The sequence below is a fragment of the Thalassophryne amazonica genome, chromosome 10 (genome assembly GCF_902500255.1).
Source record: "Thalassophryne amazonica chromosome 10, fThaAma1.1, whole genome shotgun sequence".
Lineage (NCBI taxonomy): Eukaryota > Metazoa > Chordata > Actinopteri > Batrachoidiformes > Batrachoididae > Thalassophryne > Thalassophryne amazonica.
The window spans coordinates 46291078-46435256 of NC_047112.1; the positions used below are offsets into that span (position 1 = coordinate 46291078).

The following is a 144179-nucleotide window of genomic DNA, read 5'->3' on the forward strand; positions in this document are numbered from 1 at the left end:
CCCAAGGGTGTTGCACAGTTCAAAACATTCTTGGTACTGTCGAGGACAGGACGCACATCTGACAGCGGTCTACAGTATGTGCAGTTTGTGCACCATCTTGATCACAGTCTACATATTCTGGCGATGTCATTGCAGCATTTGAAACGATCTGATCGCAGTTGATTGAACTCTGAAATGGATCTGTCAGAATCTCTCCTGGACTCTGGTCTGAACTCTGTTTTTAGCTCATGTTATGTGTTCTGCTCCCCATCAGATGGCGCCCTCAGTTTTCATTCTTATGAGTGACTGATTATTTTTCAGACTATATAAACTCAGAGCATCTGTTTGAGAATTACCAGATACTTGCATGTTGCATGTCCTTTGCTGTCTATTGCCTTGCCTGTCCAGCGTCTGAAGCCTTGTCTATGATCTAGACTGATACCAGGAGGACCAAACCTGATTGCCACCTTGTGACCTTTACTGCGTCTTCCAGCTATGCGCTCAATTGCCGAAGCTTTTCGCAGCTTAAGCTCAGGTAGCGCTGGCCTCCCCGCATTAGAGAGAACTGTCTTTTCCTGATGTTCCAGATGATTCCAGTATGGCTCCCAAGCGTACCTGGAGCCGGGCACTGACTACCTGCATGGCAACATCACTTTGGGAACTCCTCGGCTCCCGGCGTGGAGCATGTCTCGAATAAACGCCAGTTAAGTTGTCCTTCATTTCAGTGAGATCCCCTTCCCCTTCTCACTCTTTCCTGTTTGTGACTGTGCTATGATAAAGAACCATTCCAAGAACTCTGTTCAAGAACTGCATGAAGTCTGATATCAAACAATTGAAGAACCCAGGCCAGCTGTATCATGTCCTGCTTAATTGGCACTGTGCTTCAACATGCAGCACTTGACCTCTGACCTTTGGCTACAAATGTTTTTGACCGTTTAAACTTTGCTCACTTTACCAGCAAAAAAAGTTATCGGACTGAAAGGTATTGGAACTAAATTTATCGGCAGATAATTGGTCCGATGATGGTTTTAAAACTTGTCTGAAAAGCTAATCCGTGAGCAAAAACATTAGCTTTGATAATTATCAGTTGTCGGGTTAGCTGAGCTGTGCCCACCACTAGCATCAATGTGTCACTGCACGCATCAGACTCGCACCTGAATATACATACTCACCGCTGTAATATATATATTATTAGTTAATCACCATCTAACTCTGTAGAAGGTATGATGTGGAACTGTTTCACCATGACAACATTATTAAACATGAATCTCACCTCCGACACGGCCCCAGGAGCATTTCACAGTGCAGGGCAGACAGGAGCCAGGGACCACAGCCTGTGGCGAAAACCCTCTCACCCGGCTGTGCTGTGTGCTGGAATCAACCATAAATAAATAAATAACTCTGTGATGTGCCGTGCACTGATAACCCAACCGGACTTTGCAGTGTACAGAGTTGCGTTGTGCTGCATATGCTGGAGTGGGCAAAAAAATAAAATAAAATAAAATAAAGTTCCTGGAATGGCTGCATCAGACGAATGGCTGCATCAGACGAATGTTGCGTGCATGGGGAACCTTGGCCCACTGACAGCAAAGTTGAGCAGCAAACAGAATCCAGTGGGAAGAATAAATTCTGGCAATGCATGTATATACATGCGCGCACTGCATGGAGAGCCTGGGCTGTCTGCTGGCCAACAGAAAGCCAGCGCTGTGCACACACGCACACGTGCACCCCACACATACAAGTCGCAGCTCGTTCAGACGTTATGAACACACACAGCTGTCAGTGAGCACTGGGAAAGAGAGGACAAGCAAAGATGTGATTGCATGGGAGTGAGTGCCAGCACCAATGCCAGCTTTGACACACATGGTGTGAGTCCAGTCAATACTTTGGTTGTTTTCCGATGTCTAGTATGGGCAGGGCCTGTGCAAAGGGAGGACACAGCGCTGGCTCCTACTACGGCCCGCGTTTGCCATCCAGATGTTTGGACATTCACTGCTTTTTATGGCCATCTGACAGCGGTCTGTGTCATCTAACTGTTGTCTAAATACACTTTGGATGCAATTGTGCAGGTGTGGATGAGACAGTCTGGACGGGATCCACCCACAGTCTACACGCCTCTTTCCCTCCCGTGTCCGGATTATGACCATTTTTGCCATTTCGGCTTGGTTCCTGCGCATTTTTACTATGTGTGATGGGGTCTTACTGTGATAACTAAGCATAACAGAGGGTGCAAAGTATTCTTTTTACAACCTCAATTCCATTGACGTTGGGACGTTGTGTAAAATGTAAATAAAAACAGAATACAATGATTTGCAAATCCTCTTCAACCTATATTCAATTAAATACACCACAAAGACAAGATATTTAATGTTCAAACTGATAAACTTTATTGTTTTTGTGCAAATATTTGGTCATTTTGAAATGGATGCCTGCAACACATTTCAAAAAAGCTGGGACAGTGGTATGTTTACCACTGTGTTACATCACCTTTCCTTCTAACAACACTCAATAAGCGTTTGGGACCTGAGGACACTAATTGTTGATGCTTTGTCAGTGGAATTCTTTCCCATTCTTGCTTGATGTACGACTTCACTTGTTCAGCAATCCGGGGTCTCCGTTGTCGTATTTTGCGCTTCAAAATGCTCCACACATTTTCAACGGGGAACAGGTCTGAACTGCAGGCAGGCCAGTCTAGTACTCGCACTCTTTTTCTACAAAGCCACACTGTTGTAACATGTGCAGACTGTGGCTTGGCATTGTCTTGCTGAAATAAGCAGGGACATCCCTGAAAAAGACGTTGCTTGGATGGCAGCATGTGTTGCTCCAGAACTTGGATGTACCTTTCAGTATTGATGGTGCCATCACAGATATGTAAGCTGCCCATGACATGGGCACTAACACATAACCATACCATCACAGATGCTGGCTTTTGAACTTTGGGTTGGTAACAATCTGCATGGTCTTTCTCCTCTTATGTCCGAAGGACATGACGTCCATGATTTCCAAAAAATAATTTGAAATGTGGACTCATCAGACCACAACACACTTTTCCACTTTGCGTTTGTCCATTTCAAATGAGCTTGGGCCCAGAGAAGACGGTGGTGTTTCTGGATGTTGTTGATGTATGGCTTTCGCTTTGCATGGTAGAGTTTTAACTTGCACTTGTAGATGTAGCAAAGAACTGCGTTAACTGACAATGGTTTTCTGAAGTGTTCCTGAGCCCACACGGTAAGATCGGTTTTTAATGCAGTGCTGCCTGAGGGATCGAGGGTCATGGGCATTCACTGCTGGTTTTCAGCCTTGCCGCTTACGTGTAGAAAGTTCTCCAGATTATCTGAATCTTCTGATTATATTATGAACTGTAGATGATGGAATCCCTAAATTCCTTGCAATTGAACATTGAGAAACATTGTTCTTAAACTGTGGCAGTGGTGATCCTCACCCCATCTTTGCTTGTGAACAGCTGAGCCTTTTGGGGATGCTCCTTTTATACCCAATCCTGATACTCACCTGTTTCCATTTAACCTGTTCACCTGTGGAATCTTCCAAGCAGGTGTTTTTTGAGCATTCATCAACTTTCCCAGTCTTTTTGCCCCATCCCAACTTTTTTGAAACGAGTTACAGGCATCCATTTCAAAATGAGCAAATATTTGCATAAAAACAATAAAGTTTATCAGTTTGAACATTAAATATCTTGTCTTTGTGGTGTATTCAATTGAATATAGGTTGAAGAGGATTTGCAAATCATTGTATTTTGTTTTTGTTTACATTTTACACAACGTCCCAACTTCAAAGGAATTGGGGTTCTATCAAAAACCAACACGTTGTATCATGTTTTGCCAGAATTGAAGCAAGTTTAGCTTTTAACCCCTGTACAAGCTGAAAGTGACCTTCATCACCATTTTTGCTGGTTTTACAGCATAACTCCATAATATTCCATCAAAATCAAAACTATACCTTTTTGGAATCTTTGTGATCAGACAAATAATGTCATATACTTTTTAAAATGACTGGAGAATGTTCAAATTTTGACCCCTTCAGTGATGCCTACCTGGCTATAGGTACCACCGTGAGATGTTATCATAACATTATTGTGTAGGCCATGGTATTCTGAGGCTGGATTGTGTTGTTTTACCACCGTAAGTGGTGCTGAAAACCTGCTTGGCCCATGGACTATAAGGCCAATCCAGCATGAGCAGGTGCAACTAGGTCAAACGAGGTGCAAGTAATTCTGACAAGCCCATGTTCATGGCTGTCTTTAATACTAATCAGTACACATGGGGTCCAAGCAAGCACAACCCAGGGGTGTCTTTATTTTATATATTTTCTTAACGTTAAATGTAAAATTTAGAGGACAAGCCCAGCTCTCCACAATTTCCCTTATACTCACTCGACTGGTAAGCACTGAAAGCCGAGATAGGCATGTCCCAACTTGTCCTCTGGCACTCTGAAACAGAGGTGTTCCTTTGACTCACTTCATCAGCGAATCAGTCGTGATGCACGAAGCCTCCGCGCGGCTTTCCATGACAAACTCTCTTGTTAAAAGTGAAATCTGCCGGAAAATGGCTGATGTCCAGCTCTTGTGATAACCAGAGAAATTGCACATGACGGTCCCGGCTCCACACAGCCATCCATTTAGAAATGATGTGGTGGTTTCTGCCTCTTGATGGCAGCTCTTGTGGGCCGTCATTAAAGCTGTAGTAACACTCCTTATTCTCTGTGAAGCCCGTAAAATTTTCACCGAAAGCCAGATACATTTTTCAAATGGTTTCCAGCTGCCTGTCTCTAACAGTTTCTGAAAAAATTCTGATGGAAAAAAAGCCCAAATCATTCTGCCATTTCCTCGCAATGAAACAACGACGAGAGGGGTGGACCAGTGCACACTCAAAGCCTGCCCACAGGTGAATGACGCAACCGACAGGCGTGGAAAAACATGCATGCGCACGAAGGTTCAAGCTTGGCTGATGTAAAAACATATGAATCAAATCCATATAGTTTTTGAAAAAAATAAAAAGGTACGATACTTTTCTAACTCGTATACAAGTCACACAACACACAAGGACCCACAATTTGCTGCATTTCAGAGTGACCGAAAAACACATCATATAATCTCTAATCATGGCCGAATTCTCTGAGGGGGTCGGAAAAAAATAATAATTTGGGCTTAAATTGGTTTTGCTGTTCTCAAGCATCAGGCTGTATGGCTGAGAGATTGAAAGATCCCAGTGTTCATTACAACCCCACAGTACACTATACGTGTTTCTGTGCACATTGAGTCTGACTATCCAAAGGTCTTGGCAACAAGTCAAGCTGAAGCACAAGAATACTTTGCAGATTGGTAAGTCCCTTGAAAAATGGATTTGCAGGGCCTTTTGCCAAGTGAACAAAGATTTAGGTACATTAGTAGCATATTATTTTAAAAGCAAGCATTTTCCTGCAAATGTTGTAGTATGACGATATCATTTGTAACACACAGCCCGCCACGTTAGAGCTATCGCCATCCTAAGTGTTTTAATGGCAGTACCCTGGATATTAGAAATTTATGTGTACATGCATTTTCATTTGACCACAGCCTTTGGAGAGCTGTTTGATTATTAGAACATGAATTTCAAAGACAGGGAATCGTGTTAACAAAGAATTAATTTATTTCTTTGTTTAAATCAATTTATCTGTCAGTTTCGTTAAATAACAGGCTATTCAACAAACCTATCAATAACATTAACAACTATCAGAGAAATAATAATGAATAATATACTATATATATATATATATATATATATATATATATATATATATATATATATATATATATATATATATATATATATATATATATACAAAATGTGGAATGCTCTGGATCTACAGCAAAGGCTTTGCCCAAATATTCACAAATTTAAGTCCTTGTATAAAAATGCAGTTTGGTCAGAATACAGTCATAGTAGAGTTTAAATGTCTTGTTGTGCACTTGTCTGTATCAGTGTTGTGTTTGATACCTGAAGTTTCCTTACCATCGTTGATATGTGAGTTCTTTCTATTGTATTACCATTGTTGGTAATATTGTTCTTACCACTGTTGGTATGTAGCTTGTCGTTTCTTATATGAACATTTATTGTATTTACTAATACTGTTTAGCCCACCTCAAAAATGAGGTGGGCTTCATAGATAATTGGCAAAGCTTCTGGGGAAAACCTGGTCTTGTTAGGAGAGACGGCATCCATCCCACTTTGGATGGAGCAGCTCTCATTTCTAGAAATCTGGCTAATTTTCTTAAATCCTCCAAACCGTGACTATCCAGGGTTGGGACCAGGAAGCAGAGTTGTAGTCTTACACACCTCTCTGCAGCTTCTCTCCCCCTGCCATCCCCTCATTACCCCATCCCCGTAGAGACGGTGCCTGCTCCCAGACTACCAATAACCAGCAAAAATCTATTTAAGCATAAAAATTCAAAAAGAAAAAATAATATAGCACCTTCTACTGCACCACAGACTAAAACAGTTAAATGTGGTCTATTAAACATTAGGTCTCTCTCTTCTAAGTCCCTGTTGGTAAATGATATAATAATTGATCAACATATTGATTTATTCTGCCTAACAGAAACCTGGTTACAGCAGGATGAATATGTTAGTTTAAATGAGTCAACACCCCCGAGTCACACTAACTGTCAGAATGCTCGTAGCACGGGCCGGGGCGGTGGATTAGCAGCAATCTTCCATTCCAGCTTATTAATTAATCAAAAACCCAGACAGAGCTTTAATTCATTTGAAAGCTTGTCTCTTAGTCTTGTCCATCCAAATTGGAAGTCCCAAAAACCAGTTTTATTTGTTATTATCTATCGTCCACCTGGTCGTTACTGTGAGTTTCTCTGTGAATTTTCAGACCTTTTGTCTGACTTAGTGCTTAGCTCAGATAAGATAATTATAGTGGGCGATTTTAACATCCACACAGATGCTGAGAATGACAGCCTCAACACTGCATTTAATCTATTATTAGACTCTATTGGCTTTGCTCAAAAAGTAAATGAGTCCACCCACCACTTTAATCATATCTTAGATCTTGTTCTGACTTATGGTATGGAAATAGAAGACTTAACAGTATTCCCTGAAAACTCCCTTCTGTCTGATCATTTTTTAATAACATTTACATTTACTCTGATGGACTACCCAGCAGTAGGGAATAAGTTTCATTACACTAGAAGTCTTTCAGAAAGCGCTGTAACTAGGTTTAAGGATATGATTCCTTCTTTATGTTCTCTAATGCCATATAACAACACAGTGCAGAGTAGCTACCTAAACTCTGTAAGGGAGATAGAGTATCTCGTCAATAGTTTTACATCCTCATTGAAGACAACTTTGGATGCTGTAGCTCCTCTGAAAAAGAGAGCTTTAAATCAGAAGTGTCTGACTCCATGGTATAACTCTCAAACTCGTAGCTTAAAGCAGATAACCCGTAAGTTGGAGAGGAAATGGCGTCTCACTAATTTAGAAGATCTTCACTTAGCCTGGAAAAAGAGTCTGTTGCTCTATAAAAAAGCCCTCCGTAAAGCTAGGACATCTTTCTACTCATCACTAATTGAAGAAAATAAGAACAACCCCAGGTTTCTTTTCAGCACTGTAGCCAGGCTGACAAAGAGTCAGAGCTCTATTGAGCTGAGTATTCCATTATCTTTAACTAGTAATGAGTTCATGACTTTCTTTGCTAACAAAATTTTAACTATTAGAGAAAAAATTACTCATAACCATCCCAAAGACGTATCGTTATCTTTGGCTGCTTTCAGTGATGCCGGTATTTGGTTAGACTCTTTCTCTCCGATTGTTCTGTCTGAGTTATTTTCATTAGTTACTTCATCCAAACCATCAACATGTTTATTAGACCCCATTCCTACCAGGCTGCTCAAGGAAGCCCTACCATTATTTAATGCTTCGATCTTAAATATGATCAATCTATCTTTGTTAGTTGGCTATGTACCACAGGCTTTTAAGGTGGCAGTAATTAAACCATTACTTAAAAAGCCATCACTTGACCCAGCTATCTTAGCTAATTATAGGCCAATCTCCAACCTTCCTTTTCTCTCAAAAATTCTTGAAAGGGTAGTTGTAAAACAGCTAACTGATCATCTGCAGAGGAATGGTCTATTTGAAGAGTTTCAGTCAGGTTTTAGAATTCATCATAGTACAGAAACAGCATTAGTGAAGGTTACAAATGATCTTCTTATGGCTTCGGACAGTGGACTCATCTCTGTGCTTGTTCTGTTAGACCTCAGTGCTGCTTTTGATACTGTTGACCATAAAATTTTATTACAGAGATTAGAGCATGCCATAGGTATTAAAGGCACTGCGCTGCGGTGGTTTGAATCATATTTGTCTAATAGATTACAATTTGTTCATGTAAATGGGGAATCTTCTTCACAGACTAAAGTTAATTATGGAGTTCCACAAGGTTCTGTGCTAGGACCAATTTTATTCACTTTATATATGCTTCCCTTAGGCAGTATTATTAGACGGTATTGCTTAAATTTTCATTGTTACGCAGATGATACCCAGCTTTATCTATCCATGAAGCCAGAGGACACACACCAATTAGCTAAACTGCAGGATTGTCTTACAGACATAAAGACATGGATGACCTCTAATTTACTGCTTTTAAACTCAGATAAAACTGAAGTTATTGTTCTTGGCCCCACAAATCTTAGAAACATGGTGTCTAACCAGATCCTTACTCTGGATGGCATTACCCTGACCTCTAGTAATACTGTGAGAAATCTTGGAGTCATTTTTGATCAGGATATGTCATTCAAAGCGCATATTAAACAAATATGTAGGACTGCTTTTTTGCATTTACGCAACATCTCTAAAATCAGAAAGGTCTTGTCTCAGAGTGATGCTGAAAAACTAATTCATGCATTTATTTCCTCTAGGCTGGACTATTGTAATTCATTATTATCAGGTTGTCCTAAAAGTTCCCTAAAAAGCCTTCAGTTAATTCAAAATGCTGCAGCTAGAGTGCTGACGGGGACTAGAAGGAGAGAGCATATCTCACCCATATTGGCCTCTCTTCATTGGCTTCCTGTTAATTCTAGAATAGAATTTAAAATTCTTCTTCTTACTTATAAGGTTTTGAATAATCAGGTCCCATCTTATCTTAGGGACCTCGTAGTACCATATCACCCCAATAGAGCGCTTCGCTCTCAGACTGCAGGCTTGCTTGTAGTTCCTAGGGTTTGTAGGAGTAGAATGGGAGGCAGAGCCTTCAGCTTTCAGGCTCCTCTCCTGTGGAACCAGCTCCCAATTCAGATCAGGGAGACAGACACCCTCTCTACTTTTAAGATTAGGCTTAAAACTTTCCTTTTTGCTAAAGCTTATAGTTAGGGCTGGATCAGGTGACCCTGAACCATCCCTTAGTTATGCTGCTATAGACGTAGACTGCTGGGGGGTTCCCATGATGCACTGTTTCTTTCTCTTTTTGCTCTGTATGCACCACTCTGCATTTAATCATTAGTGATCGATCTCTGCTCCCCTCCACAGCATGTCTTTTTCCTGGTTCTCTCCCTCAGCCCCAACCAGTCCCAGCAGAAGACTGCCCCTCCCTGAGCCTGGTTCTGCTGGAGGTTTCTTCCTGTTAAAAGGGAGTTTTTCCTTCCCACTGTAGCCAAGTGCTTGCTCACAGGGGGTCGTTTTGACCGTTGGGGTTTTACATAATTATTGTATGGCCTTGCCTTACAATATAAAGCGCCTTGGGGCAACTGTTTGTTGTGATTTGGCGCTATATAAAAAAAAAATTGATTGATTGAATTGATGTAGTTATCAATATTTTCGATGTGAATGACTTGTTTCTTATTTTGGTGTGTTATTTATTTTGTTTTGTTTGTGTGTGTGGTTTTTTTTGTTTGTTTGTTTTGTTTTGTTTTTCTCAACTGATATGGAAATTGGAAGTCAAATATAGTTTAAGTTAAGTATTAATGTAAGATAGGGGTGGGATTCAATAAGTTTTCTTCTTAACACTCCTTTTCGAGCAAAAATGAAATGTATGTGATTGTTTAATATGTACTAGGTTCATGTATTTTGTTACACTGCTCGAAATGAATTAATAAATGAAATGAAATACTAACACACACTGTTCCCAATGGTAAAATATCAACTGTGGCAAAATTTTTCTGTTTTGCAATAATGTGGGCTGAATAAAGAAAAATTAGTTTCAACCAAACTGTTACTGTTAGGACAATGAGGAGTATCATTTGCATTGTGAGGGAGTATCAGCTCCAACATTTTGGCCATGTTTCTTTGTGCATGATCCATAACACGGCTGCCTCAGTGTTGAAGACACCAGCTGAAGAAGGTCAAGGGAATGCACATGTTTCACTCAAAAGACGACAATGAACCGGCTGCCTAACTGGGTTCCATAGCATATATGACACCAGTGCATGTTCCCTGACCTTCTTTGGCTCAAGGCCTTGCTTACTTGCGTAAGCCAGTCCATCGTAGTCGATGATGACATCACTCCATGACTTTTCACTTCTGGTGTGTTCTTCTAGGGCTGACCAAGCCAATTCAGGCAGCAAGCACACGTCCACACACATCGCAGACATATTGGCCCTGATGCTGAGTTAGTTGGTGGCATTTTGTCCCTTCTCGCTTCCGCCTTCTGAGTGTAGCCGGTAGTGAAGGTGCAAGTTCTTGGCGAACACAGCTGTCTCCACCTGCACCTATTTTCAGTTAGTTCTTACAGCTTTCTTGGCTCAGTGTCAGTCCTTCAAGTTAGTCTTCAGTTGGTTTTTGTACCGCTTGTGCTGACCTCCTACAGAACGTTTGCCTTTGGAGAGTTCTCTGTACAATGCTTGTCTCAGTAGATGATTAGGCAGCATGCATATTGTCCAGCAGCAGGGAGAGGCGAGGTGGAGGCACAGTGTATTATATGGAGCAGTCTCCTCATATTATCTGATGAGTTCCTTGATTTAATGAAGCCCATCTGATCACAATGAACCAACTTGGTCATTAAAGGCTGGAGCCTACGAGACAATAATTTAGCAAATATTTTAATGTCTGCATTCAAGAGGGATAGGGGCCTGTAACTTGAACAATCCTGGGAGAAGTGACATGATTGCTGTATTAACATCTCTAGGAGGAATCCCATCCAGGCTGAGAGATTTACCCCAGCACATAGCTGAAGCTGCTTCCTTAAGTTCAGAGATTGTAAATGGGCAGTTTAATTTCGGCAGGTCTTCCTCTGGCAGTCTAGACAGATGTGCATCATTAAGAAAATCCATGCAAGTCTGTTCATTATGTGTTACTTCAGTACTATATAATTTAGTAAAGGAGTGAAAAGTACCGTCAACCTGTTCAAGATCCATCAAAATTTGGTCATCAGTGGATTTAACATAAGAGATATAGAAATTCTCATCCGCCTTCAGGCGAAGTGCAAACAGGTGGCTCAGTCTGGCCCCATTAAAATAATAGAGTTGTCGCGTTTTATGTATTAAAAATTCTGCATGGTCTTTAAGAATGTCGTTAATTTCTTTTTTAACCTAGGTCATAATGGGAGGCAATCTAATTGTCAAAACATTGCTGCAACAGATTGTCAAAAACAGCAAGTTTACTTTGTAAAATACACAGTCTGGAAGTGCGCAATTGTTTTTATGAGGCAAAGCATGTGGCACTATTCCAAATGAAACCTTTAACAGCATCCCAGAGAATCCTTGGATCACTGACAGACCCTTCGTTAATATCAGTAAATATGGTAAACTGAGAGATAAACTGTATTCTGAAATCTTCACAACGGAGGGGCACGAGCAAGGGTTGAAGTCAATGATACGCAGGCAATTACAGCCTTGTGATCAGAGAGTACCAAAGACATATGGATAATACTGGAAATATTATGAAAGCAAAGTCTCGAAGTGAATCAATACAGGAAAATGATCGATGTGTGAAATCTTCAGTGCTTGGATTAAGCATACGCCAGAGATCCTCCACTCCAGTCTCATCCATCCATGTGCAAAGAGCATCTGATGTTATGTGTCGACGCAGATTGAGGAGCGAACCTGCGTCAGACAGGACCCAGCACAAAAAATAACCAGAAAGCGGTTCCATCAACAAAAAACAATTTATTTTTCACCTGTGCCTATATAAATTATACAAAAAAAACCCAACCCAATGTCCTTCAAGAGGAGTGACTGCTGGCACGCTCTCCAGTACTCACAAGGAGAGAAGTCCGGCGCTCCTGGACTCACTACCATCAGATAAACACCCCCCAGGTGGACACGACAAACTGACTCTCTGAAGCACAGAAGATGTGAGGTAAGTTAGCAGTTATAACAATTTCTTTCACAAAACACACGCTATCAGCAACACATCAAGGTTTATACTTTTATCTTTATGCACATGAGCAGCTTCTCACAATAAGTGGAGGATCACTTATCCTGCACGCCACAGCAGTGAGAAGCAAGCCACACCATTCTCATCACAATTTCACGTATACTATGTAGCAAAACATCAAGTTACTATCTACAATTAGTCAAACAGTTAATTACCTTTACTGTGTGCTGACAGCATGTGTCCTCACCCTTCCTTGTTTCACAGGCTTATTGTGTCAAACCCAGGTGCGGTCCTCAGCGTCTCACAAACGAACATCACAAGGTCAAGTTCCCGGCAGTTCTGCTTGATTCACACATGCCTTAAAAGCAGAACGCCATCCAATTATCTGCTACAGCTGAAAGTCTTTAGGGCTGCACGTGAGCACCAGTCCCAGGTGCTTCACATGATATTGACGAGGGTGAGGATTCTTCAGCCAGCACCTTTTTTCATCAGACAAATCAGCTTCCATGCCACCTGAGGAGCAAAGAAAAGAAAAAAAACAACAAAACCTCCAGCCACACCCCCCAACACACAACATCTGAAGCATGTTTCTGATCCAAGTTTTCAGAGTGCCTAGATCTGCCAATCGAACAGTTGACTACAAAATTAATATAACCTTAAAACCAGGACGTTCAAGCATTAATTTAGTTCAGTGATCAAAAAAACTTTTATTAAAAACATTACAATGCAAATAGAACATAAGCAGCAGGAAGGGAACTTCCTTACCTAAAGTTCCCATAGAGAGAGAAAAAAAGGGACTAATTTTCCGTAAACTTTCACACTAGCAGCTAAACAAAAAAACAAAAACTAAAAAGGGTTCCCAAATTACCTATCACACCACCCCCTGACTATTAAAAAACTATCAAAATATGACGGGAGAGGAAGGAGTGAAAGTGTTGTCTGCCATTTGGCAGGTGTGTCGGTTCGCAGTCCCGCAGAGGGCTCTGATCTAAAGGGGTTTGTTACGTAACACCCAAGGACATGTGTGAAACTTAACACCATGGACTGCATTTATATAGTGCTTTTCCATCTGCATCAAACATTCAAAGCGCCTTATAATAATGCCTCACATTCACCCCGATGTGAGGGTGCTGCCATACAAGGTACTCACTACACACCAGAAGCAACTAGGGGATTAAGGACCTTGCCCAAGGGCCTTTAGTGATTTTCTGGTCAGGCTGGGATTTCAACCGGGGATCCTAATCTGTTATATATGGTGTTTATTACATGGAAAACCATACAAACTTTTGTTTGTTTGTTGGGACTTTTGTTTTGTCCAGTTAGTGTGAATACTGATTTTGAGTTTTAACACCACAATCACTTCTGGTAGCATCAAAGGCGACCACAGATCCAAACAATGAGCCAGCACTTCTGTCTTTGTGCGTCCTGCCCACTGCTGGAAGCTCCTGTTTACATCATAACTTGTAGGAGGTAAGCAGTTGAGAGGAGCAGCAAAGCTCAACTTTCTACTCAATGGCAGTGTTGCCGTGAGGCAAAGGTCTTGGAAAATAAAGCAGTGCTGACATGGTTTTGATTTATAAATAAAATTAATACTGATAGAATAACTCCATTAATGTCAGTTCTGTCATTTGTACAAAGTTAAAATATAACATATATCTTTTAATAAAAGCCCTCATTTTCAAGGCATCACTTGGAGATTTAATTCATGCCTTTGTCATGACTCGGCTGGACTATTGTAATGCACTGTACGCCGGTATTAGCAAGGCCTTACTTGCACGGCTGCAGCTGGTTCAGAACGCTGCAGCCCATCTTTTAACTGGATCCCGGATGTATGACCATATTTCACCCGTTCTTTCTTCCCTTCGCTGGCTGCCAGTTCATTATTGTATTGATTTCCAAATTTTATTGTTTGTTTTTAAATGTCTCAATGCCCCATGGTATCTGTCTGACCTGCTCGTGTCTTATTCCCCTTCATGTTCTCTTAGATCACGAGATCAAGTTCTGCTTGTAGTTCCTCAGACCAAGCTCAAACTTAGAGGTGATAGAGACTTGCCTCTCTGTATCAGGCAGGTGGATGCACCTCTAGTCTTTAAATCACGCCTTAAAACATATTTGTTTTCTTTGGCTTTTGACTACAGGGTTGATGACTTTACTGTTTTAAAGACTTATATTGTTGCCACTGTTATTTACCATGTAATTATTTATTTATTTATGTCTTTGTTGTACAGCACTTTGGTCAAACTTGCTGTTTTTAAATGTGCTCTACAAATAAAGTAGATTGGATTGGATTTTAATTTTAAATAATGTACTAATTCTGAAGTTTTGCAACAAACACAGACAAATGCCAAAGGGATTATGGGTAAAATGTGCCTCTGCTAACACTGATTGGTTGACTCATTCATTCTATGTAAAAACCAACACGTTAATGTGAGGTGTGTGTGTGTGTGTGTGTGTGTGTGTGTGTGTGTGTGTGTGTGTGTGTGTGTGTGTGTGTGTGTGTGTGTGTGTGTGTGTGTGTGTGTGTGTGTGTGTGTGTGGTGTTTACATATAAATGTATTTTTGTAAAATATGCCTTTTTTATTGGTTAAAAAAAGGCATTTGCAACAAGTCAAAAAGTCAAGTTGTGAAGTGATTTGACAACCGTCAACCGTCACTGCCATCTACTGGGGTCCAGATGCTCATACTGCCATGAACACTAGTGGCCAGTAGATGGCAGTAGAGCCTGTGAAAACTTGCCAAAACAAAATTCCAGATAATTCGTGTCTGCTACATGTAAGATGTGTGGAATTTAATAAATGCAAACTGAATTTCAGACATTATATATATTTCTCTGGAACAAAGACGACAAACAGTGTTTGACATAACCAGGACTCTAAATACCAAACAGGAATCGACTACAAATAATGGAGAAGCAACCTGGGCTTCTTCTGGCATTTTTACATAAAACAAACACAATAACAACGTCAAAAAAAACCAGAAAATATATTCACAAGAGTTTTAGGTACAATATACAAAGAGTTTAATGCTGTTGTCCGTGTGGAGCCTGATCAGAGTGTCTCAAATGCATTTCTTCTGTCCTGAATGTACTGAGATTACCCATAATGCACCTGGACACAGCATGTCCACACTAAAACCTTCACAATTAGTGCATTACTTTAAAACTAAAACATATATCTGATATTTTCACTTTATAAAACTTCAGACATGACGTTAATTGAAATAACTTGCCTAAAATTACTTTGGTTAAAATTTTAACCATAAGTTAAAACTGTATGCCTCTGGATGACTTGGGTGATATTGCCAGTATAACAGTATGGGGTCAAAAGAAATTAGCTTTTTTATTTTCTATGACCAGTTCTCCTTTGTCTGCAGAGGATAGAGCAGTTTCTCCTGAAACCAGCTCTTCTCTGTTTACAGAGGATAGAACTGCACATCTGCTACAAAATATTTAACAGGTAGGTACTCAACTGATTTCAGACTTAACAAAGGTTTGTAACTTTTCACCACGCCTGCAAAAATATGTTAGCAGTTTAAAAATTATCGGACCAAAACTTTTCGGAATTGGGCCAATGATGGTTTTCAAAGTTATCTGAAAAGCTAATCCGATAATGAAAACATTAGCTTCGATATTAGCGGATTAGTGGAACTGTGCCCACCACTGCGTAAAACCTTGGGCACCCCAGATGATTTCCATGACTTTCCTTTATAAATCATTGGTTGTTAGTATCAGCAATTTTAGTTAAATATATCATATAGCAGACAAACATAGTGATATTTGAGAAGTGAAATGAAGTTTATAGGATTTACAGAAAGTGTGCAATAATTCTTTAAACAAAATTAGGCAGGTGCAAAAATTTGGGTAACAGAAAAAAATACATCAATATTTAGTAGATCCTTCTTTTGCAGAAATAGCCTCTAAATGCTTCCTATAGTGTCCAATGAGAGTGTGGATTCTGGTTGAACATATTTTGGACCATTCGTCTTTACAAAACATCTCAGGTTTGTTGGTTTCTGAGCATAGACAGCCCACTTAAAATCACACCACAGATTTTCAATAATATTCAGGTCTGGGGACTGAGATGGTCATTCCAGAACGTTGTACTTGTTCCTCTGCATGAATGCCTTAGTAAAGTTTGAGCAGTGCTTAGGGTCGTTGTCTTGTTGAAAGATCCAGCCCCGGCGCAACTTCAACTTTGTCACTGATTCTTGAACATTGTTCTCAAGAATCTGCTGATATTGACTGTAATCCATCTGACCCTCAGCTTTAACAAGATTCTCAGTACCTGCACTGGCCACACAGCCCCATAGCATGATGGATCCACCTCTAAATTTTACTATAGGTAGCAAGTGTTTTTCTTGGAATGCTGTGTTCTTTTTCAGCCATGCATACCACCCCTTGTTATGTCCAAATAACTCAGTTTTAGTTTCATCAGTCCACAGCACCTTATTCCAAAATGAAGCTGGCTTGTCCAAATGTGCTTTAGCATACCTCAAGCGACTCTGTTTCTGATGTGTACACAGAAGAGGCTTCCTCTGCATTAGCATCTCTTTGTGCAAAGTGTGCTGTATAGTTGAACGATGCACAGAGACACTATCTGCAGCAAGATCATGTTGTTGGTCTTTGGAGCAGGTCTGTAGGTTGACTATGACTGTTCTCACCATATTTTGCTTCAGCTTATCTAAGATTTTTCTTGGCCTGCCACTTTGGGCCTTAACTAGTACTGTGCCTGTGGTCTTCCATTTCCTCACTATGTTCCTCACAGTGGAAACTGACAGCTGAAATCTCTGAGATAGCTTTTTGTATCCTTCCCCTAAACCAGGGGTGGGCAACGAGGGCTGAGACACTGCAGGTTTTTCTTGCAACCAATCGCCTCAGCAGGTGGGTTCCTGATGAGCTTCTCCCCTGAACATAAACACCCGATCATCAATGAAATCACCAGCTGAGGTGATTGGTAGCAAGCAAAACCTGCAGTGTCTTGGCCCTTCATGGCACATGATTGCCCACCCCTGCCTAAACCATGATGTTGAACAATCTTTGTTTTCAGGTCATTTGAGAGTTGTTTAGAGGCTCCCATGTTGCCACTCATTAGAAGAGATGCAAAGAGGAGAAACATTTGCAAATGGCCACCTTAAATACCCTTTCTCATGATTGGATTCACCTGTGTAAGGAGGTTAAGGGTCAATGAGCTTACCAAACCAATTTTGTGTTCCAGTGATTTGTGCTAAATGTATTCAAATCAATAAAATGACAAGGGTGCCCAAATGTATGCACCTGCCTAATTTTGTTTAAATAATCATTGCACACTTTCTGTAAATACTGGAAATTTCATTTCACTTCTTAAATATCAGTGTGTTTGTCTGCTATATGGTATATTTAACAGAAATTTCTGATCCAGACAACCAATGATTTATAAAGGAAAATTATGAAAATGATCAGGGGTGCCCAAACGTTTGCATACAACTGTATACACACACACACACACACACACACACACATATACTTCAAGAAATCTGCAGCCATTTTTGAGTTATCTTGTCTAAAGACACACGTGTGCCAGTGAAACTAGTAGCCTGCTATTGACGCGTTGCCAACATGTAGGCTAATAGAGAACAAAGAGTTGATGCAGCTGTTCATCCAGATCTACAGTGAAATCCAGTAAATGTTTATTTGAGCAGAGGTCTACCTTTACAACAATCTATTCATGTCCTTTTGAGATATCAAAATGGCAATAAAAACATAACTTTCTTGGCCGAGGTAATAAATATGCAGTGCAGAAGTATCCTCATGGAATGACTTCAAGTATTAAGTTCAGGGTTCAAAATGAAGAGAAAAAAAATGTTGATTTACACTAACATAAAAATAATCTAAAATAGAACAATATGAGTTAGTTTCTCATATTTCCAAATATATTCTTCTTTTAAAAAAAAACTTCAAAGATGCTTTGCTCCTGGAATCAGTGATCTGCCTTTTCATGAGCCTGTACTGGACTAAATGAGTTACCTGTCCCAGCACTCACATTATCTGAAGCTAATCTACAGCATGTCAGTCCTGAGCCACACTGGTGATGGTCCTTATCTCTGGATTCAATAGCATGAAGCAGATGAGAGTCTAAAATGCCCCCTGGATAGGATGTTAGTCTGACACAATTTACTTACATTTGGGGGAACTGGGAACAACGCATATCAAGTGTTTTGTCCAAAGACACAGACACGTGGAGTGTGACCAGTAATAAAACCCAGGTCTACTTACGGGTAGTCCAACTCCTAATCAACAGCAAGGTCTGTTTGACAAAGACAAAAAAAAAAAATTCTTCTTTTATTGGTAACTACATGTTGGGTTTCCTCTCACTGAATAGGAGGGTTCAATGAACACATTTGTGCATCTTCTCAGCTCAGTGTATTTGTACCCTCTGTATTGTTTTAAAGTCAGATAAAGGGTAGTTAAAGCTGAAACAAAAAACATAAGTGGCCAAAAGGGGAACTTTGTTCTCATTGGTTAATTGATGATCCAATTGTTCACACCTGCTAACCCACCGATTTTGAGGTTTTCAATCAGACCTGTCTCAGAATGAGAGTGTTCACTTCCCGACGAAGGCTTCGAGCCGAAATGCGTCGAAGTGCATTTTTTAATTATGATTTGCCCATAAAATAAAGGCATTTTAACTTTATCAGATGAGTGCCTTGGTATCTTTTCAAGACTTTATTTGAACAAGCCCTCTACCAAAGAGCACCATCTTAAAAACAGGTATAGTTCCAAGTAGCACTCCAGCTTTACCACTTAATGGTACTTTGGCTCAAGTAATTCCGCCTGCATACAGCATGACTATGTGCACTCAGCTAATAACATGAGAGCTTTGCAAAAAAAGACATCCATATCCCAAGAGGTAATGCAGATGGAATTGTTCTGATGAAGATTCAGAGTTGTTCCTAGAAATAAAATAAATACACTCATCTAAGATTTTTGTTGATTTGTTTGTGACTTTATACTGTATATGTCAAGATTCGAGGTGGCGTGGCACAGAAGGTGGTAGGATGCAATCGTTAGAGTTATTAAAAAGGCTTTATCCAGTAATCTGGCACAAGGTTCTGTGTAATTGTCAGGGAGACAGAGGTACAGGCAGATGTGATGCTGAGGTGAGGTCCAAAAAACAAGCAAAGTTCAGGTGGCAGAGAAAGAGGCAAGATCAAAAACAAAGCAGGATCAAACACTGGCAGGCAAAGGAACAAGGACTAAACAAGGCTGTGCTATAAGGCTGGAATGACAACATAAAATGAGATGAACTGGCAGAGAGGTGGTGAACTCAAGGGGCTTAAATAGGACAGGTGGTGATTAGGAGAACAAGACACAGGTGTGGGAGAACAATCAGGAATGGGGCATGGCAAACAGAAGGGACAAGACACACCCATACCAAACCCTGAACACCAAACAAGAGCGTGCAATTAGACAAACACAAAGTGAACATGACCCAACTAAAAGATGAACCTAAAACCACAGCGATCCAAATAAAATACCAAAACCAAAGATGAACAAAATCCAGCTGGAGAACAAATATTGTGCCATGAACATCATGAACAACACTCCATGCAATGCACATGTGTGTGCGGGTTCTCATGCTCTTATGACATGCTGATAGAGACAAGATCACATGAGGACTGGGCAGCAATGTCTGAGCGCGCACGGAACAATGTGAACCTTGTTATCAACTGGTCGGCCAGGCTAATGTAGTCCATATGACAGACAGAAAGAGTGGAAAATAAATAAAACATATATGCGATCAGGGGAAAGGTGTAAACTCTTTCATGTCAATTCAATTTTTCAATTTATTTTCATTTATATAGTGCCAAATCACTAGAGAGTTGCCTCAAAGCGCTTCACACAGGTAAGGTCTAACCTTACCATTCATGTGTGATGGTTTTGCTCATAGCACTGTGGACACACAGGGTGTTTCCGCTGATCGCCGGCCAGCATCTCAATGTCAGCTGGAACTGACAGTGAGTCAGTGCACACGATGTGTAAAATTAAAAACACAGACAACATAGAGAAGCAGGACAAATAAATAAATAAAGCAATAACTACATACATATTTACATAACAAATACATAAAATAGATAATCACAGAACAAAGGAACAGAGAGTGAGACTTTCTTCTGTGAGCTGAGTTGGTCTGCAAAGGTGGGTGTGTTCACAGCAGCAGCAGCTGTGTGTACTCGCAAGTCATAGCTGGGGAACACATATCGTGCCATGCAGGATATCACCTAATGTGATACCACTGTGAGGCGCATGCGTCAGGGTGGTAATAATTAAAAACACATATCACTTATGCCACGCAGTCAGCAGCACTTCAGTGCGCGCTGGATAGAGGCCGCATGGAGCCAGCTGATGTGTTCAGGGTATGAGCGCATCAAGTCATTCATGTAGAAAATACAAGCAAGAAAAGTCATCCATGTCAGCTCATTACTTCCTGGTGTACACCCAGGAGGAGGATCATTCTTGTATTGTCCGCTCCTTTATAACAGGAATTAAATATTAAATATTAAAAAGTGCGGTTGGGTTTTTTTGTGTGTGTGTGTTTATCTTTTTGTTTTTACACCGAGAACAGAATCATTGCCAGGAACATGATTGTCTTTCATTTAAACAGTACATTCGCTGTTCTTTTGAAGCTCTGTGCACTCACTTTAATTTGTGCTTAACACATTTCTGCACAGCATAAATAATATGTCCAAAAGGTAATCACCGCTGCTGCTGTCTGGGTGTGATGTACGTCCTCGCACTGTGTTGCCTGCAGGAAACAGTCAGCATGGCATCGTTCACAGCTGTCCCACCGTGTCCCTCCTGACAACAAGTTGAATTGTTCGCCGTTTGCCAAATCTGTTTTTTTTTTTTTTTTTGGGTCTTTTTCACTTTTTCGGCCAGTTTCTGCTACTTTTGCCCAACTTCATGTTATGTGTGAAGGGGAACCCGAAGTGATAAACAGAGACTCATGACTAAAGTATGATAAACAGAAAATAAAGGATAAACAGAAAACAAAACCAGTGACTAGAGACTGGCAGCTGGAAACCATTAGAAAAATTTATCTGGCTTTCGGTGAAAATTTTTTTTTTTTTTGCCAGCTTGCACTCGGCCGAGACGGACGCATTTTTCTCTTCTCCCTCCCTCCTTATCATTCCTGCTTCTGTGGCGTGTTGTCTGTGAGGCTGCAGCTTTGCTCTTCTGTAAAATGACAAAAATGGATCTGTTAAAGTGGTCTCTGAACACAATTGACACTATTTTTTCCACAAGACATTCAGGGGCGGAGGACCCGACCTGTCCTGCCGGGATGCATGTGATGGGTTACGTGATGGACTCGTGGAGGAGATGGCAGGTCATGTGCCTTTACACGCTTTCTGTGGAGGACGTCGAAGATGTGTATATATTTGGCTTGGTGGTGACTGGCTTTCTGCTGTGTGGAGCGGGCATGGCGCTGGTTTACCAGAAAATTAAGAAAGTGCAGGCAGCATTAATTGGGCCTTCCAGGCTGCCCTACATGATTGATTCGATTGGGAAGGCAGTGGCTGCGCGGTCGGCGGGTGTTAACCGCACGCTGGAAAACATCTCGGGCAAGATTGCAGCTCTGGAAATCCGCTTTGACTGTCAGTGAAGACCACATTCTTGTTATGTGTCGGACGCAGCCCGGAGAACCGACCAGCATTTGAAGGACCCAGTATAAAATAAGCAGAACACGGTACAAAGGATAACAGAGTTTAATGAACATAACAGTGCTGTGAAAAAATATAAAAGTGCGCGGTCTGGCGTGGTGGTTTTGCGGTGCGCTCCCAGCAGCGCCAACGGTCCGGAGCCAGAACCAACCCAGACCCAAGGACCCCGCCGACACCCCCCAGGTGGCCGCGACAAACCGAGTCTGTGAAAGAAGGAATCATTATGTGAGTCCACACTCAACACACAGAGAGAACGCTCAAAGGTGCACAAACAGCAAACACTTCCTGGCTTAATTACTAATCAGCTTCCCACCCTGCAGGCATGGAACACCCAGTTCACAAAACTCCACTGCAGAGGAAGCTGATTACACGACCAACATACAGCTCAATATAATAAGGTGTGAGGGACACCACATTTACTGACTGTATAAATGTTAGTCACAAAATCTAACGTACCTCAGGAAGTGTGCTGACGAGCGTGAGACCTCACCCTGTCCTCTTTCACAGACCATGCATCAAACCTGGACGTTCTCTGCATCCACTGATGATGAGATGGCTCCCGAGATGACGATCTCACCCGTCTGGTCACAAGGTCGAGTCTCTGGCAAATACACACTGTGTACTCCAGTCTTAAATGCCACCATGTTCCAATCCATGTAGATGCACCACAGCTGTGAGTCCTAACGAGCCGCAGGTGATCAGCCTCAGGTGATCAGGGTGAGGTCCTGATAAACTCAGCTACACAGCCACTCAGTCCCAAATGCAAGCCACCTGGAAGGAAAAACAAAAGACAGGACAAAAGACAGAAACAAAAAGGCAGCCAGGCCCCCCCAGCCATACAACAATTCTACATTCAGATGTATTGAGAGCCACTCTGTTCTCAGAACTGTGGAATCTTTCAGGCGTCTGCTAATCTGGATATTCATTTGGCTTCCCCAAACACAGCTGCACTTCAAGGCCGCTGTGATAAAAAACCTCCTCAAGAAGATCAACACTTAAGCCTCGCTCCCTGGTCATTCCCCTCCCCTCAGCTTCTCCAGCTCTGACGTTGACGGTGGACAGTGGACTGCTCAGGGCTGAACCCCTCCCCCTTCCAGGATTGTCGGACAAGGCCGTTGACGGCGCCTAATAGGCTGCCTCCGGAGTGTTCTGATAAACTGGACCTTCAAATCTCGGTTGTCGTCCTGCATCTTTGTTGTCTGTGTGATTATTGTTTTTCTGTGCTGATGGGGTTTTTTTTCCTCATTGCTGCTGTGTAACGCAGCGGCTATGAGGGTTTTTTTTTCCCTCTTCTTCCCTTGTGTGTGCTTTTTTATATGTGTTTATGTACCGGGCCGGCCAATGTGTGTTGTGTGTTCTGATGGAAAAAAAGCCCAAATCATTCCGCCATTTCCTGACAATGAAAATCCGCCGAGGGGCTGGACCACTCCTCACTCAAAGCCTGCTCACAGGTGAATGACGCAACCGACAGGCATGGAAAAACTCACGCATGCGCACGAGGGTTCAAGCTTGTCTGACGCAATCACACGATTCAAATCCATATGGTTTTTGAAAAAAATAATAAGGTTGGATACTTTTCTAATAGACCTCATACTTTGTGTCCCTAAGGTGAATAAGAAGTCTGTGGGTCACAGAACTTTCTCTTATCGTGCCCCTGTTCTGCGGAATGATCTCCCTGCATCAATAAAACAGTGAGATTCTGTGGAGACTTTCAAGTCCAGACTTAAGACGCACTTATTTTCCTTTTCGTATGGCTAGCATACAGGCATAGTATAGTTGTGCGCTTTTTACTCTTTTAAATAATTGTATTAGGAAATGGAGCAGGCTGCAGCCTCAACTTTACCTAAATTCTGGGTCTTTTAGTGAAGCTTAGGTCTAGTGGCCAGCGATCACCTTAGTATTTCTTCTATTTTTCTTGTTGTTTAATGCTGACAATTTATACTATATTTCTTGCCTTTCTGATGCCTGATTCTGTTTTTTTCCCCCTCTGTTTAAGGTGCAGCTCCATCCAGAGATGGGTATGTTATTTATGCTGAAAACCCTCCTGTCCTGTGCACCAACAGCATTTCTAGTATATTTGTTTTGTGAATTGTTCTGTAATTTATGTCTGTAGCATGGCCCAAGCAGCTCAGCCACATGGGGTGTGCAGCCAGTACATTCTGAGTGCCGGTCCCAAGCATGGATAAATTAGGAGGGTTGCGTCAGGAAGGGCATCTGGCGTAAACAAGCCAACCCAACTATGCAGACTAAGAATCGAATTTCCATACCGGATCGGTCACAGCCCGGGTTAACAACGTCCGCCACGGGTGCTGTTGCCCAACAGGGTGCCGGTGGAAATTGGGCTACTGCTGGGTGAAGACGACAAAGAAGAGGAGGAGAACATTTCCAAGACAACGGGAGAAGAAGAAAACTAGAAGGGTGGAAATGAGAGTGGGGACTTTAAATGTTGGTAGTATGACTGGTAAAGGGAGAGAGCTGGCTGATATGATGGAGAGGAGAAAGGTAGACATATTGTGTGTGCAAGAGACCAAGTGGAAGGGAAGTAAGAGCAGAAGCATCGGTGGTGGGTACAAGTTGTTGTACCATGATGAGGACAGGATGAGAAATGGTGTTGGGGTTATTTTAAAGGAAGAGTATGTTAAAAGTGTGTTGGAGGTTAAGCGAGTGTCTGACAGGGTGATGAGTGTGAAGTTGGAAATTGAAGGGGTGATGATGAATATCATCAGTGCATATGCCCCACAGGTAGGTTGTGAGATGAAGGAGAAAGAAGATTTCTGGAGCGTGTTAGATGAGGTGGTGGAGAGTGTGCCCAAGCATGAAAGAGTAGTGATAGGAGCAGACTTCAATGGGCATGTTGGTGAAGGGAACAGAGGTGATGAGGAAGTAATGGGTAGATATGGTATCAAGGATAAGAATGGGGAAGGACAGATGGTAGTTGATTTTGCAAAAAGGATGGAAATGGCTGTGGTGAATATCTACTTTAAGAAAAGGGAGGAGCACAGGGTAACATATAAGAGTGGAGGAAGGTGCACACAGGTGGACTACATTCTTTATAGGAGATGCAAGCTAAAAGAAATCAGAGACTGTAAGGTGGTGGCAGGAGAGAGTGTCATTAGACAGCATAGGATGGTTGTTTGTAGGATGACTTTAGAGGTAAAGAAGAAGAAGAGAGTGAGAGCTCAACAAAGGATCAGATGGTGGAAGCTGAAGGAGGAAGACTGTTGTGTGAAATTTAGCAAGCAGGTGACAGAAGCACTGGTTGGAGGGGAAGCAATTTTCGACAGATACTGCAGATGTAGTGAGGGAGACCGCTAGGACAGTACTGGGTATGACATCTGGACAGTGAAAGGTAGACAAGGAGACTTTGTGGTGAAGGGGTCCAGGAAAGCATAAGGAGAAAGAGGTTGGCAAAAAAGTTTTGGGATAGTCAGAGAGATGAAGAAAGTAGACAGGAGTACAAGGAGATGCGACATAAGGCGAAAAGAGAAGTGGCAAAAGCGAAGGAAAAAGCATATTGCGAGCTGTACAAGAAGTTGAATAGTAAGGAAGGAGAAAAGGACTTCTACCGATTGGCCAGACAAAGGGACAGAGCGGGAAAGGATGTGCAGCAGGTTAGGGTGGTAAAAGATGCACATGGTAATGTGCTGACAAGTGAGGAGTGTGCTGAGAAGGTGGAGGGAATATTTTGAGGAGCTGATGAATAAAGAAAATAAGCGAGAGAAAAGGCTGGATGATGTGGTGAGAGTAAATCAGGAAGTACAAGAGATTAGTAAGGAAGAAGTGAGGGCTGCTTTGAAGAGGATGAAGAGTGGAAAGGCAGTTGGTCCAGATGACATTCCAGTGGAGGCATGGAAATGTCTAGGAGAGATGGCAGTAGAGTTTCTAACCGGATTGTTTAATAAAATCTTGGAAAGTGACAGGATGCCTGAGGAGTGGAGACAAAGTGTGCTGGTTCCTATTTTCAAGAACAAGGGTGATGTGCAGAGCTGCAGTAACTACAGAGGCATAAAGTTGATCAGCCACAGCATGAAGTTATGGGAAAAAGTAGTAGAAGTGAGGCTTAGAAAACAGGTGAAGATCTGTGAGCAGCAATATGGTTTCATGCTGAGAAAGAGCACTACAGATGCAATGTTTGCTCTAAGAATACTGTTGAAGAAGTACAGAGAAGGCCAGAAAGAGTTACATTGTGTGTTTGTGGACTTAGAAAAAGCTTATGACAGGGTGCCAAGAGAAGATCTGTGGTATTGTATGAGGAAGTCTGGAGTGGCAGAGAAGTATGTTATGGTAGTGCATGACATGTACAAGAATAGTGTGACAGCGGTGAGATGCGCAGTCGGAATGACAGACCCTTTCGAGGTGGAGGTGGGATTACACCAAGGATCAGCTCTGAGTCCTTTCTTGTTTGCAGTGGTGATGGACAGGTTGACGGATGAGATCAGACAGGAGTCCCCATGGACTATGATGTTTGCAGATGACATTGTGATCTATAGTGAGAGTAGAGAGCAAGTTGAGTCTAGTCTGGAGAGGTGGAGATATGCTTTGGATAGAACGGGAATGAAAGTCAGTAGAAGAAAGACTGAGTACATGTGTTTGAATGGGAGGGAGCCCAGTGGAATAGTGCAGTTACAAGGAGTAGAAATGGCAAAAGTAGATGAGTTTAAATATTTGAGGTCAACTGTTCAAAGTAATGGAGAGTGTGGTAGAGAGGTGAAGAAGAGAGTGCAGGCAGGGTGGAGTGAGTGGAGAAAGGTGGCAGGAGTGATTTGTGACCGAAGAATATCAGCAAGAGTGAAGGGGAAAGTTTACAAGACAGTAGTGAGACCAGCTATGTTGTACAGTTTAGAGACGGTGGCACTAACAAAAAGACAGGAGGCAGAGCTGGAGGTGGCAGAGCTGAAGATGTTGAGATTCTCTTTGGGAGTGACAAGAATGGACAAGATTAGGAATGAACATATCAGAGGGACAGCTCAGGTGGGACGGTTTGGAAACAAAGTCAGAGAGGCGAGATTGAGATAGTTTGGACATGTGCAGAGGAGGGACCCAGGGTATATAGGGAGAAGGATGCTGAGGATGGAGCCACCAGGCAGGAGGAGAAGAGGGAGGCCAAAGAGGAGGCTTATGGATGTGCTGAGGGAGGACATGCAGGTGGTTGGTGTGACAGTAGAAGATACAGAGGACAGGGTGAGATGGAAACGACTGATCTACTGTGGCGACCCCTAACGGGAACAGCTGAAGGACAAAGAAGAAGCACGGCCCAAGCAGAGGGCAACCCCTTTGAGTCTGGCCTGCTTGAGGTTTCTTCCTCAGATGGAGTTTTTCCTTACCACTTCATGCTCTGGGGGTTAGTAAGGTTAGACCTTACTTGTGTGAAGCACCTTGAGGCAACTCTGTTGTGATTTGGTGCTATATAAATGAAAATAATTTGAAATTGACAGTAAAATTAATTCTGCATGGAGTTGCATCAATGATCACGGATGTTAACATATTTTTCACTTGCACAATTCAGTCGCAATGCAAGCTTGGTGTAAATGCAAATAACAGGTCACAATGGAAACTAGCAAGACTTGTGAGAGTTGGAAAAATGTTATGATCTTGTAGGTCTTATATAGGTCTCAGGGTCTTATATAGGTGTAAACGGGAAATAAGTAGCCACAGCCAAGTGAAACGTGGGCACTTCTAATGAACATAGGTTTTTTCCATTATCTTCAGATCACCCATGGATCGACAATATCCTGATGATGAACATTTACCATGGTTCCTGATTGTGACCTCGATCCTGATACCTCACCCCTGGTTCCGATTGCTGATCTGTGATTCTGATTACTGATCTATGATCATGTTCCTCAGCACTGGTTCCAGTCACTGACATTTGATCCTGATCACTATTCTCTGGTTTTGATTCTCTTCTTGAACTTTGATCTGAAAAATATTTGATTTTGATCACTCCTTTGATCGTGTTCCTGAACTTTGAACCTGATCACAGACATTTGACCTTAATCATTATTCTTTTGTTGTTATCACTCCTTTGATTATTTTCCTGAACTTTGAGTATGATAAATAATCCTTGATCGTGATCACTCCTTGAAGACTATGTCCCTCAACTTGGATCCTGATCACTGACATTTGATCTTGATCAATAATCTTTGATCTTTGTCACTCCTTTGATTGCTTTCCAGTGGACATTGATCTTGATCACAGGTCTTTGATCCTGATTACTAATATTCAGTCATGCCCACTCCTTTGATTATGGTGCTATACATTGATGGTGAGTGCTTACATTTGATCTGGATCACTCATCTTTGAACCATATCACCCCTTTGATCATGTTCCTGAACTTTGATACTGACTGATGACCTTTGATTCTGATCCTGTCAGCTGAATTTTTATCCTTATTGTTTTGATCCTGTAATAAAAAAAGGAATCAACGTCAAAGAACAATATTAAAGATCAAATTCAGAATATGTCTATTGATGTTCATCCACAACAAAATTCAGTAGGCTATTCTTTGCTATTCCTGTGCCACACCCCTGTGTCATGCTTCATATACAGTATACTGGCTCGTATTTGTGTAATCCTGACACTAATGATCACAAAGCCTTCTTGACAGAGAAAACAACAGTTGCATCAAAGTTGTCTCAGTGATTTATTGTATATTGAAATGGTAATGCTGCATTACGTGGTGCACCTTGAGGCTGCTCCCTGCTGCAATTGGAACAAATAATGTTCTCTTAGGAATTAATACAGAAACTTTGCACAACTGAATGCGGAGACATGAGAGGTGTATCAGCAGCATTAAAGAAAACTAAGCTTGTTCTCACATAAATAACAGGATGTGAGGTCACCTTGATGTTTGTTTGAATCCAAAAACATCTGTTTTTATCCCTAAACATAATCTGTAATTCAAGATAAAACACGAGTAACTGGATGTCAAAGGAATGTTCTCAAAGAGGAGCTTTAATCTCATTCTTCCTAAATAAATCACCTCAGCTCTTAGGGAAAGATCTTTAAAGAAATATTTCCTGCAGCTCAAATGCTCATCAAAGAGCTGGAAAGCAGTCAGGGGTTGAGCGGGATCGAGCTTACTGTCAAAACTGAGTGACTGAGCGTGAAAGAAGCAGCTCATCGACTGAGATCAGCAGGTCCGCAGTGGGGAAGGTTCTCCTGGTCCATCTAAGGCACTGTGTGCCTCAGCAGGGTGCTGATGGTGAATTTAGATCAACAGTCCGTCTTCTCAAAGCCTGAAAGTGCACCATCTACTTTGTCATCCTCCATGCTCCATCAACTCACAAGCACACTTTAGTTTCACCTAAAATGTCCTCAAACTCCATTACAAACTGTCTAGAGGACATTTAGTTGAACATGTACCATCAAGCTGGTGCATCAACGTTGGTTTGCCCTCATATGTTCTTTTATTTGGTCAGTTACAAGATGATAGCGATTAATGCTTCTGAGTTGTTGTCAAGTCCCAACCTATGTGCTTATAAATGAAGCCAAGGCAGTGAAAAAACTTGTAGTTCCTTAAATAGCTACTTGAGGCTGGCTCCAAAAAGTGAATCACTCTCCATAGATGCCCATGTTACACCTTTGTGCCAAAAAAGGGGGTGAATTTTATATAACCTATCAGTTTAAGACATTTTAAGCTATAAAGTTGTATATAATTCAGGGAGTGGTCGCTTTGAGTGCTAACTAGGGTGTGCTGGTGAGGCGTGTCCAGAGCCCCGCTAAGAAGGACCACTTGGTACTGTGCACTTGACCGTTTTCATCATTTATGAGCATTTAATTACAAATATATGAGTTCATATGGCTTGTTGTGTGGTTAATTGTATGAACATACCATCATACTAGTTAGTCTATGCTTCAGTATTTCCATCGAGTGAAATTTTCATATTATTTAATGTGTAGCATGTTAGCACCGCACCAGTAAGCATTGATAGCAGGTACTGTAGCATGGTGACATTCGCTCCACTGTTACTCCATGGTTACTGATTGTTTCAGTTGTCTGCTGCACTATCCTGCAAATGGTGATACAAGCACCACAGTCAGCACAGACATTATTTATGAAGCAGCAGGACCTTCATGGCCAAGACGACGGTGGGGATTGAACCCACGTGGCTCGCACAAAAGACCGTTCCTCTACCAGGTCAGCCAAAGGGGAACTCCCCGTTAGCCAAGCTAGCGGGAACATCTATTCAATTGGGGCCAGGGACTTTCATCCCGCTACACATCTCCCCACCATTTTTTACTTCGTCCGGAAGTCACAGGTGCATGTTAGCATACTCTGTGATCCACATCCTGTTCGTGACGCCAGATTGAAGCAGCAGGACCTTCATGGCCAAGACGACGGTGGGGATCGAACCCACGCAGCTCGCACAAAAGACCGTTCCTCTACCAGGTCAGCCAAAGGGGAACTCCCTGTTAGCCAAGCTAGCGGTAACATCTATTCAATTGGGACCAGGGACTTTCATCCCGCTACACATCTCCCCACCATTTTTTACTTCGTCCGGAAGTCACAGGTGCATGTTAGCATACTCTGTGATCCACATCCTGTTCGTGACGCCAGATTGAAGCAGCAGGACCTTCGTGGCCGGGACGACGGTGGGGATCGAACCCACACGGCTCGCACAAAAGACTGTTCCTCTACCAGGTCAGCCAAAGGGGAACTCCCCGTTAGCCAAGCTAGCGGGAACGTCTTTTCAATTGGGACCCTGGACTTTCATCCCGCTACATTTATAAAAAAATAAAAACAAAACAAAAATAAAAATAAAAAACAACTACCCACTTGAATTTTCAATAGGTAGTCAGGTAGGGGTCAATTGAAGAATTACACAGGGGTCAAAATTAAAAATGCTGCAATCAAATTGAAAACTACACTGCATTATGTATCTGATCATAAAGATTCCAAAAAGGTATACCCTCAACAAAAATATAAACGCAACACTTTTGGTTTTGCTCCCATTTTGTATGAGATGAACTCAAAGATCTAAAACTTTTTCCACATACACAATATCACCATTTCCCTCAAATATTGTTCACAAACCAGTCTAAATCTGTGATAGTGAGCACTTCTCCTTTGCTGCGATAATCCATCCCACCTCACAGGTGTGCCATATCAAGATGCTGATTAGACACCATGATTAGTACACAGGTGTGCCTTAGACTGTCCACAATAAAAGGCCACTCTGAAAGGTGCAGTTTTATCACACAGCACAATGCCACAGATGTCGCAAGATTTGAGGGAGCGTGCAGTTGGTATGCTGACAGCAGGAATGTCAACCAGAGCTGTTGCTCGTGTATTGAATGTTCATTTCTCTACCATAAGCCGTCTCCAAAGGCGTTTCAGAGAATTTGGCAGTACATCCAACCAGCCTCACAACCGCAGACCAGCCCAGGACCTCCACATCCAGCATGTTCACCTCCAAGATCGTCTGAGACCAGCCACTCGGACAGCTGCTGAAACAATCGGTTTGCATAACCAAAGAATTTCTGCACAAACTGTCAGAAACCGTCTCAGGGAAGCTCATCTGCATGCTCGTCGTCCTCATCGGGGTCTCGACCTGACCCCAGTTCGTCGTCGTAACCGACTTGAGTGGGCAAATGCTCACATTCGCTGGCATTTGGCACGTTCGAGAGGTGTTCTCTTCACGGATGAATCCTGGTTCACACTGTTCAGGGCAGATGGCAGACAGTGTGTGTGGCGTCGTGTGAGTGAGCGGTTTTCTGATGTCAGTGTTGTGGATCGAGTGGCCCATGGTGGCGGTGGGGTTATGGTATGGGCAGGCGTCTGTTATGGACTAATCATGGTGTCTAATCAGCATCTTGATATGGCACACCTGTGAGGTGGGATGGATTATCTCAGCAAAGGAGAAGTGCTCACTATCACAGATTTAGACTGGTTTGTGAACAATATTTGAGGGAAATGGTGATATTGTGTATGTGGAAAAAGTTTTAGATCTTTGAGTTCATCTCATACAAAATGGGAGCAAAACCAAAAGTGTTGCATTTATATTTTTGTTGAGTGTGTGACCGAATGTTCAGGAGTTATGGGTTAAAAACAGCACAACTGGTGACAAAGATCAGTTTCAGTTAGTATAGGTTCCTTCAGTATTGGTAAAAAGTGATGCAAATTATTGGTTGAACTAATAGGATTCATAAATGGAATAGTTTTGACTGTGCTGAATGCTTGTTCTCCAAAGTAAAGGTCAAACAAGGTCAACGTCTATTGGATTCTATGACGTGACATATGTGACTGAGTAACATGATAAATAAACATGATACATGGGCCAAACTATTCCTTTTTTAATGTAGTTTATTTAATTTGACTGGAGCATTTCTAATTTTGACCCCTGTGTAATTCTTCAGTTGACCCCGACCTGGCCGCCTACTGAAAATTTAAGTGGCTAGTTTTTTCAAAAGAATAATGTATAAGGAGTATTTGTGCCGAATTTGATGCTTGTATCACCATTTGCAGGATTTTGCTCTAAACATTCTCTTAGCTGCTGCACTATGAGACAATATGCCGGGCATAATTTTTAATAAATGCAACCAAGACCGCCCCCACCCACCCACTGTAAAAACCACTGCCCAGTCCACAAAAGATATGTGTTAATAAAATGCCTAAAGATTCATATGTATGTTAGTGAGAATATCTTAAGAACGCCTAATATGATTTTGATAAAACTTGGCAGTTGTGTTGGGCCTATGGATGAGAAGAAGTGATATGATTTTGGTTCAGATCAGTCAATGATCAAGGTCAGAAGTCAATGTCAAATTTCCAGCCCCCTGTTAATATACTGTATTTCCTTGATTAAACACATATGGTCCCACTCTGGCCAAAGTGGGACTATATGTACACTGACAGTGTTAATTTACTAACACTGACAGTCTTAGTTTTACACTGGTGATTTTACTGTGTACCTTTGTGTGACCCTTTTAAAGTTCTCCGTCGTGTCTAAATGCACTGTTCCACAGGAACAGTGGCTTTTCCTGAATTAATTTGTCCCTCAATGAGCTCCACTTCTTTATACAATCAACCTCCAAACCAACAGTACGTGCAATTTTCCTCCATGAATTGCAGGTCATTTGAGCATCTTTTTCCGACTCCTTGTTGTAAAGTTGATCATATTTGCGGACTTTTCTGCCAGACACATTTGATCCATCATCGAATTGTAATCGGCCTGCCCACTGCAAAAACTATTAAAATATGACTGGAGAGGAAGGAGTGAAAACATAAAAGTGACAAATCACAGCCCGTTGTGGTGTCCATCGTTTAGCAGGTGCATGTCAGGGAGGGTTTGCAGCCATGCAGAGGGCTTTGATCTAAAGCGGTTGTCTTTGGTTCGCCACACCCAGGGATATGTGTGAAAATTAACACCATATTACAGTGCAGACAGCAAGCAGCATTTTGTAAATAATCACCAGCCTTGAATTAGAGTCTGCCTCATTTAGGTACCAGGTTTTGAATCACCCGGGCTATTAACGAAATACGGTATAGGAAATGGCAAATTTTATGGAAATGAGTTCAGAAATTTTATCATTAGTGAATTTTATTAATGCAAACAACACTTTCTCTCCACGCCAACTTTGAAATGTGGGTGTGGTGTCACAGCCTTTTCTGGATCACTTTTGATCAAGCTGATTTTTTACTTTATTAATTAATTTTAAGATACCATACTAAAAGACAGATAAAGGTTCTACACTAATATTCTGTCATTGTGCCACCAGAATTCAAGTTTGCTTGAAGCTGCCTGCCGTTCAAACTGAAGTAAACTTAAATCGTTTTATCTAAAGATGTTTTGAGGCCTAAAGAGGTAGAATTTTATTTTTTGTTATTTTCTTCTTCTCTTCAGCCCTCAGAGGAATCCACTTAATGGATGGTGGTTGTCTGGTGAAAGTCCCATCTGTCTTTGAGCCTCCCGCTGAGGAACAAAAGCCTTCAGACACTTTTATGAGCTCAGCTGGTTTGACACAATATTCTGTGGATGCATGTAGAAGAGGAAACATTTATTTTCTCACATGCCCAAATGGTTCATAAAAAAATATTCAACCATATGAGATGATTTGACCTGCAGGACACACAGCTAAAAATAACAAATGTGATTTATAACATTTGTGGACTTTTGGGGATAATTTAGAAGATAGTGACGTACATATGGCTGTTTTGTATTAAAATAATGAATAAATAATTTGTCATAGACTTCCTGACTTAATGCACTCTGCGTTTTATGATGTATTCTCTTATAAAGAGTAATATTTTAACCTATAACACAGAGTAAAAGGAAGGAAGAGCAGCTGGTAATTTATTGTAGCTTTGGATAAATGAGTGAAATCAATTGCCTAAAAACATACCTGGATAAACTGTGCTCACCTGGACGCTGTATAGTAAATTGATACTGTCAAATGCAAATTCAGCACTATAGGGGCTCTTCCATCTTTGTGACATTCGGGATTTTTTATTTTCTCATTATACTCTGAGTCTGAATAAATAGTCTTTTTTCTATCTGGAATCAATCACGATTTTGAGTCACCAGGTTAATGTGAGGAACGCGTCACTTAAGAACATTCATCATGAGGGTAAATCACTCTGAGTGAAAAATCAACACCAATTTTAGCTACATCTTCAATTTTCAGTGTTTCTTAATGTATTTGGAAATAACTGTAGTGCTATTTACCACAGACATTTTGTATTGCACTTTTAAAGCACCTCATAGGATTCAGTTAAATTATTTCATTAGATGCTGCAAACACTTTCTCTGTAAACACAGACTGATTTTTTTAATTGTCTTCAATCTGACCTCTGTAGCATCGCTGTATCTTTTTTATCTACACTTCATAATGATGCAGATCAATGCACCCATGGAGCAAATCAGATTAACATAATCAATTACAGGATGCAAATTCAGCCACTACTGTGAACTTTCATTCTTCAGTATGACTGCAAAATTATGATATTATCATTTAATAAGTGTTGCATTTATGCATGAAGAATGCTTTTGATGAAACTAGGTAATAGTACCTGTTGGGCATGAAGACTCTAATACCCCCATCACACTCATACAAGTGAAGCCGAATCAGAAAAAGCCAAAATTTCAAGTACGATACAGTCTTGGGGGCAGACATTCGGACAGCCGTGTATGAATGCTCTACGACCACTTAGAACATGGGCGGATCCCACCTCGGCTGATTCGTGCATGCTTACGAATGCTGTCCAAATGTAGTTTTTCACACTATGAAAACCCAGACTGCTGTCAGAATGCAGTACGAATATGTAGAATGCACTTTGACTGCCATACGTGTGCGCTACGATTGCCACCCGAAGCCTGAAAGTCTGTGAGGCAAACACAGGGAGGGGAGGGGGAGCACAGCGCTGTCACCTGCCCCTCCTCCAGGACCTGCTGTGTCACTGTATTGGACCCCGAATGTCATCCAACGTATGGACTGTAATCATGTAATGCAGGTCCCCCTGATGACCACATCACTGTGGAGCATGAGAGATCATTTTGTCACGGACATCAGCTCACCTCTGTCATCACCAGTGCACGCACCTGTTATAACAAGCAGTCCATGATGTGGCCGACGCCCCACATGCGTCCAGTCACTGTTGCCCAACAGCCAACAATATGTGTGATATGTGATAAATGTGTCATCCGCCTGCCCTTCTCCCTCACTCTCTCACTCATTGTCTGTCAGCACAACATGTCCCCTCAGGATGGACATTTCCTTCCCTCACATGACAGACCCTCTGCACTTTGCGAGTGGAGTTTAGTTAGGAGCACCTCACAGCTGCACAGGGCTGCGTGTGATCCGGCTGAAGAGGTGAGTGCCATCTGCTTCTCATGTGCCATTCTGGAGGGAGTGCGCATGTCCGCATGTCCAAGATGCCACAAGCACCACCATGACATATGTACAGTACGTAATATACAATACACATAACCACAGGCAGTGTGGGTCTGACTCTGCCTGACTCATTCTGGGCAAGTCCTTGCTTGTGCTGTCCGGCAGCTCCGTGCCACATTCAGCACATGCCGGCAGAATTTGACGTGCCTGACCATGATGAATTTCCCTCAAATGCAATCAGACTGTTACGGATGCTGTTTTGATGCCCTGAGAATATTTAGAATGCAATCAGATTGCAGTTAAAGTCCACCTCAGCTGCCATACGATTTTTTTCTACCTCGACTGTTTTGAACATGATAAAAACATTCGGGCTGGCCACAGGAATTTGCCAGACTGTTTGGAATGCACGCAGATTGCTGTCATAGGTTTTTCCATATTTTCAAAGAGCCTAAATTTGGTGATATTTTCTATTCTGTTAAGGGGGGGAGTCATTGTGAACCCCAGGATCTGTTTGTCTGAAGATAATGGCAGTGCAGTACAGTATGGTGTATTTTGTGTGTAATTGGTGTCAAATGGTGAAATGTTCCTTGCTCAAGAACTTGAGTGTTGTATTGTATTTGATACTGTTCCTTTCCAAAGTATACGTAAATGAGGCCTAATATAGCTGTAAATGCTTAACTTTATCTGTGAAACTGCTGATTTTGAGAAGGACATTAAATGGTTATTGTGGAATTGTAGTAATTTTACGACTCTTCATTTGAATGCCTGTACTGGACTCGGCAGGGAAATCTATTGGCACACCAGTCCCACCAAGATTTTTTTTTTTTCACCAGGTGAAACTGGAAGATATCCAGTATGACAGTTGCACGGACGAAAATGTGTCATTGTCAGACGTCAGAGGAGAGTAGGCAGACTGGCTGAATGTCACTGATCACTGAGGAATATTTCCAACACCTTGTTGAATCTATGCCATGAAGAATTTAGTCAGTTCTGAAGGCAAAAGGTGGTCCAACCCAGCACTAGCAAGGTGTACCTAATAAAGTGGCTGGTGGGTGTCTATCCACCAAGTGTGTTACACACTGGTATGTGTGTGGGTTGGGGGAGTAACCCCACTGACCTTGTGGTTACCCTTCATCCACATGCTACATTTTGGTGGAAATCAGCCATAGGACCTGGAAGGAGTAGGGGAACAAACATTGTTCAAATTATAATATACAGTGCATCTGTAAAGTATTCACAGCACTTTACTTTTTTCACATTTTGTTATGTTACAGCCTTATTCCAAAATGGATGAAATTCATTTTTACCTAAAACTTCTACACACAATAGAAAAAGTGAAGAGCTGTGAATACTTTCTGGATGCACTGTATAATGTGACATACCTCAGACTGAGTGTACAAAATGAAATGGACTTTGCACAAAATTTGTTCAAAATAATCCAGTGTGTTCCTTGCATAACACTAAAAGAGACATGTTAAAATACAAGGATGGAAAATGAAATGTGCCTCATTTGGGTTGCAGAGTGGTGTTAATTGCATTGTCTCTCAGACAATGAACTTAACACCACTGCACATATGACTGCAATAATAAAGGCTCTTATAACTCAGTTATGCCCTGCAGGTCTATATGTTGCACTTTATACTGCTGACTCAGTGCCTCAGGCCAAGTTGGCTCTGTTCAATTTGACACATACTATTTCCACAGTGCTGGGAAATCTAAATCCAAAGCTACAATATCAAAGTGTGCACTGTGAATATGTTATTAGGAATGCTTCCTAACTGGTGTGCACTACAGAGCACTCAGACGCGGTTGACCAAGGAAGAAGCCTTTACTCTAAAATTTATATTAAAGGGCATATCTCACACCAATCAACACTATCTTTTAAAAAAAAAATTATATACCAAACTAACGTGTTGCCCATGGGGATCCATGGATTCTCGACTGGGTAGTGTTTACAAAATAGGTAGCTGACATTGGATGGTAGTAAATTGTACAAAGTTTCTATAATGAGTTAGAATGGTGTGTGAGTAGTCCAAAATGTTTTTAGAACCTTAGAAGGAACTTACTTTACTATCTTAATGTATTTATAAATTGTTTAGGTTCTTGGTATCATATACACACAATTATTATCATTATTATTATTATTATTATCATCATTATTATATTGTATTTTTACTTCCGACATATTTACAATTATATTACGTACTTGCATTGAACTTACTAAATAAAATCATGCACACACTCAGAATTTTAATATAAAGATGATTTACCTCCGCCCCCCCACCCCACCCCTTGCTGGAATGGTGTGTTAGTCCATAATGTAATTAGCAACATTAGCTAATATCCATAGTTTCTCCAAAAATATTAGTGCTATCAATGGTCTGTTTTGGTAGCGTTCATCTTTGACCCAAAATACATAAGCATACTAAACAGCAAATGTCAGCCATCCTCACTTTGTCTGTGATCGAAGTTAAACACACATGCACACACACACACAAAGAGAGGTTCTTGTCCTTTCTGCATTCTGCCACAAGCAGGTGCTTTTATTTTTAGACACAGAGATGTGGCAGAAGACATCAAATGCAATACACATTTCATTCATGGTACTAGCAACATGACACTTAACTAAACTAAACCAATAGAACTGAACAAAACTGAATTGAACAAAACACAATAAATCAATAACACTAAGAACACTGTTAAACTAAAATTAACCACAAGAACAACATTTAAAACCCCAAACTCCCATGGTGCATTGCAGCAGATTGTTTACTGGTTAACTAAAATTGCTAATTTCTCAAAAAAAAAATTGTCCTATCAACTATATGTCTGAAAGTCACTCCACCTGTGTCCAGTTACAGTCCACTTCATGACTTAGTCCAGTACACACAGTCAATATGGGGTGCTTTTTGTCTCTAAATGTAATATTTTTATTACATTTGGATTACATTTTTATTACACCATTTTTCACTTAACCTTTATTTAATCAGATTATTCCCATTGAGAATAACCTGATTAAATAAAGAGATCAAGATCTCTTTTGCATGGAGACCTCAACAATTATAAAGTTTCCAATTCAACTAACCTACGTACATATCTTTAGATCTGGGAGGAAGCCGGAGCACCCGGAGGAAACCCACACAAACAGGGGGAGAACACACAGAAAGGCCACAGGTGGGAATCGATCCCATGACCTTCTTGCTTTGAGGCAACGGTGCTAACCACTAAACCACCATGCTGTCCAATATGGCTTTAATACGTTTTTAATATGGTTTTAATTTGCCTTTCAAGTAAATTTCTTGTATTTTGTGATCAACATATGTCCGTCTCCATCACTTTGTGACCCACGGTGTGTTCAGAATATTAAAAAAAAAGCACAGCATACATCTCAGTAAGACTGAATAATAATGATTACATACCGTAAAAGTGGTGTCTCTGATTTCACTCCTGCAGTGTTCACGCACACACACACAGAGTCATGTAGAATTACTGTTCCACTGGTGCTGTCTTTTGTCCACAGAAAACAGCGTTCCTTCATCAGCCTTCTCCGGGAGAAAAATATGTAGATTAAAATGGTGATTTCAAGAAAAGCGCATTAAAAATGCACAGATTTCCATAAAAAAATTTATATTATTTCTTCAAATTATTTAATATTTTGCACACAGAGTTATCTAAGCAGCTACAGTAAGTGCATGTTTGCCTTAATATCAAAATGTGTGGTTTTTGACACATTAGGTTTTGCATCTATACCCTTCATATGTACACTCAACAAAAATATAAACGCAACACTTTTGGTTTTGTTCCCATTTTGTATGAGATGAACTCAAAGATCTAAAACGTTTTCCACATACACAATATCACCATTTCCCTCAAATATTGTTCACAAACCAGTCTAAATCTGAGTGAGCACTTCTCCCTTGCTGAGATAATCCATCCCACCTCACAGGTGTGCCATATCAAGATGCTGATTAGACACCATGATTAGTGCACAAGTGTGTCTTAGACTGCCCACAATAAAAGGCCACTCTGAAAGGTGCAGTTTTATCACACAGCACAATGCCACAGATGTCGCAAGATTTGAGGGAGCGTGCAATTGGCATGCTGACAGCAGGAATGCCAACCAGAGTTGTTGCTCGTGTATTGAATGTTCATTTCTCTACTATAAGCCGTCTCCAAAGGCGTTTCAGAGAATTTGGCAGTACATCCAACCAGCCTCACAACCGCAGACCACGTGTAACCACACCAGCCCAAGACCTCCACATCCAGCATGTTCACCTCCAAGATCGTCTGAGACCAGCCACTCGGACAGCTGCTGAAACAGTCGGTTTGCATAACCAAAGAATTTCTGCACAAACTGTCAGAAACCGTCTCAGGGAACCTCATCTGCATGCTCATCGTCCTCATCGGGGTCTCGACCTGACTCCAGTTCATCGTCGTAACCGACCTGAGTGGGCAAATGCTCACATTCGCTGGCGTTTGGCACATTGGAGAGGGGTTCTCTTCACGGATGAATCCCGGTTCACACTGTTCAGGGCAGATGGCAGACAGCGTGTGTGGCGTCGTGTGGGTGAGTGGTTTTCTGATGTCAATGTTGTAAATCGAGTGGCCCATGGTGGCGGTGGGGTTATGGTATGGGCAGGCATATGTGATGGACGAAGAACACAGGTGCATTTTAATGATGGAATTTTGAATGCACAGAGATACCATGACGAGATCCTGAGGCCCATTGTTGTGCCATACATCCAAGAACATCACCTCATGTTGCAGCAGGATAATGCACGGCCCCATGTTGCAAGGATCTGTACACAATTCTTGGAAGCTAAAAATGTCCCAGTTCTTGCATGGCCGGCATACTCACCGGACATGTCATCCACTGAGCATGTTTGGGATGCTCTGGACCGGCGTGTACGACAGCGTGTACCAGTTCCTGACAATATCCAGCAACTTCACACAGCCATTGAAGAGGAGTGGACCAACATTCCACAGGCCACAATTGACAACCTGATCAACTCTATGCGAAGGAGATGTGTTGCACTGCATGAGGCAAATGGTGGTCACACCAGATACTGACTGGTATCCCCCCCCCCCCCCAATAAAACAAAACTGCACCTTTCAGAGTGGCCTTTTATTGTGGGCAGTCTAAGGCACACCTGTGCACTAATCATGGTGTCTAATCAGCATCTTGATATGGCACACCTGTGAGGTGGGATGGATTATCTCAGCAAAGGAGAAGTGCTCACTATCACAGATTTAGACTGGTTTGTGAACAATATTTGAGGGAAATGGTGATATTGTGTATGTGGAAAAAGTTTTAGATCTTTGAGTTCATCTCATACAAAATGGGAGCAAAACCAAAAGTGTTGCGTTTATATTTTTGTTGAGTGTATATTTACCTGTAGATTTATATTGTGGTGTGTAGTGCATGCAAGGTATGTATCAGCCCTATGATGCCTTTTGTTGTTGTTGTTATCCTGAAAGAGCCACAAGTTGATTTGTGGATGGTGTTAATATATCTGACAAAGTCCAGTCATCCAAATACATGATATTTAACTTTATTGTTTACAGTACCATTAAAGAATTCGCAGAGATAAAGAACCCACTTCAGATCCTCTTACTTTGTTGGGTGACATCACAAATTGTTTTAAATTGTGATTAACAGCTTTAATTAACAGTTCGTTGTACTGATTTGTTTCTCAACGTGCATGGCTTCACCCAGTTGATTGGTGCAATCATTTAAACCACATTCCTCTATTAGATCATTTATAATGCTTTTAGCAGAAATGAAGTTTCTACCACATGAACAGTGGCCAACACTCTCACACAAATCACATGCAACTGTTGTGATGTTCCCTCAGGGACATGCTCATCAAAGTGCACTAATCTCACATAAATCCTAGTCATCGCACTGCAAGAGAGCGGTGCAGATCGCCCACTACTGCAGTCCAAATTGCATCAGGATGCTCCCTGTTGAATTAAACATGACTTTTAGTATCATGTCCTTGGCAAAGAGTTTGTTCATTACAACTCCATATTGGATCCATTTCTTGACATAATATCAAAGGAAGGTAGCGAAACAGTCTCTCGAGTATCGGTGTGAATCAGTGAAATTTCAGAAGCTGAACAAAAAGTCCTTTCCTGATCCAGCACAGAAAGTACAATACTGTACTGTCACATGAGAAGCTTGAAAAAAGCTGTACAGATGGTTAATATTATATGTTCATCAAGTCTAAAATGAAGATGCAATAGACCTCTTTCCATTTATCCTTTTTACACATGATGCATGTGCACACGATGCATGATTCTATTTTGCTACGCAAGCCGCTGTACAGCAGAAGTGGGAACGTTCCAAATGTGAAATTTGCTCTGTTGATCCGAGCTAACCACTACAGCCTGTGACGGTCCTGAGAAAGCAGTCTTGTATAAAGTACCTCAAAGTGATTCTTGAGTGAAAGTACCATGCAGTTGTGCCAAATTTAAGGAAAATTAAAAAAAAAGACACATACACACACACACAAACACTGCAAGCATCACCACCACCAACCACTGCACAGCGCTCTTTGCACTCTCAAATCCAAAAGGTGGCACAACTTTGGATTTCCGCGAACATTTCAAATTAAATGAATGAAACAAAACAGCCACGCCAACCAGTTTTGTCGGTACTGAAGTTTTTTTTTAACTCTGATCACACGCTGGACTCCAGCAGGAGCCGATCTGTGTGCATCAACATGTGCGCCTTTGGAGTCCAAAGCGCAGATGGTTTTCACCCCTCACAGTTTTCCTCTTCCACAGCGGGGGCACCGATTCAACCTGCTATTTTTTATATTTTTATGTCTTTTAATTTCAATTTCAATTTATTTTCATTTATACAGCGCCAAATCACAACAGAGTTGCCTCAAAGCGCTTCACACAGGTAAGGTCTAACCTTACCAACCCCCAGAGCAACAGTGGTAAGGAAAAACTCCCTCTGAGAAAGAAACCTCAAGCAGACCAGACTCAAAGGGGTGACCCTCTGCTTGGGCCATGCTACAAACATAAATTACAGAACAATTCACAGAACAATTCATGGACGAATATACAAGAAATGCTATTGGCGCACAGGACAGGAGGATCGCCAACACGAATACAACTCCCATCTCTGGATGGAGCTGCACCTTAAACAGAGAGAAAAAACAGAATCAGGCATCAGAAAAACAAAAAAATACTGTATAATTTGCCAGCATTAAACAACAAGAAAAACAGAGAAATACTAAGGTGATCGCTGGCCACTAGCCCTAAACTTCATTAAAAGACCCAGAATTTAGGTAAAGTTGAGGCCGCGGCCCGCTTCAATTACTAATAAATGAATTAAAAGAGTAAAAAGCGTAAAACAAAACTGTACCAGTATGCTAGCCATATGAAAGGGAAAATAAGTGCATCTTAAGTCTGGATTTGAAAGTGTCCACTTGAAAGAATATTGTAGAAATGTGAGGATGGACTGACTGTTTACATGTGTGGTCGCAATCCAGGATTTAAGACAGTTCTGTGGTGTCGGGGATGCACCCGTGCACATTCCCAGACTTGGCTATCCATTTGTTTTTGAGATATCTTCTTCACAGACAAACATAGGGATAAGCACATTCCCTCTGTCCTCTGAAAGATACATTTCACAGAACAAAATGTGCCAACTTTAACAATTAACAATTATAAGCAGCCATCCAGGTCTGAAAATTGTTCCTTCACAAAGTAAATAGATGTGATGGTGCTTAATTATTCATTCATGGTGTTTGAGTTAGCGGTCGGCAGATTTGGCTTTGTCGGCCATGAGTCATAGCAGTTTGAATAACTGAGTGGGGACAGTGAGTGTGGGAGGCGGAACACCGCGTCGTTTTACTGTATGTGACGCTTTTTCTTACATGATTGGAGATTTGGAACCAACACAGACAGAGTCTTCTGGGAAAAAAGAGGAACATCAGATTGAGAGAGATCCAGAGTGCAGGAGGGAAACAAATGTCTGTCCCGTCAAAAGCAACTTAGTGTGTGAATAATTGACGCACCTCCTCACCTCAGCACAGTCAGAAGCAGGAGAAATACCTCCCCACAGACTCACTGCCAAAGAGTACGCTGGCTCGGATTTGTATTTGCCAGTAGAACAAAAAATACTGTTCGCCACCTCACTTTTATTTATTTATTTTTTTTACTTTATTACATCCTCTAAGGCAGTGATTCTCAAATGGGGGTAAGCGTACCCCTGGGGGTAGTTGAATGCACTCCACAGGGTACATGAGATTTTTTAAAACTATGTAACAATGCTAATGCTAAAATACCTCGACCATATGAGCACTGTCTTCTTTACAATTTGCAGTTGTTTAATTGGTATCCCAGTGCAAAGTGAAATATATATATATATATAAATACACACACACACACACACACACAACCCCAGTTCCAATGAATTTGGGACGTTGTGTAAAATGTAAATAAAAACAGAAAACAATGATTTGCAAATCCTCTTCAACTTATATTCAATTGAATACACCACAAAGACAAGATATTTAATGTTCAAACAGACTTTTTTGTTTTTGTACAAATATTTGCTCATTTTGAAATGGATGCCTGCAACACGTTTCAAAAAAGCTGGGACAGTGGTATGTTTACCACTGTTTTACATCACCTTTCCTTGTAATAACACTCAATAAGCGTTTGGGAACTGAGGACACTAATTGTTGAAGCTTTGTAGGTGGAATTTTTTTCCCATTCTTGCTTGATGTATGACTTCAGTTGTTCAACAGTCCGGGGTCTCCGATGTTGTATTTTGCGCTTAAAAATGTGCCACACATTTTCAATGGGCGACAGGTCTGGACTGCAGGCAGGCCAGTCTAGTACCCGCACTCTTTTACTACGAAGCCACTCTGTTGTAACACGTGCAGAATGTGGCTTGGCATTGTCTTGCTGAAATAAGCAAGGACGTCCCTGAAAAAGACGTTGTTTGGATGGCAGCATGTGTTGCTCCAAAACCTGGATCTACCTTGAGCATTGATGGTGCCATCACAGATGTGTAAGTTGTCCATGCCATGGGCACTAACACACCCCCATACCATCACAGATGCTGGCTTTTGAACTTTGCGCTGGTAACAATCTGGATGGTCTTTTTCCTCTTTTGTCCGGAGGACACGACGTCCATGATTTCCAAAAACAATTTGAAATGTGGACTCATCAGACCACAGCACACTTTTCCACTTTGCATCTGTCCATTTCAAATGAGCTTGGGTCCAGAGAAGGCGACGGCATTTCAGGATGTTGTTGATGTATGGCTTTCACTTTGCATGGTCGAGTTTTAACTTGCACTTGTAGATGTAGCGACGAACTGTGTTAACTGACAACGGTTTTATGAAGTGTTCCTGAGCCCACGCAGTAAGATCCTTTACACCAGGGGTGGCCAAGTTCGGTCCTCGAGAGCCACCTTCCTGACACTCTTAGTTGTCTCCCTGCTCCACCACACCTGAATCCAATGAAAGACTCATTAAAAGTCTGCTAACGAGTCTTTCATTGGATTCAGGTGTGTTGGAGCAGGGAGACAACTAAGAGTGTCAGGAAGGTGGCTCTCGAGGACCGATCTTGGCCACCCCTGCTTTACACAATGTTGTTGGTTTTTAATGCAGTGCCACCTGAGGGATCGAAGGTCACGGGCATTCAGTGTTTGTTTTTCGGCCTTGCCGGTTACGTGTAGAAAGTTCTCCAGATTCTCTGAATCTTCTGATTATATTATGGACTGTAGATGATGGAATCCCTAAATTCCTTGCAGTTGAACATTGACAAACATTGTTCTTAAACTGTTGGGCTATTTATTCACCCAGTTGTTCACAAAGTGGTGATCCTCACCCCATCTTTGCTTGTGAACAGCTGAGCCTTTTGGGGATGCTCCTTTTATACCCAATAATGACACTCACCTGTTTCCAATTAACCTGTTGACCTGTGGAATGTTCCAAACAGTTGTTCTTTGAGCATTCATCAACTTTCCCAGTCTTTTGTTGCCCCATCCCAGCTTTTTTGAAATGTGAATCATCCATTTCAAAATGAGCAAAATCAATAAACAATAAACAAAAACAATAAAGTTTATCAGTTTTAACATTAAATATCTTGTATTTGTGGTGTATTCAATTGAACATAGGTTGAAGTGGATTTGCAAATCATTGTATTCTGTTTTTATTTACATTTCACACAACATCCCAATTTAATTGCAATTGGGGTTGTATACAGACATTTATTGTTATTTTAAGATCCTATTGTCTTACATACAAATTGGACGTTCCATAAAGCCCCTCTGTCAATTAATCAATCATAAACATTGTTTTATCCTCTCAAATGACAAAGTGCATTTCTGCAGCACTTTTCCAGCGGATGCTCAAAGCACTTTATAATGATGTCTCACATTCACTATCTATCAACTGCACACTTGGAGCAACTTGCAGATTTAGGAACTTGCCTAAGGGATCACAGTGATTTTCCCAGGATTCTCTGGTCTCAAATCCACCACTATATTTTTATTAATAATGTGGAGCTAGACTGGAATTATTATGATTGTATAAAAATCATAAACATGCCCCCATACGAAAATTTAGAGTTAAAAGGCCGAAAAATCCATGGTCTACCCCAGAGTTGTCCAGTTTACTAAAAGAAAGGTGTCTCGCCTGGACTGAAGCCAGAAACCCCAAACTGAGGCTGGCTGGCTGCAATTTAGGCAGCTATGAAATTGTTTTCCCTCTTCTATTAGAAAGGCTAAATCTGATTTTTACCAAACTAAAACAACTACCAACCTTAATGACCCTAAAAAATTTTGGAATGTAATAAAGTCCTCATATGACTGTAATCATAAATGAATTGCCAGCCTGCGTCGCGCTGCAGTGCACCATGGGAGTTCAGGGTTTTGAGGTTTTAAATGTTGTTAATGTGGTTCATGTTAGTTTAACAGTGTTGTTGGTGTCAGTGTTATTGATTTATTGTGTTTTTAATAGTTCAATTGGATTCATTAAATTAGTTAAGTGTTATGTTGCTCTTACCATGAGTGAGTTTAGTCTCATGTTGGTGCCATAACTGAAAACTTTTTTTGTCAAATTAAAAGCACTTGCTTACAGCAGCTATATTAACAAGTGGCTTTGCTCTGCAAGAAAAAGATTCCCAGTGCCTCATAACATCTCAGTCTGCATGTGACGACATTATCCCATGATCCAGAAAACAATAAAATAATCTGAAGATCCTCAGTTTTGTCTCATGTGGAGTGGGGAAGACAGGGACTCCATGCAAGTGCGCGCTCGTCAATATACGTGTTCCACCTGCCATTCTGCCGGCGAAAAGTAGCCGTTCTGACACCGAAAACATGGTGCAGCTCCGACCCGAATCATGGGGCTGTCAGTAGCCTGTAAAAATCCATAAATGAATCCATAAATTAATGGGACAATTAAGATAATGGTTCCGGAGCTGACGTCACTTCCTCCTCCTTTTTGTCCAATGCCGGCACGCGGGGAAGTTCCTGTTTTTTAGTGCCATGTAGTTCAAAATCTGAATATTTATCGCTTCAAGAACTGTGCACCAGGAAAGGATAAATTTCAAACTGTTGTTTAATTTTAGTCTTAAATATTAATGAAAACATGGCATTACGTGTCACCTACACTTTAAAAGGGTAAAAAGCATAGTAACATACAATGCCAGTATGCTCACCATATGAAAGGGAAAATAAGTGCATCTCAAGTCTGGACTTGAAAGTCTCTACAGAATGTGACTGCTTTATTGATGTAGGGAGATCATTACACAAAGCAGGGGCATGATAAGAGAAAAGTGTGACCTCCTTACTTTTTATTCACCCTAGGGACACAAAGTAGTCCTGCACCCTGAGAACGCAGAGCCCAGGCCGGTACGTAGAGTTTAAGTAGGTCAGCTAAGTGTGTGTGTGTGGGGGGGGGGGGGGGGGCTACTACATGAATACATGAATAATTGCTTAATTTATTATAACCCTTGAAAAAAATGTCAGCTATCTATTTGATAAACACTACCCAGTCTAGAGCCCATGTTGCCCATGTTCCCCACAGGCAACACGCTAGCTTTATTTTAAATATCTTTGGTGCCATCTGTGCCAAATGTGCTTTTATCACAAAATGCACAATTTTGATGTTTTGTTTCCCCAGTCTGTGTGTTGTATGGCTGGGGGGCCTGGCTGCCTTTTTGTTTCTGTCTTTTGTTTTTCCTTCCAGGTGGCTTGCATTTGGGACTGAGTGGCTGTGTTGCTGAGGTTATCAGGACCTCACCCTGATCACCTGCGGCTCGTCAGGACTCACAGCTGAGGTGCATCTATATGGATTGGAACATGGTGGCATTTAAGACTGGAGTATACAGTGTGTATTTGCCAGAGACTCGACCTTGTGACCAGACGGGTGAGATCGTCGTCTCGGGAGCCATCTCATCATCAGTGGATGCAGAGAACGTCCAGGGTTTGATGCACAGGTCTGTGAAAGAGGAGGGGGTGAGGTCTCACGCTTGTCAGCACACTTCCTGAGGTACGTTAGATTTTGTGACTAACATTTATACAGTCAGTAAATGTGGTGTCCCTCACACCTTATTATATTGAGCTGTACGTTAGTCATGTATCGGCTTCCACTGCAGTGGAGTTTTGTGAACTGGATGTTCCATGCCTGCAGGTTGGGAAGCTGATTAGTAATCAAGCCAGGAAGTGTTTGCTGTTTGTACACCTTTAAGTGTTCTCTCTGTGTGTAGAGTGTGGACTCACATAATGGTTCCTTCTTTCACAGACTCGGTTTGTTGCGGCCACCATGGGGGGTGTCGGCGGGGTCCTTGGGTCCGAACAGCTTCTGGCTCCGGACTGTTAGCGCTGCTGGGAGCGCACCACGCCAGACCACACTTTCTGTTATTTTTGTATCACTGTTATGTATTAAATTCAGTTAGCCTTTGTACCGTGCTCTGCTTATTTCATACTGGGTCCTTCAAACGCTGGTCGGTTCTCCGAGCTGCGTCCGACACATAACACTGTGTCCTTTCTTACTGCATTCAAGCTATTAATGAATGAACTTTGCCCTAAAAATCATTCTAATGTCCTCTAGTTTGCTCTTTATGCTCTTTCCTGTGGAGGTGCTGCAGAAACATGGATGACAAAAAGTTTCTGCCGCATTTTGGAAAGTTGTCCTAATAATGGCGACAGGTGATGCTGGCTACTGAAACCACTGTTCTGTCGGAAAATTAATCATTTAGATTCAGTCGATATCTGTCCCTTTGGCCTCCCTCTTCTCCTCCTGCCTAGTGGCTCTATGCATGGCATCCTTCTCCCTATATATCCTGGGTCTCTCCTCTGCACATGTCCAAATCGTCTCTATCTCACATCTCTGACTATGTCTTCAAACCGTCCCACCTGAGCTGTCCCTCTGATATGTTCATTCCTAATCCTGTCCATCCTCATCAGTCCCAAAGAGAATCGCAACATCTTCAGCTCTGCAACCTCCAGCTTTGCCTCCTGTCTTTTTGTTAATGTCATCGTCTCTAAGCCATGCAACATAGCTGGTCTCATGACTGTCTTTTAAACTTTCCACTTCACTCTTGCTGATATTCTTCAGTCACAAATCACTCCTGCCACCTTTCTCCACTCTGCCTGCTCTCTCTTCTTCACCTCTCTACCACACTCTCCATTACTTTGGACAACTGACCACAAGTATTTAAACTCATCTACTTTCATCACTTCTAACTGCACTATTCCACTGGGCAACCTCTCATTCACACACGTGTACTGAATCTTGCTCCTACTGACTTTCATTTTACTTCTCTCCACAGCATATCTCCACCTCTGCAGGCTAGAATCAACCTGCTCTCTCCTCTCACTACAGATCACAATGTCATCTGCAAACATCATAGTCCATGTCCATACTCCTGTGTGATATCTGTCAACCTGTCCATCACTACTGTGAACAAGAAAGGACTCAGAGCTGATCCTTGGTGTAATCCCACCTCCACCTTGAATGAGTCTGTCATTCCTAATGTGCATCTCACCACTGTCACATTATCTTTGTACATGTCCTGCACTTCCCTCACATACTTCTCTGCCACTCCAGACTTCCTCATACAATACCACAACTGGTCTCTTGGCACCCTGTCATAAGCTTTCTCTAAATCCACAAACACACACTGTAACTCCTTCTGGCCTTTTCTATACTTCTCCACCAGTATTCTCAGAGCAAACATTGCATCTGTAGTGCTCTTTCTCGACATGAAACCATTTTTCTGCTCACAGACTCTTCACCTGTTTTCTCAGCCCTGTTTATACTCCTCTTTCCCAGCCTCTTTCAGGCTTTCAAAGAGAAAAGCATGTTCAACAGGTACTGGCTTCATCCTTAAATAGGGGACACCTGATTCACACCTGTTTGTTCCACAAAATTGATGAACTCACTGACTGAACGCCACACTACTATTATTGTGAACACCCCCTTTTCTACTTTTTTTTTTACTAATAGCCCAATTTCATAGCCTTAAGAGTGTGCATATCACGAATGCTTGGTCCTGTTGGATTTGTGAGAATCTACTGAATCTACTGGTACCTTGTTTCCCATGTAACAATAAGAAATATACTCAAAACCTGGATTAATCTTTTTAGTCACATAGCACTACTATTATTCTGAACACTACTGTAGATTTAGAATACTGTTAGTTTAATCCACAACTCTATGGTGTGGCTGATCTTGTCTTTGCTGTGTTGCATTGATGACATTCTACTCAGGAATGTTGAAAATAGACAAACACACACACACCACCACCACCACCACCACCCCCACCCCCCGTCATCCCTTGGAAATAGCCTCCCAGAAGGTCAAAACCATTAAGAGATCACAGAGCAGGAAGCAAAACAAAAATGAATGGTTTAACCCTTATCTGGAAAAACATGACATAGGATATGGAAGCCCCACCTCTCAGCAGCAATAAATGGAGACATCCTTCAAAGTGATCGTTTAAGATCCTGGCGGACTTCTGCCGTGTGCACCGTCATTAGCTGCAGTGTAATCAGAGTGCTTGGCAGGAGTCTGCGACACTGGTTTTATCACCTTAAATATGACGGTGCATATTGATTTGGGCGTCTGAAAGGCTGGTGGCTGTGAAACCAGAAGGTCCTTAGTGTGATGCTTGTTGGGGAAAGTGTAATGCACGGACCCACAACAGGGGGTGCAAATGAACGGTCAATAGATAATCCAATAAATACAATTTATTGTGGCAAATGTGCACAACAGGTCGAATACTGCTTTTAGACAGTCAATTACAAAATACAACAGGTGACGTGTGGGCAGGCCTGAGGGTAGGAGACGCCTATCCAGAGAAGAGCCGGGGCCCACAAGGTTCCGCTGCCAATGAAGACCTGCAGTACACTGAAGCCGCCAAGTCCAGAGTCCCCAGGTGGCCTCTACTTCAGCTGTCAGATCCGGTACTGCTGGCAGGAACAAAAACAGGTTAATGGTGGGTGTGTGGACACCCAGTAAGCAGTCAGCAACTCACAATGTTTATCCACTTGGAGGGAACACCTACACCTCCAACTCTGGAGCCAGTTAACGGCAGAGCCTGAACTACTACTTAACGTAAGTGGAATGAGGAGTGAAGATCGTCACTCCCCCACCGTCCACAAACCCAGCTCCAGCTGCAAATAGAGTTCCAGGTACTCCTGCAAAACGTTCAGAACAAACAAGGTATGTGCGTTCGGCACAGAAAAACGGCTGAGAGAATTATCTGAGTGGTAAACTGATATCTCGGCAGAGATGTGATGTCTCCTCCAGGCTTTTATAGTGGTGATGATGGTGATTGCTGACAGCTGTCAGTGCTGGCTCCTGGGTAGTGACTGCGCCCTCTGGTGCCTGAAACCCGACTACAGGCAGAGCGCCCTCTGGCGCTGGCCAGCAGTACCTCCTCTTCGGGCAGCCCACACAACAATGCTGACAGATTAGATGAAATAAACACATGGAAAAGCGAAACGATACTGAGCTCACACAATGTGATGACCACAAAGTCCAGAATGTATTATGGAAACACGTGCAGAAGCATTAGCATGTGTCCCAATTACAGCCACCACTAATTACTTTTTCTACTGATTAATCTATCGACTGAATCCATCCATCCATCCATCCATTTTCTTCCGCTTTATCCGGAGTCGGGTCGCGGGGGTAGCAGTTCAAGCAAAGCCGCCCAGACCTCCTGATCCACACACACTTCCCCCAGCTCCTCTGGGGGAACCCCAAGACGTTCCCAAGCCAGCCGAAAGACATAGACCCTCCAGCATGTCCTGGGTCTTCCCCGGGGCCTCCACCCAAAGGGACGTGCCCGGAACACCTCTCCAGCGAGGCGTCCAGGGCCCGGGGGCATCCGAAAAAGATGCCCAAGCCACCCCAACTGGCTCCTTTCGATGTGGAGAAGCAGCGGCTTGACTCCGAGCTCCTCCCGAGCCCAGTTTCATAGCCTTAAGAGTGTGCATATCATGAATGCTTGGTCTTGTTGGATTTGTGAGAATCAACTGAATCTACTGGTACCTTGGTTCCCATGTAACAATAAGAAATATACTCAAAACCTGGATTAATCTTTTTAGTCAAATAGCACTACTATTATTCTGAACACTACTGTATGTAGGTTAAGATCTCAGCAGTTAAGCAGAGTAGGTCCTGGTTAGTATTTGGATAAGGGACCTCTTAAGAAGACCAGTAGCTGTCTTTGTTTCTCTGGGTAAAAGTCAAATTGTGTCAGGATGGGCATCCGGCTTAAAAAAATGTGTCAAATCCCAGTGCAGATTTGTACAGTATCCGCTGTGGTGACCCTGGAGAAACAGGGGCTGCTGAAAGACAAATAATGGGAACAATTTCCACACCCAAATTCAAAGTCAGTTTAATTGGGTTCATGAATGACAAGTGATAGCCATCTTGGATTTGCAGTTCTCTTTTACATACGGTGCATCCGGAAAGTATTCACAGAGCTTCACTTTTTCCACATTTTATGTGACAGCATTATTTCAAAATGGATGAAATAAATTTTTTTCCTCAACATTTTTGCAAATTTATTAAAAATCAAAAACTAAGGACTCACACGTACATAAGTATTCACAGCATTTGCCATGAAGCTCAGAACTGAACTCAGGTGTATCCTGATTCCACTGATCATCCTTGAGGTGTTTCTACAGTTTCATTGGCGTCCACCTGGGTTAAATTCAGTTGATTTAGCATAACTTGCAAAGGCACACACCTGTCTACATATAAGGTTCCACAGCTGCCCCAAGCATGAAGTTAAAGGAATTGTCTGTAGACCTCTGACACAGGATTGTCTCGAGGCACAAATCTGGGGAAGGGTACAGAAACATTTCTGCTGCTTTGAAGGTCCCAATGAGCACAGTGGCCTCCATCATCTGCAAATGGAAGAAGTTTAGATCCACCCGGACTCTTCCAAGACATGGCCACCCATCTAAACTGAGCAATCGTGGGAAAAGGGCCTTAGTCAGGGAGGTGACCCAGAAATCAATGGTCACTCTGCGACAGCTCCAGCATTCCACTGTGGACAGAGGAGAACCTTCCAAAAGGACAACCGTCTCTGCAGAAATCCACCAATCAGGTCTATATGATAGAGTGGCCAAGATAGAAGACACTCCTTAGTAAAAGGCACATGGCAGCCTGCTTGGAGATTGCCAAAAGTTTACCTGAAGGACTCTCAGACCATGAGAAACAAAATTCTCTGGTTTGATGAGACAAAGACTGAACTCTTTGGCGTGAATGTCAAATGTCATGTTTGGAGGAAATCAGGCACTATCCCTACAATGAAGCATGGTGGTGGCAGCATCATGCTGTGGGGAGGTTTTTCAGTGGCAGGAACTGGGAAACAAGTCAGGATTGAGGGAAAGATCAATCCAGCAATGTACAGAGACATCTTGGATGGAAACCTGTTCCACAGCGCTCTTGACCTCAGACTGGGGTGATGGTTCATCTTTCAGCAGGACAATGACTCTAAGCACACAGCCAAGATATCAAAGGAGTGGTTTCAGGACAACTCTTGTGAATGTTCTTGAGTGGCCCAGCCAGAACCCTGAACTGAATCCAATTGAACATCTCTGGAGAGATCTGAAAAATATATATAAAATATAAAAATATAGGCATATTGTACAAGACACAGTGAGAACAACTGCTAGGTATGATGTCAACCATGCAAGGGCATTCCCAGTAATTCCAAAATGATTCTCCAGCCTATTGAGTAGCACTAAGATCTAACAGCACCAGAACCGTAGTGGGGTGATTCTTTAACTACGGGCACTATTGGCCTTGTAAATGTAATTTCCACCACACCATTGCCTTACAATATAAAGCACCTTGGGGCAACTGTTTGTTGTGATTTGGCGCTATATACATGTGCTCTGATGTCACTGTTTATCTCCATAGAAACTACCCAAACAATCTTTCATACAAACTGTTTAAAGGGACATTACAGTGTTGTGGTGGAAATTACGGCAATAGTGTGGGACAACTACATTTTGTTTAAAAAAATCACAACAGTTGTATGACATTGAATACCCCAATTATGTTTTGATTATTTTACTGATATTTTATTCAGAGATATTTTAAAACATTAGAAAAAACGTTTCTTTACCATTCATTTTTATCATTGAAGATCAAAAGTCTGGGTGTGGGACAAGCACAAAACGGCAATATTTGCATATAATGATGCTGAAAAAAGGTGAAAAAGTCATCATAGACTACTAGAACAAATTTCTTAACACACTTTCATTGTAAAGATAACTATAAAAGTGTGAAATTTCCCCCTTTTTTCTGTTTTTTTATACAATATGATCAAAGGACATAATAAGTGCCCGTAGTCTAAGACTCACCCAGTGGTGTCCGAATCCATTGCAAGCAGTAGATCATTCACCACTTTAGTGAGAGCCGTCTCTGTGAAATATTTTCTAAAAGCAGAGTGCAGTGGCTCAAAGAGATTATTCTCAGTAAGATGGTCCACGAGCTGCTGTGAAACCACTTTTTCCAGAATTTTAGAACAAAATGATAGCTTTGATATCGGCCTATAATTTTTCAATATACTAGGGTCAAGATTAGATTTCTTAAGTAATCACAGCAGATGTGAAACATTTAGGAATAGATCCAGACGTTAATGACATATTGATAATTTCCAGCACAGTCTGCCCAAGAGTGGGCCACAGGTCCTTAAACAGTTTTGTTGGTATAGGGTTGAATAAGCACGTTGTGCCTTTTGCAGACATTACAAGTTTCATCAGCACGCCTAGTGAACTGCTATCAAATTCTGTAAATGTAGGTAATACCTCAGTTGTGGCACCCTCCTCTATAACAGGGTGTAGTGGCTGGGTTAAGGTATGCTGGGATATGTTTAACCTAATGTCATCTAGCTTTTGGGATTGCCTTTCATTGCTATGCTGATGATACTCTATTGTACATTCTGATAACTGCTGGCAATCTTACTCACATAAAATCTTTAGAAAATTGTCTTGCATCAGTGAGAAGTTGGATGTCTAGTAATTTCCTACTTTTAAACTCTGATAAGACTGAAATGATGGTTCTTGGTCCAGCGAGGCATCGGCATCAATTTGACCAACTGGCGTTTAGCATGGGTTCATGTGTTATACATCATACGGACAAAGTGAGGACTCTTGGGGTAATTTTTGATCTTGTGTTGTGTTTTGACCTCCACATTAGAGACATTACAACGACTGCTTTCTTCCATTTGCGAAATGTAGTGAAGATTCGCCCCATCCTGTTTATGGCTGATGCTGAGACTTTGATACATGCATTTGTTTCTTCAAGATGGGCTATTGTAATGCTCTATTTTCTGGTTTGCCGCAGTCCAACAGGGGTCTTCAACTGGTTGAAAATGCTGCTGCCAGACTTTTGACTCGAGGCAGAAAGTCTGACCATATTACACCCATTTTGGCATCCCTTCACTGGCTTCCTGTCACTGCAAGATCAGATTTTAAGGTTCTGTTACTGGCTTTTAAAATATTTCATGGACTTGCACCTCACTATCTGGCTGACCTGGTCAAGCCCTACGTACCAGCTCGGGCCCTGCGCTCGCAAGGTGCTGGACCTTTGTGTGTTCCCAGAGTGAATAAAAAGTCTGCCGGTCACAGAGCTTTCTCCTACTGTGCCCCAGCTCTGTGAAATGATCTCCCGGCACATATACAGCAGTCGGATAATGTGGAGACTTTTAAATCGAGTGAAAACCCTGTTATGGTTAGGGGTTTGGGTGGAACCAAACTGTTTCAGACTATGGACCCACATGCAGGGAGCTGGACATGGAGAGGAGTTCAAAAGGAAAAATATATTTATTTACAATAAATAGATGAAATGCTGTGCTGGGATGCCTGCAGTATAGAGAGTGGCCCACCTCCTGGCAGTGAAATAAGGGAGCTGCAGTTTCCCAGGCCACTCTTGAAGGAATAATGTCAACTAAGGAGTCTATGACCAGGGCCAGGTGGTATGCTCGCCTCAGCAACCAGGAACTAAGGAAGAAGACACACAGGGTGAAAAGCACTCGTAACGCTGTCCTCAAAAACATTCACAGTGCAGCACAGACTTAACACAGGTTGCTTCAGGGGTCAGGAAATATAGTTTTCTTCTTAAGAAATAAAGTTCACTGTTCAGTAATTGTTCATAGTTTATAAGGTGTACCCAAAGGTCAGAGGTCAAGTGCTGCAACGCAGTTCCAATTAAGCAGGACTTGATGCAGCTGGGTTCTCAATGGTTTCATTGAGAGTTCATGCAGTTCTTAGGGAGACTTCTTGGCACAGTTCTTTATCATAGCACAGTCACAAACAGGCACAAGTGAGAATGGGATCTCACTGAGACGAGAGAAACTTAACTGGCGTGTAGTTGAGATGCGCCCTACTCCGAGAGTTCCCAAAGTGACGTAGCTGTGCAGGTAGTCACAGCCAGGATCCAGGTCCACTTGGGAGCTGTCCTGGAATTATCCGGAACACTAGGAAAAGACAATTTGCTCTAATACGGGAATTAGAGGAGGAGGCCAGTGTTACCTGAGCATAAGCTGTGGGAAGCTTTGGCGTCTTGAGCTGGAAGACGCAGTCAGGTTCACTGGGCGGCGATTAGGTTTGGTCCTCCTGGTATCTGTCTGATTTATGGAACGAGGCTCTGAAAGCTGGCAAAGCAAAAACGAGGAAAGCAAGGCGACAAACAACAAACAAACGACAAGTCTGTGGCAGTTCATGAACAGAAAGTCAGGGTTTAAATACTCGATCAATAATCAGTCACTCATCTGATCAAGGTGTGAAAACAAAACTGAGGGCGCCATCTGGTGGAGAAACAAACACATGACACTGGTAAAACAGAGTAAAAGGGAAGTCCAAGGGAAATCCTGACAAAGCCATTTGTTTTCCTTGTTTTATCATTAGTTTTATTGTGTTATTATGTGTTTTTATTCTTGTGCTCTTTTATGTTTTGTCTTTTTATTGTGTTCTTAATTTTTTTTAATTCTTTTTTTTCCTCTGTTCTCGGTATTGTGTTGTGTAAAGCGCCTTCAGGCGATCTCATCGTGAGTTGGTGCTATAGAAATTAATACATTTGAATCTATTTTCTTCTTGAAGTAATCTAAAAAATCTTGGGCTGTAAATCACAGTTGAAGAGCTGACATGTCACCGCAATGATAAATAAGGTTGTTGTTCCACTAAATACAAGAGCGAAACTGTCCATTTAATAATCAGAGACCACTAATGGAAACGTCATGATGTCGATATTGGACAGCAATACAGCGAACGAGGACAAAATCCAGGGTATTTCCACCAATGTTTGTTGAACCCTGAATGCATTGCTGGAATCCTAGCATATCCATAATGTCCATAAATGATTTGCAGAAGGGTCTGAATGTTTATTTATACGAATGTTGAAGTCACTGACAATCAGAATGTTATCTGCACGAGTTGACAAATTAGAGATAAACTCACCAAATTCATCTAAGAATTCAGAGTATGGGCCAGGGGGGCTATAGACAGTGACAAAGTAACAGTTAATTTTTATTCTTGTGACCTTGGCTATACGCAGTGTCATGGGCAGAGCGGAGAATCAGATGTTAAAATGAATTGTACCTTTGACCCCCACCAGCCTGTAAACTAAACCCAGATTTATAACTCACCCCTCGCATTGCTTTGTATCACAAGGGACGTGAATGTGTACGCCGGTGGGCAGGCCTCATTTATGGGGAGGACAGCAGTAGGTTTAAGCCAGGTTTCACATAAACCAATCATATCTAAGTAGTGATCCATAATTAGATTGTTAGTCAACAGTGATCTTAATGAGACCCAGATAAGGACCTCAGTGGGGTTGACAGTTGGACTGTTGGGATTTGGGGTGGTTCCAGTGTAACATATATAAGATGCCTAGGAGTAGGGTTTTTTTTTATTTTATTTATTTTAATTAAAAAAAATTGTTGTCATATCTCCAGAACATGATGTGATTGGCAAAAACTAACACCAGATTTGAATTCAACGCCCTCAAATTACCCAAAATCTGTTGAAAACCTCCATGCAAGAAAAATCGTGTTGACCAATGTAATGTAACAACCTACAAGAAAATCAGAATGAAAAGAACATCTTGACCGCACTGCAGGATTATGTAGCCACCCATCCAGAGAAAACATGTGATCATAATAAGATCACAGCATGCGAGTCAATCCCTTCATCAAATGCAATAAATGTTTAATCATGAGTAATTTGTGAAAATTGACAAAATTTGAGCCTTATGTCAAGTGTAAAATTACACTCATTTCACAGGGTCATGCACAACGATTGGCAGTGGTGCAGGACCATTTATACTGATCAACAAGGCGTGATGGTCATGCTATAACATCAATATGCCCACACATTAGAATTTAATGATACCACATTAAGAGTAAGAGCTTAATTTTAAACTAATATTCAAGGACATTAGTGACATTCAATTTGGCATTTTTTGCACTTGGGACTTCACTCTTATTATGGGCCTCATTACACACGAATGCTTTCTACACGTTATACATTTACGCCTCAGTCCCAGGTGTCAGCACACAGAGTTTAATATCTGCAAGTGTGGCGCCACCTCAGGTAAACAGTCTGGAAGACCAGATCAGACATTAAATTAATTTAAACTTTGTCAACTTAATTTCAAGTAGTGTCTTAAAACACAAATTCGCAAAAATAATATCCAAATGCAACAATTTTTGTAATAAAATTATGTGAGGTTAAGATACTAAACAGGACCCCCACGCTCACTGATTAAGGGCAACACTACATCTTTATTGCTCAAAAATACCTTTTGTTGCCAGACATGAGCTTAGTACCATTGCTGTTATTAAAATGAATATTCTGCCACGATTGCTGTAGCCCTTACAGATGATCACTTTGCGCATCTCTAAGAAGGCACAGAAGTTACTTAACAGCTGCCTGAGTTACTTAATTTGAAGCAAAAGTAGACTAAAATTGTCAACAACTATCTAGCTTCAAAGGAGGTCTATTCCCATTACCAGACGGTACCAGTGAGCTTCATAATTTGAATTTATAGCCAAATGGATTCAGGATTCTCCAACATCTGCTTGGTTGAACAAGGAATACTCACAGACTACTCCGAGAACGTGATATGGGAGAATACAAAGATGTTATTCATCTATAACTGTGCTAGACTGTTTCAAGTTTATAGAATTTTACATCATTTGCAAATCTCCAACTGCCCACGCAGCCATCTGCAACCAGAGGAGCCTCTTCAGCCACAGACTGCTCCTTCCCAAGTACAGGACCAACAGAGTGAAAAACACCTTTGTCCCTCAGACTGCACTCAGGGGGAGGACAAACAACAGGAAGACAGGGGATGGGAAGAAGAGGAGCAGTAGTAACCAGTAAATCAGGAGCAAGCAGTATTTCTGGAATTTATAGTTGTGTATTTATATTTGCAAATTGTTTTTTACTTTCAGTTTTGATTCTGTGTGCTTCTTACCATGTATGCTGCTATACAATGCTGCTGGAACCTCAAATTCCTTGAGGGAGTCTTCCCAAGGGATTAATAAAGTTCTATCTAATCTAATCTGTCTAAAAGACATAAAATGAACCTCCAGCTTTCACCGTTGTGCATAAAGTAGAAAACATCGGTACAGCCTTACACTCATTGTGTCTGGTCCTGTCCTAAAATTCAAGCATACTGGATAAATATTTTGCAAAATATGACAATAATATTTGGTGTGGCTGAGTCTACTGAGCCTCATAAAAGTAAGAATTGAAACATGTTCTATTTATTTTTGTGGCTATTCATGTGGACTCTGCAGGCTGATGTGCTGAGCCTTTTGGTTTGTTTGTTGCTTATGTTAATAAAAATGATTTATTTTTTATTTTTTTTTTATTAAGAAAGAAAGAAAGAAAGAAAGAAAGAAATTTGAAGCCTTGTCATACAGCATCTTTTTCCTGTCTTTGGTAACTTTTGGACCAGCCAGACTGATAAACACCTTGAGCTGGTAGCACTTGACGTCACATTACAGTTCTCAGAACTGAAGTTAACGCAGTTGGAGTTGCCGCTATTTTTGGTATATCCGCTTCCGTCCAACTGTGTTTCCATTTGAAATTCCAAAGCTTGTATCAACAGAAATTCCAAAGCTTGTATCTTCACCTTCCTAAAATAATGGCCTAAGTTATGTTTTGGAAAATATGACTTAGGCCATTACTTTAGGAAGGTGGCAATATATGAATGTCATCTCTGACCTCAATACATGATGGAGAGCAGATGGCCTTCATGTGGGTGTTTTTTTTTAATGGATAACAGATTGAAATGATACACTGGAAGCCACACTATCCACTCTGTGTATACATAGAGGACTTTTACTGCATATTTCAAAGTCACAGTGTGTATAATTTGGCAGGGACCGTACTCCCACATCCATATATCTGTTACAAACATCAAAAGCCAATGTACTTTCTGCATTACTACATTCTTACACTCAAGTGATCTTTAGTCCTCTGATGACCAATTTGCATCTCTACTTCATTAAATGCACCATGCATTCACTGCAGCATTTAAAGGTGCTATGATTTCTTTTCCTGCCACTAGATGTCATACTAGCACCATATTTCAGGATGTAAACAAAGCTTCCCTCCTTAGCCACTCCTCCTCCGTATCAAGCACAAGGAACCTTCCTTCAGTTGGAGCTTTTTAGCAGGTCTAAAGGCGCTCTATGTGGGCAAACCCAGATGTATAAGATTGTAGTCTGAACACATTCTTAGTCAAAACCATTTTTGGCCTCTGGATGTGTTATGCCACCCCATGCATGATATGGCAGGATTTGACCACTTCCAGAGACAGTCAGTACAAACACAGCATCACTTCTAACAGACATGTTGCACTGTTTTGTTTTCAGCTGCAATCAGCAAAGCAGTCATGAAAAGTGCATTTTTTCGGTTCTCAGTGGAGAAGGGAAGACGAGGCAAATGTAAGAGGTCATGGCAGTAAGTGTTAGCCTACACACCTTGACAGGGTAGCTGTGTTCTCTTGCCTGCATAACCGCCTCGACATGGTAGAGCGCCGGTGTCGCAGACCGAATGGCCCACCCCTGAAAATCGGACCGCCTTTTGCATCAGCGCATGCATCATTTTGGACCACAGCAACATGTCTGAGACGGAGTCTCTTCGCCCAAAGCAATCAAATGGATTAATGGGATTATTAACCATCAAATGATAAAAGGTAAAATCTCTTAAATCATTCTAAAGTCAGTTTTAAGCAGAAACGAGGCCATTTTAAGCAGAAACTCACTTTGAAATGGCCGACGTGCAGTGAACACATCAGCTAGCAGCTCATTTAGCCGCGACGCTCTGCTTCTGCTGCCTTTTGTGATGAAATAATGCTGAATTTATGTGGAAATGATTGTTGTACTAAAGCTACAGATATCTGTCGCTGAGATAGATGATGACTGGTGTGCAGTTTGAAGTAGAAATGAGATGTTAATCCGTGAACCTCGTCATCGGGGGGACCGAGTTTTAGGGGGATCGTTCGGTCGGTGACACCTGATCATAAACAAACCACAACAACCGCCTCGATATGTTAGAGCTCCGGGTCATAAACAAACCGCAACACTTCACCTTTCCACTGCATCGTCACTTTTTCTTTGCCGTGTAATTTGCCCAAAAACCCAGAGAAAAAGCCTTGTTTCTGATGGGGAGAGATGATGTAGAATTATGGTCTTTCATTTAACCCGTTTAGCGCCCACCCGCAAACAAGACTACGGTACCCTATTGTCAAGGCCAAACTGAATGTGCATTAGTTTGGGAAAGTTGTCAGATCTAGGTTTTTGTGAGATTTTTGTGTGTGTGTGTGTGTGTGTGTGTGTGTGTGTGTGTGTGTGTGTGTGTGTGTGTGTGTGTGTGTGTGTGTGTGTGTGTGTGTGTGTGTGTGAGAGAGAGTGAGTGAGTGAGGGTGGAGAGGAAGCATTGATAAGAAGTGGTGGATCCTGAATGAAGCTTTTTATGGTTGAGAAGTACCAGAGTAATGCGTTTTCTCAGCACAGGTTTAAAAATAAAATATAAATTAAAATGGGAGTATTGATGATATGCTATGCTTTTAGTTGTAGGAACTGACTACAAGATATTCCCCACAGATATTCTGAGACACAACAGTTACCAAATATTACTTTATAAAAGACAAAGAGAGAGAAACCCTTTCAGCATCATCGCTGCTGGGAAAAACTGCTCCAAGTAAGTGAAGCATGCACTGCTCACTGACTGGTGACAGGCATTCCTCAACTTTACAAGCTTCTGTACCATGATGACTGAATGTCCTAATATAGTGAACTGAAAATAGTTTATTGGAGGGGAGGACCAACTCAAATATCCAATCCTAATCCCATAAAAATTATCAGATTACAAACACCATTCTCACTTACTCATCTTCAACCGCTTATCTGGAATTGTGTGGTGGAGAAATACCATTCTTAAATTACCAAAAAAAGAAAAAAAAAAAAAACAACATCACATACCTTCAATGTACTATGTGTACTGTGCAGTAGATAATTGTTTAAAGGACAAGTCGCACTGAAATCATAATTTAGATTTATCAATCAATCAATCAATCAATCAATTTTATTTATATAGCGCCAAATCACAACAAACAGTTGCCCCAAGGCACTTTATATTGTAAGGCAAGGCCGTACAATAATTACGTAAAAACCCCAATGGTCAAAACGACCCCCTGTGAGCAAGCACTTGGCGACAGTAGGAAGGAAAAACTCCCTTTTAACAGGAAGAAACCTCCAGCAGAACCAGGCTCAGGGAGGGGCAGTCTTCTGCTGGGACTGGTTAGGGCTGAGGGAGAGAACCAGGAAAAAGACATGCTGTGGAGGGGAGCAGAGATCAATCACTAATGATTAAATGCAGAGTGGTGCATACAGAGCAAAAAGAGAAAGAAACACTCAGTGCATCATGGGAACCCCCCAGCAGTCTACGTCTATAGCAGCATAACTAAGGGTTGGTTCAGGGTCACCTGATCCAGCCCTAACTATAAGCTTTAGCAAAAAGGAAAGTTTTAAGCCTAATCTTAAAAGTAGAGAGGGTGTCTGTCTCCCTGATCCGAATTGGGAGCTGGTTCCACAGGAGAGGAGCCTGAAAGCTGAAGGGAATTAACAGGAAGCCAATGAAGAGAGGCCAATATGGGTGAGATATGCTCTCTCCTTCTAGTCCCCGTTAGTACTCTAGCTGCAGCATTTTGAATTAACTGAAGGCTTTTCAGGGAACTTTTAGGACAACCTGATAATAATGAATTACAATAGTCCAGCCTAGAGGAAATAAATGCATGAATTAGTTTTTCAGCATCACTCTGAGACAAGACCTTTCTAATTTTAGAGATATTGCGTAAATGCAAAAAAGCAGTCTTACATATTTGTTTAATATGCGCTTTGAATGACATATCCTGATCAAAAATGACTCCAAGATTTCTCACAGTATTACTAGAGGTCAGGGTAATGCCATCCAGAGTAAGGATCTGGTTAGACACCATGTTTCTAAGATTTGTGGGGCCAAGTACAATAACTTCAGTTTTATCTGAGTTTAAAAGCAGGAAATTAGAGGTCATCCATGTCCTTATGTCTGTAAGACAATCCTGCAGTTTAGCTAATTGGTGTGTGTCCTCTGGCTTCATGGATAGATAAAGCTGGGTATCATCTGCGTAACAATGAAAATTTAAGCAATGCCGTCTAATAATACTGCCTAAGGGAAGCATGTATAAAGTGAATAAAATTGGTCCTAGCACAGAACCTTGTGGAACTCCATAATTAACTTTAGTCTGTGAAGAAGATTCCCCATTTACATGAACAAATTGTAATCTATTAGACAAATATGATTCAAACCACCGCAGCGCAGTGCCTTTAATACCTATGCATGCTCTAATCTCTGTAATAAAATTTTATGGTCAACAGTATCAAAAGCAGCACTGAGGTCTAACAGAACAAGCACAGAGATGACTCCACTGTCTGAGGCCATAAGAAGATCATTTGTAACCTTCACTAATGCTGTTTCTGTACTATGATGAATTCTAAAACCTGACTGAAACTCTTCAAATAGACCATTCCTCTGCAGATGATCAGTTAGCTGTTTTACAACTACCCTTTCAAGAATTTTTGAGAGAAAAGGAAGGTTGGAGATTGGCCTATAATTAGCTAAGATAGCTGGGTCAAGTGATGGCTTTTTAAGTAATGGTTTAATTACTGCCACCTTAAAAGCCTGTGGTACATAGCCAACTAATAAAGATAGATTGATCATATTTAAGATCGAAGCATTAAATAATGGTAGGGCTTCCTTGAGCAGCCTGGTAGGAATGGGGTCTAATAGACATGTTGATGGTTTGGATGAAGTAACTAATGAAAATAACTCAGACAGAACAATCTGAGAGAAAGAGTCTAACCAAATACCGGCATCACTGAAAGCAGCCAAAGATAACGATACGTCTTTGGGATGGTTATGAGTAATTTTTTCTCTAATAGTTAAAATTTTATTAGCAAAGAAAGTCATGAAGTCATTACTAGTTAAAGTTAAAGGAATACTCGGCTCCATAGAGCTCTGACTCTTTGTCAGCCTGGCTACAGTGCTGAAAAGAAACCTGGGGTTGTTCTTATTTTCTTCAATTAGTGATGAGTAGTAAGATGTCCTAGCTTTACGGAGGGCTTTTTTATAGAGCAACAGACTCTTTTTCCAGGCTAAGTGAAGATCTTCTAAATTAGTGAGACGCCATTTCCTCTCCAACTTACGGGTTATCTGCTTTAAGCTGCGAGTTTGTGATACCACGGAGTCAGGCACTTCTGATTTAAAGCTCTCTTTTTCAGAGGAGCTACAGCATCCAAAGTTGTCTTCAATGAGGATGTAAAACTATTGACGAGATACTCTATCTCACTTACAGAGTTTAGGTAGCTACTCTGCACTGTGTTGGTATATGGCATTAGAGAAGATAAAGAAGGAATCATATCCTTAAACCTAGTTACAGCGCTTTCTGTAAGACTTCTAGTGTAATGAAACTTATTCCCCACTGCAGGGTAGTCCATCAGAGTAAATGTAAATGTTATTAAGAAATGATCAGACAGAAGGGAGTTTTCAGGGAATACTGTTAAGTCTTCAATTTCCATACCATAAGTCAGAACAAGATCTAAGATATGATTAAAGTGGTGGGTGGACTCATTTACATTTTGAGCAAAGCCAATTGAGTCTAATAATAGATTAAATGCAGTGTTGAGGCTGTCATTCTCAGCATCTGTGTGGATGTTAAAATCACCCACTATAATTATCTTATCTGAGCTAAGCACTAAGTCAGACAAAAGTTCTGAAAATTCACAGAGAAACTCACAGTAACGACCAGGAGGACGATAGATAACAACAAATAAAACTGGTTTTTGGGACTTCCAATTTGGATGGAGAAGACTAAGAGTCAAGCTTTCAAATGAATTAAAGCTCTGTCTGGGTTTTTGATTAATTAATAAGCTGGAATGGAAGATTGCTGCTAATCCTCCACCTCGGCCCGTGCTACGAGCGTTCTGGCAGTTAGTGTGACTTGGGGGTGTTGACTCATTTAAACTAACATATTCATCCTGCTGTAACCAGGTTTCTGTAAGGCAGAATAAATCAATATGTTGATCAATTATTATATCATTTACTAACAGGGACTTAGAAGAGAGAGACCTAATGTTTAATAGACCACATTTAACTGTTTTAGTCTGTGGTGCAGTTGAAGGTGCTATATTATTTTTTCTTTTTGAATTTTTATGCTTAAATAGATTTTTGCTGGTTATTGGTGGTCTGGGAGCAGGCACCGTCTCTACGGGGATGGGGTAATGAGGGGATGGCAGGGGGAGAGAAGCTGCAGAGAGGTGTGTAAGACTACAACTCTGCTTCCTGGTCCCAACCCTGGATAGTCACGGTTTGGAGGATTTAAGAAAATTGGCCAGATTTCTAGAAATGAGAGCTGCTCCATCCAAAGTGGGATGGATGCCGTCTCTCCTAACAAGACCAGGTTTTCCCCAGAAGCTTTGCCAATTATCTATGAAGCCCACCTCATTTTTTGGACACCACTCAGACAGCCAGCAATTCAAGGAGAACATGCGGCTAAACATGTCACTCCCGGTCCGATTGGGGAGGGGCCCAGAGAAAACTACAGAGTCCGACATTGTTTTTGCAAAGTTACACATCGATTCAATGTTAATTTTAGTGACCGCCGATTGGCATAACCGGGTGTCATTACTGCCGACGTGAATTACAATCTTACCAAATTTACGCTTAGCCTTAGCCAGCAGTTTCAAATTTCCTTCAATGTCGCCTGCTCTGGCCCCCGGAAGACAATTGACTATGGTTGCTGGTGTCGCTAAGTTCACATTTCTCAAAACAGAGTCACCAATAACCAGAGTTTGATCCTCGGCGGGTGTGTCGCCGAGTGGGGAAAAACGGTTAGAAATGTGAACGGGTTGGCGGTGTACACGGGGCTTCTGTTTAGGGCTACGCTTCCTCCTCACAGTCACCCAGTCGGCCTGCTTTCCCGGCTGCTCGGGATCTGCCGGAGGGGAACTAACGGCGGCTAAGCTACCTTGGTCGGCACCGACTACAGGGGCCTGGCTAGCTGTAGAATTTTCCACGGTGCGGAGCCGAGTCTCCAATTCATTTAGGCTGTTGACCATCCGATGATCCACCAGGATTATGTTGTACTTTGTGCACTTCTGTGACCAGCTTCAAAGTATACGGTAATCACAGCAAACACCTATGGAGACGTCTGAAAACAAAGTACTCGTGAGTTTCTGACAGGTGACGTAGGTGTTAGGAGCGTACCAGCGTGCGCTTCAGTGGAATGTATCTGTTAATGTTAAGAGATGAGGCACAGATTAATTCCAAAGTTTACACAAGTGTGATGTTGTGTTATGACTCGTGTTTAAGTGATAACTGCTCATTTTGATGCAGTCATAAAAGCTGCAGCTGTGACGTTTTTTGCACCTGTGGCAATTAGTCATAAGCACAGCCTGTTAAAAACACTAAGTGTAGTATATAACTGTGAAAAATCTAATACAACCCCTGGCAAAAATTATGGAATCACCGGCCTCGGAGGATGTTCATTCAGTTGTTTAATTTTGTAGAAAAAAAAGCAGATCACAGACATGACACAAAACTAAAGTCATTACAAATGGCAACATTCAGGCTTTAAGAAACACTATAAGAAATCAAGAAAAAAAAATTGTGGCAGTCAGTAACGGTTACTTTTTTAGACCAAGCAGAGGGAAAAAATATGGACTCAATTCTGAGGAATAAATTATGGAATCACCCTGTAAATTTTCATCCCCAAAACTAACACCTGCATCAAATCACATCTGCTTGTTAGTCTGCATCTAAAAAGGAGTGATCACACCTTGGAGAGCTGTTGCACCAAGTGGACTGACGTGAATCATGGCTCCAACACGAGAGATGTCAATTGAAACAAAGGAGAGGATTATCAAACTCTTAAAAGAGGGTAAATCATCACGCGATGTTGCAAAAGATGTTGGTTGTTCACAGTCAGCTGTGTCTAAACTCTGGACCAAATACAAACAACATGGGAAGGTTGTTAAAGGCAAACATACTGGTAGACCAAGGAAGACATCAAAGCAATATGTCTCAAAAATCGAAAATGCACAACAAAACAAATGAGGAACGAATGGGAGGAAACTGGAGTCAATGTCTGTGACCGAACTGTAAGAAACCGCCTAAAGGAAATGGGATTTACATACAGAAAAGCTAAACGAAAGCCATCATTAACACCTAAACAGAAAAAAACAAGGTTACAATGGGCTAAGGAAAAGCAATCGTGGACTGTGGATGACTGGATGAAAGTCATATTCAGTGATGAATCTCGAATCTGCATTGGGCAAGGTGATGATGCTGGAACTTTTGTTTGGTGCCATTCCTGTAAGATTTATAAAGATGACTGCCTGAAGAGAACATGTAAACTTCCACAGTCATTGATGATACGGGGCTGCATGTCAGGTAAAGGCACTGGGGAGATGGCTGTCATTACATCATCAATAAATGCACAAGTGTACGTTGATATTTTGGACACTTTTCTTATCCCATCAATTGAAAGGATGTTTGGTGAGGATGAAATAATTTTTCCAGATGATAATACATCTTGCCATAGAGCAAAAACTGTGAAAACATTCCTTGCAAAAAGACACATAGGGTCAATGTCATGGCCTGCATAGTCCGGATCTTAATCCAATTGAAACTTTTTGGTGGAAGTTGAAGAAAATGGTCCATGACAAGGCTCCAACCTGCAAAGCCGATCTGGCAACAGCAATCAGAGAAAGTTGGAGCCAGATTGATGAAGAGTATTGTTTGTCACTCATTAAGTCCATGCCCCAGAGACTGCAAGCTGTTATAAAAGCCAGAGGTGGTGCAACAAAATACTAGTGATGTGTTGGAGCGTTCTTTTGTTTTTCATGATTCCATAATTTTTTCCTCAGAATTGAGTGATTCCATATTTTTTTCCCTCTGCTTGGTCTAAAAAAGTAACCGTTACTGACTGCCACAAATTTTTTTTCCTGATTTCTTATAGTGTTTCTTAAAGCCAGAAAGTTGCCATTTGAAATGACTTTAGTTTTGTGTCATGTCTGTGATATGCTTTTTTTCTACAAAATTAAACAACTGAATGAACATCCTCCGAGGCCGGTGATTCCATAATTATTGCCAGGGGTTCTATACATCTGTCATCACAGAGATATTCCACATTCATTAAGCGGCAATAAACAGCTGACATGCGGGTTAGAACAGCATAACAGCCGTTTTAACCCACATCAGATGTTTAAGGGATTATTCAACATTATCTTTTAAAAAGTTCCTCAGAGATTGACCGTTTTATGACATTTGGGAGTCTACAAGCTTAATACTGATTATATATTGTTCAAATTCAGCCAAAAGTCTGCCTAAATTGGGGGTTAAAACAGCTGCCACACAGACACACAAAATAAAAAAGTACTTTTTTGCTCCCCTATGCAGTAGTATGCTGAGGGCTACTTGAGGATGCAAGAGATTAAACGTTTTAATTTTTTCTGAGTACAGCACTGGACACAAAGTACATAGCTTTTACATAAGTCTATGTAAGTCTACGCAACACCACACCACTGGATGCCATTTTATGCATCCCACTGGGCTCCATTGTTCATCTGGAGCTATAAATCCTACAGGGTTGCTGCTTCACTTTATCTCACTGGACTCGTGTTTGAGGACTGTACGACCGTTGTTGCAAGGTTTTTGTTGTTGAAGGTCATGTGGTCAGATGAGACCAAAATAGCTTTTTGGAATCAACTCCACTTACCATGTTTAGAGGATGAGAACAACCCCAAGAAAACCCTCCCAACCGTGAAGCATGGGGGTGGAAACATCATACTCTGGGGGTGGTCTTCTGCAAAGGGGACAGGACGACTGCACCGTATAGAAGGGAGGATGGATGGGGTCATGTATTGTGAGATTTTGGTAAACAAAAGTAAGAGCATTGAAGATGGGTCATGGCTGGGTCTTCCAGCATGACAGCTTCAAGCACACAGCCAGGGCAACTAAGGAGGGGCTCTGTAAGAAGCATTTCAAGGTCCTGGAGTGGCCTGGCCAGTCTCCAGACCTGAACTCAATAGAAAATCTTTGGAGGGAGCTGAAACTCCAAACCTGAAATATTTCGAGAACATCTGTATGGAGGAGTGGACCAAAATCCCTGTTGCAGTGTGTGAAAACTTGGTCAAGAACTACAGGAAACGTCTGACCTCTGTAATGGCAGACAAATGTGTCTCTACCAATTCTTAAGCTGTTTTTCTAGGGGATCAAATACTTATTTCATGCAATAAAATGCAAATTATTTAAAAAATCATCCAATGTGATTTTCTGGATTTTTTCTTTTTTTAGATTCTGTCTCTCACAGTTGAAGTGTATGTAAGCCCGGATTTGCGGGTTTATTCTGGTTTTGAATTAATGAATGAAAACAATCAAATAATGCATGAAACTATAATAAAAATGGAGCTGGAGTAACCAAACAAAGCAAACTTAATATTACAATTTATTACAAATCACAAAATATATATAAAAAAAAAACAATTTAAACCAGAATTTAGTATAAAAACAAAGATAAAAAGAGTCACTCTGCGAGCAGTCAATCACGATGACAGCCAATCCACGAATACTTCCTGCTGTCGTCTCAGGGCGGACCCTGCTGTCCTCCACTCGGCCCGTCGCACTCTCTTGGCAGGGCGTGGCTTCCTCCAATCACCAAGCACGCGGCCTCCTCGTCACGGATCTCTCCTGGTAACCTCTCTTCGTCGCCGCAGTTTCCGTGCACCTACACACACACACCCAGGCCAGCAAGCGCACAGCTCCGACTCCAAAGAAACTCCGACTTTCTGATTAAAACAGGCTCCTCACAACCACATCAAACGTACTCACAGACACGGCCGTTGCGGATAATCCACGTCGTGGCGTCTCTTCAGCAGGAGTATTTCAACTGAAACCAGCCACATCAGCGCCAGTATGGCTCCCCTTTTTTTGATAATCACTTCCTCACCCGCTGCTCCTCCTGCTGTTCCGCCAAAAATCTCTGTCCTCTCTCCAAAGAAGCGAGGTGGAACAGAGCAAAAGAAAAGTCCTCCGTTCCACAAAACCCCGTCTTATATCCACTCCTTCACGCTTACACCCCAGGTGAACTAATTACAATAATCCAAAAGGAATCAGGTGCGCCCACGGTCACCTTAGCAACCAAAAGGAACAGCACAGTTCAAGTCAGAAGCTGGATTACATGTACCTATGATAAAAATTAGACCTCTCCATTCTTTGTAGGTGGGAAAACCTGCAAAACTGACAGGGGATCAAATACTTATTTTCCCCACTGTATATAATAGTAGTTAAAGTTCTGCAATATATTATTAGTTACCAGTACTTCATGTTCAAAACAAAGTTATGTGTTGTCTTTTAGACTTGAATTTCATCGTGATCAATTTAGCAGGACTTGTCATTTTGTTTGAAATTCGCAGTGTTTTATTATGCAGGAGTTCAAATGTCAGTTTTCAGTCAGTTATTTCGTACACAGCAGTTTGGTTTATACCATACATTCAAATGTCTTTCAAAAAAATGATTTAAATACTTTTTGTGCTTTTATTCAAAAGCAGTCAGGCTATTTCAGGAAAAGAAACAATGACTTTGTACATGTTGAAATAAATTAACACACACCAAAGTCAGTCCTGTCACATTGTCCAAACAATGTTAATAATCAATCAATCAATCAACTTTTTTCTTATATAGCGCCAAATCACAACAAACAGTTGCCCCAAGGCGCTCCATATTGTAAGGCAAGGCCATACAATAATTATGAAAAACCCCAACGGTCAAAACGACCCCCTATGAGCAAGCACTTGGCCACAGTGGGAAGGAAAACTCCCTTTTAACAGGAAGAAACCTCCAGCAGAACCAGGCTCAGGGAGGGGCAGTCTTCTGCTGAGACTGGTTGGGGCTGAGGGAAAAAAACAGGAAAAAGACATGCCGTGAAGGGGGGCAGAGATCGATCACTAATTTTTAAATGCAGAGTGATGCATACAGAGCAAAAGGAGAAAGAAACAGTGCATCATGGGAACCCCCCCACAGTCTACGTCTAAAGCAGCATAACCAAGGGATGGTCCAGGGTCACCCGATCCAGCCCTAACTATAAGCCTTAGCAAAAAGGAAAGTTTTAAGCCTAATCTTAAAGTAGAGAGGGTATCTGTCTCCCTGATCTGAATTGGGAGCTGGTTCCACAGGAGAGGAGCCTGAAAGCTGAAGGCTCTGCCTCCCATTCTACTCTTACAAACCCTAGGAACTACAAGTAAGCCCGCAGTCTGAGAGCGAAGCGCTCTAATGGGGTAATATGGTACTACGAGGTCCCTAAGATAAGATGGGACCTGATTATTCAAAACCTTATAAGTAAGAAGAAGAATTTTAAATTCTATTCTAGAATTAACAGGAAGCCAATGAAGAGAGGCCAACACGGGTGAGATATGCTCTCTCCTGCTAGTCCCCGTCAGTACTCTAGCTGCAGCATTCTGAACCAACTGAAGGCTTTTTAGGGAACTTTTAGGACAACCTGATAATAATGAATTACAATAGTCCAGCCTAGAGGAAATAAATGCATGAATTAGTTTTTCAGCATCACTCTGAGACAAGACCTTTCTGATTTTAGAGATATTGCGTAAATGCAAAAAGGCAGTCCTACATATTTGTTTAATATGCGCTTTGAATGACATATCCTGATCAAAAATGACTCCAAGATTTCTCACAGTATTACTAGAGATCAGGAAAATGCCATCCAGAGTAACGATCTGGTTAGACACCATGCTTCTAAGATTTGTGGGGCCAAGTACAATAACTTCAGTTTTATCTGTGTTTAAAAGCAGGAAATTAGAGGTCATCCATGTCTTTATGTCTGTAAGACAATCCTGCAGTTTAGCTAATTGGTGTGTATCCTCTGGCTTCATGGATAGATAAAGCTGGGTATCATCTGCGTAACAATGAAAATTTAAGCAATACCGTCTAATAATACTGCCCAAGGGAAGCATGTATAAAGTGAATAAAATTGGTCCTAGCACAGAACCTTGTGGAACTCCATAATTAACTTTAGTCTGTGAAGAAGATTCCCCATTTACATGAACAAACTGTAATCTATTAGACAAATATGATTCAAACCACCGCAGCGCAGTGCCTTTAATACCTATGACATGCTCTAATCTCTGTAATAAAATTTTATGGTCAACAGTATCAAAAGCAGCACTGAGGTCCAACAGAACAAGCACAGAGATAAGTCCACTGTCCGAAGCCATAAGAAGATCATTTGTAACCTTCACTAATGCTGTTTCTGTACTATGATGAATTCTAAAACCTGACTGAAACTCTTCAAATAGACCATTCCTCTGCAGGTGATCAGTTAGCTGTTTTACAACTACCCTCTCAAGAATCTTTGAGAGAAAAGGAAGGTTGGAGATTGGCCTATAATTAGCTAAGATAGCTGGGTCAAGTGATGGCTTTTTAAGTAATGGTTTAATTACTGCCACCTTAAAGGCCTGTGGTACATAACCAACTAACAAAGATAGATTGATCATATTTAAGATTGAAGCATTAAATAATGGTAGGACTTCCTTGAGCAGCCTGGTAGGAATGGGGTCTAATAAACATGTTGATGGTTTGGATGAAGTAACTAATGAAAATAACTCAGACAGAACAATCGGAGAGAAAGAGTCTAACCAAATACCGGCATCACTGAAAGCAGCCAAAGATAACGATACATCTTTGGGATGGTTATGAGTAATTTTTTCTCTAATAGTCAAAATTCTGTTAGCAAAGAAAGTCATGAAGTCATTACTAGTTAAAGTTAATGGAATACTCAGCTCAATAGAGCTCTGACTCTTTGTCAGCCTGGCTACAGTGCTGAAAAGAAACCTGAGGTTATTCTTATTTTCTTCAATTAGTGATGAGTAGAAAGATGTCCTAGCTTTACAGAGGGCTTTTTTATAGAGCAACAAACTCTTTTTCCAGGCTAAGTGAAGATCTTCTAAATTAGTGAGACGCCATTTCCTCTCCAACTTACGGGTTATCTGCTTTAAGCTACGAGTTTGTGAGTTATACCACGGAGTCAGACACTTCTGATTTAAAGCTCTCTTTTTCAGAGGAGCTACAGCATCCAAAGTTGTCTTCAAAGAGGATGTAAAACTATTGACGAGATACTCTAACTCCCTTACAGAGTTTAGGTAGCTACTCTGCTCTGTGTTGGTATATGACATTAGAGAACATAAAGAAGGAATCATATCCTTAAACCTAGTTACAGCGCTTTCTGAAAGACTTCTAGTGTAATGAAACTTATTCCCCACTGCAGGGTAGTCCATCAGGGTAAATGTAAATGTTATTAAAAAAATGATCAGACAGAAGGGAGTTTTCAGGGAATACTGTTAAGTCTTCTATTTCCATACCATAAGTCAGAACAAGATCTAAGATATGATTAAAGTGGTGGGTGGACTCATTTACTTTTTGAGCAAAGCCGATAGAGTCTAATAATAGATTAAATGCAGTGTTGAGGCTGTCATTCTCAGCATCTGTGTGGATGTTAAAATCGCCCACTATAATTATCTTATCTGAGCTAAGCACTAAGTCAGACAAAAGGTCTGAAAATTCACAGAGAAAATCACAGTAATGACCAGGTGGACGATAGATAATAACAAATAAAACTGGTTTTTGGGACTTCCAATTTGGATGGACAAGACTAAGAGACAAGCTTTCAAATGAATTAAAGCTCTGTCTAGGTTTTTGATTAATTAATAAGCTGGAATGGAAGATTGCTGCTAATCCTCCGCCACGGCCCGTGCTACGAGCATTCTGACAGTTAGTGTGACTCTGGGGTGTTGACTCATTTAAACTAACATATTCATCCTGCTGTAACCAGGTTTCTGTTAGGCAGAATAAATCAATACGTTGATCAATTATTATATCATTTACCAACAGGGACTTAGAAGAGAGAGACCTAATGTTTAATAGACCACATTTAACTGTTTTAGTCTGTGGTGCAATTGAAGGTGCTATATTATTTTTTCTTTTTGAATTTTTATGCTTAAATAGATTTTTGCTGGTTATTGGTGGTCTGGGAGCAGGCACCGTCTCTACGGGGATGGGGTAATGAGGGGATGGCAGGGGAAGAGAAGCTGCAGAGAGGTGTATAAGACCACAGCTCTGCCTCCTGGTCCCAACGCTGGACAGTCACAGTTTGGAGGATCCAAGAAAATTGGCCAGATTTCTAGAAATGAGAGCTGCTCCATCTAAAGTGGGATGGATGCCGTCTCTCCTAACAAGACCAGGTTTTCCCCAGAAGCTTTGCCAATTATCAATGAAGCCCACCTCATTTTTTGGACACCACTCAGACAGCCAGCAATTCAAGGAGAACATGCGGCTAAACATGTCACTCCCGGTCTGATTGGGGAGGGGCCCAGAGAAAACAACAGAGTCCGACATTGTTTTTGCAAAGTTACACACCGATTTAATGTTAATTTTAGTGACCTCCGATTGGCGTAACCGAGTGTCATTACTGCCGACGTGAATTACAATCTTACCAAATTTACGCTTAGCCTTAGCCAGCAATTTCAAATGTCCTTCGATGTCGCCTGCTCTGGCCCCCGGAAGACAATTGACAATGGTTGCTGGTGTCGCTAACTTCACATTTCTCAAAACAGAGTCGCCAATAACCAGAGTTTGATCCTCGGCGAGTGTATCGTCGAGTGGGGAAAAACGGTTAGAGATGTGAACGGGTTGACGGTGTACACGGGGCTTCTGTTTAGGGCTACGCTTCCTCCTCACAGTCACCCAGTCAGCCTGCTTTCCCGACTGCCCGGGATCTGCCAGGGGGGAACTAACGGCGGCTAAGCTACCTTGGTCCGCACCGACTACAGGGGCCTGGCTAGCTGTAGAATTTTCCACGGTGCGGAGCCGAGTCTCCAATTCGCCCAGCCTGGCCTCCAAAGCTACGAATAAGCTGCACTTATTACAAGTACCGTTACTGCTAAAGGAGGCCGAGGAATAACTAAACATTTCACACCCAGAGCAGAAAAGTACGGGAGAGACAGGAGAAGCCGCCATGCTAAATCGGCTAAGAGCTAGTAGCTACGCAACCTAGCGGATTCCTAAAAACACACAAAGTGAATAATGTGTAAATAATTTAGAGGTGATTCAGCAGAAGGAGTGCCCCAATCAAGGCACCAAACAGGCCATGAAGCAGCACAGGCAACGCACGACAACAGCGAATGCACGACAACGGTGCTAAAATAAAATAAAAATCGACTAAACACGCTGTGGAGCAGCACAGATAACGCACGACAACAGTGCTAAATAAAAAAAAAAAAAAATTTTTTTTAAAAAACGAAAGCGTTAGCAAGCTAGTTAGCTTGCCAACGCTGATGAAAGTTAGCTGATAAAAGTGCTCCGTCGCGATGTTTCGACCGTTAGAGGTCTTCCTTAGGCGTTGGAGCACAGTAAAAAAGTTTTAAAAAAAAAGTAAAAAGGTAAAAAAGTAAAAAAGTCTTGAAAAAGACTGTTAATTCAAGTCCAAAGCAGCAGGTAGCAGTCTCTGTGTAAACAGTCCCAACAGAGAGCCAAAATTCTGATGCAATCTCACTCCGAAGACCAAGTCAGCAAATCCTGTCTTCAGCAACACCACCAGCCTATCTCAGCTTTCAGTGCTTACCAGTCGAGTGAGTATAAAAGAACTTGTGCAGAGCTGGACATGTCCCAACTTGTCCTCAATAATGATGTTTACATGGTAGAGGCAGCTGCTGTAATGTCACGAGTCACAGTAGTCCAATTAATATTCATTAACTCATCATGCCATGGCACACTGCCTACAGGAGAGCTGACATACTCTATGAGGATTGCTCCTTGGCTGCTCTGCTTGTGTTGCCACAGTAAAGGTGTTCCATGTCTGGCAGCTGGGCATCCCGTCTCCACGAGCCTGGGATTATTTCGTGATTGTGCTGTGGATCCTCTTGGTCCAGTGTAGCAACATCAGTTGTAGGGTTTTTGAGTCGCAAGAAGTTATGTAGGACACAGCATGCATGGGTGATACTGATGACCCTGTCTGCAGTTAGACGCAAAGTGAGAAGACAGTGGAACCGAGCTGCCAGAAGGCCAAATGCATTCTCCACAACTCTTCTGGCTCTTGACAGTCTGTAGTTGTAGACTTGCTGTTGGTGAGTCATGTTGCAATCTGGAAGAGGCTTCATCAGCCAAGTCTTGAGAGCAAAGGCGTCATCTCCCACAAGGAAGTATCCCTGTGGTTGGTCATCATGAGGCAGAGGGTCTGCTTCAGGCAGGTTCAGGAGGCCTGCCTCAGTTGCTGCCTTGAAAGGGCTCTCAGTGAACACACCAGCATCAGAGCCAGTCTGTCCAATGCCCATATAGATGAATTCATAGTGAGCATCCACAATTGCAAGTATTACAATGGAGAAGAATCCTTTGTAATTGTAGAATAAAGTGCCACTCTTTCTAGGCTTCTTGATGGCAACATGTTTGCCATCTATGGCACCCACACAGTGAGTGAAGTTCAAGCAGTTGTAGAATTGTTGTGCCACTTATTTCCATCCTTCTGGACTATCTGGGCACATGAGAACTTTCATCAGATGACTCCTTGATTATGGCCTGGCACATTTGTGGAATAAACACACTTATGGTGTTGTGGGCAACTTGAAATCCATATTGAAGTATTTTGCAGCTGTTTTCAGTGGTCAGGAACCTCAAAGTGATAGCCAGCTTCAAACCAGGTTCCAGAGCTTTGGTAATCCTTGGTGCAATTCTTGTCAAAGGTTCATGGAAAGCCAGTGTCTCCATGTGCATGCAATTGGCAAATGCTGAAACATCATCAGCATGCAGCTCTTTCAGCAGCTTTTCATATTGGCCATGCAGGAGCCTGCGATGGATCCAAGGTTTCACCCACGTCGTCGTCTTCTTGCAGTAGCTTACTTCCTTCTTTCTTGTTCTTTCAAGCGTTCACATTCTGCCACATGATTAATCAGTCTTTCCAGGACATTCCAAATGTTGGAGGATTGCAGCTTTCACCAGAGGACTTAAAACTCATGATACAGTCCACCAAGCGCAGCAATGTTCTGTACAGCTGGCAGGAGTGAACTGAAAAATTGTTTGAATAGGATTTAAATAGTGGAAAGGGCTACATACGCAACAGTAAGCAAACCTAGGAACACAACGATACACCACTGGAAACCAGCTACGCAGGGAAAACGCAGAATCTGCGTGCATTTCGGGTGTACTCTATATGAATCACAACACAACTGTATGCAAGCCCGGTGTGAAAGGGGCTTTACCATTTAGGAAATTAAAGAATGACACGACCCCCCCCATTAAAAAATAAAATAAAAAAATCCAGTGAACACGTTTCTGGGTAAAAATGGCATGTCGCTTTTAAGAGGTCACTGAAAACGTAAACACTTACATAGAACATTTCTAAACGCACAACGTCAAACCCTGAAGCAGCAGATCACAGTGGGGTGCCACCTGTCGGCAGTTAAGAACAGGAAACTGAGGCCACAATGTGCACGGACTCCAAAAATCTCATCAATGGAAGACTGTTCTGGTGAGTCGCTATCTGTTGCAACATTCTGACGACTCAGAATTTAGCACAACAGCACATGGGTCAAACTCACCTTGTACACTTCCAGGCTGTTGGTGCACCGGCGAGGCGACAGTATTCAATATCGATCCAAATCTGAGGACTGTTTTCAGCATTTTGGTGAATCTACTATTAAAAACTTTAAGGCATTTCTGAAGGCAAAAACAGGATCAAAGCCAATACAAGCTCACAACTACCCGAGACAGGACACGGGGAGCCAGTTTACAGCTGGGTGCAGTGGGACAATGCAGATGAAAAGTCTTGAACAAGGATGTGGACAGGTAGTGTGACCAGGAATCAAACCCAGGTCAACATGGGCAGCCAGAGCTCAAAACCCACTCATCTACCTGTTCTAGTTTTGTATTGGCTGTACACATACCACTTTTGACTGGTACTGTAAGTGTACAGCCAATACAAAGATTTACAGGTAATATAATAAGGTAAACAAGTTGCCCTTACACTTAAATTTTCTGTGGCAACTTTTCAAGAAAAGAAAACACAATTTCCCCTACAACAGTCTGAACTTTGGCCATAAATAGACAGAGAAAAAAAAAATTGAGGTCACCTTTTATTAAGTACATCTGATCAGCTTCTTAAACATTAATGACATTTGATAATCAGAAGTCTTAATTTTGAACAGCAGGTGGCACTGTAGGTCTGGCACGATCAATTTGTATTTCCATGATAGATCACACTACATGCCCATCTAAAGCTCTGTTTCATGCAACACATAGTGGGGCTTTAATTCTTTAATGGAAATTCAAAAAATATTGTTCGGAAAACGTATATCCCCACATCAAAACCTGCTCACAAAAGTGTGAAAACAAATAATTTCTGCAATTATTTTCACTTTAACTTCTGCGGATATCATTAGACTACCTGCTAATAATAATTTTTCATCAAATACATGGTATAAATTTGCCCCTTTTCCAACCCCAACCCTGCAGATGCAAGAAAAGACCTTGCAGTTTAGATAATGTTCTCAATCTATTTTAATCATCAATATGATCATCTGCAGAAAACAAACCACAATACACTTGCTGTAACATGGGAAAACACGTTTTCATCAACTGCATGTCATAAATTCATGAGCCCCCCCTTCCGGGTGGGGACATTGATATTCCTGAGAAGGGACATATTTCCTACAAAGCCATACCAGTTTTAGGTTGCCCCCACCATTGTTGCACAAAAATGAAAAATTAGGCACATATTCATTACATGTCCCATGGCCTATGAGTATTGACCAGCGTACTACATACTACATACAGTAGGGCAAAAAGTATTTAGTCAGCCCCTGACTGTGCAAGTTCTCTGACTTAGGAAGATGAGAGAGGTCTGTAATTTTCAACATAGTTACACCTCAACTATGAGGCAAAACGAGGAAAAAAACATATCCAGGAAATCAAATTGTAGGATTTTTAAAGAATTTATTTGTAAATTATGGTGGAAAATAAGTATTTGGTCACCCACAAACAAGCAATATTTCTGGCTCTCACAGACCTGTAACAACTTCTTTAAGAAGCTCTTCTGCCCTCACCAGTTACCTGTATTAATGGCATCTGTTGGAACTCGTTATCTGTATAAAAGACACCTGTCCACAGCCTCAAACAGACTCCAAACTCAACCATGGCCAAGACCAAAGAGCTGTTGAAAGACACCAGGAAGAATATTGTAGACCAGCACCAGGGTGGGAAGAGTGAGTCTACAATAGGCAAGCAGGTTGGTGTGAATAATTCAACTGTGGGAGCAGATGTAAGAAAATGTAAGACATACAAGACCATTGATAATCACCCTCAATCTGTGGCTCCATGCAAGATCTCATCCCGTGGGGTCAAAATGAGCATGAGAACAGTCAGCAAAAATCACAGAACACGGAGGGACCTGATGAATGACCTGCAGAGAGCTGGAATCAAAGTAACAAAGGCTACACACTACACAGAAAGGGACTCAAATCCTGCAGTGCCAGGTCTGTCCCCCTGCTTAAGGCAGTATGTGTCCAGGCCCATCTGAAGTGTGCCAGAGAGCATATGGATGATCCAGAAGAGGATTGGGAGAATATCATGTGGTCAGATGAAACTAAAATAGAACGTTTTGGTAAAAACTCAACTCGTGTTTGGAGGAAGAAGAATGCTGAGTTGCATCCCAAGAACACCATACCTACTGTGAAGTATAGGGGTGGAAACATCATGCTTTGGGGCTGTTTTTCTGCAAAGGGGACAGGACGGCTGATCCATGTTAAGGGAAGAATGAACGTGGCCATGCATCATGAGATTTTAAGCCAAAACCTCCTTCCATCAGTGAGAGAACTGAAGATGCAACACGGCTGGGTCTTCCAGCATGACAATGATTCTGAGCACACCACTCGGGCAACGAAGGAGTGGCTCCATAAAAAGCATTTCAAGGTCCTGGAGTGGCCTAGCCAGTCTCCAGACCTCAACCCCATAGAAAATTTGTTGAAAGTCCATGTTGCCCAGTGACAGCCCCAAAACATCATTGCTCTAGAGGAGATCTGCATGGAGGAATGGGCCAAAATACCAGCTACAGTGTGTGCAAACCTGGTGAAGACTCACAGGAAACATTTGACCTCTGTCATTGCCAACAAAGATTATGTTACAAAGTACTGAGTTGAACTTTTGTTATTGACCAAATACTTATTTTCCACCATAATTTTCAAATAAATTCTTTAAAAATCCTACAATGTGATTTCCTGGATTTTTTTTTTCCTCATTTTGTCTCTCATAGTTGAAGTGTACCTATGATGAAAATTACAGACCTCTCTCATCTTTCTAAGTAGGGGAACTTGGACAATCAGGAGCCAACTAAATACTTTTTTTTACCCCACTGTACTACTTAAAACTTTGGAGGACAGCATTTCAGAGAAAGATTATTTTGTGTCCTTTGAGGTCACTAAAGGTGCACTGACACAAGCAAGCCTGTGACTCACTCAATAGCATGCATGTTGTCGTGACGATCCCACCTGTTGTGTTCATAGTTGGACACCGTTCTTTGTTCTATCGGCGGCCACGTGCTTTGTGCTGGATGCTGCGTATATAAAACAATTATTTTGTGGCAGATTAATCTTTTTTTTCTGCAAATTGCCATTGAAAACAGCTCTAATTGCATCCTGAATCACAGAGGAGGCTGCAGCCAGAGCCGTTCGCGCATGCCTAACGTCCTACAGAAAGCATTTTGAGCCTTCTAAAAAGGTTATTATTTGTCATGTTTACATTGTCATGGCTTGATAAAACAGTTGCGTGGTTTATAACAGATTTAACTTCTTGTTATAATCCTTCAGACAAGCCACTCTTTGATGCGATCCGCTGACGTCACCACTCACTCTGTTCACTGCTTGTTTACTCCACTTGGCAAGCTGCACGTAGTGTTGATTAGATTGCGCCACATAGCACATTTGTGTATGAGATTTTTTTGAACATTTCAAAATTCTCTGTGAGCAATAGCACGCACCGGTGCCCCTCTGGCGTCCTGTCTGCACCTGTTAAAGACAAGCTTACTCTCCAGCACGACATAGGTTGTGCCACTGCGTGAATCAGAGGCATGCTCGTGTCAGTGGGCCTTAACCCTGCTCTTGGAGATCAGCTCCATGTCTGGCTGCTGTAACCTCACATGCTTATTTCCTTGCTCTTGATTAGCTGAGCACATCTAGGGCAGTTAATGGAGCAGCACAGTCTCATATGAACAACTGTGTGATGTCGCGGGATTTGACCATTTCCAGGGACAGCTTGCACAAACACATCATTTCACACAGAAATATGGTGTACTGATTTGTTTTTGGCTGCAATCACAGAAGCGGTCACAAAGAGTACTGCTTTTTTTGGTTTCCAGTGAAGACGGGAGGACAAGGCAAACCACAACACATCTGCTTTCCACCGCATTTTCACTTTGTTTGCCGTGTGATTTGCCCAAATGTAGGATTATTGCGTCATATTTTAACCGTTTAGTGCCCGCCACCAAACAAGACTGCAGTGCCCAATTAGCAGTGGGTGGAGAAGGGAGAGTTGGGGAAAAGCACAGAGGACAGGTGACCTACAGGAGCAGGGATGGTGACCCCTGTTCTAGAAGAACAGAACCCAACACCACTTTGGCCCTCGTAAAATCTGAATTTAAAAATGCACATACAAACATTAAGAAAAAGCAAAAGCATAAATTAAATAACTGATGTTTTGGTAAACGTCAAAAGTAATCCAATGAAATAAAAACCTGTTACGTATTCACAGCTATCTGGATTATAGAGCAAGTTGTTCCCTGATGGCTGAATAAACACCATTTGTGTTCTGAACTGAGGCGCCGCACGTTGATGTGCCATCAGTCAAAGCTGCAGGTACCCTCCTCTGTCACAACGGTGACCAATTCCACAGCAACCTCTGAGACGGACTGAAGACTCTTCACTTCTTCTTTGGATGCTTTTAAGAGAAAGCAGACGGATATCGATTTGTGAGAACTGCAAGAAGCATAAACCTACATGTTATCAGCATATTGTCTAAAAAAAACTATAAGGAAAGAAAAGATTATCATCTCTGAGGAAGGATGAGTGCCGAATGTCTGCAATGGAAAATTGAAGGCACAAGTTAACAAAAGATTCACCATATTAGAAAACCAATAAAGAGCTGCAGACTTGGCATCTGCAGCATTAAAATTCTAAAAGACAACAAACCGTTGATTAATCAACAGTTAAATTTGTGATTCAAGTCTGATTTTAAGAGAAGAATGCTTGAGAGGAAATTTAACAGACCGTCACACTGAATTAAATGTTTCATCAATCAGATGTGCTTTACCCCAAGGCCACACAGCCATTAGAGATATTTGTCTCCACTTAAATTATATATTAGCTGCAGACTGTTCCAGCAATATGATATGAAGCTCAAGAAGCTGTGCATAGCGAACACATGCACATACGCATAGTCAGCTATATATATATATATAGATTATCTATCTATATATCTATCTATCTATCTATCTAGATAGATAGATAGATAGATAGATAGATAGAGAGAGAGAGAGAGAGAATTACAATTTTAACAACTAAAATGTTTAAATCAACAACCAAGACACCTAGATGGGTGATCTAAACAAGCATATATTCATCAGAAAAATATTTGTGATTGAATGACTTCAAAATGGGGTCATATGATGAAGTAATGCATTGTTAAAAACATTACAGACTGATTTATATTTACTTGTACATTGTGGTTTGTAGACTGAGCAGGTTATGCATCAGCCCTCTGACGCCTTTCATGATTTCCTTATTGCTACCATAGCATTGCAGCTGAAAAAACTGAAACCTTGGGTAGAGCTTTGTGTTTTTTTCCTTTTTCTTGCCTAATTTGAAAAGTTAACTTGTGGCCTTCCCTGTTAAATATTGTGTAAAAACACATTATGAAGGATAAAAGAGAAATGAACAGAGGTTGATTTATAGTAGCTTCTTCAGTGCCATTTTTGTTTTGAGACAAACTGGTTTATATATATTTATATATTTCATCACTCAGTCTGACAAGACTGCAGGGGTGCTTGTCATGTTCCCCCAGTCTTCCAATTTTTGGTAATTTGATGGAAAAACAAGTTTATCCACTTAAAATGTTCATGATCTGTTTGAGTCAGTCCAGCACTAGTCTATTGACGTTTGAAGTCAGAAGGTCAATGTTCTATACCACTGGAGGGTCAACCACCCCCCCCCGCATATTTTTTACAATACACTTTTCTTTAGTGTATACCTAAAATTTGTTCGTAGAGGCAGCAGTATTCACTGTGTTGAGCAGGATAGTACTATTGTTGATGCTTGTTTTTAATAAATTTTATAAAATTAAAACTATACAAACTGAGCTAATGTTTGGTTTATGGTTTATGCTAATCTGTTAAGATGTCTCACCCACCTACTCGGACATAAAATAATTTGAATTCACTAAAACTATTTTTCTTCCTCACGTAGCGTTCTACTGTTTTGCCTGCTCATTCGTAGTAAGTGTGATGGGGGTGTAAACCTTTGATCAGAGTCTTTTGGTTAGTCTGTTATTATGATTTAAAAAGAGTTAACACAGTTGTTTGACAATAAATGGCTTCACACAAACCACTAAACATATGTGAGAAAACCTTTTTGTGTCATCATTCATAGTCTCTGAAAAATGGGGGAGGAAAAAAAAAAAAAAAATTCTGCCAGGGTATGCAAACAAATGTAACTCAATCCTGGTCTGCAATCCTTCCTTCTCCCTGAATGTTCCCAATAATAACCACATTTTTCCAACAGCCAAGATTTGTCTTCATATGACAACCAAGCCTCTTTCTGGCCTTTGCAAGGCAAGAAAACCCAAAAAGCCTGCTCTTTGCCACTGTGGAGATTTGCCTTCAAGTTGTGTTTTATTCAAGCGGGGAACTAGTAGTACGTATTTATTAAGAAAAAAAAGTTCACAGCTCATATAGAGCATCGCACAGCTTTCAACTTTGTACTCTTGAATACATGGAGCCACGAGTACATTTATCTTCTGATTAATCTTTAGCAGGCCAGGTGTGTGGCATGTGGACTCCTTTAAAGTGTTCACGCCATAAAGATCAGGCTGTAAATCGTGCGGCAGGAAAGAAGCAGTGGTCCATTAAATAATACTGGAGGAGAGTCATGAGACTGTATAATTTCTCAAAATCTAACAATACCAGCAGCAAACAGTGGGACCAGTGATCTCAATTAGAACACAAACTCTGCAGCAAAACTCTGCAGCAATCCATCAATCAGGTCTGTATGGTAGAGTGGCCAGACAAAAGACACTCCTTAGTAAAAGGCACATGGCAGCCTGCCTGAAGTTTGCCAAAAGGCACCTGAAGTACTCTCAGACCATGAGAAACTAAATTCTCTGTTGTGATGAGACAAAGATTGAACTCAATGGCATGAATGCCAGGTGTCATGTTTGGAGGAAATCAGGCACCATCCCTACAGTAACGCATGGTGGTGGCAGCATCATGCTGTGGGGATGTTTTTCAGTGGCAGGAACTGGGAGACTACTCAGTATTGAGGGAAGATGAAGGCAGCAATGTACAGAGACACTCTGGATGAAAACCTGCTCCAGAGCGCTCTTGACCTCAGACTGGGGCGACGGTTCACATTTCATTAAGACAATGACCCTAAGCACACAGCCAAGATATCAAAGGAGTGACGTCAGGACAACTCTGTGAATGTCCTTGAGTGGCCCAGCCAGAGCCCAGACCTGAATCAGACTGAACATCTCTGGAGGGATCTAAAAATGGCTGTGCACCAATGCTCCACATCCAACCTGATGGAGCTTGAGAGGTGCTGCAAAGAGGAATGGGAAAAACTGCCCAACTATAGGTGCACCAAGCTTGTGGCATGATATTCAAGACTTGAGGCTGCAATTGCTGCCAAAGGTACATCAACAAAGTGTTGAGCAAAGGGTGTGAATAATTATGCACATGTGAGTTCTTAGTGTTTTATTTTTAATGAATTTGCAAAAAACTTTTTTCATGTTGCCATTATGGGGTGTTGTGAGAATTTTGAGGTGAAAAAAATAAATTTACTCCATTTTGGAAAAAAGGCTGTAATATAACAAAAATGTGGAAAACGTGAAGCACTGTGAAAACTTTCTGGATGCACTGCAATAGTAATCAGCTGTAGTAAAATAAATAATAAAGTCCATATGGCTGATTTTTCATTTAAACAATGAATGTGTAAGACGAAAACTTTTCTAATCATCCACAAAACTGGTTTCATCACTTCAGGGGCACACAGATGTTCTGGTAATGTAAAGTTTGGGGTCTTACAGCAGCACTCAGTGCTTGTTGCAGGTCTTCAATGATGTCCGCCTCATCCTCCAGTCCCACAGAAAGTCGAATCAGTGTGTCACTGATCCCCAAGGTGATCCTCTCCTCCTCTGGCACTGATGCATGCGTCATAATTGCCCTAAATTACCAGAAGAAAACCAATTAAATGGAGTCTGGCACTTAAAACTTGTTAAACAAAACTGTAGAGATTGGAACAATGAAATATGACTCCGTTAAGGTTTGCCAAAGATTTTCTCCTTGAGCTCTGCTGCCACCTTGTGCTAAAAGCTCTAAAACTACAAGAAGGTAAAGTAAATAAAACTTCAGTTTTAATACACACATGAAATGTATTAATTTGAAATTTTATGTCAATCAGCCCTGTGATAGACTGGCATCCTGTCCAGGGTGTACCCCACCTCACACCCTATGACTGCTGGGATAGGCTACAGCCCCCCATGGCACTTAATTGGAGTAAGTGGGTATAGAAAATGAATGAATTCTAACAGTCATGTTTAACATTTCAACTACATTTTCATCCTTACAGTCGACTTAAAATTTCTGTTCTCCCTCAACCAAGCTGGTCCAAAGGTTGTTCCATTCTCTAAAATTCTAAAAATAAGAACTCGGCAATTAGATGTTAAACGTTTGCTTTTGAGAGAAGTTGTCCATACTTACGGATGTTCCGCTAAACTTTCATAACCACCAAGACTCTCAGCTATGGCAAAGATCTGAAATAGAAATGCAGTGAATGTAAAAGTGACAACAACCGTGAAGTATAGGCAACAGTGTGCACACTGAAGTCAAGTACGAGGTCTGTCAATAAAGTAACGGCCCTTTTTTTTTTTCAAAAACTATATAGATTTCATTCATATGTTTTTACGTCAGACATGCTTGAACCCTCGTGCGCATGCGTGACTTTTTCCACGCCTGTCAGTGACGTCATTCGCCTGTGAGCACGCCTTGGGAAGGAGTGGTCCCGCCCCCTCGTCGGATTTTCATTGTCTGGAAATGGCGGAATGAAAAGGACTTTTTTTTCCATCAGAATTTTTTCAGAAGCTGTTAGAGACAGGCACCTGGAAACCATTCGAAAAATTTATCTGGCTTTCGGTGAAAATTTTACGGGCTTCACAGAGAATAAGGACTGTTACTACAGCTTTAAGGACCCCTTTAAGGACACTCGGCGCCGCGCTCCGAGCTGCGACACGACGCGTCGTGTGTTCTTTCTCTGGTTATCACAAGAGCTGGACATCAGCCATTTCCGGCAGATTTCACTTTTAACAAGCGATTTTGTCATGGAAAGCCGCGCGGAGGCTTTGCGCGTAAAGACAGATTCACTTTGGAAGTGAGACAAAGAAATACCTCCGTTTCGGCATGTCAGAGGACAAGTTTGGACATGCCTATCTCAGCTTTCAATGCTTACCAGTCCAGTAAGTATCAGAGAAATTGTGGAGAGCTGGACATGTCCAAACTTGTCCTCTGACACGCCGAAACGGAGGTGTTCCTTTGTCTCGCTTCCAAAGCGAATCGGTTTTTACGCGCGAAGCCTCCGCGCAGCTTTCCATGACAAAATCTCTTGTTAAAAGTGAAATCTGCCAGAAAATAGCTGATGTCCAGCTCTTGTGATAACCAGAGAAAGAGTACATGACGGTCTCGTATCCACAGAGCCATCTGTTTAGAAATGGTCCGGTGGCTTGTGCCACGTCGTCGCAGCTCGGAGCGCGGCGCCAAGCGTCCTTAAAGGGGTCCTTAAAGCTGTAGTAACAGTCCTTATTCTCTGTGAAGCCCGTAAAATTTTCACCGAAAGCCAGATAAATTTTTCGAATGGTTTCCAGGTGCCTGTCTCTAACAGCTTCTGAAAAAATTCTGATGGAAAAAAAAGTCCTTTTCATTCCGCCATTTCCAGACAATGAAAATCCGACGAGGGGGCGGGACCACTCCTTCCCAAGGCGTGCTCTCAGGCAAATGACGTCACCGACAGGCGTGGAAAAACTCACGCATGCGCACGAGGGTTCAAGCATGTCTGACGTAAAAACATATGAATGAAATCTATATACTTTTTGAAAAAATAAAAAGGACCGTTACTTTATTGACAGACCTCGTATAATAAGGAATTTTAAACCACAGACAACAGAAACTAAAAAAATATATTCTAGCATCTATTAGCTACATTTTAGAGCTTGCACTGAGAAATATACCTCAGGTGTGTGTCCTTTGTTCTTCTGGTAACCTAAGCCATTTCTTACTCAAAATAAATTCAACATAATAGAACATAAACCTGTTTTTGACACCTAAATCCAACAAATGAACTGTTGCTGCTAAATTACTTTGAGGCTTTTGAGGAAGGTGCTGGCATGTTGTAGTTCGCCCTTAATGTAGAAGGTTATCATCCCCGGGCATCCAGTGCATTGTGTCTTCATCAGGTCATGCTGGGGGTGAGAGGGCAATCCTACATAAAAACAGTAGGGGGGGGGGGTCAATGGGCTAGAAAAATCATCACTACCTGCAGCTACGTCAATCAACAAAAGCACATTGAGGTCATGAAATAGGCATATGGAGCCTCTGTCACTGCATGTTTTGTTCATTTCTTTTGTTTATTGTTTGAGTCCAAGCATGCTGTGAGCACTTTATTCAAACTATGCAGTGTTTATTGCCTGCTATATACTTCCAGTACATGGACAAGTAGTAATTAAAAGAAACCGGTCTGTTCTCAAACAATGGAAAGGCTCAGAGTAAACCTAAGCATGAAAAACGATGCCTTCAACTGAAAGCTGGAGAACCGGATGTCATTGTTCACATGAAATAATGACCATCTTTTCACATGTGAGATTTGGTAGCCCATCACTGAACTCCTGCTTCAGTAATCCATAAAAAAATGGCATGTGATTTGGAACAACCCTAGCAGGGGTCAAGAGTTAACGTTACAGGAAGGAATGTATGTGGCTGGAGCGACAGCAACAGAAAGAACACAATATAAAGGGCAGAATGGTCACTGTGTAGCATTTCTTTTAGTGTTAGTTCAAATTAACATGATCTTGTAACAGCTACTTGTCCAACCACCAATTGTGCAATTAACCGTGGTCTTTTGAATGCAGACATTAACTGGTAAAGTCCATGATATTGCATATGTCAGGCTTTTATTTACATCATCCATGAATAAATTTATTCAAGTGTTTTTTTTGTTGTTGTTGTAAAGTTTAAGTTGTGCAGAGCAACAGTTAATTTCAGAGAATTTTCTAAATTCATACAGTAGCAATGAAAATAATCAAATTCAGACTATTTGTTAGTTTCGTCAACAGCTTTGGTGCTGGCGTAATATAAAGCTTATATGAGAGAATAACAACAAACTAGTGAGACAAAGGTTGCTCACAATAAATGTTACGTAACAACCATATGCAGTGTTTCTCATAGAAAAAAAAAAGCACCACTGAGAGGCCACCTGGGAAAATGACACGCTCCACTCTGGGGTCACCCTCCAGGAGCTTTGCTGCAGCCAGGGCATTCTTGAAGTGCTGTTCCATCCTCAGATGTAGCGTTTTCAAACCACGGTTACACAAGTAGCAGTCAAATGGGGACGGCACTCCACCCAGCGCTGAAACAAGGCCAGGTTATAGGACAGAGTCAACAACCTGCTGTGACGCCAACTCAAACATTTACTGAAACTGACAAACTGTGTTCACCAAGAACTAAACCCACACATAGTGTGTTTATATATACAAGGGTAGGATGAAAAGTTCTAAGGCTCTTAGACAACTTTGTTGTTTCAAATTCAGCAGCTGCTTGTGGCAACTGGGATACTGTTGTGGATACATCATGTGTTGTATCCACACAAGATTAATTCTTCCCTATACGAGGGTAGGCTGAAATGTTCTAAGGCTCACTATGATGCAGTTAATGCATTAAATGTTTTCAGCCTACCCTCGTTCAACTGGTTAAACAAAATATCGATCACATTTCCTCACATTGCAGGTCTAAGGTTAGTTACTCTGATGCCACAATATAAATCTATAGAACTCACACCATTACATATTTGCACAAGAAACTGGGTTTTGCAGACACATTTTGATTGGACAGATTGAAAGTCTATGTGACTTAGTGATCAGACAGACGGATATGACCAGCCACCTTCACACGATGGCCCAATCCCAATGTACTCTCTAAACTTTGACCCCTGAACCCTCAGTCTTAATGACATCATTCGGAAAGTGACTGAGTAAAAGAGGATACAAGGGTTCAAATTGGGATAAACAGGAACAGGACACATCGCATTACCTTAACACTATTAGTTTACTTACCATTATGCACTTAAAAAAAACATTTTGTCCTACCTCTAAGATTTATCCTTTCAAGTTGCATATAAGATTTTCATTCATTTGGACTGCAGTTTTAACCTCAATTTATGAACTTAATTGAAGACATCTTTAATCTATAAAAATTTGATTTGTTCAAGAAAAATACATAAATCTGGCTACGTATGTGTGTAATACAGAATTTGCATTCCTCTGAGTTCATGTTTTTATGACTTCAAAATGTCTGTCTGAGAGATTCTGTACACTTTATGATTAGACAGCCATAAAACATCACACACTCAACGGAAACACAATCTGAAGTCTGTGAGTTCATGAGGGTGGACAATGAGATTGTGCCATTTTCCAACACAACCACTGAATTATGGGTAAACAAACTTCTATGACTGACAAGCGAACTTGCAAGTCCAGTTTTACAGCAGAAATGTTTTATTTTAGTTTGTGTGTGCGTTACATTGAAATACGAGGTCTGTTAGAAAAGTATCCGACCTTTTTATTTTTTTCAAAAACCATATGGATTTGAATCACGTGTGATTACATCAGCCAAGCTTGAACCTTCATGCGCATGCGTGAGTTTTTTCACACCTGTCGGTTGCGTCACTCGCCTGTGAGCAGGCTTTGTGTGAGAAGTGGTCCACCCCTCTAGTCGGATTTTTATTGCGAATAAATATCTGAATGATTTGGAACTTTGCTGCATCAATTTTTTCCAGAAACTGTGAGAGACCTCCAGGTGGCCACCATTCGGAAAATTCAGATGGCTTTCAGGGACGATTTTATGGGGATTACACAGATTAAGGAGTGCTCCAGCCGGTTTAAAGACCACCCACAGCTGCTGAGAGCGCGCCGCGATGCGTGGAATTCCTCCGCACGTCTGTCTCAATGTGTCGAAAAAGTGCTGATGTCCACGTCGTCCACAATTCCTGTGCTAGTCAGACGACGTCCCGGATAAAACACAGCGTCCAGTTTGGAAATGAACGGGACATTCCACTATTACAGGAGTTTTTGTCATGGAAAGAGGAGTGGAGGAATTCCGCACGTCGCGGCATGGCACAAAGCAACACCGTGATGAAGCCTCACAGGACATGTTCTGGCATGTCCAGGCTCATCCACAATTTCTCGGATAGTCACACGACTGAAAAGCCACCGAAAGGCATCTGAAAGCCATCTCAAAGCTGTCCTGTGAGACCAACACGGAGGTGGTTTTGTGCCGCGCCATGAACGGCATGGTGGCGCATCCCTGCGCTTCTCTTTCCATGAAAAAAACTCCTGTAACAGTGGAATGTGCCGAAAACGTACTGATGTCCACGTCTCCTGCCATTTTTGTGTAAGTCAGACGACGTCCCGGATCAACAAAGCCTTCACGTTGGAAATGATCTGGTTGATTCAGCCTGTCGATCGACGCTCGGAGCGCGGCGCGCTCTCAGCAGCTGTGGGCGGTCTTTAAACCGGCTGGAGCACTCCTTAATCTGTGTAATCCCCATAAAATTGTCCCTGAAAGCCATCTGAATTTTCCGAATGGTGTCCACCTGGAGGTCTCTCACAGTTTCTGGAAAAATCTGATGCAGCAAAGCTCCAATCGTTCAGACATTTATTCGCAATAAAAATCCGACGAGAGGGGTGGACCACTGCTCACAAGCGAATGACGCAACCGACAGGCGTGAAAAAACTCACGCATGCCGCATGAAGTTCAAGCTTGGCTGATGCAATCACACGTGATTCAAATCCATATGGTTTTTGAAAAAAATAAAAAGATCGGTTTACTTTTCTAAGACCTCGTATAGCAGCACTGCAATATTTGATCCTGGCATGAAGTAAAATAAATATAGTAAAACTCTACATGGTAAAGTACTGTATAAAGGAAGTCAGACATTTTTAATCAAAGTTAACGCTGAATAACATTTTTTTTTTTACAAACTGTTGTGTAACTTCAATAAATGACAAATCCAACATTTAAAAAAAGGAATTATGCTCCAAGAAAACAGTTACAAAAAGGCAGCCTTCAATAGTAAGGGAAGTTGAATTTCTCCTTTTTACTCACCATTCTGTAGAAATTTCAGTTGTGCATAGAGATCCTCATTGTTCATTGAGACCAAACCCATTATCACATCACTATGACCTGCCAGCAAGAGAACATCACACCATCTCTCTCTCTCTCTCTCAAAAAAAAAAAAAAAACACTATTTGCAATCATACAAAAACAGCAGCTGTTTGCTATTCAGTATTCCAGCTAGCTTTCAACAAATGAGAAAAGTGCTGACAAGTAAGGACACGTTTATATGCAAAATGTGGGCTGTCGCCAACACAACCTGTTTATCTTTTCCTTTTTTTTTTTTTTAAGTGTAAAAGTATCATGATAAATTAACAGCTTAGTACAAAATGAAGTATGTCTTTTTTATTTCTCTTTGAACTTAAAGTAAAGCAAAAATTACTGAAAACACCTGGAGTGTAACTCGCATGGAAGTCACATTTATCACTTTATGCAATAAGAAAAATGGATTAAATCACTATTATTCACTGATAAAAGCACACATGGTGTTAAGGAGCACAGCTAACATGCTAATTCATGCCACTATAAGGGCACAAAATGCGAGCAAACTGCTTCTTTCATCCACTGAATAGACGATCGTATGAATCAATTTCTTTATTGTCCCGTGAAGGGAAATTAGTGTTGCAGCAGGAGCACACAAAGACAAGGTACACAATGACAATATTAACAGTGAGAATAAGACCAAATTAAATTGAGTGAGATGAATGTACCACGCAATGAAATGTTTGAAAACCCTGTGTATCATTTATATACTAGTGCAGTGTCCGTAGGAAGTCTGTATTGGTATAAATATTGGAAATGTTAGTAGATTTTTCATGGATGGCCCTATGAGGCTGTGTCTGAAGGAGGGATGTACAGAGAGGTGTACTTACCCTTCTATAGTTTTAACAGACAAAGTGGGCATTTGTTAAGACATGGTTGACACTGAGATACAAAGATACACGCAAATACTGACATGCATATACACACACATAAATACAGGAAAGAATAAACACAATTGGTGTACATGAAGCACAAACATACAGACATACAGTAGCGTTGACAATGTGAGTCAGGGACATTGAGGTTAGGTTGTTGTAAAATGTGTGGATTGATTGAAACTATTGTGTTTTCATATTTTGGCTTTTAGCAAGAACACTGTAATGCAACAGCATGATTTTTGAAAGTGTTTTGAAGGCTCAATCTGGTTAGATTTCTTTTTTTGGTAAAGTAAAGAGTATGTATGGTGGAATATTGTAATACAGTGAGGAAAATAAGTATTTGAACACACTGCGATTTTGCATGTTCTCCCACTTAGAAATCATGGAGGGGTCTGAAATTTTCATCTTAGGTGCATGTCCACTGTGAGAGACATAATCTTAAAAATAACAAAAAAAAAATCCAGAAATCACAATGTATGATTTTATAATAATTTATTTGTATGTTACTGCTGCAAATAAGTATTTGAACACCTGTGAAAATCAATGTTAATATTTGGTACAGTAGCCTTTGTTTGCAATTACAGAGGTCAAATGTTTCCTGTAGTTTTTCACCAGGTTTGCACACACTGCAGCAGGGATTTTGGTCCACTCCTCCACACAGATCTTCTCTAGATCTTTCAGGTTTGGAGTATCAGCTCCCTCCAAAGATTTTCTATTGAGTTCAGGTCTGGAGACTGGCCAGGCCACTCCAGGACCATGAAATGCTTCTTACGGAGCCCCTCCTTAGTTGCCCTGGCTGTGTGTTTGGGGTCATTGTCATGCTGGAAGACCCAGCCATGACCCATCTTCAATGCTCTTACTGAGAGGAGGTTGTTTGCCAAAATCTCACAATACATGACCCCATCCATCCTCCCTTCAATAAGGTGCAGTCATCCTGTCCCCTTTGCAGAAGAGCACCCCCAGAGTATGATGTTTCCACCCCCATGCTTCACAGATGGGATGGTTTTCTTGGGGTTGTTCTCATCCTCTAAACATGGTAAGTGGAGCTGATTCCAAAAAGCTCTATTCTGGTCTCATCTGACCACATGACCTTCTCACATGCCATGACAGCATCATGTGTTACTAATGTAATCTTTGTGACTGTGGTCCCAGCTCTCTTCTGGTCACTGACCAGGTCCTCCTGTGTAGTTCTGAGCTTTCTCAGAATCATCTTTACCCCACAAAGTGAGATCTTGCTTGGAATTCTAGACCAAGGGAGATTGACAGTCATCTTGTGTTTCTTCCACTTTCTAATAAATAATCATAACAGTTGTTGTCTTCTACCAAGCTGCTTGCCTGTTGTCCTGTAGTCCATCCCAGCCTTATGCAGGTCTACAGTTTTGTCCCTGGTGCCCTTAGACAGATCTTTGGTCTTGGCTATGGTGGACAGGTTGGAGTGTGACTGATTGAGTGTGTGAACAGGTGTCTTTTATACAGTTAACAAGTTCAAACAGGTGCAATTACTACAGGTAAAAAAATTGTTTTTATAACAATTTGGGTTTCTCCAACTTACGACTAAACATCTAATTGTGACCCTGACTAGCTAAAGGCCATGTTTGTGTTTTGATTTTATTTTGTGGTGGAGGTCCTTAAAACGGCTCTCTTGGAAAGGCAGAAGGCACTGACAATAGACTGCATGCTGCATCTTTTGGGGACTTCTCCAGATGCATCCATTTTCCATATGCATATTTTTTTACCGTAACTCCGCCATAGTTTGTCCAATCCGAATGATTCAAAGTGCATTGTAAAGCTAACACCAAGGGCTTTCCAATGATATATGGTGTATTACGGTAAACGTAGCCTGTGATGTCATAACGCAGAGGAAAACACGGACGTTTCACACTAGTGCGCCGCTGATTCTCATTACCGTACGTTCTCATGTAAGCCCTCAATCTGAAAAATTTCAACACTGACAGCAAGCCAGGAACCCGTGGTTTCCAACAGTATGCTCTATGTTGCATATATTACGGTAAAGTGAGTTCGATTCGGTGACTTTTGAAACGAGGGAAAAGTATGAAAAAGAGCGCAAAAGTGACAGAAAAGTACAGAGACAGACAGCAAACATAAATGTAGTAATTTTTGAGGAAAAGGCAGGGTGTTAGTGTCATTTGTGAAGGTGTGTGTGCGTGTTTGTGTGGGTGTGCAGTCACACCCGTCGCTATGGGCGGGCCCTAGGGGGCAGTGCCCACCCACTGATATGCTTGGGCCCGCCCCGGCCCGCCCACCCAAGCCAGATCACAGTCACAGATCTCAAATAAATAAAATCCTAATTTCATTTTATTGTACTTGCTTTGGGTTAAAACGGCCAGTGTTGCATAATCACTAAGACATTAAATATATTAAAACCGTGTGAGTTTGTTGGAAAGTTTGTCTACGTATGTAATCACGTCAGTGTTGCCCAGCAACAATCAGTTACCGCGTTTATGGTGGGAAACGAAGTGTGAGTTTTTGCCAGCAGACAGCAGCTAGTTTTTGTGCTTTCCTAAATGTGGATATACGTAACTGGTTTAAAATCCCAACATCGGTAACTTCGGATAAACCAACACATGATGTCGTTGGCAAAGAAAACCCTGGACCCATTTCTACCTCCATGGATCCTGCACTGACACAGGGTGGACGAAAGAGAGGACAGCGCTGGCACTCTACTCAAAGTAGGTCCAAATTTTTATTGTGTGTGTGTGTGTGTGTCAGAGGCGATTGCTCTAAGACTGCAAGGGAAGCTCAGCTTCTCCTAAACTGTCAAAAAATAAGTGATCAAATATATACTGTTATGTGTACACGTCACTGACTAAATATGCACTACAACGCACTCATCTTTTGTTCAGAATCAGCTTCTTATCACTGGTAACGACACGGCTTTCCTCTCACTCAAACCCGCAGCTTCACAGTGCTTTAGCGAAGCAAAGAGTACAGCGAAACGAGACGAGTCATTGGATAAATGCTGGGCTTTGTCCCGCCCATCGGACGCTCAGCGTGTCTGGGGGTCTATGGGGCAGTGGGCTGGCCCGGACGCTCAGCTTCTGCATGATGATTGTATGATCTGTCTGAGGCTGAATCCCTTGATTGACAGCGAAATGAGTGAATCAGCGATCTTTTGGTGTAAACATCCGTGGGAGCATTTTTTAATTTTCATTCTGTTCTGAGTTAAACCGGAGACTTTCCTAATCCTCTTAGCAGCATTTTCTTTGTTAAAAACGACTAGCGACAAATCGAGCTTCTATTTCTGGTGTTTTTTTGTAGCTGCTTGTGTTTGGAGACTGACTTCTATCACTCTTTCTGACTTCTATCGCAGTTTCTGTCCCTACCGAGCAGCAGGTGCTGCTGAGCTCCTCCACCGTCACAAAGCACTCACAGGCGGACAAACTTCACACGAGCCTTGCGCCAGTCCCAGCTAGCAGTGTAGCAAGCTGCACATAATGGCAGACAATTTGAATGTTGTGGACCAGATTTTGGCGAAGCCATTTGATAGTCTTCCTTACAAAGAAAAACTTAGAGTTAAACAGCAGGGCTGATCAACTCCTCAGATTAATTTGGTGCAAAAGGTGGGGAGAGCTGGCTGACTGGAAGTGCTGTAACAAATAAAACGTACTGTTTCTTGAAAAGGAACGGAGGATAGAATTTACACAAAAATAAACCGAGACATTTTATGACGTAGGCCGAAATTGAGCTTCCCCTCCTTGAAGGACCAGCATCCACCACAGGTGTGTGTGTGTTGCAATTGGTACTATTGCGACTGCAACCCCTCTGTTGGTTGCTTTGAAATGCACCCCCCGTGGTGTTTGTTTGTTTAGTTCGAGATGCTGCGTGTGATCTAATACGTTATTTGTACTTTGTGTGTGTGTGTGTGTGTGTGCGAGAGAGAGAGCGCGCGCGCGCTGGTCTGGTCATGGTTAATGTGATGATTATTGTGAGGGATTAGGGCTGCGTGAATAGTGAAAATAAGCAAAAATAAGATATTAATAGTGGTGCCCACCTGGTGGATTTCATAAGCCCCCCTTAAGACTGAGATCTGGCGACAGGACTGTGTGCAGTTTATTTTAAGTGTGGCGCACAGCATTGTTCGCAAGCCCCCCCGCCCTTCTTTTTTTTTTTTGCACCGGAGCCACCCAACCTACTGCGCTCCGGGACCTCCCACTTTACAAATTAAGCACTGATTTCAACATAATAATGCCGGTAAGTGGAAACTCTTTTATTCTGCCTTCCCATGACGCTGTGTGACGAAATCTAAATGAACTTAATTAATTAAGGGTTAATGTTAACACAGAATCAAATCTTTACATTGTTCAATGCCAGGAGTGAGAAGGTTGAAGGAGCAAGGACCCAATTTAATTCAAGTTGTTTATTGAACTGAATAGAATTAAAACACTACTTTGACTGCTGGGATAGGCTCCGGCCCCCCGCGACCCTTAATCGGAGTAAGCGGTTGAAGTTCAGCAAGTTGTGTAACACACTCCTTTGTGTGTTACTCAACTTACCATTTCAAATGAGCTTGGGCCCAGAGAATGCGACGGTGTTTCTGGATGTTGATGATGTATGGCTTTTTCTTTGCATGGTAGAGTTTTAACTTGCACTTGTAGATGTAGCGACAAACTGTGTTAACTGACAACTGTTTTCTGAAGTGTTCCTGAGCCCACATGGTAAGATCCTTTACATAATGATGTCGGTTTTTAATGCAGTGCCACCTGCGGGATCGAAGGTCACGGGCATTCAATGTGGTTTTCGGCCTTGCCGCTTACGTGTACAAGGTTCTCCAGATTCTCTGAATCTTCTGATTATATTATGGACTGTAGATAATAGAATCACTAAGTTCCTTACAAATAAACGTTGACAAACATTGTTCTTAAACTGGACTATTTTTTCACGGTTATTCACAAAATGGTGATCCTCACACCATCTTTGCTTGTGAATGGCTGAGCCTTTTGGGGATGCTCCTTTTATACCAAATCATGACACTCACAATTAGTGTCCTCAGTTCCCAAACGCTTATTGAGTGTTGTAACAGCCCAGTCACACGGCACTTAACGAAGGGCAACGAAGCCATAATGAAACAAGAAATCTGGATGTTCGTTGACATTGTTTAACCTTCGCACAGCTTTGTTCCTGTAGCTGGCACTTCGTCAGGATTTTTAAACTATTGAAAAATTTGAACGAAGGACAACAAAAACCTCAATTCGTCCGTGTTTCATTTTGCTGCTGTTCTTGACGTATTTAGTTGTTTAGTTTTTGTAACATTGTTCAGTTTGACTTCGTTCAAGCAGCTTAATGTTTTCACACAGTGCAGAAGCTGCTTCTGAATGCTGCTGCTGCATTCATGTACAGTCGGAAATTACAGGGCAAACTCAGCCTGTTTGCTTGGATTTTTTTTTTAAATCTGGGTGGGGGGGGTCAGCTTCAATGGGCTCAGGCACCTTATACGAACGAGGGAAGGCAGTTACAGTTAATGCATTATCATAGTGAGCCTTAGAACTTTTCAGCCTACCCTCATATAGGGAAGAATTAATCTTGTGTGGATACAACACAACATGTATCCACAACAGTATCCCAGTTGCCACAAGCAACTGCTGAATTTGAAACAACAAAGTTGTCTAATTTCTGACAGTACTTGAACGCAGCGGCAGCTCCTGCGTGCGCATATTATTTTTTATTAGATATAACAATATGAGTGTAGGAATGAAAATTCAGCCCTTATGTACATGTGGCAACAGGTAGATAATTCAAATGATTATATAAAGAGCTGTTCTTGAAGGCAGAATTCACGTTGTGGATCAGCTGCAGCTTGTGGAATAACTGCACGTGAGTCAATGCGCGTTCACACGGACTGATCAATTTACTGATCTGATATACTCATTCCCTGTTTTGACAGGTTTGTCTATATATATATATATACACGTATATATATAAGTAATGTAATACAGTGATACAGCAGTGACTACGACACAGTTTTTTTTTTTTTTTTAATTAGAGCAAGACGGAGCGTGCAGCGTGTAGTCACACACAGAGGATTCTGATGATGAAGGAGATGATCCCTCTTTTGTTCTGCACAAGGAACCAGAGCAGGTGGTCCAACGACGTGCACACAGATCTCCACAGCTTCTGTTTGCGGCTTCTCCAGGACTCAGGCGCTATGAGCGCCATCCCAGCGCGAATCCTGGAACTCAGAGATGCAGACACACACTGCTCCAGCAGTGGCTCCAGGTGCATTTCGTTTAAAGCGTCGAGATTGTTAGCTTTGGTTTTGTTAAGTTCCTATTTCGTTCCTTTTGCGCTCTTGCTTCGCAGGCTATTCGGTGATAAAGCGCTTTCATCCACCTTTTCTCAACGAATTGTGACTTTTACTTTTTTCCCTTCAGGAATCGTCGTGTGCCGTGTGACTGGGCCACTAGAAGGAAAGATGATGTAACACAACAGTAAACATACCACTGTCCCAGCTTTTTTTGAAACATGTTGCAGGCATCCATTTCAAAATGAGCAAATATTTGCACAAAAACAATGAAGTCTATCAGTGTGAACATTAAATATCTTGCGTTTGTGGTGTATTCAATTGAATATAGGTTGAAGAGGATTTGCAAATCGTATTCTGTTTTTATTTACATTTCACACAACATCCCAACTTTATTGGAATTGGGGTTGCAGTAAAAAACCCGTGACTTATATGCAGTATTTAAAACTTGAGCCAAAAACATCGTCAGAAAAGTGGTATCCGAAAACAGTCGAGAAATGTTCTGAGATTAGAGGACTAGGCAGAGTCTACAATCATCCCATCAGAAGAACGGCACACTATAGTGTTACATTAACACACATCACAAAATTAGTTACAAGGTTTGAACGCTAAAATGTCACTATTGTAAGAGCCACAACTTGGGAAAAATTAAGTTAATGTTACATATGAGGCAAATGCCATTATTTTATGTTATATTTCATGTCATTTGATGTCACACGTGGGGCAAATAAAATGTTAACATTAATATTGCATGGCTATAGTGTTCAAAACTGTGCAAACAGTAGCTTTAATCTGTGAGCAGCAGAGGGTGACATTAGACACATTTGCACCATGAGACACAGTAAATGTAAACTTTTTTCTCCACATTAAAAGATTCTGAATTTGAGCTCGTCATTCATGTTAGATGAATTTACTCTGCTGTTTTTTTTTTTTTTTTTGGGTGGGGGTGTCGGTTGGACTTATCGGAAATGTGGGACCAGACTGCCTTCAATATTTTCTCAATTTTAGGTTTGTTTGAATTTTACACAATTGAGGGCATCTCATGAAACCTCACTCTGTACAGAATAAAAAAAATTATAGACAGAGTCGCTATTCGGTGAACATCCCGTCCGTGAAGTCTTAAACCAATTCATACAAAACGTGAACATTCGTAATAGGCTGGTTCACTGAGCGCCCCCCACACACCGAGCTGCATGCTAATGAGCTGAGCTAATGTCATGCAAATGGTTCTATATAACAACTGAGTGGATCCTTGTAATTTGATTGCTTTGTATGTCACATGACATGGATTAATTCATCCCATTTGCCTTGCACTGCATTTAGAGTGCAAATTTGGTTCTATACGTTTGGTACCTTTGCACTCTGCACGCACGCCCTCATGCACGAGCGCACACACACAAACACACAACACAAATCCACTGTGCTGGCTGGAGGCTGTTAGCAGGAAGAAAGAAAGAAAAGGTGGACTCATTTCTGACGCGATTTTTTTTTCCCGCTGCACTGAGGACGTAGTCTTTTTTGGTAGTACAAACACCGACCAGGTTGCGTGTGTGTGCGCACAGGGGACAACGACTCTCTCGAGACATAATTTAATTGAGCTAACTTATGCTGCTAATTCTTGTAAGACACACACAAAACAAATCCACTGTACTGTCTGGAGGCTGTTAGCAGGAAGAAGGAAGAAAAGCTGGACTCATTTCTGACATGATTTTCTTTTCGCTGCACTGAGGACGTACACAGTCGACCGAGTTGGTTGCATGTGCACACGCGTGCGATAACGACACAATGCTTTGATTGAGCTAACGGACACTGCTAATTCTTGTAACACACAAAATCCACTCCACTGTAAGCCGTCTGGATGCATTAAACGCTGATGTGATTTTTGGCTGGACTAAGAAACTACACAAAGTCTTTTTTTGTTTTTTATAGAAGTCCGAAGTCAGTGCACAGCATCACTGGACTACACGTTACATTGAAACACCAAAATGTAAGTCCCTTTTCTGTTGTTTAAATTAATAAAATATCAAATGACAAGGATCTATTTTAGCCATTATATAAAACGAATGTTTTTAAATTCTTTCAAAGGAACAAATATTTTATGAGGTGAAAACTGGAATATATCATTCACGAGGTGAAGCTGAGTTGAATGGTTTGTTCCACCGAACTCAAACATTCATTATTTGTATAATATGGAAGCCAAGAAAATCATGCGTCAACTACATTCATGGCAGTGAGGAGAAATTGAAATAAGAGTGTCATTTTAAACATTTATTTTTGTAAGCTTTGAAGAGACTTTGAATAGTGAAGGATGGCAATAAGACAGTTGCTGAAACTGATGTCAAGTAGGAAAAAATAAATAAATACTGGACGTGCAAGACAGGCCAGATTTAGGCAAAGCATGGTTAAGTAGGGCGTTGGAGATGGAGGGCAGGGCGCCCTATGAAATCAAGCCAGCTGGAACACTGTTATTGCAGAAAGGTTTCTGTTTAAATTCTAGGTAAAAACATACTTTATAGATTACATAATAAAAACCTGACATTTTTAAGAGACACAAACATGTTTGTGTGTAGACACGAGTACCTACCGTTCATGTACTTTGTGGCTGAATACATGCAGATGTCAGCTCCCAAAGCCAAGGGCCGCTAAAGTGTACAAGATAAAAACCAGCAGCAAACAGATGAGTTAATAAATGACTTGTTTCCACATGAACTAGTATTTGACTGCAGGGAAACTACTAAACTGCGGTTTCACAATCAGGAGAGCACGAACAGGCCATGTCTTGCTGTCACCTGGAAATATGCAGGTGACAGCAGGTTGACAGGTGTGTGGCACCGAATATACAGTCTGACAAAGGGCACTTGCCCGAAACGTTACTTTATTTTTTCTGTTTAATAAAAATTTTTCTGACTGAGAGCACTGTGGCTGTGCGGATCATTTAGATTTTTTCATGGAGATATGCTGTTGATCCTGCATGCCTCTTCAGATACTTGGGATGTGCGTGTCTCCACTGCATTACCTGGAAATATGCAGACATGAAGGTGTTGTCCACAACAACCACAATATCTTTATTATAGCCGTGGACTATCTCAGAACAGGTCTTGATGTCAACAATTTTCAGCATGGGGTTGGTGGGTGTTTCAAGCCACACAAGCTGCACAAGGACAAAAGGTTTAAGTTGGTTTTAATCCCCAACACAGTGTCAAAGACAGCACATCTGTTATCCCATAAATTTTGCAATAGGAGACTGCAGTCTCATTTGAACCCTCTGTGATATCATGGGATTTTACCACTTACGGGGACCTCCATTAATATATGTACAGCATAACTTCACATGGATAAATGGCGTACAGTTTGGTTTTTGGCTTTTTCACTTTGTTTGCATGTAATTTGCCCAAAACCCCACTGAAAATGCTGTAGTTTGTACCCCAGAAGTAGAGAAATTGTCATTTTACCCTTTTAGCACTTGCCCCCAAATAAGGCCGTGCTGCCCTATAACCTTGAAAATTCAGACTATGAAAACCTAATGTAATAATTAATTGATTTAGAACTTTAAAATATGTGAGAAAAGTAACAAAAGCATCAAAAGTTACAAACAGCAACTCCCTAACTTACTTTAGTTTCAGGCTTCAGGGCCTTCATGAGTTTCTCTGGTTGTACACAGTCCACTAAAGTCACGCTTAGACCAAGTTTGGAGGCAACCCGTTGGAAGTAACGGTTTGTGCCTAGCAATCCACACACAAATAAAGAGCGGTTCCTGGTCAACATTTTAAAAACCAAAGATGATTCAACAACACGTAAACATGTGTTCACTCATTTCATCTTGCGGCACAAGCAAACTTGTCATAGTTTTACAATCTCATGTCCAAACTACAAAGTGTCACCTCACCTCCATACACGTCATCCATGCAGATGATTCCGTCACCTGCTTTGAGCAGGTGAGTAATTGTTACTGTTGCTGCCAGCCCTGATGCAAGAGCGAGGCCTGAAAGGGGGGGAAGCACAGTCATCAGGTTCTTGTAATCTGCATCCATCACAGGCATTGTTTGGCATTAAATGGTTCCCATTTTGTAGCATACTCTACACTGCTCATGTAAGCACCTCATCCATGTAGTCTTACTTACAATATTTTGCACCATCCAAGGCTGCCACAGCTTTCTCAAGACAGTTTCTTGTAGGGTTGCCACTCCGACTGTATTCAAAGCCCTAGAGTAAAAGAATATTATTGTTTTTACTGTGCAGCCAAACTTATATCCTGATAACATGCACATGTTGTCTCAGTGTCACATGGAATCACAAAAAGTACAGGCTGGTGAATTATCACACAGACTGTTGTGAACCCAGCACTGATCTCTGTTGAATTACTTTTGAATTTCAAAATGACAGTCTTCCAAAGCAAGCTTACTGTGAGTTCACTTTTAAATCAGCTCACAGCAGCATTTATCTGTTTCCTTTGTTTTATTTGTTTCCTGCTTCCATTTATTTGTCAACACCATGCACACACAAACATCTGTTCCTCTGAGTTGCAGTTCTTTATGTCATTAGACAGCACTCAGCTGTTTGATAAAGACATTTAATCATATTTATTTGCTTGAAGGGGGCATGACTGCTAACTGGATTTTTTTCTGGAGCCCAACATGAGGAAACCCTTAAAATAGTAATGCCGTGATGATCGCTCGTACACTTTACATGTGACCTAACTTGGTTTTAAACGTGTGCTGAAAGTAATCAATTATTAGTAATCAATTTGTTTTGGAGGAAACAAATAAGCTTCAACACACATAACTAATTATAATTTTACCTCCTTTCCACACTCACTCATCTTCAACCACTTATTCCAACTAAGGGTCACGAGTCTATCCCAGCAGTTATCGGGTGTCAGGTGGAGTACATCCTGGACGTGACGCCAGTCTGTCACAGGGCCACATATAGACAAACAAACACATTCATACCCGCACACACACCTACAGACAATTTAAATTCCCAATTCCCCTAACCTGCATGTCTTTGGATGTGGGAGGAAGCTGGAGCACCCGGAGGGAACCCGCGCAAATGCGAGGAGAACATGCACAAAGAGACACAGTGATCTTATAATTAACATTACCACTGATCATCCAGGAAATGAGTTACTTGTTGGAAAGTGTTTCTAATTTTGACAGCCTCAGAACAGACAATACCTCACAACCTTCCTGTGTTCCGAGGTCCACTGCTGATTTACAGCAGTACTTGGTGCACATATGTAGGCGAGTTCTGGAATTACCCAGCAAGCTCAAATTTGCCAAAGGTTAATCATTGGGGTTAAGGTCATATCTGCCTGTCTGTTGGGCTACTTCTCAAGTCTGTTTGCTGGTATGGGGGGAAAGACATTTAAGAAAAGTTAAAAATGGTTTTCAACCCTATTAGGTTTATTTCATGACATTTCTAATGTCAGTGTGTACACATGCCACATATAATTATCACAGATTAGCACAAAAACACACACACAGCATAAAACATCTTTCTGTTGAGTTTCAAATGCCATATACTGATTTAGACTAAAAATAGTAATGTTAGCTAGAGGTCAATTCACTCCATTATTCAACCATTTTTCTTGTTGTTACACGACGTCTTGTCTGAGGTTAGAGTGGTAGGTCTGACACATTGAAACGTCAAGAAATGATGCTGCTTCACGAGATTTCACAGAAAGGAAGGCTGCAGAGGAAAATGATGCTGCACGGATGCTAACTGACAAATTTAGATAAATTTATGCAAAATTACCTGAGAAAATAAAGGGCATGGGTGGTGGCCAAGTGGATAAGGTGCTTGGTTTTAGTGCACAAGGTTCCCGAGTCAAACCCCACCCCTGCTGGTTTCTCCACATAATGTGGAGACATGTCAGTGCCAATTCAACATGTAAATCCACATTGGCTCTGCTGTAGCAACTCCATATGTGGGGGGGGGGGGGGGGGGGGGGGGAGGTAGCAGCTGAGGGGACTTACTGTTTGCCCGAGAAACAAAGAGGGACCACCTTAAGTTGAAAATCGGTATAATGGTGCCGAGAATGTAGCATGAAGGCACAGCGCTATGGGGCCATTGCTGTAGCAAAAGTATTTGTAAACGTGTATTTCGATCCTCAAATGTGTCAAAATAAATAAATAATCTCTGTGTGTAACCAGATCCACAAATGTGTAACCAATAGCAATTTGGTCCTGTGTAGACTTACCAGTAGGGGCGCAAGCACCAATGATATCAGTCACTGCTATCGTTTTAAACCTGGCTGGGCCCTCGAAGAACATCTGTGAGGGCATGTTTTTTTTGTAGAGCCCGACCGATATGGATTTTTTGAGGCTGATGCCGATAACGATATTTGGATCGAAAAAATGCCCATAATCGATAAATCGGCTGATTTGCCGATAGCCAATAAACCAGCCGATAGTGAATCTGAATGTTTCAACCTCTTAGCAGTAAACAAAAGTTTTTCATGCTAGAAATAAGGTCTACACAACGTGGGTTTAATAAAAAGCGTGACCGGCACAATGAAGCACATTTGACACATTACTACATAAACTGAGTTAAGCAAACTGAGTTGAACTGAAACGGGAGAAATGTGGGGTGAATGTAATCGTCAAGTTATTACAAACAACATCCTTATAAACTTACTTGTATGCTTCTGTCAGCCGATCAGTGCAGTGACAGCGAACTACGGGGGCTGGTGATGAACACATTTAACCCTCTGGGGCCGAGGCTGTCGTATATGACGGCTAAGACCAAACTTTACTAATTTATAAATAACTTTTTAATGATATGAAATAGAAACTTACTTTTTTTTTTGCTGAAAAGTTAATTCTGCGGACTTTTGAGTCAGCCATCGGCCATCTTTGTAATCCTCATAGAAGCTGTGTGATGACGTGTGCAATGTGAGTGTCCAATCGGAATTGGTTCACCATCACATGGTTTTCCAAAATCCAAGCATAGGGCAGATTCACCTCACGGGAAAAGCCAAAGATTGTTTTCAGGAGTGATACGTTACTAGTTGACCCGTTTGAATAGCCCCCTGGGTGCTCCAATGAGTACATACTATTGGGCTTCAAATGCGCTCTGCGCCATTACGCACAAAGCAGACGGAGCGCCTCTGATGACAATCTCATGTGTTCAACAATGAGTGTGTAACTATCAGGATTGCTCCACTAGTTTGCATGTGAATGTTACTGGATAACTCTGTTGCTTTTACCATGAAGACAAAAAAATACATAGACCATTTTGTATATATTGTTCAAAATGTGCATTTGTGCTTATTGTTTGAACCTTTTTGTTGTAGAGTCTTTCACACAAGACCTCAAATTACCTTTATAAAGTGTCAAAACAGTTGTTTATTATAGTTTGTGTGTTTTGAATAAATGGTGTGGAAATTTATTTTCCGCTTTATTTTTTCCTTCCTTATTTTTGATTGTAAACCTTTATTACACTTAGAAAACACAACAAAAGCATATATATTATGAAAACACAGGTTCAGGTTATCCTGAAAAAACAGACATAAAACTTGATTGTGGGATGCAAGGAGAGCTGTTAACAGCAATAATAAAACATTTACACCAGGCGAATGAACTGTCCAAAAAATGCCCTCGGACCCCAGAGTGGTTAAGCAGGGGTGTAAGCAGCTCTCAATTGAATGGAGTCAGAGCTCCATCTACTGGACAAACGGTGCAATGACATTTTACATTGCCGACAAACATTAATTGTTTTGTTTATGCGAAATTATTGGCGTTCTGTCGGCAAAATTTCGGCCGATAGTGAGTACTTTGAAAAGGGCTTATATCGGCCAATAATATGGGCCGGCCGATATATCGGTCGGGCTCTATTTTTTTTTTTTTTTGCTTTGGGTTTTTTTTTTTTTTGTCTTTTTTTTTTTTTGTCCTGTGTTTTGGAGATTAGGAACATAGAAGACTATAATAAAAAGTACATTAATGACAACATTTGTTGTCTTATGCATAATGCAAGTGATCATCAAATAAATATCTTCTTACCTGCCTGGTTTGTTTTCCTGACATAGAAAGAAAAAAAAAAAAAAAAAAGCCATGCTTGTTTGTTTTTTTCCTCCAACCACTGCCATCTAAACTTGTTCTTCATGCTGTTATCAAGACAAGCTGTCCCCTTTTTCCAATATTGTGAAATCTGACATTTTTTCAGATTTTTTTCACCCCAAAACTTCAGAAAGCCTGTGTACAGAAGAACCATAAAGTGCAGATTTAGCAAGCTCAAGTTTACACTGAGACAATTTGAAGTTTTTGAAAAACAAGATCAAAAACTTACCAGAGTGATAGCTTTTCTGTATTAACGATGATAAAAAAAAAAAGTCGGGTTGGCTCATTTGGCTCAAACCAGCTCCAGTTTTTGATGAACTTTAATTCATAGACATTATATAAGTAGATGCATCATGACTTGCTGCAATGTACAACCCCTGGCAAAAATGATGGAATCCTGGCCTCGGAGGATGTTCATTCAGGTGTTTAATTTTGTAGAAAAAAAAAAAAAAAATAATCAGATCACAGACATGTCACAAAACTAAAGTCATTTCAAATGGCAACTTTCTAGCTTTAAAAAAACACTATAAGAAATCAAGAAGAAAAAAAAAATTGTGGCAGTTAGTAACGGTTACTTTTTTAGACCAAGCAGAGGGGAAAAAAAAAAATATGGACTCACTCGATTCTGAGGAATAAATTATGGAATCACCCTGTAAATTTTCAGCCCCAAAACTAACACCTGCATCAAATCAGATCTGCTCGTTAGTCTGCATCTAAAAAGGAGTGATCACACCTTGGAGAGCTGTTGCACCAAGTGGACTGACATGAATCATGGCTCCAACACGAGAGATGTCAATTGAAACAAAGGAGAGGATTATCAAACTCTTAAAAGAGGGTAAATCATCAATCAATGTTGCAAAAGATGTTGGTTGTTCACAGTCAGCTGTGTCTAAACTCTGGACCAAATACAAACAACATGGGAAGGTTGTTAAAGGCAAATATACTGGTAGACCAAGGAAGACATCAAAGCGTCAAGACAGAAAACTTAAAGCAATATGTCTCAAAAATCGAAAATGCACAACAAAACAAATGAGGAACGAATGGGAGGAAACTGGAGTCAACCTCTGTGACCGAACTGTAAGAAACCGCCTAAAGGAAATGGGATTTACATACAGAAAAGCTAGACGAAAGCCATCATTAACACCTAAACAGAAAAAAAACAAGGTTACAATGGGATAAAGAAAAGCAATCGTGGACTGTGGATGACAACAACCCCTGGCAAAAATTATGGAATCACCGGCCTCGGAGGATGTTCATTCAGTTGTTTAATTTTGTAGAAAAAAAAAAAAAAAAAGCAGATCACAGACATGACACAAAATTAAAGTCATTTCAAATGGCAACTTTCTGGCTTTAAGAAACACTATAAGAAATCAGGGAAAATAATTGTGGCAGTCAGTAACGGTTACTTTTTTAAACCAAGCAGAGGGAAAAAAAAATATGGACTCACTCAATTCTGAGGAATAAATTATGGAATCACCCTGTAAATTTTCATCCCCAAAACTAACACCTGCATCAAATCAGATCTGCTCATTAGTCTGCATCTAAAAAGGAGTGATCACACCTTGGAGAGCTGTTGCACCAAGTGGACTGACATGAATCATGGCTCCAACACGAGAGATGTCAATTGAAACAAAGGAGAGGATTATCAAACTCTTAAAAGAGGGTAAATCATCACGCAATGTTGCAAAAGATGTTGGTTGTTCACAGTCAGCTGTGTCTAAACTCTGGACCAAATACAAACAACATGGGAAGGCTGTTAAAGGCAAACATACTGGTAGACCAAGGAAGACATCAAAGTGTCAAGACAGAAAACTTACAGCAATATGTCTCAAAAATCGAAAATGCACAACAAAACAAATGAACAAATGGGAGGAAACTGGAGTCAACATCTGTGACCGAACTGTAAGAAACCACCTAAAGGAAATGGGATTTACATACAGAAAAGCTAAACGAAAGCCATCATTAACACCTAAACAGAAAAACACAAGGTTAACAATGGGCTAAGGAAAAGCAATTGTGGACTGTGGATGAAAGTCATATTCAGTGATGAATCTCGAATCTGCATTGGGCAAGGTGATGATGCTGGAACTTTTGTTTGGTGCCGTTCCAATGAGATTTATAAAGATGACTGCCTGAAGAGAACATGTAAATTTCCACAGTCATTGCTGTCATGGCTGGCAGGGCGGACCACTTTTTTGTGGTGGTCCGCCCTGCCTCCACTGCACAGGTATCATTTCTGAGCTCAGCGGCTCGTCTGACAGTGAGGCTGATGAAGGCAGGGCGGACCAATTTTTAGGGGGGACCGTTCGGTCAGTGACACCGGAAACATTCACCACGATTAAAAACACAGTTTTCCGGTCATTTCTGGAAAACTTTCATCAGTGCTGAGCACACAGTGTGTTCAGTACAGTGAACATATTTTTTGGCAGTTTGTCTTGGTACTAAAGGATCAACAATGTGTGACACTGAACTGAAGTTTACCCTCACATAAAAGATTATGTTAGCTTCATTAAAAGCGCTACCAAGGTGTCAATTATTGAACTGTGCAGAAAACAAGAGACAAAATGGGAAACCTTTGGTATCAAATGTTAATTTGATGCTTCTGTTACAAGTCTGTAAATAAAATTTTCGAATAAGTTCTCATTTCAAAAACTTGTGTACGATCAAAAAGTGGTAACATTTTATTGGCCCACCCTGTATTGTAATGGCTTTGTAAAACAGTTGCATGTTCATCCTTTCTTGTGTACAGCTGTAAAAGTATGTTTATGATACATTTATTGTATGTTTATGATAGATTATAATCGTTCAGACAAGCTGCACCGTGATGCGGCGCAATCACTCGCACTTACATGCAGTGTTTTTAATTGCTTGCATAATGTGCAAGCAATCGCATGAAGTTCACGTAATTAATGCGTGATGGAGATTTTGAACATTTCATTGCACACGGTTTACACCAGTTTACAAGAAGTTTGAGACGAGTTTACCCTCGTGCACGGCAGAGTGCACGCAAGTGCATGGATCAAAGTAGTACAAGTGTCAGGGCACCTTTATACTGACAGCCAACCAATGCTGCCTATAATGGAACAAAAGAACTGTGTACTAATATAAAACTGTTTCTCAGGCTCACATCAGTGCTCAAGTTGCCAGCCAGCCAATGTCGTTTTTAGCAACAAAAAAAAATTAGCAGAATGTGACATGAAACGGTTACTTAAGCCAACATCAAAAAGACAACCAACATTCTGGTATATGGTATTCAAAAGAACAATCACCAGGGTGTGGAATATGACTGTTGTTCAAGATCTTTTCAAAAAGGGGAGGTGTTTTCTGAGTGTTCCTGTTGCAACAACATCTCCTTCGAGTATAAAATGGCTGTCCCTGGCACTGGAGTTTCATCCTTGCTCAACTTGTGCACGATGTCCGTTCCTGCTGTACTTTGCCCTTGTCTGGTATGTCCCAAAGAAGTCAGACCAAGACCTGTAATCCTGGAATGTGGCAGATGCTCCCAGTCTGCATTCTTGCATGATTGTTTTACAAAACACAGATACATAAACTGGAGAAATTCACTAGCCTAGAAAAAAAACTCCAGCTCAGTAACAAAACACAGTGGGGTGAGCTCACCTACACAAAGTGGGGTGACTTCACCTGGGGTGAGATTACATGTGGGGTGACTTCACACAGATCAGGGTGACTTCACTCACCGCCATGTAACTGTGTACCGTGATATGTTTTGCATGGTGGAGCTAGTATATCGGTACACCCCTATTTATTATTTGTTTAGGTTCTATCATAGAATAAAAAATATCGTTGATGAAAAAAGTGTTGACAGTCTAAATAAAAAAATAAATACATTTTTAAACTTCAAAAGCTGATAAATGCCTCATTGATATTACTGGTAAGTGCCCTAATAATTAAATTATTACAATATGCTAAATAATAGGAGTGTTTTATTTCAGTCACAATGCTTTTGATTCCATTATACGATAGGTAGCTCGACAGTTTGAAATTTAAGGTAGCTCGTTAAATGTCAAATTAAGTCTCCCGCCCTCCTATAAAAATACATCTATTGAAGGTAGTTTTTTGTTTATTAGTATTACCATTACACATTTCAAAGCGGTCCTGTCTGCTAAAATAACCGAATATAAGAGCACTTACAGCGTGTTGTCCGGGTGCGAACTGCTTGAAGGTAGTCGACAGAGAAATTGGCGGCACCACCGCCATCGACTTCCACTGCTCCGGCTCCTGGCCGACGTGAATCGCTTCTGTCGCAAACGACTTGAAAGCCGAGAGATAACCGCTCATCTCCTCGCTCGATCCGCGGTGGCTGCACGGTCCGTCCATGGCACACGTCCTCCCAAAGAAAAACCAACACAAACAACTCTGGAAAGACAAGTCGGCATATAACGGCGCACTGGGGAAACCATTTAACGGAAACGTGCGCTGCGCTCGTGTCTCACAACTAATCAGCGATCGTCAGTAAGAAAGAGGATCGCCTGTGATTGGCTGCCAACCAGGGGCGTCCCTAGCCCGACAACCGGTCTGAATGGTTGTCGGGCTAGGGACGCCCCTCCCACGTGATTACTCACGGTGTTGTTTGCTATCTACTGATGTGTCCATGTGCGTGTGCGCGGTGACTGTGATGCAATCCATCCTGTTGTTTGAGTCATGGGGAATTTTACATTATATATATTTTATGCAAATATAAGGTAAAAGAAAACTAATTACCAACATACAGACGCGAAGTGGTTAATGCGCTTGGTTTCAGTGCAGAAGGTTCCGGGTTCAAATCCCACATTTCTCCATGTAATGTGGAGTTGCGTCAGGAAGGGCATCCGGTGTAAAACCTGTGCCAATTCAACATGCAGATCCACCTTGGATTTGCTGTGGCGACCCCAAGTGCAAACAAGGGAGCAGCCGAAGGGACTTACACACACACACACACACACACACACACACACACACACACACATATATATATATATATATATATATATATATATATATATATATAGTTATAACTATATATATATATATATATTTATATAATTATATAGTACACTTACATATATAGACTTACATATAGTTATATATAATATATAGTTATATAGGTTTATATATATATATATATAGTTATAACTATATAAATAAATATATATTTATATAGTTATATAGTACACTTACATATATAGACTTACATATAGTTATATATAATATATAGTTATATAGGTTTATATATATATATACACTCAACAAAAATATAAACGCAACACTTTTGGTTTTGCTCCCATTTTGTATGAGATGAACTCAAAGATCTAAAACTTTTTCCACATACACAATATCACCATTTCCCTCAAATATTGTTCACAAACCAGTCTAAATCTGTGATAGTGAGCACTTCTCCTTTGCTGAGATAATCCATCCCACCTCACAGGTGTGCCATATCAAGATGCTGATTAGAAGCCATGATTAGTGCACAGGTGTGCCTTAGACTGCCCACAATAAAAGGCCACTCTGAAAGGTGCAGTTTTATCACACAGCACAATGCCACAGATGTCGCAAGATTTGAGGGAGCGTGCAATTGGCATGCTGACAGCAGGAATGTCAACCAGAGCTGTTGCTTGTGTATTGAATGTTCATTTCTCTACCATAAGCCGTCTCCAAAGGCGTTTCAGAGAATTTGGCAGTACATCCAACCAGCCTCACAACCGCAGACCACGTGTAACCACACCAGCCCAGGACCTCCACATCCAGCATGTTCACCTCCAAGATCGTCTGAGACCAGCCACTCGGACAGCTGCTGGAACATTCGGTTTGCATAACCAAAGAATTTCTTCACAAACTGTCAGAAACCGTCTCAGGGAAGCTCATCTGCATGCTCGTCGTCCTCATCGGGGTCTCGACCTGACTCCAGTTCGTCGTTGTAACCGACCTGAGTGGGCAAATGCTCACATTCGCTGGCGTTTGGCACGTTGGAGAGGTGTTCTCTTCACGGATGATGCGAAGGAGATGTGTTGCACTGCATAAGGCAAATGGTGGTCACACCAGATACTGACTGGTATCCCCCCCAATAAAACAAAACTGCACCTTTCAGAGTGGCCTTTTATTGTGGGCAGTCTAAGGCACACCTGTGCACTAATCATGGTGTCTAATCAGCATCTTGATATGGCACACCTGTGAGGTGGGATGGATTATCTCAGCAAAGGAGAAGTGCTCACTATCACAGATTTAGACTGGTTTGTGAACAATATTTGAGGGAAATGGTGATATTGTGTATGTGGAAAAAGTTTTAGATCTTTGAGTTCATCTCATACAAAATGGGAGCAAAACCAAAAGTGTTGCGTTTATATTTTTGTTGAGTATATATACAATAAAGTAACGGTCCTTTTATTTTTTTCAAAAACTATATGGATTTCATTCATATGTTTTTACGTCAGACATGCTTGAACCCTCGTGCGCATGCGTGAGTTTTTCCACACCTGTTGGTGACGTCATTTGCCTGTGAGCACGACTTGGGAAGTAGTGGTCCCACCCCCTCGTCGGATTTTCATTGTCTGGAAATGGCGAATGAAAAGGACTTTTTGTCCATCAGAATTTTTTCAGAAGCTGTTAGAGACTGGCACCTGGAAACCATTCGAAAAATTTATCTGGCTTTCGGTGAAAATTTTACAGGCTTCACAGAGAATAAGGTCTGTTACTACAGTGTTAAGGACCCCTTTAAGGAAGCTCGGCGCGCCGCGCTCAGAGCTGCGACAACGAGGCACAAGCCACCGGACCATTTCTAAACGGATGGCTCTGTGGATACGAGACCGTCGTGTGCTCTTTCTCTGGTTATCACAAGAGCTGGACATCAGCCATTTTCCGGCAGATTTCACTTTTAACAAGAGATTTTGTCATGGAAAGCCGCGCGGAGGCTTTGCGCGTAAAAACCGATTCGCTTTGGAAGCGAGACAAAGGAACACCTCCGTTTCGGCGTGTCAGAAGACAAGTTTGGACATGTCTATCTTGGCTTTCAATGCTTACCAGTCCAGTAAGTATCAGTGAAATTGTGGAGAGCTGGACATGTCCAAACTTGTCCTCTGACACGCCGAAATGGAGGTGTTCCTTTGTCTCGCTTCCAAAGCGAATCTGGTTTTACGCGCGAAGCCTCCGCGCAGCTTTCCATGACAAAATCTCTTGTTAAAAGTGAAATCTGCAGGAAAATGGCTGATGTCCAGCTTGTTATGTGTCGACGCGGATTGAGGAGCGAACCTGCGTCAGACAGAACCCAGCGCTAAAAATAACCAGAAAGCGGTTCCAACAACAAAAACAATTTATTTTTCACCTGTGCCTAAATAAAATGTACAAAACCAAAACCAACGTCCTTCTGGAGGAGTGACTGCTGGCACGCTCTCCAGCGCCCGCAAGGAGAGAAGTCCGGCGCTCCTGGACCCACTACCACCAGACAAACACCCCCCAGGTGGACACGACAAACTGACTCTCTGTGAAGCAAAGAAGATGTGAGGTAAGTCAGCAGTTACAACAATATCTTTCAAAAGACACACGCTATCAGCAACACATTCAGGTCTGTACTTTTTATCTTTATGCAAATGAGCAGCTTCTCACAACAAGTGGAGGATCACTTATCCTGCACGCCACAGCAGTGAGAAGCAAGCTGCACAATTCTCATCACAATTCAAGTATACTGTGTAACAAAACACCAAGTTACTATCAACAATTAGTCAAATACTTAATTACCTTTAATGTGTGCTGACAGCATGTGTCCTCACCCTTCCTTGCTTCACGGCTCGATGTGTCAAACCCAGGTGCGGTCCTCAGCGTCTCACAAACGAACATCACAAGGTAGAGTTCCCGGCAGTTCTGCTTGAATCACACATGCCTTAAAAGCAGAACGCCATCCAATTATCTGCTTCAGCTGAAAGTCTTTAAGGTTGCATGTGAGCACCAGTCACAGGTGCTTCACATGATGTTGATGAGGGTGAGGATTCTTCAGCCAGCACCTTCTCCACAGACAAATCAGTTTCCATGCCACCTGAGGAGCAAAGAAAAGAAAAGAACACCAAAACATCCAGCCACACCCCCCAACACACAACAGTACCCCCCCATCAACGGGAAGCCTCCCGGCGACCGAACAGACCAGACCCGAGAACAGCACCTCCCTCCGGGGTCCACGTCAGGAAGTAGACAGCACCACGCTCCCAAGGTCCACCACAGACAGCAGGACAAGCACCGCAGCTGGAAGGCCGGCTGGAATCAACAAAGCCCCAAAACATACCCCAATACACTCCAACACACAGAAAAAAAACATAAAACCCACCCAAAACCTCCCCAGGGGACCGTCCCATCAAACCCCGGGAAGAAAAGAAAAACTCCCAAACGCCAAAACCCAACACAGCCCCACAAACACAATACAAACAGAAATGCATAAAAGAAAAATAAACAACCCCCCCAGAATGACCTGCAGAGTCCAACCCCCCCCAGAAGGCCTTCATCGCCAGTTCCAGGAGGAACAGCCAAACCATGATCCCACACAGGTCCCCAGGTATACATGGAGCAAAACGGCGCCCCCCAGGGGACCGTACCATCAACCCCAGGAGGTACCCTCCCCACAACCCCGGAACCCCAGACCCGGTCACACTTGGCCAGTTGGCCCCAAGCCAATTCCCCCCCAGAGGACCGTCCCATCAACCCTGGAGGTGGAACCCGGAAGGAAACAGAACAAAATCAAACATCAACCCCCGGAGGACTACCAAAAACAACCCCGGGGGGATATAAATGACTGTAAACCCTGTTACCCTCCCCGGCACCTCGAAAGACCCCAGGTCCCTCCCAGAGCCTTCGGCGGCTCAATTTTGGCGAACGGCTCAAAATATCAAGCCGGAGAAGGGAACAGAAAAAAAACTAACCCAGCTCCAACCCCAAGGCGCAGCAGAGAACCGGAAATACGTCCGGTGCCCCAACTCGACCATACCCCAGCCTCTCGGGAGGGGTGTAACTACCGAAATGGCGAACGGCAACAGATCGGCCCACCCCTCCGACTGAGGTAAGTCTCCGCTGCACCACACCCCGGCAACACCAATGACGAACGGTACAAAGGCTCACCGAGGCTGGAGTGGAACCGGGCCCTAACCAAACCAAAAAAAACGCCTCTAACACCCCCCCCTAGGTGCAGAGGTCTTCTGAGAATGCTCAGCGTGACCAACCTGCACCACCCCACCACCCACAAGACAAACGGTCTTGGGGCAAGTGAGGTTGGGGTTAGGGATGTAGAGAAATAAAAAACAACAAAATAAAACGACCCAACAACCCAAACAGAAAATACCTAAAAACACATAAAAACTTAATAATGACGTGAGCTCAGGTGGACTTCCAACCGCCTAACAGTCACTCCACCAGATACGCCTCTGACTCCCCATACAATTATAACCCCTATTTAAGGAAAAAACATTTACCCGTGCTAGATTTTTTTTAATTTTTTTTTTATGTGTGTTATGTTGCCTGTCCCGGAACACTTGGAGACACGTCACCATTATTTCTCTTGACGTTTACATGTCGGGGCAATACAGTAATCTCTGCTCGTCCGAGCTGCATGGGCTCGTCAACAGGAGGAGCCAGAGGTCCCGTCGGAGGAGCCTCAGTGGGGCAAAGAAGAGGCGGCCCAGATCTGTGTCGGGGAAAGCCCCGAGACGAAAAAACCCGCTCTGATGGGCGTCCTCTCTTGCGTCCACGCTCCTTCATCCGATCATCTAGACGAATCACCAACGATATTAGCTCATCTAATTCGTTTGGCTCGTCACGGACTACCAGCTCGTCTTTCAATGACTCACCCAACCCATCTACAAATACGCCTCGTAAAACTGCGGCGTTCCAACCTGTGGGTGACGGAGTTATCGGCACCGGTATCGATAGTGCCGCAGCTGGAGCAGCAGGAAGCAGAACGGCTTGCGCTGCAAGCTCCGTAACACGGGCGTCTGTTTGTTTAATTTGGTTCGCGAGATGCTGTAATTGCTCCCGTATGTTCTCCAAGTGTTCTTGAACTTTTTCGACAAAAGGAACCGCTTCTGCCGCTGGGTCCATTATGGAATGGCCGGGAACTACTGTTATGTGTCGACGCGGATTGAGGAGCGAACCTGCGTCAGACAGAACCCAGCGCTAAAAATAACCAGAAAGCGGTTCCAACAACAAAAACAATTTATTTTTCACCTGTGCCTAAATAAAATGTACAAAACCAAAACCAACGTCCTTCTGGAGGAGTGACTGCTGGCACGCTCTCCAGCGCCCGCAAGGAGAGAAGTCCGGCGCTCCTGGACCCACTACCACCAGACAAACACCCCCCAGGTGGACACGACAAACTGACTCTCTGTGAAGCAAAGAAGATGTGAGGTAAGTCAGCAGTTACAACAATATCTTTCAAAAGACACACGCTATCAGCAACACATTCAGGTCTGTACTTTTTATCTTTATGCAAATGAGCAGCTTCTCACAACAAGTGGAGGATCACTTATCCTGCACGCCACAGCAGTGAGAAGCAAGCTGCACAATTCTCATCACAATTCAAGTATACTGTGTAACAAAACACCAAGTTACTATCAACAATTAGTCAAATACTTAATTACCTTTAATGTGTGCTGACAGCATGTGTCCTCACCCTTCCTTGCTTCACGGCTCGATGTGTCAAACCCAGGTGCGGTCCTCAGCGTCTCACAAACGAACATCACAAGGTAGAGTTCCCGGCAGTTCTGCTTGAATCACACATGCCTTAAAAGCAGAACGCCATCCAATTATCTGCTTCAGCTGAAAGTCTTTAAGGTTGCATGTGAGCACCAGTCACAGGTGCTTCACATGATGTTGATGAGGGTGAGGATTCTTCAGCCAGCACCTTCTCCACAGACAAATCAGTTTCCATACCACCTGAGGAGCAAAGAAAAGAAAAGAACACCAAAACATCCAGCCACACCCCCCAACACACAACACAGCTCTTGTGATAACCAGAGAAAGAGCACACGACGGTCTCGTATCCACAGAGCCATCCGTTTAGAAATGGTCCGGTGGCTTGTGCCGCGTTGTCGCAGCTTGGAGCGCGGCGCGCCGAGCTTCCTTAAAGGGGTCCTTAAAGCTGTAGTAACAGACCTTATTCTCTGTGAAGCCCGTAAAATTTTCACCGAAAGCCAGATAAATTTTTCGAATGGTTTCCAGGTGCCAGTCTCTAACAGCTTCTGAAAAATTCTGATGGAAAAAAAGTCCTTTTCATTCCGCCATTTCCAGACAATGAAAATCCGACGAGGGGGCGGGACCACTCCTTCCCAAGGCGTGCTCACAGGCGAATGACGTCACAGACAGGTGTGGAAAAACTCACGCATGCGCACGAGGGTTCAAGCATGTCTGACGTAAAAACATATGAATGAAATCCATAGTTTTTGAAAAAATAAAAGGACCATTACTTTATTGACAGACCTTGTATTACCAAAATACAGTCATATATATTACCAAAATAAGTCAAGTTCTCTGCGGTGTAACTATATATATATATATATACATGGCTGAAAAATTGTTACTATAACGATATTAATGATTTGAGTGATCTGAGTGGTCTACTGGGAACAGTGCTGGTTGTGGAGTCTGATAGCAGCAGGAAGGAAGGACCTGTGATATTGCTCCTTCATAGGGTGTCACCGAAGGAGCTTTCTAATGCAGTCAGGGTGCCACGCATGGGGTGGGAGGCGTTCTCCAGCAGGGATGACAGCTTAGCCATCATCCTCTATTCTCTCACCTACTGCACTGAGTCCAAGAGACTTCCCAGGACAGAGCTGGCCTTCTAATACTGCGGCTCCAGCAAACCACTCTGATGTCACTACAGAGTCAAAGAAGGTCCTCAGGAGTGTCCCCTAAACTCCAAAGGACCTGACTCACCTCAGCAGGTAGAGTCTGCTCTGGCCTTTCTTATAAAGCACAGTAGTGTTGTTTGACCAGTCCAGTTTATTGTTTAGGTGAACACCCAGGTACTTGTAAGAGTCCACTATCTCAATATCCATTACTTGGATCTTCACCGATGTTGGTGGAGAGTGCTTGTGCCTGCAGAAATCCACCACCAGCTCTTTGGTTTTCCCCATATTGATGTGAAGGCGGTTCCGTTGACACCAATCCACAATGTCCTGTGTCACCCCTCTGTACTCTGTGTCATCCTCATCAGTGATGAGGCTGTTAGATAATATCTGTGCTAATTCTTTATTTTATGTTAGCTATCAAGTATTTGTGTTATTTGTTTGGAAGTTCTGAGAAATATAAGTTAAGTTTCACTTCCATCATATGTCCAAGTTTCAGAAACAGGGAGATCCTCCCCTGTTGGTGAGAGCCAGTAAGATTAAATGTGAGACTAAACCACACCTAAAGTGATGCCCACAAGGTATAAAAAGTGTTGTATGACTCGTTTTAGGGGCCTTTCACAACATGGACACTGTCTGTGAGGGTCCCAGGCCTGGTTTCTAATGTGACCTTTAATAAACTCAAAATGAGGAATACAATGGTTTGGTTCTTGGTAAGGGGCAGTAAATTACATGAAAGAACCAGGTACAAATAACAAGGCCAACAATTTTACACTTTGTTTCATTTTATTAGCTGTGTTAAGGAGTTGACTCTTGTTTTTAGTAGGATATCTCTAAAATGAGCGGAATGCAGTGAAACCGGCTGCAGGGACACGTCTTGGGAGGAGAAAATGTAGATTCTGCATTTCCAATTATTTAGCACTGATCTGATAAACAGTCTGAAACAGACTTTTTTATTTTAAAACAAAAAAGTCTGACCATAAATGTTGCCTATAATATCTCGATTTCTGCTCTATCCCACCCTGACTATATCAGAACATATGAGTAGGGGAAACTGGGGCACAGTGGATCAGAAATGTGGTTTTGTGGCAGCATAAGCACATTATGCATAGGTTTAGGTCATTCTATTGTGGATTTAATACAGCAAGTTATTGTTTATAAGGCTGTGTTTTTTTTCCCCAAGTTTAATTTACAGGTGTTTAAAATTGATTTTACAATTTTTGATTCACTGTGCCTCAGACACTCATTGTATTACATCAATTTTCCTTCTAACAACACTCAATAAGCGTTTGGGAACTGATGACACCAATTGTTGAAGCTTTGTTGGTGGAATTCTTTCCCATTCTTGCTTGATGTACGACTTCAGTCCGGGGTCTCCGTTGTCATATTTTGCACTTCATAATGTGCCACACATTTTCAATGGGCAACAGTTCTGGACTGCAGGCAGGCCAGTCTAGTACCCGCACTCTTTTACTACGAAGCCACGCTGTTGTAACACATGCAAAATGTGGCTTGGCATTGTCTTGCTGAAATAAGCAGGGACGTCCCTGAAAAAGACGTTGCTTGGACGGCAGCATGTGTTGCTCCAAAACCTGGATACCTGTAGAGGAAATCTTTCAGATGCTTGGGGTATCTTACAAATAAATGCCTATGTTTCATAATGCTTCATTTCCATGCCTTCATATAAAACCAACAGCTAAACAGTACTTTGTCTTTGTGGTCGGTGTTGGGTTCAGTCACATTCTTCATGGGTAGTCACGGTCCCCTGTGGTCAGATGAAGGCAGAATACAATACGCCACTTAAGTTAGCCACACTATTAACAAATGCAGACATGCGCTGCAGATAATGGTGTGTGACATTCACAACTTCACGTACACATTTATTGACAAATTGAATACAGAGAGACAAATGGCTTGTTAGGAACTCTGCAGCTCTAGTTTCACCACCAAGAAACAAACAAAAATAAGAACAAAAACTTATTTGAATGTGCTGCCCAAATGTGCCCACCCTGGTTTTCATTCAGGACAATTAAACAAATAAACTATTTACACACCAAGAAGCCATCGAGCACTGTGCCAGCCTCTAGCCTGTTCCCAACCACACTGTTAGTCAGGATGAATGAGCCATGCACTGAACCAGGCCACCTAGCCACAATGTTCGTTAGACGCATTTGCGCATCACATATCAATCAATCAATCACTTTTTTTATATAGCGCCAAATCACAACAAACAGTTGCCCCAAGGCGCTTTATATTGTAAGGCAAGGCCATACAATAATTATGTAAAACCCCAACGGTCAAAACGACCCCCTGTGAGCAAGCGCTTGGCTACAGTGGGAAGGAAAAACTCCCTTTTAACAGGAAGAAACCTCCAGCAGAACCAGGCTCAGGGAGGGGCAGTCTTCTGCTGGGACTGGTTGGGGCTGAGGGAGAGAACCAGGAAAAAGACATGCTGTGGAGGGGAGCAGAGATCGATCACTAATGATTAAATGCAGAGTGGTGCATACAGAGCAAAAAGAGAAAGAAACAGTGCATCATGGGAACCCCCCAGCAGTCTACGTCTATAGCAGCATAACTAAGGGATGGTTCAGGGTCACCTGATCCAGCCCTAACTATAAACTTTAGCAAAAAGGAAAGTTTTAAGCCTAATCTTAAAAGTAGAGAGGGTGTCTGTCTCCCTGATCTGAATTGGGAGCTGGTTCCACAGGAGAGGAGCCTGAAAGCTGAAGGCTCTGCCTCCCATTCTACTCTTACAAACCCTAGGAACTACAAGTAAGCCTGCAGTCTGAGAGCGAAGCGCTCTATTGGGGTGATATGGTACTACGAGGTCCCTAAGATAAGATGGGACCTGATTATTCAAAACCTTATAAGTAAGAAGAAGAATTTTAAATTCTATTCTAGAATTAACAGGAAGCCAATGAAGAGAGGCCAATATGGGTGAGATATGCTCTCTCCTTCTAGTCCCCGTCAGTACTCTAGCTGCAGCATTTTGAATTAACTGAAGGCTTTTTAGGGAACTTTTAGGACAACCTGATAATAATGAATTACAATAGTCCAGCCTAGAGGAAATAAATGCATGAATTAGTTTTTCAGCATCACTCTGAGACAAGACCTTTCTGATTTTAGAGATATTGCGTAAATGCAAAAAAGCAGTCCTACATATTTGTTTAATATGCGCTTTGAATGACATATCCTGATCAAAAATGACTCCAAGATTTCTCACAGTATTACTAGAGGTCAGGGTAATGCCATCCAGAGTAAGGATCTGGTTAGACACCATGTTTCTAAGATTTGTGGGGCCAAGTACAATAACTTCAGTTTTATCTGAGTTTAAAAGCAGGAAATTAGAGGTCATCCATGTCTTTATGTCTGTAAGACAATCCTGCAGTTTAGCTAATTGGTGTGTGTCCTCTGGCTTCATGGATAGATAAAGCTGGGTATCATCTGCGTAACAATGAAAATTTAAGCAATACCGTCTAATAATACTGCCTAAGGGAAGCATGTATAAAGTGAATAAAATTGGTCCTAGCACAGAACCTTGTGGAACTCCATAATTAACTTTAGTCTGTGAAGAAGATTCCCCATTTACATGAACAAATTGTAATCTATTAGACAAATATGATTCAAACCACCGCAGCGCAGTGCCTTTAATACCTATGGCATGCTCTAATCTCTGTAATAAAATTTTATGGTCAACAGTATCAAAAGCAGCACAGCATATGATTTTAACATTGATGGAATGAAAATGTTTCCTATTAACAAAAACAAATTCATCCTGTGATGGCGCCTTTATAGCAATATGTGTACAGTTATTAGCTCCAATTACATTTTGGAAACCGATGTCGCTGACCGAACGATACCCTCTAAAAATCAGTTCCCCCTGCCTTCACTGCACATGACTCATTTCTGAGCGTCGGCAGTGATTCATTGATTATCACCTCGTTTCTGCTTAAAACTGCTCTCCAGTCATCATCTAGCTCAGCGACAGATATCTGAAGCTTTTGTACAACAATCATTTTCACATAAATTCAGCATTATTTCATAATTAAAGATGAAGGAAGCGATTAGAGCACCACAGCAGCACGTCTGAGTCTGTCAGTAGTGAAATGAGGTGATTATCGCCTCCTTTCTGCTTAAAACGGCCACATTTCTGCTTAAAACTGACTTTAGAATGATTTAAGAGGTTTTAATTTGTCATCTGATGGTTAATAACAACAATATTCCCTTTGATTGCTTTGGGTGTAGAGAGTCAGTCTCAGATGCATGCACAGTGAAGGCAGGCCGGAGCAATTTTTAGGCGACACAGGCTCTCGCCTCAAATGGTGCATTAATGTTGGCCTGTTCAACAGCATTGTATGGGAATGTAATGTACTTGGATGACATTCAGATGATTTCATTCCACACAGCTGGCATGGCTCTGCTCAAGGTTGACTGGCACACTCCTGACTAATTGGCCAGCTCCTGCAAGAATGCCCCTGTTGCCAGGAACCCCAGCATGGTCAGCACCTGTGTGGGCACAGAATAAGGAGAATAAGGAGTGTTACTGTCGCTTTAAGGACGGCCCCCAGCGGCTGTGGGGCGCGCCGCACTCCAAAGCCCCCATCGACAGGCTGAGCGACCATTTCATTTCTAAACGGATGGCTGTCTGGATCCATGACCATCGTGTGCCATTTCTCTGGTTATCACAAGAGCTGGACATCAACGATTTTCCGGCAGATTTCACTTTTAACAAGTGATTTTGTTATGGAAAGCCAAGCGGAGGCTTCGTGCGTCACGATGGATTCGCTACTGGACCGAGACAAAACCACCTCCATTTTGGTCTCACAGGATGGCTATGAGATGGCGTTCAAACAGCTGTCGGTGGTTTTTCCATCAAGTGATTATCCGAGAAATTGTGGATGTGCCTGGACATGCCAGAACATGTCCCGTGAGGCTTCATCACGGCGTTGCTGTCCGCTATGCGACACCGCCGTGACACACGGAATTCCTCCACACGTCTGTCTCAATGTGCCGAAAAAGTGCTGATGTCCACGTCTTTTCACAATTCCTGTGCTCGTCAGACGACGTCCCAGATAAAACACAGCATCCAGTTTGGAAATGAACAGCACATTCCACTGTTACAGGAGTTTTTGTCATGGAAAGAGGAGCAGAGGCTTCGCGCGTCGCGGCGGTGCCGCATGGCGCACAGCAACGCCGTGATGAAGCCTCACGGGACATGTTCTGGCATGTCCAGGCACATCCACAATTTCTCGGATAATCACTCGATGGAAAAACCACCGACAGCTGTCTGAACACCATCTCAAAGCCGTCCTGTGAGACCAAAACGGAGGTGGTTTTGTTTTGCTCCAGTAGCGAATCCATCGTGACGCGCGAAGCCTCCGCTCCGCTTTCCATGACAAAATCTCTTGTTAAAAGTGAAATCTGCCGGAAAATGGTTGATGTCCAGCTCTTGTGATAACCAGAGAAATGGCACACGATGGTCACGGATCCAGACAGCCATCCGTTTAGAAATGAAATGGTCGTTCAGCCTGTCGATGGCGGCTTCGGAGTGCGGCGCGCCCCACAGCCACTGGGGGCCATCCTTAAAGCGACAGTAACACTCCTTATTCTCTACAAAGCTCGTAACATTTTCACCAAAAGCGAGATAAATTTTTCTAATGGTTTCCAGCTGCCAGTCTCTAACAGTTTCTGAAAAAAGTCTGATGGAAAAAAAGCCAAAATCATTCCACCATTTCCTGACAATGAAAATCCGCCGAGGGGGCTAGACCACTCCTCACTCAAAGCCTGCTCACAGGCGAATGACGCAACTGACAGGCGTGGAAAAACTCACGCATGCGCACGAGGGTTCAAACTTGTCTGACGCAATCACACGTGATTCAAATCCATATGGTTTTTGAAAAAAATAATAAGGTCGGATACTTTTCTAATAGACCTCGTAACTGCAAACACGTGGGTGTGTTAATTGTTCATAAGTGTGTCTCTGAAAAAAAACAAAAAAACGGCCGCGCAGGACACTGCCCCCCCCCCCACACACACACACACATTCACATTGCCTCAATTCGGATGACGGACTGTCTTAAAGTTTAGTGTACATAAACAATCAAATGTATATGGTTCGGTATTCAAAAGTACACTTGATGAGATTGCGCCTCCTTTATTAAGGCCTTGCCTTCCCAAAGTGCAGTCGCCTTGGTTTAATGGTTACTTGCGGGACCTCAGGCAGAAGGCTAGAGGTCTGGAACGGAAGTGGCATAGCTCTAAATTAGAGGTGTTCCACTCTGCATGGCATGATGCAGTTGCAGAGTATAAGCAAAGTGGACTACAAAGTGGGCTTACTATTCGGATTTGATCAATAAAAATAAGCACAACTCAAAATTTTTGTTGATACTGTAGCATTTCTTATCCATGGTCAGTCACCTGTTAGTCCTTCTCCATTTATAGCTCAAGACTTCTCAAGACATTAGATTGAGCATATGTATCTAAACATGCTTTGGCTCAGTCTCTGCACCCTGCTGTGGAGGTGGGTGTTAATAATGAGGTGACACCTAGATTTACAGAATTTGATACTATTTCACTAGATGCACTAGCAAAGCTCGTGATGTCTACAAAACGCACAACCTGCCTATTTGATCCTATACCAACAAGGACTTGTGGCCCATTCTTGGGCCGACTGTGCTGGAAATTGTTAATCTTTCATTAAGCTCTGGTTCTGTGCCTGGGTGTTTTAAATCTGCAGTGATTAAACCATTGCTTAAGAAATCTGGTCTTGACCCTAGTGTATTGAGTAATTACAGGCCGATATCAAATCTGTCATTCTGTTCTAAAATTCTGGAAAAAGTGGTCTCATGGCAGCTTGTAGACCATCTCATTGAGAATGATCTTTTTGAGCCACTTCAGTCTGCTTTCAGAAAACATCACTCCACAGAGATAGTACTTACCAGAGTGGTGAATGATTTTCTGTGTGCAATGGATTCGGACACCACGATGGTTTTAGTGCTTTTGGATCTTAGTGCTGCATTTGATACTGTGGATCATCGTGTTTTACTTGATAGGCTGGAAAATTACTTTGGAATTACTGGAAGTGTTCTTGCTTGGCTGACATCATACTTGTCCAGTCTTTCTTATTGTGTTGTGTATAATAACACTACTTCTGGCCTTGGTAAAATGAAATTTGGGGTTCCACAGGGGTCTGTGTTAGGCCCCTTGCTTTTCTCACTTTATATAGTGCCCCTTGGGCATATTCTGCGACATTACAGGATTGCCTTTCATTGTTATGCTGATGATACTCAATTGTACATGCTGATAACTGCTGGTAATCTTGTTCATATAAAAGCCTTGGAAGATTGCCTTATATCTGTGAGATTGCCTTATATCTGTGAGACTGCCTTATATCTGTCGTTCTTGGTTGTCTAGTAATTTCCTACTCTTGAATTCGGATAAGACTGAAATGATGGTTCTTGGTCCAGCCAGACATCGGCATCATTTTGACCAGTTGGTGCTTAATTTGGGTTTGTGTGTTGTGCATCGTGTGTTGAAGCACCTCCACCTCCAAGCACACACTCGTGCAGCTCCTGTTTGAGCACTTATCTGGGTGGGAGGTGTTGCGAAGCCGTCGCTGAACACCTCAAACGCCACCTCCACAGACGAGTCTCACCGACAGGAAAACGGCTGCAAAGAAGAGTTTAGACAGATACACAGTCTTAAGTTCACAGAGAAATTACCTTGGTAATGGTAGTCGATTTCTCGGCGGGGAGGTGGAGTTGCAGTCCGGCTTTTATGGTGGTGATGATGAACGAGTGACAGCTGGTGCAGAGGATGAGTGACAGCTGTCACTTCTTCTGGGTCTAGCGCCCTCTCGTGCTTGGAGCCCGCACTCCAAGCATGTGGTTTTTATGTTGGTCTTTTTATAGACAAGGCCTTAAAGTGGTCTAGTGGTTAAGGCATTGGGCTTGAGACCAGAAGATCCTTGGTTCAAATCCCAGCCTGACTGGAAAATCACACTAAGGGTCCTTGGGCAAGGTCTTTAATCCCCTATTGCTCCCACTGAGCAGTGATCGCCTTGTATGGCAGCACCCTCACATCGTGTGAGGCGTTATTTGTAAAGTGCTTTGAGCGTCTGACACAGATGGAAAAGCGCTATATAAATGCAGTCCATTTAAAGAGAGAGGCCAGTATCTGGCTCAGTTCAGGGCTGGTTGTCGGGCTACTATATGGAATCTCTGGGTTCTTCTCAGGGATTTCTGGTATACACCAAGGATGTGCTTGACCTACTACCCTCGGGCTGATGGTATAGATCAATCAAAACTAGGACAAATTCACTGTGTTTAACTCTCAGACGAAAACAGGGCCGAACCAATCACAACTGTTTGTTTCATATTGGGTGGGGGGGCCTTATGTGATGTCTCACTGAGTAGCACCAGAAAAGGGTTCTAAACAACAAAGATGGCCGCCACTGCTGCGGACTGACTATTTGAAACAGTACATCTTGGACCCCTTGTTGTGTCGATTTGTGAGTGTCAACAACCTGGCATTTTCAGAGAATAAATAAATAAGATGGATTTACATGCAGATAGCTCAACAGCGAACGCTATTTTGGCCCCAAGATGGCACCACTAGTCACGTGACCGTTTTTTTGGTGGGGGGAGAGGCTTGTCATGTCACTGTTCTTAGTATAAAGGGACTCTTGTGCGGACTGATTATTTGAAACAGTTTTTGTTTCTGTTTTGAACGATGTGGACAATGTCAAGTCTGAACCTTTCAGACCAAGGAGTAAAGCAGCAGGTTGGCTTCTGGTAGCAGGAGCTCCACCCCTCAGTAACAGAGTCTGCCCTCTGCTGGAAGGAGCAGTGGCAGCGGTGTAGGGCCTGTGCTCTGATTGGTTTTGTCTTTCAGGTCGCCTGAGTCTCAGTTTGACAATTTGTCTCCACCAAGCCAATGAAAAAAATCATTAAAGCATAAATGCTGAGATCTGTGTCGCCTCCCTGCAGATGAGGCGTATACAAGTGTGTTTTGATGCTCTTCCATGGTCACAGTGTTGTGAAAGTGTCGTGACACGGACCCACAACAGGGGGCGTTAATGAACGGACAATGGATAAGCCAAAAAGTAACAATTTAATGTTGTGAATCACACAACGATGTACAGACAATAACAATACAGTGACTGTCAATCATACACCAGGTGACGTGTGGGCAGGCTCGACGATAGAAGACGCCTGGCGAGAGAAAAGCCGGATCCACACAGCTTCCACCGCCAACGGAGCTGAAGAACACCGGAGTCGCCAAGCCCTGCGCCCCAGGTGGCCGCTGTCTTCAACAGTCAGACCCGGTACTGCTGGCAGAGAACAGAGACAGTCCTGATGAGTGTAAGGTCGCACACTCAGTAATCCCACAGTCTGTATTCAGCAAAGGAGGGAGAACCTCCACCTCCAATCACACACTCGTGCAGCTCCTTATCACTTATCTGGTTGGAGTGTGAAGCGAAGCCGTCGCTGATCACACCAAACGCCAATCCCACAGATAAGGACACACCACAGGAAAACGGCTGCAAAGAAGTACAGATTATTACTCAATGTTTTGAGTCAGCAGAGAAAGTTACCTGATTGGTAGTTGATTTCTCGGCGGGGAGGTGGAGTTGCAGTCCGGCCTTTATGGTGCTGGTGATGAGTAGTGGATGAGTGACAGCTGGTACGGATGATGAGTGACAGCTGTCACTCCTGGTCGCTCCGACGCCCTCTCGTGCTTGAAGCCCGCACTTCAAGCAGGGCGCCATCTTGTGGTGGTGGCCCAGCAGTACCTCCTCTTCAGCGGCCCACACAACACACAGGCTAGAATGGTACCTGTCCCGCTCCACCCCGAGAAGATGTCTCCATGGTCAGCTGCCAGGGTGAGTTATGCAGTGTTCCTTTGGGAAAACATTTCAAGTACTTCTTGTTTAACGTCCAACAGACAGCAGATTTTTAAAAAAAAATTTAATGAGGCTTTATTAAAATGTGTTCACAGCAAAATTTCATGACTCATTACAAAACAATGATCAGTGTTAGAAATTTTACTATAAATTTTTCACCTGATAAACCAGACCCATTCACTTTGCAAATGAATCTGCTTTGTAAAAGCATTTGGTTTCCCTCACATACATTGTGTTTAACTCTCAGACGAAAATAGGGCCAAACCAGTCACAATTGTTTGTTTCATATGGGGCAGGGTTCTAAACAACAAAGATGGCTGCCACTGGTGCGGACTGACTATTTGAAACAGTTCTCACTTCTGTTTCAAACGATGTGAACAATGACAAGTCTGGACCTTTCAGACCAAGCAGATTGGCTGCTGGGAGCAGGAACTCCGCCCCTCAGTGACAGAGTCTGCCCTCTGCTGGAAGGAGGAGTGATGGCGGTCACTGATCTGTAAAAAATACTGGATAGCTCGTTGGCCCACACACTCCCTACAAACCACTGAAACAAACGGGCAACCATCTTACCACTTACAAGTTATGCGGACTGCACAAAGACGGCTAATTAGAACGTCAACAATTTTGAGTAATAACCGAGCTGATTCTCTCATTTCCTTCTTTTTGTTCTCCATTTAATGTAACCTTCATCCCTCCTAATCTATGTCTGCCATAATTAGCTATTTGATTTATTTCCTTTCTTTCTTTTTGTATTTTGACACTTTCTGTGTGTGTGTGTGTGTGTGTGTGTGTGTGTGTGTGTGTGTGTGTGTGTGTGTGTGTGTGTGTGTGTGTGTGTGTGTGTGTGTGTGTATACCATGAACAAAAGTGGATGGATAACAAAAGTCATGATGGATAATATAGAAATAGTTGCACTGAAAGAATGAAACATCACTACAGGAGAGTTGGTTTTCCCTTTCATTTCATTTATTAATTCATTTGAATGGGACAATGCATATTAATGAACAGACAAGTGCTGTAAATATGCCGGATTTAACTCAAGGCTAATTTCCATCTGCAGCCCCATGGAGTGAAAAATACCACCAACACAGAACATACATGAAAATACAAAAGAATACAATATAATAGAATACAATACAACACCTTACAAGACAAACACTACTATAACCAATTAACTTGACAGTACAAACGAAATGACACACAGTCAACACTATTACTAAAGTGCCTCAATATTAAAATGCTGATCATTTATATAAAAAAAAAAAAAACATTTTACACACACCTCGATACACTCTCCTTCGTCATCTAAAAACTCAACTAATGTTCACAATTTTGCTGATCAAGGAGTCATTCTTTTAGTCCCCTCTTAAATAAAACATACGTATTGCTTTCTCTAGCTGTAATTGGTAGAGTGCTCCAACTGGAACAGCCCTTGATAGAAAGCACATTTTGTGCAAATGTGGAATTTGGGAACTGTACCATACAGTCAGTCCCCTTGCACTGTGGACCGAGTACTAGTCTCACTGTTACTTTTTTAAAATAAATTCATTAAGAGGTGGTGAGGTGAGCCCATTCAGTACCCGATACACCAGACAATTTTTTTTTTAAATTTTCAAAATTAAAGAATTGATATTTCTCAAAAAGTGCAACCAAGATACCTCCAACCAAGAAATAACTGCTTCCAGTTACTTTGCTGCAGTTGGACCTCCAGATTCTGTCAGTAAGCATCACTTCTTTTTACTGAGACATGACAAAAAGGCAAAAATGTAACACTCAGCTCACGAGCAATGTTTCATGTCTCACTCTTTTTTCTCCTTTCAGTCATTTTTTGTCCTCACATTTATATCCACCACACACAGCAGTAAAGATAATGGGGATGTTGTTATTGGCCCTGTGTGTCTGTCTGTCTGAACAAAATAACTCTGAGGCTTGCCCTGATTAGTAACAAACTTGGTGGGATGACTGTGATCCAGCCAAGGACAAAGTGATTTGATTTTGAGAAAATTTGGCTGAAAGTCAAGGTCACAGGCCAAGGTCAAATTTTGGCCCAATGCTTGTATTTTTGTAATATTTCCAGGAACTGATTTCTGATACACTTGTGGTTATTATTCAACATGAAAATTAGGCCACATATTTCCATTTGTAACATCTCATCTTTATGTAAATGTTCAGCTGGTGGACAGACAAAGCACTACAATGGTGATGCAGTCCAAAAATACATGACCCGCCCAGCAAAAAATAGACAGGAAGAGACGCCAGGCAGAGAAGAGGGCACAGAGGGAGGAGACTGAGAGGATCAGATGCAACCTGCAGGACTTCTTTACCAATCAGAGAGAGATAAGAAAAAATATGACTGTTCGAAAAGTGGCATGTGTACAAAAGCAGCAACAGGAAAACTGCAACAAACGTCTGCTGAAGGAGGCACAGCTGGAGGAAAAAGCAGCTGCTCAAATGGTACTGTATGTGCAGGAAACACGCTCACGTTAATTACATTGGACATCTGCAATGGTTCAAATGAGATCAAACACAGAAAAAAATGTGTCATTTTGTCATTGATGGACAAAAACATTTGAGTGGATTTTTGAATTTTTGTTTTTTTACAGAGACTAAAGCACCAGCTGTCAATGAAGAGGGAGGAACCAGTCGGGTCACCACAGCACTCTTGGAGCAGGGACTCGTCTGTTGATGGAGCTCGTCCATCATCCAGGTAGATTCATCCTCTCCACAGAAAGCTGCCCACCTCCTGGAAAAACACATGTATGATGAGCAACTGCAGATATCTGCATGAATTCAGGAGGTTTCTAAACTGGCCAACAGGGGACGCTGTGCCTTGCATGGTTCAACATGTGCCTCATTGTGACGACTTTTTTTTCTTTTTTTTTTTTTTTTGGAGCCGGATGCAGTATGTTTTATGACAAAACTTTACATTTTTATCCTACATACTGCTGTAGTCGATGTACAAGTAGATAAACAGACTGAAATTAATCAAATCCTGAATTTAACATCATGCAGACGGTGAAATCATCTAACTAAAAACAAACAAACAAATCTCCAGAGTTTGCACCAGGTGGAGGATTAGCTATACATCTTTGCTTGTGTGTCTTCATGCACATTTTTATCCCTGCCCCGTATGAAATACAGGGGGATGTAGCAATTATGGTTGCCACCTTTCAGGAATTAAAATAAAGGATGCCCACCACAGCTCCTCAGGGCCACCCAAGGACTGGTATGTTTAATTTTGAGAAAAAAAAAACCATTTAGTCATACTTAAAGGTTTAATTACTTTAGTAACGTGAAACTGTTAATGACAATTAATTGTCAAATAAAGGACAATTCTGTATTTTAAGGAACGGGTGGCAACCCTAGTAGCAGTCAGCATGTCCGTCTGTCCATCCGTTTTCACTTGTTAGTGCGATATCTCAAGAACCAGTTGACCTGTTTCATTCATATTTTGCGTAAGGGTGTACTTCGGTGATTCCCCAACAGCAGTAGATTACGGAGACCTTGGAGTTAATTACAGGGTCACAGTGTGATGTTCAAGATATTGTCATTGTCACCCTTGTTCGCACGATATCTCAAGAACCAGTAGGCCCATTGAATTCATATTTAGCATTAGGGTGTACTTGGATGATTCCCCCAACACTTTGTGTGACTGATTTGTGGGGACCGGGGGACATTTCCTAATGACTCTTGTCTTTGTATTCACAGACACCCATACGACCAAACACCCAGAACCAAACACTGGGCCTCATGCACAAACATTTTCATATTCATATCTTATATTTGTCTTCCTGTTTTCATATGATGGGCTCACACAAGTGTGCACATAACCTTCTTCAGCAAACACTCCTGACTTCAGATACCTTAAGCAACATCTGTAAAAATGATAAATGGCACCTGTGTGTAAATCAGCACGTCTTCCTGACTTTTAATTAGCATAATTAACAGCCTAATATCATATAAGGCCACATGCCCCGCCCAGATTTCAGAAGTGTTCAATCAAGAACATGGCATCATTTTGAAGTGTAAACAGTAGAACTTGTTGAAGCCAGGAAATGGGAACCTATAGTGAGGGCCATACGTCACTGTGGCCAACAAAAAAACAAAACAGTTCAGCGTGAAAATGGCTTCAAACTTGAACTATATATGAGTACAGTCAGTTATTGAAAAATGTTGGTTCAGACAACAACAGACTGATTGTGCATGATTCCTACAATATTTTGGACGACTGTAAAAAATGTTTGCAAAATATGGAAATGGTGGTGAATGCAGCAGGTTCCTTTAAATCACTTGTACAAGCTCCTGAAGCACCAAACTGTTGGTATGAGTGGTTCTTTTCCATGGTCCTCTTCAGGGCACAGAAAAAAAAAAAAAAAAATCACCACATTGGTCTAATTTTCAAACTTTTTCTCAGGAGCAGCAGCAGCAGCTCTGCAATCGAGTCCTCAGCCAGGAGGAATGGGGAGAAGACGGAAACAGTGGAATGTTTGGAGGGGAGAACTGACGACAGGCTGGAGATGGAGGAAGAAGCTGCTGCTGCAGAAGATGTTTGTGTCTGCAGTGATGTCATTGCGTCTGTGAGTGACGAAGGTCTGTAAGATAAGTACAAAGAGCTGAGAACTTACAGTTTATCAGTTAACTTGATACATGGAGGGTGTTCATGTTCAATGCATGCATTGAACTCGTCATTTTCTCTCCCTGCAGGAGACGGTGCATCAGACGCAGACGTCCACTCTTTTCTAACATTTGTTTTCCAAGAGTCTGTGGAAGAGTCTGATCACCAAGAGGAATCGGAAGAAGGTGGAAGCAGCCAGGGTGAAAACCTGCCTTGAAGGTGAGAGAACATCGCAGTCACAAAAACATTTGTCACAGACACAGACACATTGTTGCTGCCAGTACAGCGTTTGTAACCACTGACCATCTCATTCTACTGTTTCCACTCTCAGGATGTGAGTGTGCCCTCCTCTGGTGGCCACGAAACCTTTTCCATCTGGTAAGAATTGGGCTGCTTTTGGAACATTGTTTTAACTGGTTTTATTCACTTTTGCAAAGTCAGCATGAAAAGAAACACCACATTGGTCTAATTTTGCCACTTTTCCTCAGTGGCCACAGCAGCAGCTCCGCACAGGAGTCCTCAGCCAGGAGGAATGAGGAGGAGGAGGAACACGTGGAATGTGAGGAGGTGAGAGCTGAGGAGATGCTGGTGGAAAAGGAAGAAGGTGCTGCTGTGGAAGATGTCTCTGTCTGCCATGATGTCATCATATCCATGAGTGAAGAAGGTCTGTAAAACAGCACAAAGAGCTGAGAACTTCCAGTTGATAAGTTGACTTGTACAGTGAGGAAAATAAGTATTTGAACACACTGGCGATTTTGCAAGTTCTCCCACTTAGAAATCATGGAGAGGTCTGAAATTTTCATCTTAGGTGCATGTCCACTGTGAGCATGTAATTTTTTGGGCATGTAATTTGCCCAAAAACTCAGAGAATGTTCCGTATTTCTGTCCCCGGAAGTAGAAAAATTGCATCATATACGTCATATTTTACCCCTTTAGTACCTCAAACGAGACTGCGCTGCCCAATTATGACAAACGTCACATCAGGCTGGATGATAAGTCATAAAACGTCACCACCTGTCTCTTTTTTACAGACCCACAAGGACCCACAAGGGCAGTGCTCACGCAGACTCAGATGGAGAAGATGGCTTGATGACGCCACTCTACAGAATATGCATGAATAAATGAACCAATATTCCTTGCCTGGTTTGTGTTCATCTTACTTGGAATGACCATTTTGTTTGTACTGCAACAGGCTACTTCAGACATCTGCATGTTTTCTGTTTTATTTATTTTGACAATATATCTAAATTTATTTTAAGTTTAGATAAACAGTTCCACAAGAGTATGAGATTCTGTGTCTACAAACTCACAGACTTACAACATGTTCAGTTTATATATATTGGTTATATTACATTATACGTTTATGCTCACTGACTTTGATGCTGTTGCAGATTGTCGCATATTGTTCAATGTTGAAATGTACCTGTCTGGCTGATGAAGAGGATTTGTGGTAAATGCAGAAATGTATTTACTATATAAATGCATTTACCAATGCATTTATATAGTTCTTTTCCATCTCCATCGGACGCTCAAAGCGCTTTACAAATAATGCCTCACATTCACCTCGATGTGAGGGTGCGTGCTGCCATACAAGGCACTCACTACACACCGGGAGCAATAGAGGATTAAAGACCTTGCCCAAGGGCCCTTAGTGATTTTCCAGTCAGATCAGCCAGTCAGGGAAGTGAACCGAAGATCTTCTGGTCTCAATCCCAACGCCGTAACCACTAGACCATCACCTCCTCCAGAATACAATGATTTGCAAATCATTGTATTGTTTTTATTTACATTTCACACAACGTCCCAACTTCATTAGAACTGGGGTTGTAGCTGTGTTTCCATCTATAACCCACAGGGGGAGAAAGTGTTCTATAAATTCAGCCTGCTTCCTTTCACAATCATAGTCCATCTTTTTCAATTGTACAGCATATACTTTCATTTTATTGTATTTTATTTATTGTTGGGAGGGGTGGGGGCATGTGTGTCTTATTTTGGGGAGAAGGGCACATCACAGCTCTTGTCACCTTATTTCTCTTATTTCAAAATGATTTCTATATGTATACCTTTTTAAGTGTTACAGTGCATCCGGAAAGTATTCAAAGTGCTTCACTTTTTCCACATTCTGTTGTTACAGCCTTATTCCAAAATAGATGAAATTCATTTTTCATTCATTCCTCAAAATTCTATACACAATACCAGATAATGACAATGTGAAAAAAGTTTTTGAGATTTTTGCAAATTTATTAAAAAAACAAAAAACAAAACAACAACAACAACAAAAAAAACCCCCAAAGAAATCACATATACGTAAGTATTCATAGCCTTTACCATGAAGCTCAAAATTGAGCTCAGGTGCATATCCTGTTTCCACTGATCATTCTTGAGATGTTTCTACAGCTTAATTGGAGTCCACCTGGAGTAAATTCAGTTGATTGGACATGATTTGGAAAGGCGCACACCTATAAGATCCCACAATTGACAGTGCATGTCAGCACAAATCAAGCATGAAGTCAAAGGAATTGTCTGTAGACCTCCGAGACACGATTGTCTTGAGGCACAAATCTGGGGAAGGGCACAGAAACATTTCTGCTGCTTTGAAGATGCCAATGAGCACAGTAGCCTCCATCAGGACTTTTCCTAGAGCTGGCTGCCCATCTAAACTGAGCGATCGGGGGAGAAGGGCATTAGTTAGGGAGGTGACCAAGAACCTCAGTGGAGAGATAACCTTCCAGAAGGACAACTATCTCTGCAGCAATCCACCAATCAGACCTGTATGGTAGCGTGACCAGACAGAAGCCACTCCTTTGTAAAAAGCACATGGCAGCCTGCCTGGATTTTGCAAAAAGGCATCTGAAGGACTCTCAGACCATGAGAAACAAAGTTCTCTGGTCTGTTGAAACAAAGATTTAAATCTTTGGTGTGAATGCCAGGCGTCATGTTTGGAGGAAACTAGGCACCATCCCTACAGTGAAGCGTGGCAGCATCATGCTGTGAGGATATTTTTCAGCAGCAGGAACTTGGAGACTAGTAAGGTTTGAGGGAAAGATGAATGCAGCAATACAGAGACATCCTGGATGAAAACCTGCTCCAGAGCGCTCTTGACCTCAGACTGGGCCAAAAGTTCATCTTTCAGCAGGACAATGACCCTAAGCACACATCCAAGATATCAAAGGAGTGGTTTCAGGACAACTCTGTGAATGTCCTTGAGTGGCCGAACCAGAGCCCAGGTCTGAATCCAGTTGAACATCTCTGGAGAGATCTGAAAATGGCTGTGTGCTGACAATCCCCATCCAACCTGATGGAGCTTGAGAGGTGCTGCAAAGAGGACTTAAAACTGCCCAAAGATAGGTGCACCAAGCTTCATATTCAAGAAAACTTGAAGTTGTAATTTCTCCAAAAGTTGCATCAACAAAGAATTGAGCAAAGGGTGTGAATACGTATGCGCATGTGATTTCTTAGTTTTTATTCGTAATAAATTTGCAAAAATTTCCAAAAACATTTTTTCATTTCATCATTATGGGGTGTTGTGAGTAGAATTTTGAGGGGAAAAATGAATTTACTCCACTTTGGAATAAGGCTGCTGGAAGATAACAAAATATAGAAAAAGTGAAGCGCAGTACTTCACTGTAACAGCTTCCAAACCTCTGCCTACTTTATTGGCAGGGTTCTCCTTTACGCACATCACAGCTCGATGGAATGGCAGTACCATTATACTTTTGTTATTCATTTTCAAAATTACAGTGACGACAGATTTTAAATGCAAAAGTCAAAAATACATTATTTTAAAATACTTGAACGCATTTCAAAACGTTAAAAATCATCAGTTCTTGTCATTCTTATGACCACCAGTAATAGTACTAACGTGATATTATGTTTGACATGATTTGAAATCTCAAGTCCTCAAAGTTTGGAGAAAATTGGTTTAGCAGTGTTTGACTTTTTGCACGGAATATTATTATTATTATTATTATTAATAATAATAATAATAATAATAATAATAATAAAAGATGAACAATAGTAACCTTTCATGAACTCTCGCGATACCTTGAGGCGGAAGGCAGCAGCCGAAACGGTACGGCCACTGAGGTTGGAGTTATGTTCTGAAGCTGTAACAGTTTTGGTCGACAAAAGGACCTAGTTTTTACAGTAAAGTCGATAAGGAGGAGCCGCTACTTCTTTCCTTTCGTCGTTTTTGTCATTCCCTTGGAGGGTTTGTTGTTTTCATGTTGTACAATTTCCAGCGCTTGCCTGACGACTTCCAAGCGGCGAATCACATCAGTTCGCCCGGAGGGTCCTCGTCAGCGGCGACACCCTCTGCTCCGCCACCGTCAAGTGCTTAGAAAATGACCGGAGAGAAGATCCGATCCTTGCGCAAAGACCACAGGCCGAGTAAGGAGGAGGATTTACTGGAACCGGACGAGGAGGCAGCCACCGGGACGTTCACCTCCACCAAGACCAACCAGAAGAGCAGGGCCAGTAAGATCTTCAGCAATCACAAGTTAATCAAGTCCACGCAGCAGCAGCACCACAACCAGCAGCAGATCAATGCGAACACTAACTCGCTGTCGACGGGGGATGTCATCGATGACAACAACAAAAACCCTATCATCCGAACCACACCGGACTTCCCGGTGCACGAGTGTGTGTTTAAAGGAGACGTCCGCCGTTTGTCCTCGCTCATACGGACGCAGAACATCGCCCAGAAAGACATCCATGGTGAGTTCACAAAAGTACAAGTCCGAAACCAACAGAGATAGCCTAAAATCCACAGATCCCGTGAGTTTACAAACAGAACCTTCAGAACCCACTGATATCCAACAGAATCCACTGACCTCCAGTTTCCCAAAGGTTCAGTGAGTTTAGAAAGCTAGGACTCAGAAAACCTGCTGAGATCCAGTCCTTCTAAGGTCCAGTGTATTTATAATGACAGAACTCAGAAAACCTGCTGAGATACAGTCCTTCTAAGGTCCAGTGTATTTATAAAGACAGAACTCAGAAAACCTGCTGAGATACAGTCCTTCTAAGGTCCAGTGTGTTTATAAAGACGGAACTCAGAAAACCTGCTGAGATCCAGTCCAAAGGGTCCAGTGTGTTTATAAAGACAGAACTCAGAAACCCTCCTGAGATCCAGTCCTTCTAAGGTCCAGTGTATTTATAATGACAGAACTCAGAAAACCTGCTGAGATACAGTCCTTCTAAGGTCCAGTGTGTTTATAAAGACGGAACTCACAAAACCTCCTGAGATCCAGTCCTAAGGGTCCAGTGTGTTTACAAAGACAGAACTCAGAAAACCTGCTGAGATCCAGTCCTTCTAATGTCCAGTGTATTTATAATGACAGAACTCAGAAAACCTGCTGAGATACAGTCCTTCTAAGGTCCAGTGTGTTTATAAAGACGGAACTCAGAAAACCTGCGGAGATCCAGTCCTAAGGGTCCAGTGTGTTTACAAAGACAGAACTCAGAAAACCTGCTGAGATTCAATCCTTCTAAGGTTCAGTGTGTTTATAAAGACAGAACTCAGAAACCCTCCTGAGATACAGTCCTTCTAAGGTCCAGTGTGTTTATAAAGACAGAACTCAGAAAACCTGCTGAGATCCAGTCCTTCTAAGGGTCCAGGGTGTTTACAAAGACAGAACTCAGAAAACCTGCTAAGATCCTGTCATTCCAAAGGTTCAGTGAGTTTTCAAAGATAGAACTCACAAAACCTCCTGAGATCCTGTCATTCCAAAGGTTCAGTGAGTTTATAAAGCTAGGCCTCAGAAAACCTGCCAACATCCAGTCCTTCTAAGGTCCACTGTGTTTACAAAGACAGAACTCAGAAAACCTCCTGAGGTCCTGTCATTCCAAAGGTTCAGTGAGTTTTCAAAAACAGAACTCAGAAAACCCACCAAAATCCAGTCATTCCAAAGGTTCAATGAAATGAGTTTACAAACAGATCCTCCAAAACCCTTGAGGTCCCCAAAGACCTTTTGAGATTCCCCTCCCCCCCCCAACTTGATTCCAGTGATCCAATTTATCAATTTCAATTTATTTCATTTATACAGTGCCAAATCACAATAAAGTTGCTTCAAGGCACGTCACACAAGTAAGGTCTAACCTTACCAACCGCTAGACCAAGCATACAGGTGACAGTGGTAAGGAAAAACTCCCTCAGATGATATTGAAGAAGAAACCTCAAGCAGACCAGACTCAGAGAAGTGACCCACTGCTTAGGCCATTCTAACAGTTACAAGGTTTTTACAAAGCTGAAGAAACAGAAAACAGGAAACCAAAGCAACATCAAAAACAAAGTGAAATTGTTGAGATACCACACAAACATTTACACCGCAGGCAAGGGGTCATCCAGTGCCCTGGGGTGCAAGGCCTGAGATTGTCCATCACGCCATCAGTGGGCCTGTCACTGCGACAAAGTTTATTTGAATGGCTGACTGCAGTGTGCTGCATCAGCTTCAGACATGGCATCTTGAGGTCAGTCCAGCGCCCTGTGGTGTGCAGCTGTCAGTGTTGTGTGACGTCATCAGTACCTTGGACAGAGAGAAAAAGAGCAGAATCAGTAGGCCGGAAAACCTAGTAAATCGACGCGAAAACAGAGAGAATACTAAGGTGATCTGTGGGTCACAGAGCTTTCTCTCATCTTGCCCCTGTTCTGTGGAATGATCTCCCTGCATCAATAAAACAGATTCTGTGGAGGCTTTCAAGTCCAGACTTAAGACGCACTTATTTACCCTTTCGTATGGCTATCATACTGGCATAGTATAGTTGTACGCTTTTCACTTTTTAAATTCATTTTACGAGGAAATGGAGCAGGCCGCGGCCTCAACTTTACCTAAATTCTGGGTCTTTTAGTGAAGTTCAGGGCTAGTGGTGGCGATCACCTTAGTATTTTCTGTTTTTCTTGTTGTTTAATGCTGACAAATTATACTGTGCTTCTTGTCTTTCTGATGCTTGATTCTGTTTTTTCTCTCTGTTTAAGGTGCAGCTCCATCCAGAGATGGGTGTGGTAATTGTGCTGGAGACCCTCCTGTCCTGTGCACCAACTGTATATTTATTTTGTGAATTGTTCTGTAATTTATGTCTGTAGCATGGCCTAAGAAGAGGGTCACCCCTTTGAGTCTGGTCTGCTTGAGGTTTTTTCCTCAGAGGGAGGTTTTCCTAACCACTGCTGCTCTGGGGGTTAGTAAGGTTAGACCTTACTTGTGTGAAGCACCTTCAATCAATCAATCAATCAACTTTTTTTATATAGCGCCAGATCACAACAGACAGTTGCCCCAAGGCGCTCTATATTGTAAGGCAAGGCCATACAATAATTATGAAAAACCCCAACGGTCAAAACGACCCCCTGTGAGCAAGCACTTGGCTACAGTGGGAAGGAAAAACTCCCCTTTAACAGGAAGAAACCTCCAGCAGAACCAGGCTCAGGGAGGGGCAGTCTTCTGCTGAGACTGGTTGGAGCTGAGGGAGAGAACCAGGAAAAAGACATGCTGTGGAGGGGGGCAGAGATCGATCACTAATGATTAAATGCAGAGTGATGCATACAAAGCAAAAAGAGAAAGAAACAGTGCATCATGGGAACCCCCCCACAGTCTACGTCTAAAGCAGCATAAGGCAACTCTGTTGTGATTTGGTGCTATATAAATGAAAATAAATTGAATAAATTAAATTGAAATTGAGTGATCACCAGCCGCTAGCCCTTAGCTTCACTAACAGACCCAGAATTGAGATAAAATAAGGCTGAACCTGTTCCGTTGCTAATAAGATGAATTAAAAAGATAAGAAGCAAAGTACCATACTATGCCAGTATGCTAACCATATGAGAGGGAGAATAGATGTGTCTTAAGTCTGGACTTGAATGCCTCTACAGAATCTGACTGTTTTATTGCCATAGGGAGATCATTCCACAAATAGGGGCAATATAAGAGAAGGCTCTGTGGCCCGCAGACTTTTTATTCACCCTAGGGACACAAACTAGTCCTGCGCCCTGAGAACGCAGAGTCCAGGCCGGTTCGTAAGGTTTAATTAGGTCAGCTAAGTAGGGAGGTGCTAGTCCATGAATAATTTTATAGGTTAATAGCAGCACCTTACAGAAACAGGAAGCCAGTGAATATATGCCAAAATGGGTGTAATGTGGTCAAACCTGCTTCCTGTCAAGATTCTGGCAGCATCCAGTGATGCTTTTTGCTGACAGCAGGAGAGGAGGCGAAGCCTCCCACTACAAATGCCAGATTATTCCTTAATTCATTTTCTAAACTCATTTATTCCAGTTAAGAGTCATTGCGGTGGGGTGGGCTATCCCAGCAATCACTGGACAAGAGGCATGGTACATCCTCGACAGGCTGCCACCACCAGTCTGTCTCAGGGTCAATACACATATAGACAAGCACGTTCACACCCACAGTTTACCTGCATTTCTTTGGGAGTAAGAGGATGCTGAAGCACCCAGCGGTATAAACATGAGGAAACCATGCAAACTGCACACAGAAATCACCAGGTTGGAAGTGAACCCATGAGCTTCTTGCTGTGTGGGAACAGTGTTAACCACTAAGCCGCCATGCTACAAACTGCCAGTTCAGTGTTTTCCAAAACGGTTTATTCGTGACAACAAAAAAGCCATTTCACAGAATTTACTGTCAATATTCAGCACTTTTTAGTTCCAAGACTTGGTGATTCCCAAAGATGACCAGCCTGTACTCACTCTCTGTGTGTTAATTCTTGAAATTATCATTCTTTAGTCGAGCTACAGAAAGACAAGTGTCAGCTTTTTTCAGAACTGGCTTATTTGTAGAAGTGCTGCAGAGCTCCATCTTTTACAGCGTGCTGCTTTTCACAGTTTTATATATTACATAGAATGTGTTTGGCTTTGGATTTTTATTTGTACAGGTCAAGACATACAGCTGGGAAACTGTGATGGAATAAAAAAAATTATTTTTATTTTTTTTTTGTGATTTTGTATAAATTGCTAATCACAGGATCATGCATGGCCAAGTGGTTAATGCACTTGGTTTCAGTGCGAAAGGTTCCTGGTTCAACCCCCACCCCTATCACATTTCTCCAGTGGAGTTGCGTCAGGCATCTGGTGTAAAACCTCTGCTAATTCAACATGCGGATCCATCTCGGACCTGCTGTGGCAACCCCAAGTGCAAACAACGGAGCAGCTGAAGGGGCTTACTTTTTAAATAATAATGAAATAAATAATCAGGCATCTATTTTTTTGCAGTGCATGATCTGCTATGGCGCAAGATGCCCACCAAATTATTGGACTGGTAGTATAGACTTGATTTTTGTGTATATCATCTTGATTTTTGTGTCAAATTATGTAAGCCCCTTCTCTTCTTTGCCCTAGATTGGCCGCACAGTGGAACAGGTGGTTAGTGTTTATGGCTCCCAAACAAAAGGTCCCTGCTTAAAGGCCACCTGTGCTCTATTCTCCATGTGCATCTGGATTAGCATTAGGAAATGCATCTGGCATAAATCCTGTGCAAAATCAACATGCAGATCGGTGCCGCATCCGCTGTGGTGACCTCGAGCTAAAATAGAAGCAGCTAAGAGATAAATGGACTGCATTTATGGAGTACTTTCATGGTCATAGCTCTTTATAGGGGTGTCTCACATTCACCCATTCACATACCGATGTCAGGGTGCTGCCATGCAAGGTGCTCATTACACACCAGGAGCAACTTGCAGATTAAGCACCTAGCCCAAGGGCCCCTGAGTGATTTTCTGGTCTGACAGGGATTTGAACCGAGGATGCACTGGTCACAAGCCCACTGCTTTAACCACTTGACCATCACCTCCTCAAATGGTAAACAAGTTGAGAGATGATAATATTAATCTATGATTGTTTCTGATACCTTGACCTCTTGACTTTAATAGTTCACTGGCCTGTTATCAAAATGCTGCGAGAGCCCTTTTTTAGGGTCAGAGGTCCAAAGAGTTGGTTAATTTTTCAGGATAAACATTTGTTTTGAGCAATTAAAAACTTAGG

The 144179-nt window shown here is 41.9% G+C and overlaps 2 protein-coding genes and 2 long non-coding RNA genes across 5 annotated transcripts in view; 2 read left to right on the forward strand and 2 right to left on the reverse strand.

Annotated features, from left to right (window-relative positions):
• Nucleotides 1–60440: 60440 nt before the first annotated feature.
• LOC117518723 lies at nt 60441–73255 on the reverse strand. Its single transcript, XR_004563053.1, has 3 exons — nt 73244–73255; nt 67468–67471; nt 60441–60958 (listed from the first exon to the last, which is right to left on the reverse strand). It is a non-coding gene; the product is annotated as an uncharacterized LOC117518723 (long non-coding RNA).
• LOC117518724 lies at nt 62314–80354 on the forward strand. Its single transcript, XR_004563054.1, has 3 exons — nt 62314–62456; nt 63986–63989; nt 80344–80354. It is a non-coding gene; the product is annotated as an uncharacterized LOC117518724 (long non-coding RNA).
• Nucleotides 80355–82282: 1928 nt separating this feature from the next.
• Nucleotides 82283–112294, reverse strand: cth (cystathionase (cystathionine gamma-lyase)). 2 transcript variants are annotated; one of them, XM_034179944.1, is made up of 12 exons: nt 112015–112294; nt 103927–104008; nt 103692–103787; nt 103418–103527; nt 102822–102956; nt 102390–102447; nt 92618–92695; nt 89712–89864; nt 88600–88721; nt 86951–87003; nt 86276–86414; nt 82283–82917 (listed from the first exon to the last, which is right to left on the reverse strand). In XM_034179944.1, the coding sequence occupies exons 1-12, from the start codon at nt 112198–112200 to the stop codon at nt 82900–82902; spliced, it is 1230 nt and encodes a 409-aa protein (XP_034035835.1). In that variant the 5' UTR covers nt 112201–112294; the 3' UTR covers nt 82283–82899. The 2 variants fall into 2 exon arrangements, with proteins under 2 accessions (XP_034035835.1, XP_034035834.1); XM_034179943.1 differs by having other exon boundaries at nt 86951–87000; nt 88597–88721; nt 112015–112293.
• A 25949-nt stretch (nt 112295–138243) lies between these two features.
• The window catches only part of LOC117518101 (ankyrin repeat domain-containing protein 13C-A-like), a 105145-nt gene continuing 99209 nt past the window's right edge, over nt 138244–144179 (forward strand). The window contains exon 1 of the mRNA XM_034179164.1: nt 138244–138913. Within this exon, the coding sequence (XP_034035055.1) occupies nt 138541–138913 (373 nt within the window). The 5' untranslated portion in view covers nt 138244–138540. The remainder of the gene's footprint in view (nt 138914–144179) is intronic.

Coding starts and splice junctions, on each gene's coding strand:
- cth (XM_034179944.1), bottom strand. CDS start 112,200: ATGGACGGACCGTGCAGCCACCGCGGATCGAGCGAGGAGATGAGCGGT. Junction 102,957..103,417: donor CCCTGAAGCCTGAAACTAAA/GTAAGTTAGGGA, acceptor GTCCTTGTGCAG/CTTGTGTGGCTTGAAACACC. Junction 88,722..89,711: donor GGAGCGTGTCATTTTCCCAG/GTGGCCTCTCAG, acceptor GTTTTTATGTAG/GATTGCCCTCTCACCCCCAG.